Source organism: Aphelocoma coerulescens (assembly GCF_041296385.1).
Source record: "Aphelocoma coerulescens isolate FSJ_1873_10779 chromosome Z unlocalized genomic scaffold, UR_Acoe_1.0 ChrZ, whole genome shotgun sequence".
Classification (NCBI taxonomy): domain Eukaryota; kingdom Metazoa; phylum Chordata; class Aves; order Passeriformes; family Corvidae; genus Aphelocoma; species Aphelocoma coerulescens.
The window spans coordinates 56,904,593-57,048,771 of NW_027184085.1; positions in this window are offsets into that span (position 1 = coordinate 56,904,593).

Below are 144,179 nucleotides of genomic sequence, written 5' to 3' on the forward strand. Positions count from 1 at the left end.
TCTGTTTTGATACATTTTTCCAGGCCTCTTCAGTCAACAAAATAATGTCCTTTCTAGCCATGTCAAAAATGTATATGGTAGATGTTAACATAACTGATGCACTCCTTAGGTGAGGAAAAAAGCCATTCAGTGAAAACTAGTATCTTAATAGATGCTGCATGCAACAACAACAAAGAGAGAGAGAGAAAGAGAAGAATCTTGACAACATATTTTATTCTAATTTGTTACGCTGCCTTAGCACTTTCCAAAGGTACAGTGAAGCATTTGACAGACTTGCACGTGCCAGGGATGCCCCAGAAATATTTTCTCTGTGATTAACTGTCAAAGACTTACAGACATGCTTCTGGTCTAGTCTGAACTCACCTTTACAACAGTAAAGTTTGCTCAACACCTTTCTCCAAGAATTAAGACAATATGATTTAGACGTTTGCTAGACAATCAGTTGCATTTAGAAAAAAAATTACTTGAAAATTCCATAAGTGTAGGGGGAAAGAAAGGACATTAAGTTTTTATTAAAACAGATAAGAGGGTTGCTATCAGTGCATCAGTTTCCTATCGCCTGCTGAATGAGAATTCAGGACTCTGTAAATGATACACTGTCGGAAAACGCCTCTGGATACGCAGCAAGAGCAAAATAGCAGCTTCATTTTCCTGCAGAACTTAATCTTATGAAATATTTATTTAAGAAATGGAAAGTAATTAAAAATGTGTGAGTGTGTGTGTATGTGTGTGGGCATGTGTGCATGGGCATGGTTTTTTGAGAAAGTTCTTAGATTTGAGTGTACACTCTTGTATATCACTCATATATATCAAGTATCCCTAGAATGAAAACATCTTTGAACATGATGCTAGAACTTTTAGTCTATTCTCTAAAGAGACATTTTTGTCCAAAATAATGAAGGCCACAAGTTTTGAACTATATGTGCCGAATATAATAAACAGTGACAGTCACTTCTTGTCTCATGTAGAATGTCAGTTTCTGCTCATAGAGGAAATATTGGCCAGGGTTTTCATAAGTTGACTGTATATTGGATTTGCATTAAAGTGCAGACAGGGTGAAAACTGGCAGAAGACATTTGTCCATCAAAACTCATCCTAAACTGGATTCTCTTGTCGCTTCTGTATACTTTCACTGACTTGCACAGAGTTTCCTCTGAGTCACTCTCACTTGAGATGAAAATGAGATGCACTGTTTTGTAATGCTCACATGAGGTTTTAAACCCATTCATGCTCATTTATATTTTAGTACTGAGTCCAGAAGCCACACTCATACTGTCCTCTGCTCTTCAATGTATGGCAGGTTGTCTCCTCCAAAGCAAGTCTGAAAAGATAATTGGACTTCTTTTTCTTCCTCCTAAAATTGGAGGAAGTAGAATTTAAATACTGAAGCAATCCTGTGGGGTTGTTTTACGTTGTTGTCCTTCAAACAATGTACATTGTTACGTACAAGCGTATATCTATATATACATATATATATAATAAATACATACCAGTTTCAGGAATAATTATTTCCAAATATATTCATACCATGAATTTTTTTGCCTGAAGCAGCTCCCGTTCTCATCTTTCTGATAACAATTAGGGAGGAAAAAAATGGGTTAAGTGCCACTCCTCTTTTCAACCTCTGTTGATTAGAGATAAGACAATGTATTTGGAAATATTTAAAACATTGACATTATTGACATTGCAGACAGGAGAGGAAAGGTTTTGTCACTGTCAGTCCAAGTCTATCCCTCACAGCACATCCCTCCCAGCAGCTTGGAGTCTGGGGCACACATGAGTAGTTTGCACACTTTCCTGGGGGCAGCCTGGCAGGGACCCAGCATAGGTGGGGATGCTATACTACCACCAGTAATACATGTGACAGGAGAAAAGCAGAGATACCCAGTCTGGGCTTATTCTAGCTGCAGTGAAAAGAGGTGAGCATAAGTGCTCCTTCCTGCCAAGGCCTTTACCAAAGTCTTAAGCTTCATGCAGACGGAACCATGGAGCTAAAATCTAAATGTGTGGCCCAGGATGCTCATCCTAAGTAGTGGAATAATTTGTTTTTCCATACTAAATATAGACCCAGGACATACTTCCCCGCCCTCTCCTCCCCCTCCCCCCCACCCTATTTCTGTCTTCTTCCTAGAGACAAGTTTATAATTTCTATAATTTAACCTATTTTACTTGCATTTTCCCATTTCCTTTCATGGGGCATCTTATAAGCACTATGCGCGTTACACTTGATCAGAAGAAGAAACATTACACCTCTTCTCATTTGTGATAAAAAATCCTTCTTTTCATTCCAATCATTCCTCAGTGGGTTTTCCTCTATAATTTGGTCTAGTTCTCAGTCGTTCTCCCCGCTTTCCCTTACATACTTGTATATCTACATGCAAACACCAACAAAAATGGGGATTACACTGTGAGATCAAGAGTAAACCATCAAGAGCTGACTGTAGGACTCAGGATTCCCCTTTGTGGCTTGCAGGTTTAGATTATTATGTTTTGTGGAGGACTGTAACAGAACCACAAGCAAAGTTGATCAGCTTTTAAGGTTTCATTTAAAATTCAGAGCACTTACGGACTGCTACAGATCCATGCAGTCAGAATGAGATGAGGCAGTAAGCATGAAGAATGCAAAATATATTAGTCCTCATTTAATACCAGGAAAGTCACTATTCTTCTTTCATGTACTTGATCGGCAATTTTGTATGCATTACTTTCAGAAAGTAATGTTTTGTATGAGCAGACTTTTGCCAATAAAATGTCACAATGACTAAAATGAGGACAGTAAAGTATCTTTTGTTCCTTTTTTCACAGAAAATAGCAATAGATTCAATATTATATAATTACAGAGACTGAGAGAAATAGAGTGTAAAGAATTTGAGTATGCTTGTGCCATTAAACTAAAAGGTATTAAACTCTTTATTTATTTCATTTTACTGCAAATACTCCTATGCCAGGCAGCACTTTCAAGGCCTTAAACACTAGGAACATGTAGATTTGTCGGAAAAGATCGCAAGAATCAGATGGGATGACAAAACCTAACATACTTTCATGGAAGCTATTACGAGTGAGGGCACTTAAAAGAAACAGCAAATATTCAAATAGTTTTAGTGTGCAGTTGGTTGATTTGCTAGTGTTAGCATCAAGTGGTATGGATAAATCAGGAGTATTGGCATTTAGACTGTGATGATTACCATCACTGTCAAGCAGTCTCTTTCCAGTCTGTGATATATACACCTTTGTGTATTGCCATTTAAAATACAGTGCTGCTGTCATCTATAAAAAGTATTTTCTTTGGGAAATTATCCAGTCATGGCAAATTTTTAAAATCCCATAAAAGGAGAAGTGATCAAAGATTATCATCCAGGCACAGAATATGATAATGGAATTTCTTCACTCCAGTTCATAACACCCACGGAACAAAATAACATAATTTTTTGATGAAGTTACATGTGACCTTGGTACCTCCCTGAGCTCAGTGAAGAAATTCCATAATCTGTCTCTGATAATGAGTACATTTTTTATACTGGTAAGAAAATACACTTCTCCCAGTTTCTACCTGAGAAGAACTTTACTGAACACTTCAGTCTGCAGAAGCAAACCAAAAGCCAAAGCCTGTTCACAGATTTGTTCAAGACACATAATTAAACTGCATCTGTGCCTCGGTGCACAACTCTGGGGTCAAAGCTTACACAGTGCTTTGAGATCCTTGAAGTAAAGAGGCAATAAATACCATGATAATAAACCTTGGTCTGCAGCAGTCCAGCAAGGATGGTTGATACTAAAGCGGCCATGATGGAAAAATCTGCTGTGTAAAATCTACCATGAATGTTTTGGAAGGAAGTAAAACCTCAATAAACTTATATTAAAAAAAAAGTGTTAAGCAGATTCTTTTGCAGACTTAAACAAACAAAATCTTGAAAAAGGTGAAACTAGTCTAAAATTAAATCTGAAGCTGAAAGATTACAAAAGTAGTAGTGGCAGTTTGCCTCTCTCAGGCCATAAAGCAGTGAACTGAAATACATTCACTGGAAGATTTTTGGAATTTCACATAAAGAGCAGAAAATAGTATTTCCAAAGATTCTGACACACAACTAGTCCTTCAAAAAGTCAAGATCCTTCTGTCTAGCCCTTAAGCTTTTCAGCACTTTCTGTTTGATCTTAGGCCACTGACTTTGGACAGCAGCTTCAATCACTGTTCACATGCAAGTGACTTGATGCCAAGAACAACTTTGTTTGGCAGCAGGAGCTGACACATATGCTTTAGCTCTCCTGCAGTACTACATGTGTCTTCCAAAAACTGCGGTTAGAGAGGTAATAAAGATCTAACTGTTACAGCATATTAGTGAGGAGATATACAGTCCCTGACTAAAGGTCTGGAAAAAGATCCAAGTTTGGAGCTTTGGTTTTTATTCAGATGTCTTTTTCTAAGTAACGTTTCACTTGGATTTTGATAGACTTTATCAGTATCATTGTTTATTGGAGGTGGATGAATGTTGAAAAGAGATAAGATATTTTTTAGCAACTTCTGGGCAAAACAAACAAGGGGGAGGAGGGAGGGCTAGTTGCCCTGTGGCAGCTCACTGCCTGGTGGTTATGGAACTCATGAAGAGGGAAAGCAATCTGGCTGTAAATTGTGCTTGGGATACTTAAATATATTTTCAAGAATATTTTAGGAAGATTTCACTTTGCTTCCATTGCATGCTCAAGAGAAACATACCTAGACACACCCAAATATTCTTTCAGAATTCTTCTTTTTCATCCAGTCTAATGTTTCCTTCCATCTTCTATGAAAGCATCTGTACATAGTATTCCATTGTAGGTGTCATCTGTTGTTGAGTACAGAATGACTCAAAACAATCATCTGTGTACTTGGTTAGCTATTGACCTTATGGCAGAGCCTCACTCTTTAATTGGTAGAATGATTACTTCTTTAATACCTTACAAACAATTTCCTAGTTATCTTTATTTATTTTATCTGTAGTTTCCAGAAGTAATTTTGTGGTGAATTTACACCTCTTTTGTTGGAATTGAATGATTACTATTGTCATTATTTAGGCAATGAGAGAAACCAACTACGGTCTTTCAATATATATTACAATTTTCATAGATCATTGATTTTTCAGTTATCTTATCCGATAATAGCGTAATTTGGGAGGTTGGTGAAATCCATTCTTCCTTACTGTACAAACTGGTTTGAACAGCAAAAGTTTAGGGTTTATGGCAAAATAAAATGAAAGCAAAAGAAAATCTGAAAAAGATGTCTAAAGAGATTCCATCTGGCCTACCTCATGGGAATTTTATTGTTATTATGAAATCAATCTTTGAACTGAAAATTTGAAGCCTTAATCTTTGAGTAAAATAGCCACATGAATGGTACATGAGAAGAAAAATCAAAAAGTACTTATTTTCTAGTAAGTACTAACCCAAAGCCTCTCAAGAACATTATAAATCAGTAGCTCAAGTATTTCAGAGTATCTTTGTCATAGTAATAGCTTTCTCTAAATAATGTTAGTTGCTAGACAAGCAGAGAAGAAATTTCATTTCACTGATAATGAAGCAATCTTCAGCAAGATGTCAAAACATCCTAAGTGGTTAATGACATTTCTTGTGATCCATCTGTTGGCTGTCCTTCCCCTTGGGACAAAAAGACAATCCTTTTTATTAAATGTAAATCAGTATTTAGATAAACACTAAACAGATGAAGAGGAAAACACTCTGACAGTCTTCAAGCTTAGGGACTGTAAGTGTGCTCAACCACAGTGTAAAAACAATATTTTTTTCACACAGACACCTTTGTGAATACCTAGCAGCATGGCTGCCTTGATCTCCTACTAAGGAGGAACCAGACACTGGTTTATGAAATGTATATCCACACACACACTCAGATATAGATGGTTAGAGTGACAATGTGTATTCATATCTTGTGTCTCCTGTTTTATCTTTGTTTTAGTCCCCTGGATACCAATGGCAAGGAGAAATGTACTGTGGACTTAAAACAAAAAGAAGCCGGAGAGATGTAATAGCATGAGTAGATACTTTAAGAAGAGAAAACAATGTCTCCTTTCCCTGGAGACTGCCATGGGAAGGCTGGCATATGCCAGCTCTGGCCCAAAGACAGACAAGAGACTTGGGGTTGTCAGATGTGTCTGTGGTGTACAATGGTTGTTTGCTGTCTAAGTATGCAGACAGCTTCTATGGACTGTGCCTGGCTCCACTCCACCCACAACATCAGCTCTGACAGTCCTGTGGCCACCTTGTTTTCACTCCCCTTTTCCTAATCATTGTTTAATAAGAAAAGGAGCTAAAAGATGACATTTTAATTTAAAAAATCATAGAATCATGGAATCATAGAATGGTTTGGGTTGGAAGGGACCTTAAAGATCATCTAGTTTCAAGCCCCTTTCCATGGACAAGGACACCTTCCACTAGACCTAGCTGTTCTGAACCCCATTCAACCTGGCCAGGGATGGGGCAACCAGAGTTCCACTGGGCAACCTGTTCCAGTGCATTACCACCCTCACAGTAAAGAATTTCTTCCCAATATCTAATCTAAACCTACCCTCATTCAGCTTAAAGCCATTCCCCTTGTCTTGTCAAATACATCCTTATAAAAAGTCCCTCTCCAGATTTCTTGTACCTCCCTTAAGGTACTGGAAGGTGCTACAAGATTTCCTTGGACCTTTCTATTCTCCAGGCTGAATAGCCCCCAGCTCTCTCAGCCTGTCTTCATAGGAGATGTGCTCTGTCTCCCCTTATCATCTTCATGGCTCTACTCTGGACTTGTTTCATCACGTCCACATCTTTCTTGCTCTGGAGATCCCAGAGCTGGACGCAGTGTTCCATGTGGAGTCTTAAAAGAGCAGAGCACAGAGGTAGAATCACGCCCTCGACCTGCTGTCCGCGCTGCTTTAATGCAGCCCAGAACATGCTTAGTTTTCTGGACTGCAAGAGGGCCTTGCCACGTCATCTAGAGCTTTTTATCCACAAACATCCCCAAGTGTTTCTCCCCAGGGCTGCTCTAAATACGTTCCCCACCCAGTCTATATTTATGCTTGGGATTGCCCCAGCCCCAGTGCAGGATCTTGCACTTGGCCATGTTGACCTTCATGATTTTCACACACACCTACCTCTCGAGCCTGTCCAGGTCCCTCCAGATGGCCACGTGCAATTACTCATAACAAGTTAATCACTACATTATATCTGACTGTCATTTATAAAGTTGTTAGTTTGGCTTTTGCATGAGTTAAACTGTTATTGTGTTAAGGCTTATTGTTAATCCATAAGTGACTCCCTTCTGTTTACCACTACACATTTGTTGCTTACACCCTTTTGAAAGTTATTTTGTGTTTAACAAAAAGTTGAGGAGTTGCAGTTGTTAATACTTAGATTGAATTGAAAGATTCATTGTTTAAAAAAGTTGAGTTGTGTGTTAGTAATCATTTTTAAGACTCTTCCTCCAGGACCCTCAGCAGCTCATAAGTCAACATATTAAAGGCCACTGAGCCTCCTCCTAAGGGTCGGTAACCTGCAACCATGGCAACCATACATCTCAATGAGGAGCTTTTCCCGCCAACAGAACAGATTACCTCACTCCTTCAGCAGCCCCTAGCAGCAAGCGAGCCATTGGATGAAAGAACTGACGTCATGATTTCTTTATCCAATTACCTGAGGCCATGAAGGCCGGACTATGGGCGGACTGTGGGTGTGTCTGGGAGGGACCAGAGGCTTTAAAAGGCTTCTACCCAAGCTGAGAGCACCTTTTAGCACCTTCTTGACTTGCTTTGTCTTGTCTTGTCTTGTCTTGTGGTCTTGTCTTTCCTAGGACTAGCCTTGGAAGAGACCCAAAGCTGTGGCTGTCGGTCCTCATACCTCTTTAGAGGCATAATTAATTAACTTGGGTTTTAGGCTAGCTAAAGCCACCACAGCTTTGATTAAGTTCTTGCTCTGAGGCTCCCGGCTGGTTCAGTCAAAGAGCTCTCGATCCTGGTGCCCGGGCTTTTTCTAATTTTATTTTACAATTTTATTTTTGTACTGTTCCTGATTAAATCTTTGTTAAATAAATTACCTTTTTATGGTAATTTCAAGAGTTGTTGGTTTATATAACATTACTTTTCTAAATGTGTTAGGGTCTAAATCTTTGGGCTTTTCTGTGGCCTTTTCAACACCATTTTTTAACTATTATTTAAAGATTAAAAGGAGTAAAAATTGTCTAAACTCCTACCTCAAATCACTTAAATTCACAAACATTACAATATGACTATCAGAGAACACTATGCTGTATTTGCCACATTCCAAAAAAAATTACTTGAGAAGTCAGTAAAATTTGCTATAAGACTACTATTTCAGAGTAGTGAAAATCACGAGAACGCTTTCTGCACTTGGGCCTTCTCTCACTGCCATCTTTCCTATCAGGAGCGGGAGATTTTGAGAAATGGCAGTAGATGAGTATGCCCACCATCTCGGGGCACATCTCAGATTCTTTCCTTTAAATGCACAGCACATATTCAAATAAAGCTATTGCATACATACCGTTTATATTGCACAGAAACCAGTAAACCACTAATAAGGAAAAGTAGTCTTTCCTGAAAATATTGTATTTACTGAGCATAGACAGAAAGGCAGTGCAGAACTGCACAGCAGGTCCAGTGTTTCTTGGCATGTACATCTTTGATTATGCATGTTAGTACGCAGAGCCATCACCTCCAGAAATGCCAGCAGGAGTAGGCTGTGGCATGACACGTTCCTTCCATGATGGAAACACATCAAACATAAAAAATATTTGGATGCTACTGACTATATTGATGATAGTACTCTCCTTCTGAAAATAAGTTAGTTCATATTTGTTTTAGATATCTGTATTTCCTGGACTAGTAATATTTTTTTCTTTATTTGGTCTGGAGGGTTTTGGCATGTGCAACAAGCCTTAAAGATCCTTCCACGCTCCTGTTCATTGAAGCCAGTATCAAACATCTCAAAATTTTCTCTTAGACTTCTCAGTCCTTAAAGAACTTTCTGTATGGTCTCCAACATCAACACCTGAATGAGCACCATCTTGTGGTCTTTAAACAAATCCTATCAAATATGTAGTATTTCCTGGTAAGAATGTAATATTGGCTTAAAACAGGCTGTCCAAATCTCCTTGATCTAATATACTTCCCTGCCCTGGGGGGCTCTTATCCTTAGCAATAGCTCTGGCAACACAGTAGTTCCCTTTTGGTCAGAGGTATCTTTTTTTCTTCCAAGCTGACAAATCTGGAATTGAGATCTTTAAAGCACTATGATCAAGTAACCCTGAGGATTTGCACACAACCATCAAATCTTTCCTGAGTTTGTTTTCAAACCACAGGTTTGTACCTGAAACAATAATGTCTTTATTCACGCGCGTGTCATAGCCCCCTTTTGGCCATGTTAATAACCAGTTTATGGTTGGTTTCAACTCCCAGTAAAATACCCATGCATCAATGGATGAACAAAAATAAGAAATGAAACTTCTTACACAAATGAACTAGAGACAAACTGTCTTCCTTTCTATTAATTTATTGCTATTGATTTTTTGTTAGAACTGAGACTAGCTACTCTTGTCTAGTTCTGAAAAATCAGCAAAAGTACATGACTAGAAGTAGCTCATCATGTTGGCTCTACTCACTGCATTTTTAATTACACAAGCAGGGTTGTTTGTAAAAGCAAAACCCTCCCCTCTCTCTTTTCCTGTTTTTACTTCCTTGTCTTAATATTTCCAGTCTTCAGGCTTTTATCCTTATTTTGATTCACATTTCTCTCTAGCAAATTGCGTCTGTTGTGTCTTTCAAATGTGAGATTGAGGATTTCTAGTGGGATATGTCATCACTCTTGATAATCTGAGCTAAAACCCATATGAAGGTCAATGAGTATAGGATGGTGGGGAGAGCAGCTCTCATCATATTGCCTGTATGAGGAGTGAGATCATGTTTCCATCAATCGCCTTGTCAGAGTAACAGGTTAAAATCTGAGAGGTTTGGGTTAAAAATGCCAGATTCCTCAGCATTTATAATTTTGTTGGAGATTGATTTTTTTCAGCTTCACTGCAGCGATACAGGTATTTCCAGAGATATACAGGAAACACCTAAGCACACCTCTGCAGAACAGCAACTAAATATTCAAAATTTATTAGGCAAAGCCTGGATGCTGTTCAGGTCTTGCTTTAAAAAGCAGTCCGTCTCCTGTCATCTGGGTTAGGAGGGATACAAAGCACTAGCAAGCTGTTGAGCTGCACCTGGGAAACTTTTGTAAAAAAAGTACCCAACAAAGAATAGATAAGAAGTAAAAATCAATCACTGTAAATCCTCAGCACATTTTGGTAACATTTGTCTAGATTTCTCAGTCATTAGCTAGAAAGATCATACTTTACTGCTGCTTCTTCAGCAACCCATTTGTTTTTATAATTCCTTCTCCATTCCTGTACTTCACTGGTGCAGCTGAGGAAAAGACTATCCCTGCTCCATGAGCATGGTTGCCCTGGCAGTGATGAGCTGATTGCTGGGCTGCAGCTGGCACGTTTTGCAGAGCTTCATCACTCACTTGTTTTTTTCAAAGACAATAGTTGCAAAATAAAATATTGACTTAGAAAACTCACTTATCCCTTTGTTGAACAATACAAAATGACAGAACATGAGAACATGTGTAATATGAGTTTAGAAGTGCCATTTATCAGACTTCAGTTTGGGTCAAGGTTGCCTTCTATAATGTCTAAGGTAGACGTAAACTCTGTCTCTCATAACTAAGGGGTAATAAAATACTGAGAAACAAGTTGTGAGATTATGCAAGTGTTATAAATTTTTTTACCAAGAATCTGGATCCAAGAAAAATTCTAAAATGGGAAGGGGGAAGGGAGGCAGAGAGTTCTACAGCGGTTCACACCTTGATTTCATGGCTCATTCACTTCAGTATCAATAGTGTCCACACAGAAAATGCACTATTATTTCACATAATGGAGGGGGCAGCTAAACGATTGGCTTCATTGCACACTGCAGCTACATTGACATTTGTAAAAATGTCCAAATCCAAAGGGATAAATAATTCACAGCTTTGCTGAAAGATAGTACTAAAGGGTTTTGATAGATTGATAAAGAAGAATGCAGCTGTAAAAGTCTGGCACATCCAAGCTTCAGGGAATTTGGACTAGCCTACTATGTCCTCACATTTCTAGAGAACTGTTAATCTAACCTCCTCTAAACTTTCTTTTTCAACTTCAAATTATCCCTATGATAAAGCACAGGAAGATTAAAAAGAATTATCAAAAAATACCAGAGCAAAAGGGGTCTGTAAAAGAAGCCTCAGGAAGGCAATGAGAGAGGGGGTTGGCTTGTAGTTTTCTAATTACTTCTTTAAATGCATTCTTAAATTGGAACGAGAATTATAACTTAGAGTTCCTTTCTCTGTGGTTTGACAAATCAACAATTTATCCATTGTAAAAATAATGATATGTTTCATTTATTTTCACTGGTTCTTTTAATAGAATATTTTAGTCTTAAAATTGCAAGGACAGCTGAAAAGCTTCTTTGAGAATGCAGAAATCTGTGCATTACAGAAACATCTGTGATGCCTAATTCTGTTAACAATGAATGTAATGGCTTTATTTGTTTCTCATGGTATCCTTTGCATTCCAAACATTTGAGGATATTCACTCAAATAGACATTTATCTGATTTTAACCCTGGAGGGCCCTTATCCCGTTCCTGTTTCATCCAACCAGAGCTGGGATGCATTTCAAAACAAATCCTCATCAGATATGTGGGCAATGGTTGCAGAATAAAAAAGGGGTAAATTCTATACAAAACACAAATTTTCCCCTTGAAGCACTTCACTTCCTGAACTGACAGTAGGACTAAGAAATAACTCATTCTCCCACATATTGATATAGCACATAGTGCCTTGAAAAGACCTGGCTTAAGAATCACCAAGCCCAACCCCCCATGTTGCAGAGAGCTGTGAGCGTTCCCTTTGCTACCAGGTCCTTCTCACCGCTGAAAACATTTCTAGATATGCTTTTAATTTTTGTCGATTTTCAGGACCTAAAAGCTTGTTTATATCTATGGTAAATAGTGTGAGAACAATAAGAAATCTTGTGGTATGGGTTATATTAAAAATGTGTCCAATTCATTTATTTAATTTTTTTTTTTCAATTTTCCTCCTACACAGAGAGGTCTTAAACAGGTGTGGACATGTCCTTAAAGAGGTGCTTCCTGTTCTTCTTCCATTCCTTCAGTTTTAGACTTTTAAGGGTTCTTCTACCCCTCTACCCTAATTTCACCTTGAGGCTTCCCAGCATTCCACTCTCCTATCTCTCTGATCCCTAAACCCACCTTCTTCTTTGGACATTCATCTACTATCTCTGAACCCCAGTCACAAATCTACCCTTTTATTCCAGACCTTACTCTTTTCCAAATTAAACTCTCAGCATGTCTCTCTGAGCTCCTGTGGATAACTGTCAAATTAAGGTCAAAATTGTAACATCTTCTTCCTGAGGTATTTGAGGCTACTTTCTTACTGATTTACTGTGGATGAGAGTATATATATTCATGTCACAAAGATGTCATCTTTAACTTGGCTTGCTCCTAGTTTTCAGATGTCAAGGATGTGGAATATATCAAAGTTCTGCTGAACAGCACCTGCCCTTCCACATCTTCACAAGACAAAATTTTTTTCCAGATGATCAACTATTGCCTTCATACTCACAACTTTCTTTTATTTGGAATTGAATAAAGGAGCATCAGTGCTTCAATGTGTACAAAACACTATGCTTACAAAGATTATGTACTGGTCTCACTGAGTGAGACAAGCAATGCATCACCTTGCAGCATAGTCTCTCCCTCTTCTACCACGATGTGACTTCTTGAAGTTTTTCTCAGCTTTTCCTCATCTTATTTAAATATTAACTGACATTCAAGAGTTTGAAGCTCACCTCCAGCTTATGATTATTTCCTTCATGTGGTGAATTTTCAAATGAGAAGCTTCAGGCTCACACCCAAGATGCTCTTTATGCTTGGGAGAAATTTCTAGTAAAACTCACTGAACTACCTTTTCATCTTTCAAACAATTTCTACCAGTGTCCTTTCCCTAACAGAAGCTGGATAATGCTCATCCCATTAGTGCATCTGATCCATTAACTGTTATTTTTAACTGTGTCATTTCCTCAATGCTTTTTGCTCCTAGTCTCCTATGTAGACCAGATGGTGAACTGTTCATAGACCTAATTCACGCTTTGCATCTTAAAGAGAGCTCAGCAGAGGAAAATCCCATCTCGTATGTAGGGCCCCAGTAGCTGTGGTAACACAAAATTGTGAAATGCTAGTTCTAACATACAGCATGACCATAAATAATAACCATATACTCTTCTGAGTTAATGAGTAAAAACATTGGTTTTAATACTTCTGCAATCTTTTTTACAGCATTAAATGTTCTCACTGGAAACCTTATCTCACTGGAAACCTTATTTGGCCTACACAGAACAGAGTGACATTCAGATCACCTGACATTAGACACCTCCAATGTAGTAATTTCATTCTGTAGTAATTCCCTAGACTTCCTCTAGTGGAGACAATAGATGAACAAGCACTTCTGAGCACAACTCATTTCGTCCTGAATAGTCATCTATGGCAAATGAGAGTCGTGACCTCATTGTGCTTATTTTCTCCTATTGTTTATGGAGACAGACAGATCTGCAGTGCAGAAACACATACAGGCAGTGTAGATGTCCAAAGTTAGGAGATGTAAATCCTGGTCCTGTTATGATGCCTGGTGGCAGAAGGGAGCAGTGTATTGTCTCTGGGCATTTCAAGTTCTGTCTTTATTTAAGGTGTTCTTAGCATGAAACTTGTACCAAGGGCGTATATGCAGGGAAAGTTTGTCTCATCAAACACAGCTAAAAGAACATAACAGTTATTTTCTATTCCACAAAAGACTTAGCAGCTGCTCATTTCTGATATAGAAAATACACTGATCTATAGTTTCAGCTGGCATGAGAACAATGAGAGCTTGAGTCTTGCATTTTCCTTAATCATTATATAGATTTAATTCATTTTAAAGTTTACTCACCACCATCCCATTTGCCAGATTTCTTGTAGGTGACCTAAAACTAACCCTTGGATAAATGTAAAGGCAAAGAGAGCCTTAAACAGTATCTGTATGTTCTTTTGTCTTGGGAAATGTAAATTAGGGCACTGTGTGAATAACACTGCTTGGCTTTGTGTCATGAAATGTAATTGTAGAGCTATGGCAGGGTCAAGATTTATGAAGCTATCCGGACTGGAGTGGGCAGGGGGCCAGCTTACACCTGCAGTTCTATTTTTGCTGCTTTACAGACAAGTAACTCTGGAGTAAGGTGACATTATCAGTAACAGATTGGCAGGCACCCCTTTGAGGTGGACAAGGACTGTAGAGACTGGGGAAGAAATTATGAAAATAAAAGACAAATTGCTAAGCTGAATTTATATAAAGTAAATAGAAAGTATATTTGAATAAGAAAAAAGATAGTAATAGAAATAGTAAATAATTTGAGCAACTCAACAAAATCCCTAACTATGTACACATGAATAAGAGAGAAAGAGGAGTAGTCTTAAGGAAGTTAAAGGAAGTAAAGGATTTTTTGCACAGTGATGTGTCTCAACAACTTATTTTAACCCAATAAGCTAACCTAAAAAATGCCATTTTACTGGTAACTAGTGTGATCTGTTGAAAAAGAAACAAACAAACAAAAACCACAAACAAACAAAAAACCTTCACCACAAACGAAAACAAAAAAAACAACAAATAAATAAAAGCACCAGCATATGTGTCTCTGCCTCAGTGACTGGATTTCTATTAACACCTATCATATTATCTTCTTTCTTATTCACAGTTCACTGACCAGATTACAAAATCACCAGCTTCTGAGGCTGCTGGGGAAAGCAAAATAATGTTCACAAGAGCCAAATGCACAAAACGAAGGATTACAGAGAAAAGATTCAGCATTTCTTGTATATGCTCTCCATTACTTTTCTGGTTATTAAGTGGATCTTACATTATTGTGGCAGAAATTTGACAAGTCATTTGCCACAAAAAAATTTATATATAGAAAGCAGGTTTTTTGTAGTGAGACAATATCTAAGAAGTCCTCATTTACTTGAGTGTATTCAGTGTACAAGCTTATCTTTCTTCATACTACCCCATTGATTGAACGCAAATCGTCATAATTTCCATTAAACAAGAGTGTCAGATCAAATAGAATTTTTTCTGTTTTTCGATTTATGAGCACACCTTCATGTTTCACGTATGAATTTGAATTGCAGTCTTTTATGTGGTAGAATCTTTGCTTCTCCTGGATATTTTTACTCAGTCGCAGAACACAAAACGCAGATGTGCACATTGTGAAAGAAACCATCAAAACACCCACCAAAAATGGTGTAGCTTTTCTCTGCATATATAATTATTTGAAGAACTTCTTTCAATATTGTAAATTTATATATTAGGAAGGTTAGTTCCTTAACCGGGAGAAACAAGGACACTTAAACCCAAAGTGAATGAGAAACTATAGTGAGTTCTCACAATCACACAACTGTGCCTCTGCTTGTGCGCTTGCACCAGGTGTATATGCTAGATCCTCCATGGTTTCCGATGCCAGGAATCCAAGCCTAGCCTACTTTACCAAACACACCCCTATTTGTAACAGACAGCTGTAAAACACACAAAGCAACAGCTACTAAGCTAGAACAAACTGATACAAGTAATTTTGAAGTCTGTAGGTTTCGGGTGCCAACACATTGGTGATGCCACTTTTCTGTTTCACATTTTGAACTCCCAGTAAATCTTGGTTCAAAGCCTTTTTTGTATTTACAGATTCCTCAACCCCATGCATCCAACATCATAAGGAATCAATATATCCTTAGTTCTCTCCATCAGGGCTTGGTTGTTTTGTGGGCTTTTTTTTCTTTTGCTATGTTTAACTTATATTTAATATGTTAATGTTAGAATTCATTAGGAAGATCTTCTATACTCTCAACTAATAGAGTGTAAATTTTTATTAAAATCTGAATAGAAAGACAGATAGTGCAGAAATTATCATTAAAGTGTTTCCATGTGAAATAAAATTATCTATTTAATGCTTTAGTTCCATCTAGCTAGAATGAGATTTCTGTTGGCATCCAGAAAATTGAATATGCCAATCTGGCATTGCATTTCTCATTGAAAGCTTCCACTACATTAAAGTGCACTATAAGAGGCTAAAAATTGGATGAAAATCATCTTATTGTTTATGCTTTCAAGAAGTCAGAGCCTTACCACTGCACAATACTCAGAAAGTTGATTCTGGGAGGAAGTTTATGTATTAAGCCTGGACTTCAAGTTAAATGGAAGAGAGCATACCTAAACTCTAGGCACTGAATTGCTGCTATGCATTTTCATTGCTGCTGGCACTAACCAGACAATAGGTGTGAAAATAGCAATTAAGTTGAAAAGCATGACTACTTACCACATCACTACATGTACTTCTGTCTTTTCCTGCTGTTTATATCTAAATTTAAAAATAATACAAGAACATTTTACATATAAAGTTTGGGAGATCCTATTACAATTTCTTCCTCCTCATAGTGTACTTTTTAATAGTGTGTACAGCAAAAAAGGGCAAGGAATTAATCAGAATGCCAAAAGAGTTGGGTTACACAGTGTGTAGAAAGCACTTCAGCTACATTTGCTCAATTTCTGTAGGGAGTTGTGAAATAGAGGTCTTAAATTTAACATGTCTGGCTTACTTCCACCTGGATTCACTTCAAACCCATTGCCTGCAGCTTGCTGAATACAGAGTGGGAAATCAGTCATTACATTAAGAACTGATGGTAAATGATTCCAATTCACATTTTTCAGCTGGTATGTTTTTTAACCTGGAGCAACACCAAATTGAAAAATTTTGCAAGCTGGGCATAAAAGCTGTGTTGTAGACTAAATATATTTCCAGTTCTATGAAGTCCACAAGGGGATATTTCTCCAGCATTTTTCCAGTTGCTATGCTACCCTCTGAAATTACAAGGCACACTATATCTTCAGCTCTGATCCTGTTCTTTTTCTCTCTGCTACCAGTCAGTGTCAAAGCTGCTCAGCTGCTGTGATCTACAGTTTAGCACTGACCCAATTTCAATACATTTATAAATGCCTGATACAGACTTATAAGCTATTTGCTGCTAAGATAAAAACACACCTTTGAAATTAACCTTCTGCACTTTCTGATTTGAAGCATGCATTTTGATTCAGTGATATTGCAGGAGTTGTATATCTTTTCTATTCTCTGTCGAAAACATAGTTGTTACTCAAATGTATTTCAATAGCTCATGGAGACATTACACTGCTCTGTAAAGCACTGATGCACATTCCTTACTTAAGTTTTTGAGAAAACTCAGACAATTTCTAGAACTTACAGAGGTGAATTAAAATTTTACTTCCCGGAATCTTATGTAATATAGAAACCAAATCGCAGTATAGAAAGGAAATCTGTCAGACTTGAACTCTGCTGCTGATCTCCTTTTAGCCAGGGACCCTACAGGCTATATAACACTTGATGTGTTTAAATGCATACGGATTTTGTGATGTTGACAAATGTAAATTTACAAGTTACAGGAGAATGCTTTAATCATGTCACAAGGCATGGTCCAAAATAGGTTTCCAGTGTATCATAACATGAACTTGATACAGAAAAATTTTGATACAAAATACATTGAAAAAAGTCCCCAGCCCCAAGTGGATTTTTAAAATTATTTTTAATGAATTTAATTTAACCAAGACACAAGTTTCATTCCTGTAACAATGTAGTGCATACTCTCTATTATCCCCATAAAAATATTTATAAATCGGTGACAGTATATAGGGGAAAGGGTTTAATTTGAGCTAATGTCTCACATGAAATGCAGCTGTGACAAATACGTTTCTGGGATAGTGACACTCAAATCAGTTTTGCCTGGACAGTGTTATGAGGGTCTTTTAATACTATGACTAGCTGGCCAAGTCAGGGACTTGTTTCTGTATATTTTCTTACTTGTACTGCTGTAGAAGATTTGTATGGTCAGAGAGATTTGGTTATAAGCATAAAGACATTGGTCAATATAACATTTTCTATCAGTAGACCTCAGTATGTGAAGGGAGATCTTAGCATCCATGTGGGAAATTGGAAGAAAGAAAGAGGGAAGAGCATGTTTCCTGTAGATCATAGAGTGAGCAAGTGGCAAATACAGGAATAGAAAGAATGCGAAAGAAGAAGAGCTGTGGGTATAGTTTTATCATAGCTTTACAGTGAGTGGAGAGTTTCTTACCATCTTTTCCATGATGAAAGACCAACCAAAAGTAACTTGATCACAGAGAGAAAAGGGTCAACGTTCTTATGATACTTCATTCAATGGCCAGTGTTTGGGATAAACTTTCATCTGTACCAGGAACAAAAAAAAATCTTAGAAAATTATTTCTTTTTGTCTGGATCTGGAGGTATGAACAGAGGTTTTAATTCATTTTTCATATTTGAGGATATCAGCCCTGATGACTGAAAAATATGTCATCTCTATCTACTTACTTTGCTCTTACCACAGCTGTTAAAAGCTTTGGTCTATTGAAATGTCTCCTTGAGGTTTTTAGAGAGTGCTCTCTGCCTGGTAAAAAATTACTTATATAATGCTCAATACAAATTTTTCATTTGGTTTTGGCTTTAGCATAATTTTAGCGCCTTATAATTTGAACCATACTTCAAAAACAATACATTTTCTAGAAACTAGCAATGTTTTCTGGCTCTTGTGATCTAATATTGTAAATGCAGTCAGCAAGCAGTATACTAAGTTTTAAATGTTCCAATAAATATTTCATAGTTCACAGCAATATTTCAACTATGGAACTAATAGCAACTGGCAAACTTGGAACATGAAACTTGCTAGATGACATATCAAAAGCGTATGTCTTGGCACTGCAGTTTTGAATGAAGTTTTGAGTGCCTGAAGCTGTGAAAAACTTTCAAAAGCAACATGTTCTGACAGGTCATTCAGTGTTCCCTCTTAGTTAGGCATAAAATAGTACTTAATTTACTCTTTGCTTTTCATATAAAGTGATTTACGCCATCATGAAGTGTATTATTTCTTTTTCTAATGCACATAGAGTTCACCCGTAATTTGCATTTTTTTCTTTTACTTTGTTTAGTCTGGCTGGTATGAAACATCTTTTAAACTGTACCATGTCCTTGCTGATGAAAGCTACACAAGTCTTTAAACGAACCATTACAGTCAAAGGTCACCAAGGTATAAGAATTTCATGCTGATCCCCACATAAAAAAACCCACAGAATGACAGACTGATCTTCCAACAGCACAGAAATCAAAATGCTGAATAACTTTATAACTTCGTTTATTCTCCTAAGTACAGCGATGTATTAAAATGCGGTTATCTGTCATAAAACCTGTCAGTTATAAACTGTAACAATTTTAGAGCAATGACCATCGTTACGTTTTGCTCTTTCAAAATGCAAGCTTAAGAATGAATGACTGATAACTGGTTTGTGCATGTTTCCACAAGACAACAATACAAAGATTGAAGGTAAAGTAAACCCTGTATTTTTTTTTTTTTTTTTTGTAAGATAATATATGAGTGATTATCATATAATTATTATCTGTACTTATAAGTTTGTTGAGTTTTTATTTGGTCTTTAAAAACTGTAGGCTTACACAGCCGTGGTAGAACATAAAGAAAGTGGGTAATTAGGTAATGGAGTGTAAGTTTGCCAGCGGTAACGATCTATAATGAACTAGTGTGTTTGTACTCTCACCTGAATTTCTAGCAGTAGTTGTCGCTGAGCTCACCTCAGTAGCATCTGTAGAAACCAGGGAGGTGCCTTTACTGCCTGGAGGCATTTAATCAGGAATCAATGGCCCTCATTATCTCTACAAAAGGTAATCCCAAACCTACATTGTGGTGGTGCTTACTCTCTTTTACCCTCCCTTGTTTTGAACATTTATACGTTTCCAACTCTGGCCGACTGTTTGAAGATACACAGAATATACCCTCACTATGCCTCAGATATGAGAAAACAGTACATCTCTAATCTGCAGAGTGGAATTTGAGTTAAAAGTATACAGCTAGTTTATGGAAGAACTGAGATCAACTAGACACAAGTTGATCTGTCCCAAGGTTTCTGGTTTAACAGAGAGGAATTTAGCGAGGAAGAAATAAAAATAACTGAAAACAAGAAAGATGCATATAAAAGGATTTTACTTGTAAAAACTATTTGTAGCTCATGTGGCCAAGTCAAGCTATAGCAACTTGACTAACAAAATTCAGCAATTCGCCTAATCATCTCTAGATCAGTTTTGGAATTTAAATAAAATATAAAAAATTGAGTAAACAAATTAGAAAAAGTACTAATTTAATTTTAAAAAAAAGTTGAGTGATGAATTAATATAAATTAAATAACAAAAAAAAAAATTAAATATTGAAAAAATTAAATACTGAAACATCCATTTTTGCAGGCATCTTTTCAGTTTATGAGAAAATAATGTTCCCGAATTTAGAAAACATTTTTCTGCAATACAGAAAGCTTTTCTGAAAATATTTTTGTATAGAAAATAAATTGCTCATAAAATGTGTATCTCTGACTAGAGAAATCATTTCTATGGCTGGGCAAAAGGAAACAGAATTCTGAGGTTTTAAAACCGGGATTCACGTCTGGGACAAGAGTGTGGTTTACATTTATAACTTTCGGAGTTAACAACGTTAAAAATATTACTTACACTGAACTTCTGTAATTTACAGGGGTTTTCATTTCACCCCATTTCACTCATCTCAATAGAAATGAGCTATTTTACCCATTTAAACCCATATGACAAGCAAAAATTGCTTATATAGCACAAAAGAAGGACAACAAAAACCTAATTTTTTTTTCCTACACACCACCTCCAAATCAGCTCGCACAAACCAGGCCAGAAACCAGGATCTTGCCTCAGCACAGGACTGGCCAGGCCAATATTCCTTGCTGAGATATACACTGCAAACCTAAGCTAATGAGATTTCTGGGAGTTTATTGCTTTAAACACTGTGCTCTGGGATGTCTATAGACCTTGCCCTGTTTAACAAAATTACCTTCTAGGTGTACGAAAAGTAATTGATTTAAAAATAACTCAAGTATGCTTTCACAGCCACAGTAACACCTTTGAATTACAGGAAGGCAGAGCCCTGGTGCTGCAAAAGTTCTCTCTCCTAAGAGCATTAAATGTAACAATGAGACCAGCTACTCAAGTTGCTTAGAAAATTAGGGTAGGTCAGAATTGTTGTTTTAACAACTATGATCAAAGCAGTGTTGAGTGAAAGGAGGGAATGTAAAGCTGATTTACAGATAACAAGGACAGAAGCACCACCCCAAGCTTCCAGTACTGCACAATATTCACAGAATTTGAGGAACACAGAACACTTGAGTCACAGGTACACTCTGTCATGTACCATTTTTAGCATTTGCTATTGTTTCCTCATAAACAAAGTTGAAAAAGTTTCAATAAATTTGAAATATACATATTGCAGCATCTCATAAGATAATACATAGTAGTAAAATCAAAACAATGAAATCAACAGAAAATACTGCAACTCACTGGAAGGTTTTCCACAAACACGTTGATTAAATCAGGACAAAACAATGTATTGGATGGAATTTTTTTCCACTAGGAACCATGTCAGCAACTTCAGTCATTACAGTTGCTCTACATTTATGTTACTGTACGAAACAAAAATATATCTTTAAAAAATGGGGTTGCTTTTGACAAGGATGTGGGAGTACGAAGTGCTTGACAGTGCAGTGTACTGAACAAGAAGTTCTGAGTTCTTCCTGTTCTCTACAAAAGGGACAAAATGACCTGTTAATCTATTATTAGCTCCTGTTGAGAGGCTTGATGAAAATAAGAAAGCAATTTATTATTACATAAACTCTCTTAGCACAGTTCTTCAGAAAGAATAAAAAGTATAAGCTACAATTCAGTTTTTGCAGCCTCTTATAAAACAGAGTTTTTGGGCAGGTTTTTGGTACTAAAACAGCATTCAGGCCTTAAATAAGCAGTTATTTAACATACACAATGGCCCCTCCAGAGGCTTTAGAAAAACAGGTCCTTGCTGACCAGGCAAAACACTTTGCTCTTCATGTCTTTTATGAAGTGCTACAATCTGAGTCCAGGCCCTCAGTTTTCCTTTAGCTACATAATCCTAAACAGTGAGATCTTTAATAAAAAGGATGAACATTTCAGCTTCTTTTATTCACCGTTCAAAGCAAAGATTTTTAAAACCGTGTTTTCAAAGCACCCATGTGAATTATACTGAAGGAATTTCTCAGAAGGATGAGCCATCATGAGAACTTTGTCACTTGGGCAAGATGCCAGTGTTAGTGCCAGTAATATCAGACAACATTATTTATATTAATGCCTTCTGCCTAAGAGTGAAGCACCCCTAGAATTTAACTTCACGGAAAATCAGTATTGTATTTTGAAGTTGCAAAATTCTGGGCACGAGGGGTTTCAAACACTCCATCAGCTTTTTTAAGTGCTATAGCAACACAGTAAAGGCAGATACCATAACTCTTCAATAGTCTATACACATGTATACAACTGAAATGCATTTTTTTCTGGAATATAGTATACCATAAATAAATAGGATGGTGCCTATAGTGTCAATAGTAGCATTACTCATATTTTTAGGGGATTCAACAAGGCTTAAGAAACTTGCTGCTCACCAGGTGGGCACAAGAACATGTATAAGAAATCAGACACACTGAAGTACGCATCCTTGTAATGCATTTTATAATAACTCAGAGTCCCTGAAGTTGTGCAAGCAGGCCTGAGTTGGTCACAGGCAATGCAAATCTAAGAAACAAATTCTATACAAAGATATTGCGACTGCACAAGGTTCCTTGCCAAATTTTTACTCCAAAAAAAATTTTGGTTTTATCAGCATAGGCAGAGAGCGCAGACACAGAAAGAAAATGTATAATTATATACAAAATGTTGCAATAAAAATTAAATATAAAACTGGTTAAATCCTTAGCAATCCATGGAATTATAGCAGATTCGTCACATCAGTGTGATCAAGCTCTGAAGAGCTTTAGAAGAAAATTTTATTCAATTTCCTCTTTAAGTTTTCAAAGTTAATTCTTTTTGGGAGCATTTAGTAGAAATATCCTCCTGTGAATGTGAATGAGGATGGGTTGTGAATCCCCCAGGTTTGCTTTATTGTAAAATATTATTTGGATATCACCAAATGTTAATTCTTTTCACAGAGATAATAATGGACTCGCCATGAACAGTCTCCATAGGATTTTTTTGCTTTTGGAGCACCACCTCCACTACCCCCTTACAAATTTGTGTATGCTAACTGACTCTGCTCCTTTGCTTGTGGCAATCTCTTTTCATAAAAACAGGCATGTTAGCTCATTTTTGTCCTGTATATACAATTTGTCCTTTTGTTCTGATCACCTTTGACCTTAAATAAGTAAATGAAGTTCCCCTTATTACTTATAGTTGAAAGGCTCTACAAATCTTTGTTCTGCAGGATTTCAAATGCCTGAGCTTTTCAGTTTTCATATAACAACCCAAAGCTGCAAAATTTTGAAATAGAGAAAACAAGCTGGATCCCCCACTGAAATTCTTTTTTATTTTATATCAAGTCTCTGGGATAAGGATAACCCTAAATTTACGCAAGCATGCCACCACTCCTTTGAGATCACAGTTCATCCTTGCCACAAGCCTTGGCTGAGAATTCCCACTGTCCACTGTTAACCCACATATTTTATTTATGAATGATTTCTTCAATATTTTGACTGATAATTCCAGCACCCCAAAAGGTTTGTGATCCTTGCACAGGATTGCTGTACAAATAACCATGCATTTATTTTATGGCCCTACTGTTTCTTATAGGAGAGGACTCACAGACAGTGCATACCTCTTGTAGTGCTACCCGGCCATGTAAATGTTCTTGTCCAGCTGTCCATCACAAGAACAGTCAGTGACACAGAAGTGTTTTCATTTAATGAAAGGCCAAAAACATTATAAAAGTAAGACTCAGTTTCTCAGAAAAGGTAGGTTTTTGTCAAACATCCTTTTATCCTTTAGCTTTGCTAAAATTTCCAGAAAAAAAGACGAGCTTTTTGCCCAGCCTTCACCAGCCATAGCACCTTCCCTTGCATATACCTAACACTGGGATGGCGTGTGTGTTGTTAATGCACTGACATTATCAAGGACCTTTATTGTGGAAACATTTAACTCACAGAGATTGCAAAACTCTGGGTTGAAGATTGCAAACTCTAGGACTTGCTGAAACCACCAGAGCAGCTTAGTGTAATTGCTGCATTAAGTCATTACCATTACACAAACAAAACATTGCTGTGGACTGTGCTAGTGGTGTTTTGCCACACTGCCCAATTTACAAACCTTTCTGTATAGAGGCTCTTCTGTAATAAGCCTTTACAGATTTGGCAATGCCAGTGAGGAAGAATTTTTTTTGTTTGGAATAACAGATCTAAGTTGTAGGATAGCCTTTTACTTACAAATCAACCATTTATTTCTTCCTGCCCTTAACAAACTCATACTAAAAGTCCATTCAGAATGTGAGAAACAGAAAAAACAGAATGCCTAAACTGAAAGCAGATGGATAGAAGTAAATACAGAATATTTATTCTCCTGGTGAAAAAAAAAAATCTTAACATGAATATTATTCTTTTTTTCCCATTGGCATCACTAAAGATTACACTTTAAGAAAATATAAACTGGTATTGTAAAGTGAGAACTCATCTTTTCATTTTGTTTGTTTGCATTTTTTTACATGGAGAGTGGGTTAGAGAACACCTCATTTTGATACTGGGGGAATTACCACGAGGAAATAAATACAGTTTTCTATGATTCTTCTTACCAGAATCAGTTGAAGTGTATAAGCTACAAAAATAATTTTGCAAATAATTCCACACAGAGAAAAATACTATTGAAAGTTTGTACCACAAACATCCTGCCACAATAAAAAATCATATGCAGCCTGCTAGCAAAATGTTTCAAATTACCTTTTTGTCCAGGAATCACAACTGCTCTTATTAGTAAAGGATATGTAGTGTTGTCCTACAACAAAAAGAAATTAAATTTGGTTTATGAACAAACCAATAAATAATCTGTAAATCCTTTTATAAGGATATCATGAGGTACTGTAAGGTTTAAAATGTAGGTGTTTAAAAGAAAAGAGTATTGTTTCTTTTCTTGTAGAGAGCCAGAACTAACAAGGACAATATTGCAGTACTGAGAGGAGAGCAGTGTTTACTCTGCATGCACGCTGTGCACAGAAGCCTCCACGCCTTCTTGAATGACCTGGTCTGGTTCTTACACTGGGAGGAAAACTGTGAAATTGAAGGAATGTAAAATCACTACCCTGTGGACAGTATGTCTGGTTCAGGGCAAGGACTTGAACTCATCTTTTAATTTCAGCCGTGAGACCTAACCAACAGGCCATGAAGAGGATGAGTTTTCTTCTAAGGGAAATGCATACATGTATATGTATGTGTATAATATAGATATATCTATATATTTACACAATCTGTGCATGCACATACATATGTATGTTTACGTACATATATGAGATTCATCCTGATGGGGAGTTTTTATATTTTGTCTTTAAAGGCCTCAACTGAAGGTAACAGAATTTCTCACATTACCCCAAGATGAGATAGGTTGACAACCCATTGTGTGGGGAGCCCCAGGCTAGTTAAAACCTCAGGTCAGACCCGTGCATTAGCATCTTTATTTCACAGAGTAATCGTAGAGTTTCTACCTCCCCACTGCAGCCCTTACTCTAATTCTTGGCTCAGTAGCATTGCTGTGATCCCTCACCATAATATGCAGGAAAAAAAGTGAATTTCCAAAGTATTATTTATGGTGCTACATTTACAGCCTGGATCTGAAAAGTCTGAGTGCAAAACTAGCAAACCTCAAATCACAGAAGAATTCCTTGGTAATTATTGATACTGATTAATCTCTAATAGTCTCAGGTCCATGGCACATGGGCATGCAGGCAGCCAAAGGCTTTTTTCCCAGTGTATCCCAGCAGACCAATCCAAACAAAACCGAAGAGGCTGTGTCTATGCCCATGAATAAAAGCGCATCATGTGCCCTGCTTTGGCACATGTGAAAGGCTAAATGGGAATGGTGCTTAGTCACAGTAATTCCCAAACTCCATGCTGAGGAGACATGGTGAACCCTCCTCTCACCCACCCAGGGTCTGTAGGACAGGCTGTCCTCGGGTCTCTGTCTTGCCTTGACAAAGTGCATAAAGAGATCAAGGTCAGCAGCGCAGGGAAGAACCAGGTATGGGTCAGCATGCAGAGTGACAACGAGGCAGAGTGGACCAGCAGATTACGGCACAAATATCTTTCCTCATACTTCAGACCAATTCAACTCATCATTTAGAGGCAAAGACTATCTCAAATGAGCTTTGATCATCAGTAATGGATTCTTTCTGGCTGGTTGTCAACCTGAAAATTAAAATGGCTGGTTGAGAAAGCACAACAGTGTGCTGCAGCAAGGGGAGATTTATCATTTGCTCTGACTAATGAAGACATCATCACCAGTGTAAATCAAACAGGTCAGATATCATTAGCTACTGATATTTTCCTTAAAAATCAAAATGCCTTTGTCCACAAAAGCAAGGCCAGCATACAAATTTCAGTTTATTTGTTTTACCAATGGCAAAACTAAAATTATTTTCTTTCCTTTTCAGCTACACACTGGACATAGATGAAATCAATAGACTGTGTACATTTTTTAATAAGACAAACAAATGTAAAATGAGGAGATAAAACAGAGATGCATTCATAAATGCTAAGTTATTCCAATATTTAAATTAATTATATGCTTAAAGAGTGATTGCCTCTTTTTATCTTCTTCTAACTTACAAGCCAGAAAAGAGATCAAGAAACACAGCTGGGCATTTATTAATTCTATTCTTCCCTCTACAATTAAACTTTAATCTGTTTCAAAGGACATTTGGGTTCTGTCCAATGCAGTTGCCACTTAAAGCAGCGATTGAAGACAAAAGATATGAACATTACCTGTAGCAGCATTTGGGGGGAAAATTTGGTCTGTGGAAGAAATACACTTTGCAGCAAAAGAAGCAAAGGTTTCTGTACAGTGGGTAATACACAAAATTAGTTCTAATTGATGTTTCTACAAACAGACAACTGGCTTTCCTTTTTGAAAAGCAACATCTGTGGAGTTTTATTTAAATATTTTACCTTATCCGAGTAGTCTTTAGAGAAATCAAGAACCAAAATTCTTTAATGTCATTAGTTCTCAGCTGGGATTCATCATAAATAACCCTCTATAACTTAAAAGCTGATGTAAAACTCATATAATCAAAACCAAGACTTCAATCACAAGTAGCTGTTTTTTAAATCCAAATGTTTATTGGAAGAGCTGAACCCTTCCTTCTCACAATGAGAAAGAGTAGCATCAATGAAAAGCAGCACGGTTTCCCCCTCCCTGCAGACAAAGCGCCCGCTGTCAGTGGCTGCACACATCAGTCTTCACTTTGGGCTGGGCAGCAGGATCTGTCTGCCTTCCCCTGGAGCTAAAATGCAGTCCAGAAAGGAGGGAGGGATCTGTAATCACGCTACTGTGAAACATTAATATCTGCCAGGCCACGAGAAGCTATGGCTGCCTCAGACATCAAATTAGATCAATTGGCCATCTGGGGTGAACACATGGAAGAACATACAGAGAGCAGTGAGCAGCAATTAGTCTTCTGAGGGTTTCAGGAAGGAGACTAATCAGTAACACAGAGATCACATCTATAACAGCGCTATAATTTGAAGAACTTTTACCTTTAATGAGATTTAAAAGCTCTAAACAAATAGGAATACCCACCTAATGAGACTGCTATCAGTCTGGGCCAGCAGACACAGGGAATGGAGCCTCAAGCCTTTACCAGCTGCTCTTGGCCGAGGGTGTTGGGAGCCTTTCTTGCAGGCACTCCACCATAAGGGAGGGTCAAGCACACTTTTTGCAGGTGCTGTGGAGAAGCCTTAATAAGGGTCAGGCTTATTATTAGCTCCCAAAGCCAGCAGTTTGGACAGAAGAAAGGGTGCTTCTCTGAGTTCAAACCAGCCTGAATATCCTTGGGTATGGTAGTGACGTCCCACAGGGCATATTGCCCAGCAGATGTTGGAGCAGCTGACCCAGGACAGGCCAGGACAGAGGACGCAACATGGGTGCATTGCCCACAAGGCTGAGGAAACCGGCCATGCTTTCAAGTGAGGTGTCTGGGCCGACTGCCCCTGACCTACCAAGGCCACCACTGTTACAGTGCAGATACTGCAACACGCTTATCAGACAACGAGGCCCGTGGAAAAGAAATACATATTGCTAGAATTACATTCTTGGTAGATGTTTCAGAGATGTTTATTTCTCCAGCCCCATGGCCGGGGCTCTGCCGAGGAACTGCTCAATCCCGGGACCCGAGGGTCCTTGCCCACGCAGGAAACACAAACCAACCAATGGGGAACGAGGCTGACCAGGGGCAGGGAAACCCCGTGTCTCCCCCCAGGGCCCCTCTCCCAGGACTACATGGCAGCAGGGAGAGACCCTGACACCACAAGGAAGCACTGGCGGCAGCCGGGGACTCCCTGCTGCAGGGGACAGTGGCACCACCTGCCAACCCGACCTGTTGTCTGCAGAAGTTTGCTGCATGCTGGAGACGTGGATCTGGGTGTTGGGGAGGCCTGCCAAAGCTTGCCTGACCCCCTGACTACTACTCCATTATGTTCTTAAATGTAGGCACCAATGACAGTGCTGGAAAACCTGAGAGTATCCAAAGTGACTACAGAGCTCTGGGGGTGGCAGTTGGCGTCATGGGGACCCAGGAGATGGTCTCTTCCCCCCTGCCAGCATGGAGAGAGGAGAAGGTCTCTGATAATGCCTTGGTTGTGGAGCTGGTGTTGGCAAGAGGATTCTTGTTCATGTGGCCATTAGAATCTGTCTTAGGGTCAACCTGTGCTCGAGCAGGGATTAGGCAAGATGACCTCCAGAATTCCGTTCTGGCCTTCGCCTGCCTGTGATTCTATGAACATATAACATTAAGTATAGCAGATATTAATCTGATTCCAGGTGAAGGATGTTTTTTTCTGCAATTTTTGGATAAAGCTATGACTGGCAAAAAATGAGACCTAAAGTATGCTCCTGACAAAATATTGTCAGAGAAGATTTGTTTTTAAATTATGATAGAAACAAAGGAAACTATTTAAAACTCAGACTTAACCACCAGCAATTATGGCCAGAACTGGACAGATGGTCCAATTCCATTTCCTGAAATGATATATAGCTCTCTGCAAGGCTTACTTTATGGGATATGAAAGAGCTTCTTCTCCCTTCCCTCGAGGCTTTTACCCAAGTCCCTTCTGCCCCATTTCCTCTCTCTGCTGGAGGAGTTTTCTGCCGTTCACAGGAGAGCAGCTGAGCAGAAACTGGAAAAATTCTACTGCCTGCCGCCACTGTCCCTCTACAGATGAGTGACAGAGTTACACCCTGCCTCTTACATAGCTATTGGGTTACAGACAGTAAATGATAGCTGTGCACTTATAGCAAGAGCAGGGAAGTTTAGCTGGGATAAATGATCCTTGGTTCCTCCTGGGGTGTTACTGAAAGCAAAGAAGAAGTAAAATTAAACAGACCTATTAATTGTCCTTCCTGACTGGTGTCAATCAAGCACAACTTCTCAGAGGTAGGTAAAACTACACTGTAAACTGAGGTAGCTAAGAGTCGTCTCTCAGTAGCAGGAATTTGGCAGAAATTTTTTTTATAAGAGTAGAAGCAAAAAGATACCTCACACCTTTGAATACAGGGCTATCTTTTTCTTTTGATCCCAGGAAAAACTTGTGACCACTTCTGTCTTGTTTTAGAATAGAAGAGGCAGCTTGATATTTTTTCTGAATGAGCTGGTAGAAAACAGTGAAACACATAATGATACCAGTTTATACTCAGACTCTAGCAAAATATAAATATTGAATTTTATGTCTAATTGCCACTTACTCATTGCCTCATAAATTAGAAACTGCTATTCAGTAGCAAACCATTTGTTTAACATGGTGCTGCACTTTTTATATCAAACAGTTGTGGGCCTCTTTTCTTCCCCTACTTTGGTTAAAATATATAGCTCCCTTTGGAATTGTTAGATTAATTTGGTTTGGTTTATAGTTTGTATGTAAATGGCTCACAGTCCATAGGGTCTAGCTTTCCCTTTTATAAATAATGCCCTTTTTATGGTGCAATTAGGATGCAGTGTGTTTTTGCAATGCACCTCAGAGGTAAGCGTGACAAATGGGAGGTACTAAAAGTTCTGTTACTTTTCCTCCCTGGCACAAGCAGAACCTCAAGAATCCAGAATAAGGACTATAATGGTGGTTGTGCATATATTCAGTCCACAGTTTCTACTGTGTACCATAATTTTTATTCTGGTGCTTTACTGTGCTGCTGCATTTGTACTTGATGTTTACCTCTGTTAAGGGGCTTCTCAGGATTGTCTGTTTATCTATGCAAGCACAGATTAATACATGCATTTTGTAATGAATTTGAAGTTATTTATGTGAATGTTAACAGGTGTATACAAAATATATACATATATTTACAGTACATTCAACTCACGACCAAAACTGGATTTATGGTAAACAATAAGAACATGAGAGTCCTTGTAACTTATAACAACTGCATAAAAAATGATGAGATGTTGTGGGGCATTTTAAGTGAGCAGTTACAGCTTATACTCATTCTAATGGATATTTTTATTCTTCTGCCTATATGGAAGATGTATAGCTGAGATACCCTCAAGGTGCATGTAAACCATTTCACCAAACAATTTGTTTTTAACATCAAGTCAAAAAAAAAAAAAATCCCTAGCTCCTTTATGTAAAGGAATATACACATACACAAACAAGCTCGTTTGTAGAACAGATCCATCTTTGAAAAGGCTTTGCACCAGGCTTTAAATAATATATGTAGAAGAAAATAATTCTAGAGAAAAAAAAGGTTATTTGTTACAGTGCCCAGTTATCACTCTTTCTTTGGAAAAATCTTCAAACAGTTTAGTTCATTTCTATGTCACAGTGAAAGTGCTAATGCAAAGTCTTTTACGGAAAATGTTCCCATGGTCATTCTTCCATTCTCCCCTCTTGCCTAGAAAACTTACAGTTACAAAACCACGAAACAGAAACAGCATCTCATGACAAAGGTAAACAATCACACATTTTACATCTTTTTCACATATCAAATACATAGAGTATTTTTTTCTTTATTCCAAAATTGCTTCAAAATTTTTAAATTGTGAACAAAAAATGCGTTTTAATCAATCTGCATGCTGTTAACAACACGCAACCAGAAAGATGAACTAAAAACATTTAATACATAATTTGGAATGAAGTGTTCAGTTTGTACACATTTAGAAATGCATCAGCTTGTAGAAACCATGAAATCACAAGTCAGACATTAAGAAATAAAGTCACCATTACTATTCAATTTGCAAAGAAAAATAAACCCAGTCAATATCATTTGCTACATGAAATGAATCTACATTAATCTGATGAAAAATCAGAACAGCACAAGTGCTGATGCTTGTCTGTTCCTGTTACAATTGTGTTACAGCTCACACTCCAGGTGAGCATAAAGGAGTGAATGTGTAAAAGAAATGGAAATGGCTTGGGGTCAGATTTGTTTTGGCATATGAGGTGGGAAGCAAGTAGCAGTGATGTGCCGCTTTCCTAGATATCACCTTAATAGGGGCCCCTTGCCTCTTCCAGGGCAAGTTCCTGAGACATAAACCACATTCATTAGACATTATTGTTTGTATAGCCAGCTCTGTGAATTAAGCTCTCTAAACCTGTAGACTTTTGAGATGATCTCTACTCCACCCAGGCTCACACAAAAAAAAGAAGAAAAAAGAAAAGTGGCATAGTTATCTGTCATTACTGTCTTGTAAGATTCTGGGGCTATCCAAACTCATCAGTACCACATGAAGAGAATCCAAGCACCTGGAAACAGCCATCCTTTTGGATTTTCCTGTTGGTGGTCAGTCAACTTTATTCAACCACGATCAGTCTACTTAGAAGATGACAATAATGTTACCTATGGCAGGATTGGTGCTAGGGAATTGAATAGATTTTTTTTAAGTGTGGAGCTGGAGACCATTGAGTTCTCACCTGCACTCTTTGATACCAGACAGAAAGCAGGTCCAGCTGTGTTTGGCAAATGCTGTCTTGAAATCTTAATTCAGGAGGGATGCAAAGCTTTGGGAGAGTCCACTGTTAACCTTGAAAGAGAATATTTCATTACCCAGGTTTGGCTGCCTCCTCATCATGGAAAGCCTGATTCTACCCTTTGAGCATCCCCTGAAGCTCAGTAAGAAATACCTCTATATTTTTACTGTCCTCATGTGCTTTGAGAATGAATATCCTTTTCTTATTTTATTCTTCTCACTGTCTGTTCTAGCATATATGTATAAATACATATAAATATATACACGTATATATATCATGTGTAGGCATGCTCCTTACTGGATTACCAGAGGCTTACAATTTCTTTTTTGTCTACTTCACAATTTTTTTTGCATAAATGCAGAAAGAGAGCTATGAAGAAAAGAATGCCCAAGGATTTAAACAAGGACTTTGCAATGTGGGAGGACCTGGGAGAGCAAGGCTGGCTAACAGAGGATGCACACTCTGTTAATATACTTTTTTCAATAGTAAGGCTGAAGATACACTGCCTGGAACAGAGTAGATTAGTTTTTGCTGGCTTTTTGTTTTGTTTCATTTAGATTATTTTTATTACAAAACAAATTTTCCATCAAATTGAAAAACAAATTGAAAATCGTTACACTACTGAAGAACTGTGTAAACAAAAATACCTTGGAAAACAAGCACATTTTGGGAGTGGGAGTAACTGATTTTTTAAAAAGAATATGCTTGTATCTTAATTTTTAAAAAGCCCCTTTATGCACGAATGACAAATATATAGGATTTTTTACTATTTGAAATAAGAACCTGAGCTTTACATGCACACATGTGAACAGCTGTGTGCCTTATTCCTATGGCTGCCACTGAGGACACCATGAAAATAGAAAGGAAAGCATGCAGGCAGCAAGTGAAATCATGCTATATGCACATAAAATATGAAAGCTAATATTTTTCTTCAGCTTCACAGTGCTTTGTCTTTCTCCCTTACACATTTTTATTAAGCTCTCCAGAGAAGCCATTGCCTTCAGTTGATCTTTATGTTAGTGAACACATTGTCAGAGCTTAATAAGTAGTCAGGGATGCTGTGCAGATTTGTGGCTCACAGTGAGAGGGCAGCTCAAAAGGGGAGTGTGTAGAGACGTGTGAAAAAGCTGTTCAGACAGTGGAAAGTCTGTGGACTGGGGATGTGTGAAGAGTCTGCATTCTTAGCTTACAGCTGGGTGGATGCAATACTGAAGAAAGCATCAAAAATTTCTTCATGTGCTGAAAAATGCTGAGATGTTGAAATGGAGAAACAAAGGCCCAGGAATAAGAGGAAGATTTTTAGTAGAGTACATATGAAACTGTTATTGTTGTACAAAAGTCTTAAATAAAATTCATAATTTTGGCAGGTTTTTCCCATGTTATTGCAGCATGGACACCATCAGTAGAAATACAGGCTTTTTGTGAGTTTCCTAGTTGAATGAGAAGAATAAATATAATCCTCTTTCCCTGGTGAAAAAAAAAAAAATCCTGTCCTTTTCCATAGTTTCAATGGGGAAATGGCCTCATCTCACCTGTCTTTGGAGGACAGTACACAAAAGTCCTGCTCCTGGGAAGCAACACCAGCACACTACTGCAAAATGGTCTACTATGAGACATGTCCATGTCCTAGAAACACAAAACTACAGGAGACTCAGACTTCATCTGTATTGATCCTGATGGCATCAGTCAGCTTCTATACACACCGGGCTTCCTAATGGAAAACTATTGAGAAACATCAGTGAAATGAAATATATTTTGTTCCCCTGTCATCTTTCAGAAAAGGAAGACAGACTGCAACACAGTTGAAAAAAATGAATTTTGAGAAGGAAATTGGAACAGACCCAAATATGTAAAGTTTTTTTTCATATTTTAGACTCAAACTCTATAATTCAGTTTGGTAGTTGTACTCAAATAAAGCAAAAATATTTCTCTTTAACCCTCATAGCTTCATTTGATCCAAGACCATCTTTGTGCACAAAAAATAAGATGTGTCAAAAAAAATCTTCAGAGGTAAAATATATCAAGAAGTCGTGCTGTTATTTAATGTGTTGTATTACCTTATCATGACATCATAATAAATCCAGGACCTATGGTCATAATCAGGAATCAGTACTGTGAAATCAAAGATCACATCACAGTTTCTCAGCTATGCTCTCCTCTGCACCTGTACCAGTAACTGGATGTGCTTTACAAGGAAGGCTTTTATGATTACAGGGTGGAGAAAAGGCTCAACAACAGTAACAAATTGTGGAGTGGCTTTTGTAGTACTTCAAGAGGCAGGAATCTCTGAAATTCACTCCTGATATCACAGTCTGACACTGCCTCAAATCCTCTTACTCTCCACTCCTCAGATCTGAAGATATAAATAAGTGGTCAATGCAGAAATAGCACAAATAGTTATGTGGACAGCTAAACATATGAATAAGAAGGGAGTTCTTCTGCTAGGTTTTGTTGTAGCAATTTTTCTTGTTTGCTACTGGACCAGGAAGCAGGGTAGTCTTGGCACTATGAGAAGAGTAATTTAGGAAGTTAAAGTTGCACAGTTCATTTGAACACAAGCATGATAAATTCCACAAGATTTTTATAGCTGGTATGATGTGCAGCCCACAGCTAGGAGTAAATCTGTCCAGCTCCTTAGTGTTTTTTGCAAACAGCATGCCTCTTCCTTGGCTCATTCAACAGATGGCCTCAGTGCTTATAAACTCCCTACAATAACGCAGATTATTTTTCAGATTACCTTCAAGCTCAATACGCTATTCTAGCCAAACCTTAGATTTGCTGTGTTCAGAAACAACTAAAACAGAAATTTCTGGGGAATATGATTCTTATGACAGTATTTGAGAAGGCATTTGTTGGCAGGTGTGAGATCAGCATTTTTCATGGCAATTAAAGTCATATTTCATATTTGAAGAATAAATATTCCTTTTGCTTTTACTATCAGTGTCTTTGAAGTATATCATACAGATACAATGTCTAGTTGTTTCATTCTAAACACCCATTTTGGATGCAACACTATGTGATAAGAAACCTGCAAAATATCTCTGTTCCTTCAGAAAAAGAAAAAACAACAACAGATCCTTATGGGACATGGAAAACCCTGATGTGTTGTGTGAAGGTCCTGGCACAATGCCTTTTTTTCTAACCCTTTCTTTTTTTAACCCAAGATAGGAACACAAGCCCGAGGTAAATTGTTGTGCAGTGAAAGCAGATTTTGTTTTGAGCTCTGACTATTTTTCTATTAGTCGCTCTTAGTGCATGACTGCAGGTGCTGTGTACGCTCATTTTAGCTCTCCATGTGGTTAGCTGCAAGCTTGAAAATCTTGATCTAGACACATCTCTGTCCCTGCAGCATATTAACAAGAGTCATTGCTAGTGGTCTAACTTCTACCTTTTTTTTTCAATAGGGAGAGTGACAAGGGATAACTCAATGAAGAGTGAGAAAGTGCAAAAAAGCAGGAAAGAAAGTTAACCAATCTCACTCATAATCTGAGAGTGATGTCAAAACAAATGTCTGGTGAGTGAAAAGGATGAGGTTTGCCATTTCACTCCAACTCTGCTTGTGCTGTAGTCTGCCTTGGCGCTGTGATGTGTGGGCACACACTCCCCACGGCCCTATGTTTGCAGGAATATCTATCTGTAAGTAAGCATCGGTTTCCCTGTCAACACCACACATTTGCTCTGTGTTGCAGTGAGAGTGGGCACGGGCATCTAAAAAGAGTAAAATCTGTCTGTTTGGCACATAACATCTTGTGGTTTTTCCCATTAGGTATTATTTAAAGTGTTTTCTTTCCACCCATCCGTCTAATTCTGCTTCCTTTTTTTGCACTACTATATTCACCCCTTAGGATGATCAGCACTACAAAACCTGGCAACAAGGCCGTTTTTACCAGTGACAGCCCAACTGGAATATATATCCTTGTGACTCCTGGAAAAATTTGCAAAGTTTCACTGCTTTGTGAGGCTTAAGTTACAGCTAACCTGGTTGCCAGGAGAGGTGCTTCAGAGAAATGACAGTGAAAACTCTGTCTTATGTTAGTTTATGTCCCAAAGCCTGAAGTTAAGTAAACAAGAGAGCTTGGCCTTCAGAAAAGACAAAGTAAGAGACTTTGACTCCAGAGGACTGGAGATGAAGTTGTAAAAGCTCTGGCACATCACACCTGTTTTGCTTTGCATGTGACCCTCTCTTTTCACAGCATTTAATACCATCAATTGGTTATTGCCACTAAAATAATGTTATAAGCACATTTAGAGTATTGATATCTGTAGATGAAATTCATGTCCCTGTTTTGTGCCACATTAAGAAGAGCAATGATAGCAATCTTGAAGTCATTGTTATTTCATCTATTTGCCCTTAAAAATAATCATATCCTCCCTCCAGATTCACTGCAACTTCATGTGTCAGAGTATGAACTCTCAGGAAAAACGCTACCCAAAATATGAGCAAAACAAGAATGTCAGAATGACCACCTATAGCTTGAATTAATCTCTCCTATTATCCTGATTTTAACTGTTTCTACTCTCACAGTAATTGATTATGCAACTGGTTTCTGAATTTCTAAGTTTAATATTTACATAATATTTCTAATTATTGCATCAAGTAGTTTTATCAGGAAACACTGAATATTTGAAGCGGTACTACAGACTGTGGTTCTATTTCTTTTGTTAAAATGTGTATTTCTTTAATAAACACATTCGTTCCATTTTGATTTTAATGACAAAATTTTAAAAATTCCTTCAAGAAATGGGATTATACATATAAAAGGAGTTATCTTGTGTGTTTTTTCTTTGGTGGAAGGCATTTTGGTACTCAAAAGATGTTTGGTGCCCCTATATGACCTGGATACCGGAAACTCTGTGCTTTGCCTCCAGATTTTACTTTCTTCAGTTTACCATTCTCTTCAGACTCTTACTATCAGTGATATGAAATGCTGTGCACTGATAGGTATTGACAGATCCCGATTAAAATTCATTTCACATCGCCTACTATTACTTCAAAGGAACAAAGTTCTTTTTTTTAAAGAAAACCTAAGTTTTCTTTGAGGTGCTGAGCATGAAAACAGTGTCTTTGTTTGATAAGCAACATCTGATGCTTCCTCTCTTTTCAACTCAACAACTGGTCACTATTGAAAATCTGTAAAAGCTGGATTTTGGTTTTGTCACATCCAGGTGCTGTTGACAGCTAACAAACTGCTATTTGGAAAGCAGTGCTTATCCTTACCAATTTCCTAAGGCAGAAGAAATAGGAAAAGGTACCACAGCTTGAGGCACAGCATTTGTTTTCAGGCTAGCTCAGTATATTTTGACTCAAGGGAAGCTGCTTCATTTCAATGCCATTTTCTTCTGTTCATAGCCATTTAGAACCTGGTAGTTAAATCCTGTTCCCCTTTCACTCTGCTTGCAAGTTGCATGTAAACTTCCAGTAACTTTTGCCTCCTTTTCCTCATTCTGAACAAGTCCAAGTCAATTTTGCATTACAGGGACATGGCATCTATATGGAAGACAGTAAAAATCTTGTCTTCTGAAACTGAACTGAACCAAGTAAATCCAAACAGAACACTTCTCTTGCATTTGCTTCATTACCTCAAACAGTTTTGATTGATTTCCAAGAACCAAGTTGCAACCACAAATTTCAACCATCAATCCTAGCTTTAGTGACCAGGATCATGTGGAAAATAAAAGCATAGATCCTTGGGTCTTATCTCTTCCTTGGACTAGCTCTCTTCTGATTTCTCTGCACTCTATTACTGCCAACATCTAGTACATAATGCAACCGACAGCCAAGAAAAGACCCCCTTTTAAAGTGATACTGTGTTCAGGAAAGATGTGAGTCTTATATTTTCCAAAAGATGTGAGTCTTATATTTTCCAGGTTTACCAGGGAAAAGCAACATATTACTAAAACATCACATAATTCATGGATTGATTTAATAAATATATGTCTTTTGCCAGACTCCAAACCCTTTGAAAATCTCAGCAAAAAAAGATAGCCTTATAGTTCAGACCTGCTTTCAGCAAAAAGTCCTAAGCACTGCCAGTCTTCCCCGGCGCCCAGCCAATGAAGGCAACTGTTGTTGGCATAATATTTCACATGGTACAAACAGACCTTCCACTGTGATCCTCCAGCCACCATAAAGATGGTCTGTCAAGTCTGCTTGTTGCAGGCTCTCACCAGTAAAAATGGGTGCCTCCACTTTCCATAGGACCCAGTAAAGTCACAGGTCCGGGAAAGTGGCATTTCCTCATTAAGAGCAATTAGCCTCAGCCTGCATCAATCTTTAGCCCATGTCAGCTCCTAAATGCTTATTGCCAGCTGGCACATGGGCACTGGCAATATTGCAAGGAGGCTAAAAAATCAGTCCTAGCTGAACTCAGTGATGAATACCAGGAAAGGAGGTGTTTGGGCTATCAGTAGGGTGTGAACAGGACTACAGTTAATAAGAAATTAAGGACAAGTAACCTTGGCATTGGTGAATGAGTTCAGGAAAAATGAACATCCAAGTTTTCTGTCTCAGAAGTAACTAAGTCTTATGCACAAAGCCCAGATAAGACTAACAGCGGGTCTGATGTAGTCAATGAAGATGAACCTGTTTTTTGAAATACATCCTTTGTAGCCTTCAGTGACTACAGGGTGGCATAAGACAACTTCATCTTTGAGAGGTTGATTTAAGAGGAACACATGCTCCATCAATGAGACTAAGCATGGATATACAAACAAAATCCCTGGGCAAAATCCAGAACTTTAACACAAGGATATCCCAATGCATGGACAACACGAGTACAGAAAGAAGAGGAAGAGCAGGAAGATAAGGGCACCAGTATGGCAGATAAACACCTTCACTGCTGCATGCGTGAGTGTGTTGTGCATGCTGCAATGGAATCTGGGTAGAGGAAATTAACAGCTCTACAATGCTGAACAGAATTGGATACAACCTCCAATTATGAGCTATTGCCTTCATTTTCTGCCCACCTACCTGTCCTCCTTCCTTCTCGAAAAATGCAGAGGACCGTATGTCCTTGTTCCTCTGGCCTGATTTTATTTGCTCAGTAGTTCACTAAGTTTGATATCTGTCAATGCATTTTACTCCTTTCTTGCTGTCTATAACTTTCTATAGGGGGGAGGGAAACTGCTGAGTTCAGTGTGGGCATTACTTGGCTGACTTACTCTTCCCAAATCTAGCTGAACATAGGTGACAAGCAAGGGATAACAACATAGAAATAAATCTATTTTTGAGCATTATTCATAAGGAGTTTTTTTCTGTCCTGTGGGACACTAACCTGTTCCATGTCAGGATGAAACCAGTATTTTTCAGGAAAATATATTTATATGTATATATATAATATTTTAAAATTATTAAATAATTGTATTTTTTAAAGGGAAAATAGGAAATCACACTTCATGTCTTCAAAGACCTCATTTATTCCAAGTAACCACTAGCTCGGTTATGATAGTCCTCACCTAGCAGCCAGGTGACTTTGCTATTACTTTGTCCCTGGTCTGAACATACTTCAGTCACAGAAATGGCCTGGGTAGCAAAACATGAAAAAACATTCACCAAGAAAATAGCAGTAGCAGCAATTCTAAGCACCACTAGTGTCACTGGTTTGTTTCAATAGCCAAAAAAAATATTGTGCATATTCACATTGAGTTTTTTGAGACTCCAGCTGACCCCATTTCCTCATCTTTAACACAAAAATAATTTTAGAAATTAAAGGGTAAGTCGTATGCTGGAAGAGCCATCAGTAGTGGGAAAAAAAATAATGAGGGTGATGCATCATTATAGTAATACAGAGGAAATAAATTCTGTTATTTTGGTTTTGTATGAATTCAAGGGACTGAAAAATGAAATCATAAACTCGTACCTGGACAAGTTAAATGATGTCATGGGCTATGCCACAGGACCCAGGCAGTGCTTCCTGTATTACGACCTCCTTGAACTTGCTCTGTTAATGAACACACATCTTCCATTAACAGCTCAGGCTCCCCTGAGGCAAGTGTTGAATCTGCTCAGTGCTCTTTGACGGGGCTATCTAAAACATACGCCTTGCAATTGCCATCCACCTTCACTGCACCATCATCCACCCTAAAACTCCCTGACTCTACACAGGTAGACAATTTAAAAGCCCAACATTGACAGACAGTCTGTCACTTTCTGTCCTGGAAAGACTAAAGTTGACATTCCTGTGGTCTATTTTGAGAATAATATAGATTAACTAGGAGAGATGTAGCCAGAAAGTGTCATAATCATTGCATCATAATTACCGAGGAAATGCTGTAATCCTGCTGGTTCACTTACTGACAGCCCATTTCTCCAGTGCAGGCATACTTCCCACAACTGGCAATGACCCAAAAGCTATGCCAGCTTTATTCAGCACAAAACAATACGGCAGAAAGAAATAGTGTGCAGAATCATAGGAACGGCTGTATCTTAGCTGCACATCCCAGTGCAATTACTACAAAAGTGGAAAAATATGCTTATTTTGAAATATTTGGTAAGATAAACATTTAACAAACTAAGGCTGGATTTTCTCAAGTCTGTTTGCCATTCCCATGCATTTCCTTGCACTTGAATCACAGGTTTCCAGATTATAGATTGTTAGTTGTCCCCCAGTGTTACAATTATGGGTGATGGGTTCAGTTCATATAGATGGCAAAGCTAGCAACTATCCCTGCTGCCTTTCCCATTCACTGTACCTCATTTTATATTGCCACCTTTCTATACAAGGCCTTCAGAGTGCCTTGCAGACAAAAGACTCATTCACCTCTTGCAAGAGGAGATAAACACCTTTCCTACCACCTCTGCTTCCTCTTGACCCTATTAGCTTTACTTCTCAGATTCAGATTCCTTACCAGAAACATCAAAGTGGTATTAAAGAGGCATATTGAGAGAACAGCAATAGGAATGGCAGAGCATGTAAAAAAGGGACTGAGAGGGAAAAGACAAGGTGGTAAGGGTTTAAGATCTGGCAAGTGACCAGACCCTGCTGCTGACTGACAGATATTCTACTAATCAGCAGCTGGGATAAGTCATTCAAGGTAGCTTTGTTTCCTGCATTTTATTTGCCAGAGTAACCACATTAACATGGGTCAATAGTTACAACGCCTATAATGTCTAGCACATAAACCATCATCTAACTGCCTGACTTGCTTATTACCATCTGTCATTCAAAAAGCTCTTATTTGAACTCTGCTGCTGTCAGTTCCTCATAAAGGCTTATTTTTATAATTAGATTTTTAAATAGCATGAAAAAATAAGATTCCTGCAGGATTTTTTAGCTCAGTGATGGTTCATAAGAGGATAGTAATATTGCTAGCTATTTCAGTATATTAAATACAATCTCCTAAATGAGCAAAACCGAAGTTAAGACCAGAAAATCATCTATGATAACAGCTTTCCACAAAATGTTGATCACTTTTATTATATTTGTATTTCAGTGCATCACAATCTGTGTAATACTTGAAACAAAAAAACAAATGAAATAAATAACAGCATGTACTTAAACATGCTTACAGAATTATGGGGCTGTGAAAAATGACATGCTATTCAGCTACTAAGTATAAAAAATCCCAGCTGTTTGATACAGTGAGGGAAATATATTGGTTTTACATTTTATAATTTCAAACCCTGTTGTCAACAGGTAACTTATGCTACTTTATATTCCACTCATCACAGCCCACTGTAATTCCTTCTGGCACAACCAAGTAAAATATATCCCCCTGTGCTGACACTACTTATTGTTTTTTGTCTCCTATAAATGATTTGTGGCTGTGTTTTGAATTTTTGTAAGAATATTTCCAGAAGCTTTAAAAAGAAAGAGTACAGTCAGCAGAGAAGACATAACAATATTTGAAATAACAGCAGAAAACCTTTGGTTAATTGTCTGACCCTGCTTAATTTTCTTCCTCCTACTTTTTGCCAGAGTCCCTCTGGCCCCTCTTTTCTGTTCAGGCTCATCAAGTAGTCATGGAATCTATTAAACGACTTGCTTGAGGCTATTTGAGCACGTGAGTGCTGCTCACTCCAGCCCGTATGTCATACTTTGAAATGAATTGAGAACCTGTTCGGGTATAATGAAATGTTGGTTAGGCACGCCTGTGTCTCGCCAGTGGAGGAAGGAAATACCACACATGGTGAAAACAGCCATGAGCATGAAAAGGGCTCTCTTTCATCTTGATACCTTAAGCTAATTAAAAGAGTCCATTCACAGTTTTCAGTCTCAACTATTTTCAAACACCCTTTGACTACTAAGGCATTCATATTAAATTGCAGACCTCTGCTTGGGTTTGGCAAGGCAGTCAGATAGAGCAAAAGTCTGTTTCCTTACCAAGAAGGCCCACTTGATTTGAAGCCCAGAAAGCTGATTTGTTGGTGATTTTTTTCTGTGACTTTTGACACTGGAGTACTTTTAAAAAGAAATTTTGGTCATATTTCACAGAATTTGGTAATTTCACAGAATCGTAGAATCACAGTCGCAGAATCACAAAATGGTTGAAGTTGACATAGTCCTCTGAAAGTCATCTGGTCCAAATCCCCTGCTCATCATAGAGCTGGTTGCACAGAACCATGTCCCAATGGCTTTTGAGTGTCCCAAAGGATGAAGAGTCCACAGCCTCCCTGGGTATCTGGTGCCAATGCTCAGTCACCCTCACAGATAAAAAGGGTTTTGTGAGGTTTAGAGGGGGTATCCCATGTGTTAGTTTTCACTCATTGCCCTATTCTGTTCATTGAGCACCACTGAAATGAGCCTGTCCTCTTTGCACCCTTCTTTCATATCCTTGTACATATTGATGGGATCCCCACATGCCTTCTCTTATTCAGTTCTAACACTTTCAGACTTTTTTTATATGTGAGGGATATTTCAGCCCCTTGTCAGCCCTGTGGCCTTTGCCTTTGGTGAAGTCATGCTGACTACTCCTGATGATTTTCTTCTACTTTTGTGCCTGGAAATGGTTTCCAGGATTAGCTCCTCCACTGCCTTCCCAGAGACCAAGGCAAGGCTGAACTGTCTGTAGTTCTCCAGGTCATATTTAACTTTTTGAAGATAGAGATGACATTATAACATTTTCTTTCCTCCAGTCTTTTCATACTTCTCTCTGTTGCTGGGATCTGTCAAAGATTATTGAGAGTGCTCCCACAATGAAATCTGCCAGATCCCGTGAGTGCATCGCAAGAGAGCCCATGGATTTACATGTGCCTGGTTTGCTCATGGTCTCTGACCTGATCCCCTTCCACTAAGGGCATTTCTTCCTTCCTGCAGGGAACCTGGCCTTCCTAAAGGCTGTCTTTGTATAAAGGCTGAGGCAAAGGAGGCGTCAGTATCTCAGCCTTTCCCAAGTCCTGTAGAAAAAAGTCCACTGTCTTACTGAGTAGAGGGCCCATATATCCCCTAGTTTTCCTTTTACCTAGGTACTTAAAAACACTTGTTGTTCTTTGATGACCTTGGCCCCATTCAATTCCTTTTGAGCTTTAACTTTCCTAGCTCCATCCTAGGATGCATAGGCAATACTATTCCTCTCATGTTACTTATACTTCCTTCAACCCTTTTTAAGCTTCCTTTTTATCTTTGAGTTTGGCTAAGAGCTCTTTGTTCATACACACTGGCCTCCCATCTTTTGCATTTCTATGATGGAAATGAAGCATAGCATCCATTGTGCATTTCCCGCAACAATAAAACATTTTCAAACTTTTCCATTACAAAATTCTAGGTCACAAAGAAAGCTTCTTCACTTAAACCACTTCATTTTAATACATGACTTAATGGAGACTGGACAATTGGTTGATTTAAACACCAACACTACCTATATAATTAGACTAATATTTATGGAACTAATTTTTCAGGGTTCACAGCAGGTTTCGCTACCTAATAGAAAAAAAAAAAAGCATTACCCCTAGAAAGGAGAAATCCAAGCAACTATTTTGCCAACAACATTAGGGACATTATCAGTGTCATGACCTTCGGCCTTTGATACTTTCAAGAGTTGTCCCTAGGGAAATCATGTGCTGGAATGTTAATCTGTTGCTTCTCTGACCTTCTATACATGTACCACATTATTATTACAACCACATGCTTCCCTTTTCATGCTGTCATTTTGACAATGGGGTCAATGGGCAATTCATCTCTAGACCAGATAGCTGGAAGAAAGTGGATACCAGTAAATGAAATTAAATTGTAAATGGATATTTCTAAAATCGCAGTAAGACTGCTTTGTGGCAAGACACCCAGCTTTCTAATTATACACTATGCAAGGTAAAAAGTGTGTGGCATGCATATAACAATGGTTAGAGATAATGCATGGAATGATCACAGTGCTGGCATTTGTTTCAAGCTTTTCACAGCTTATTCTTTAAACACACAATGCTCTTTGAATAGCATCTAGGAAGATTTATTACTTGAGTTTTCCTAGCCCACATCATAGTTCATTCTTTCACCTGACATTTGTTTCATCTCCCAAACTTAGCATGACTGGCACTACTTCAATGTGCCTTAAAACAAAAATAATAACAATGAGCTTTAGCACAGGGAAAATAATTACTTGCTGACAATCAGATGTTGTGTCTTTTTTTTGTGCTTTGAAGTGAACAATATTCTTGTCTCACAAGCCTCCTCATAATGACTCCACATACAGAAACATCTATTTCCCCTTTCAGAGGCAGCAGCAGCAGAGAAAGGTACAGTTCTGTGTTAGTCACACCCAAAATTAGTCCACTACTTGAATTTCCTGTGCGCTCATGAGCTGCATCAATCAGCAAGTGTGCTGTAGTAAAACTTGATAATCCTTGCAAAAGATTTCAATATTTTAATCTGGTTTGATTGTTTTTTCTTCACCTCATTTTAGACATCAAATGCTTTGATATTTCATTGTCCAATACAAGCCTCTTTGCTTCTCTAGCACAACAACCTGAAAATATACTTAACAACATAATCAAATTGTATAGTTTGTTTTAACTATATGAACTACAGTTTTGAGTTCTAAGTCCTTAAGCCTAAGGGAGGTGTGATCCTCAATGTTGTTCAAACATTTCTGGCCACTAGCACATGAATCACAATTAGCATGCATCCCAGATTTAAACTACATTGAAAAAGCTTGTTTTGAAACTGTCATCACAGAGGAAAATGAGAAAAATGAAGTTCGAGTCTTGATTTTCTAAAGTGACACAATCATTACAAGTAACTTCTATGCATTTTTCCCTCTAAAATAGAAGCTAACATGTTTTCTAAGTCAAAACTAAAGTAATCTTTTGAGGCCTTTTATTCTGAGATCACAATGATGAATAAAAAAAAAAAAGACTTCTTAAGAAAAAGAATGGGGTATTAAAGGTCAGCAGATCACACAATTCAAATTATATATCCTGGGCAGAAAAAAGGCTCTGCAGAAGAATGTCAAGAATGTTGGGCTTTTGTCTTACTTTCAAAGAAACATTTCAAATTAATACATGTCTACTGTAGCTCTAATAAATTTGAATGATGTATTAAATTACTGATAATGCAATCTTTAGTTTTGGAGCCTGAACATAATAACAGGCATTTCTCACTTTAGAAAATTTCTCTAACTTTCCTATTAGGTAAAGTGATAAGAAACCTTGGTAAAAAGTATAAGATATGTATCCAGTACAAAACATGACAAATCTACAAACCAGACTTAATGTTTAGACAACAACTTGGGGGTCAGGAAAGTTTTTCTCCCGAGTTGACCCAAAACTTTAAGTAAGATTCATTAAAAAACAGCCATTTAAAGAAGATTGTTTAAATGCTATTCTGTGAACTTGGCCCAAACTCCAGTATCCATTTTCTGCCTTTTTTCACAAGTGATAACATTAGAATTAAAACTGGATGTGGAAAATTATGATAAAGTAATAAAGTGGAAATAAAGTAGAAGGGGCTTCATAACAAAGCAAAATATATTTGAAAAAAATAAGAGGTTTAAGGTTTTAGAAATGACAGATAGAAACATTCATTATAGCAGAAAATAAAATCAAAAATAAATTTGTTAGTGTATAACAAAATTTTAGCCCATAACCCAATTTTCACCTTGCAAAGATAAGGCAATCCCTAACCACAAAGCACAGGAGAAAATAAGAAATCTTGTCCTAAAAAATATTTGAATTATGGAGGAAAATTACTGAAAAATTTGATATTTTGGTCATTCAGCATAGCATCAAGCACTGGCAGCACTGGCAAGAATACAGCATGTGCTGCATCCAGAGAAACAGCAAGTATTCATAGAAGGTGAAAAATTATTAAACAGGGACTTCTTTCTGAAACTGGAAAGGGTGTCATAGAAACTATAAATTCATAGCTCTAAATCTCTACGTTTTGAAGAAAATGGACTGAGAGCCTATTTAAGGATAAAATAGTACAAACCCAGGATAAGACTAATTCTGCAAGGTCAAATGAAAAAAGTTTAGAACAGAAATCATGTCAGAGTCCTTTTGAGAGCAGTTGTTTGTGATTTAAAGGAGTTGCTATCAGTAGCTTAGCTTTTCTTAAGGCATTTTTAAAGTGGCTCCAAACCAGACCATTAAGTAGTGTAACAACAGAGGATGGGGCAATATAACACTGTGAACTAATGAAGGAAGAAAGATATAGCAAATGAGCCACGTAGAATATAAGTCCTTTGCCGTGGTTGAGCTACATAAGACTTTGCAGTGTCAGACAATGAATACAAATAAACCAGGACAGGGTTGCCTGAAAAGAGCAATATTGCAAAAGAATCGTAAATTGAGATATCAGAAGTGTCATGTGTTTTTACATGTCTTTAAAAATTACAAAATTTGGTTATTTAATTTCTGCCAGTGTTCCCAGGTATCAAAGAAGGCCAGAAGTGTCCTGGCCTGTATCAGCAATAGTGTGACCAGCAGAACCAGATTGTTCCCCAGCACTTGGCATTGGTGAGGCCACACCTTGAGTCCTGAGTTCAGTTCTGGGACCCTCCTGACAAGATTGAGGTGCTAGAACAATTGCAGAGAAGGACTATGGAGCTGTTGGGGGATCTGGACCACAAGCCTGATGATGAGCAGCTGAGGGAACTGGGGTCCTTCAGCCTGGAGAAAAGGAGGCTGTAGAAGGGAGCGACCTTATCACTCTCTACAGCTACCCAAAAGGAGACTGTAGTGAGATCAGGGTTTGTCTCTTCTCTCAGGTAAGATGTAACAAGACGAAAAATGCCCTCAAGTTTCTCCAGGGGATATTTAGGTTAGATATTAGGAAAAATTTCTTTCCCAAGGGTCTGGTCAGGAATTGGAACAGCCTGTCGAGGGCAGTGGTTGAGGCACCATAACTAGAGGTATTTAAAAGATGTGTAGATGTTGTATTTAGGGACATGGTTTACTAGTGGACTTGGAAGTACTAGGTTAATGGTGGGACTCAATGACCTTAAGGGTCTTCTCCAACCTAAACAATTCTACAATTCTGTGGCCCTGGATCCTTTAAAATTCATCTTTCCAGGCTCTTATCTGCAAGTCAGAAACACATTTCTAAGAGAACTGAAAGATGACCTTAAAACCAAATGACATGAATCCAATATCTAAGGTTTTCAGAGGTGTTGGTTGCAGAAACAGGTTTTTCTGGTATCTGGACTGTGGGGTGAATTGCACATGCCTGGTTTTATTTATTACTTTTTTTTTTTTTTTTTTAATTTAGTTACACCTGGCAGGCCTTTTGCTAGGCAACAACTGTTGTCCCCACTGAGCCCTTCCTCTTTTTCCACTTCTCTGATGACCTTCCCACCTTCTACCCAAGGGTGCTTATGCTGGAAAATAGAAACAATTAACCTGAAGATGGAAAGGACCAGAAAGAGGGTACCATTGAGCATGACAAGTTTGGAAAAGAGAATAGAATAGGAAAAGAAAATCTCAATAACAGCTGCTGTGACAGGCAGAAATGTTCCCTGGAGACTGGCGCAAGCCTCTCCCCAAAGACCAATACCTAGCAGAGCATAAGCTTCCACTCTGCTCTCTCCTTGCTCTCTTTGCTGGCACTATAGCAGAGTTATTCCTGGCCACTGGAAGAGTGATGTAAAAAGTTTTTTTCTTCCCATCTCCCTAGAAATACTATGAGGATGGGAGAAATGAGTTCAGACTTGCCTCACTAGAATCAATTCAGCAGGTAGGAAAGAAAGCAATGTCCTAAATGCCTATACATCACTGCTGTCTTTTTACATGCTAGCTTGGAGGAAATCATGCCTAGATTGCTTCAGGACCAAACCTGCAGCCCCTGCGCAAGACAGGGGCCCTCTCAGTACAGGTAATACTCTTCCAGTATTATTCCAGTATTGGAAATGTGCAGCTAGAACAATTTATGTCACCTAAACAAAAAAACAATGAAGGGATTGAAGTGCTTTTACCACCCATGATGTCCCGATTTTTCTGCACAGGAAGAAAATATCACACCTTTCATTGCAACAATTAAACACATCCAGATACCCCTGCTTTGACCTGTGGTGTGTCCTGGGAAGCTCTTCCACTGTCTGTGGCTGTCTCTCCTAAATAAAAGATAGTTAAGATGGAGGTTCTGCTTTGCCTCTGCACTTTGTCCTGCCATGAGGAAGATGCTCCTAGAAAAGTGTACCAGCCCTCCGCAAGAGTGCGGCTACCAGATAGTCCCTAGTGCACTACCCTAAAAACACATACAACGTCTTTCATGTGGCTTTTTACTTTTCCTCTGATGTCCCAGGGGATTACTTTGCTGTTATTTCCACCTAAACTGTTAATGGTATTCCTACTTAATTACTGGGCTATTTATCCTCTACATATATAACCAAACCACTCCAACTGCCAGATTGAATGCCATATATTTGCTTCCTGATGCTTCTGCTGATCTACTCATTTCAGGACATTGGTTGCTTTAATACCACTGTGTGGATTCTGTATTCCCACTGTGCACATTTTGTTCATGGAAGAACTGGCATTTATTTTTGTCCCTGAGAAAGGTCATAACTCATGAATCACAGGAATAATTAAGAGAAATTAAAGTATTTTTCCCATAGCACAGATGGTAAGGGTCCCTAAACTGATTAAAGTATATTATCTATATAAAATGACATTTCATAAAGCAACTACTAATAAAGCTGATTTTTTTTGCAATAATTTTTATTTGCAAGAGAAGTGTTTGTTAATATCTATAAAAATGTCATTTATCCCCTGAAAATATTTTTATTCATTTAGTATTTGAGAAGTTACTTTCAAAGTGTCTTTTTTCTAATGCCAGAAGACAAAAATGAAACATCAGTTACTAATGGATTGAGATACAAATATGCTGGAATGAAAGTATGTTTATGTCACATTTCAGAGTAAGCTTTCAGACAGATATTGACATCAGTTCAAACAAAATGCAAACAGTGATTGTGTGGTTCTCCGTCTTAAAACATACTTGTCAGAAGATAAACAGCAAAAAACCTAAAAGGTGAATAAAAAAAATAGAGGTGAATGAAAACAAAAGGAAAAAAGATCAGCAGTATAAGAAAAAATTAGTTCATCATTTTCATCATGTGCTATTGTGGGAATTATGCTGTAATATCTGCTGCATGTATAATGAATTCAACATGATTAGTCTTTGGCCCTGACCCATAAAAGTGAATGCATTTATTCACTGATTCAAAGTTAAACAAATATTTAACATCTTTTCTGGAACAAACCTTTTAGGGTACATCTCAGTTTCAATGACACTAGCAAAAACTTTGCATTTTACTTCAAAAGTAAGGAAATTCTTCCTGCTGTTTGCCACCTTTTGAAGCAAAGGCACCTTTATTACTCTCTATCTCATATTTGTGTTTTCACATTTCCCTTCATGTCCATCTAAGCCAACCGCCTTTTTGTCTGATGAGTGTATCTCTGACCCAGGGTTCTTCTATACCTACCAAAGCTTTCACTACATGGGATTTTTAAATGTATCTATTTAAACGTCTGTAAATCTCTCTATAGGCATATTTCCCTTAAGGATGTTACATTCGGTATAGTTTACGCTAATGCCAAATACTGCTTAAAGAAAATAAAAACTCATACAAACAAATTGTCTCCCCACAGTATCTCTGAGGAAGCTGCCTTTGAGACATATTCCTGCCAAAAGTGTATTTTCATATCTAAAACCTGCAGTTCGTGTAAACAATAAATAACTGAAGATAAATTCTTTGAATTTGAATCCTAAAAAATCCACAGAAAATTAAAAGTCAGGAAAAATAATAATTTCAAAGGAGCTTGGGGGTAAATTTATCTTTGAATTGTCCATACAGTTCTTGTACTTCTAAATAGCAAGCTGGGGGCTTGGATTTTTTTGGTTTTTTGGGTTACTTTTTGGTTTCGTTCGTTTGTGTTTCACATTTCAGGTGTGATGTTTAGTTGGTTGGTCAGTTTTGCATAATTCCAACTGCATACTAAATACAAAAACCACTGTCCCTTTACAAAACGTATTACCACTGCTTCAGATGGACTAAAAGCAGATGTGAGCTACACTGTGAGTATTACTTAGACCACAGATTCCAACAAATAGAAAGGCATGTGCTCACTGAAGTCTGGTTCAGGAAGAGCCAAAAATAGCTCAGTAGTGAGGGGAACTTCTCTTTTATTAAAATGGTACAGGTTGGAAAACATCTTTGCAGAACACCTTGTTCAAGTTCCCAAGCAAAGCCGGCCCAACAAACACAAACTCAGGACTGTGTCAAGCTTTGAATTAATCCAAGAATAAAACAACCCTGAAACCCCCTTCACTTCTTTAATACTTCCATGGCAATGCTTTCCCAATATCTCACTGGAATTTTTCTTGCTGCAGAATAAGGCTGTTGCCTGTCATCCTACCACATCTCTGAGAACAGCCCAGCTCTCTCTTATCTGCAGATTGCAGTGAGATTCTTAAAACAGCAATAAAAGTCTAACATTAGACTTCCCTTTAAGTTTTATGCTGTGTGGAAGAAGTCTCTATCAAAATGGGACAATCCATTTTAAGAATAAATTGGGCAGGAGTAAAATGTAAGAAAAGTAAAACAGCAAGGAAAGAAGGAGCTAAATATAGAATGCACAAAGCTGAGAGATATCTTTATATACTGAAGCTAAGCAGCTGAGAAAGGGGCTGCAGAGAGGTGTGTCTGCTGGTGGACAGTCATCAGAGGGCTGCCAAATAAGAGTAAATGGGAAAGCACAGGCAGTATATGTCTTCTGCATAGTAGATGAACCAGTTGCTAATGGCTTCACAGAAGCTGGAGGATCTGACTCTTCTAAAGATGAGCATGCATCAGTCATGCCCAGAGGAATTCAATGTTCCACACATGGATTTGAGACCTTCTATCCCTAGTGCATATGAAAGTATGCATGTGTGTCATGATAAGTTCATTTTCCTGAGTCAAAGATCTTTTGTTCAGTGAGCATACAGCATACTATGACTACTGCAGACACGGTCTCTAACTCTGAGAAGTAAGACATTTGCCATGTTTGTATGAGTTTTATACTCATAAATGTAAAACAGATGCCTATTTTATAAACATGTTCTTCTGGAAATTATGTTGTTTAAACTGTTAAATAATAATTTCTTCTAAGCAGATCAGATTCTTCTGTCCTCTGTACCAGTATAAAAACTCTTCTTACAGCATTTCAAAAGCACCTACTCTTTCATTTGTAGGTTCAGATTTTCTTCAAAGGGAACCATCCTATTATCTTCCGTAGAGTCAGAACCTTCTAAAAGTGTCTCATAAAAGTATTTGATAAAGATCTAAAGAGAGAGGAAATCTTTTGATATATAATGAAATAATTTTGAATCATTCTTCCACATGCAAGAGCAAGACAATGTATCATTTTAAAGAAGCATAATCTACTTGGCACACAGCATCAATACAGAAGTTCTTCTCCCCATTTGCTACTGAGCTAAATTGCAGTGGCATCAGTTTACAAAATCAATTACTGATCATTAAAACAAAATAATAAATAAGATATACCTTTTTGTTAAAAAAAAACCCCAAACAGCAAAGGATACAAGTATTGAATTTAAGCAAGGAATATTAATGTGCTCAACACAAAAAAAAATGCAACATAACAATAGGAAGAAGATATCAATATGTTGCTTTTGATCTGGGAAGGACTAAGAAAAAGTTCAGTTTACATGAACTTCTTGTCAAATGGACTTTTCTTATGCTAGTTTATATGGACTAGTGGATGGCTAGAAGATTTGAGGTAAACTTTTGAGGAACTGAGCTGCAAATCAGAGACAAAGCATGTTTTCTCATTGAGCACAGCCTGGTAAGATGGGTAGGAATGTATATTTAATGACACACCACAGACTCTCTAACAGCCCATGCTGAGTGAGCATTCATACATTCATATTCTTCAAATCTTATAAAAGGTACCTGAAACATGGCTTTGTTACATAAATTTAAGACTAATATTTGCCATCAATATTTTCTACTTTCTACTTCTTCATTTTTACATGATTTTTTCTTTCTGCTAACTTGCTCTCTCCCTCAATGTAATCCTCTATGATTATTCCAATTACAGAATTACACTTTTTCTGGTACAATTTTATTTGGTAAAACACAGCATTTTCAAGCTAATTTTATTATTTGAAACTTGTGATTATTTTCACTGGTAGGAAAGTCTAAAATTGCATGGTGGTCACAAATCACACCAATACATAATACAGCACCGAATTTCAAGTGGTCTTCTCTGAGGCCATCTTTGCTAACTGCCCTCTGCATCGCCAGGTTTCTTCAAACGATACTTCAGCAAATAGAGAAGCACAGGAAATTCAGGCAAGTGCTGCTGCAGATCCTGATGCCAATAAAACAAGAATGATGAAGTGCTCACCAAGATAGAAGGCATGAGGTTAAGTGCACAATCTAACCACATTCCTGTTGAATTGCAACAAACACTTGAAGATTGCTTTGTCTTCTTTTCCAAGCTTAACTCTTTAATTTGTTTCCAACCTCTTCATTGCCTCTCCCTCCCTCCCTTCCTCATTTTCCCCTGTCTCTGTGTTGTGCTGACTGGGCACTCTGCTCTGTTCCACACATGAGACCAGCAGAGCAACACTGATTAGAAACATTGATTATGGTGGATGTCAGTGAGAATACCAATGCAGCATCAATCCTGATCCTCACAAAAGGGAGGAGAAAGACAGTGAGGTTGGAGGAAAAACAACCAAAATTCAATGACTGCTGGTAACTTCACGATCTTAAATTCACTTACCCTCAAAAACTTCGTTGTTTTGAAATTAAGATATTTCTTTGTGTTAAAATCTGTGTTATCTCAGATCAGTTTAAATAGAATGAATGATAGAGAATGGCAAAAAAACCCTTACAATTTTGGGAGTTGTCATAAACTTGCTGCTAGGAACTAGTGAGCTGCTCTCCCCTTTATTTCTAGGGAAGCTTTAAGGATGGGCATATAGATCTGTAACCAGGGTTGTGTTGGCTGAAGATCTCTCCTGACAGCAGACAGGGTTGGCTCAAGACTTTGCTAGTGAAGCTACAGCAGAATCTGTCTCTGCTAATAACAATCTACTGCATTCCTCTGTTACAGGAACTACTTTGCTTTTATACCTGTGGAGAATAATTATTAGTGAAGCTGCCCTTTCTACCATGAACTACCTTCAGGTTTTCGGTGGTTTTACCACGGTATCCTGGATAACACTTACATCAAATCCCATTATGAGCTCTCTTATCAATGTAAGACATTAGGGAAGGGGTCAGTTACATGATCGAGTTGCAATAGCATGATGAATTCCCTATCAGCCTTGCTAGTGTAATAAGCTGTGTATTGGCTCTTAGCCCACTGCAAGTGTGAGGTAATTTAAATCTCTTCTATTTAAGTTTAAGAAAAGGGCTTTCACCTTACTTTGCCAAAAGCTAGAAGCAAGAACACAGCCTGGTACTGCAGTTCAGCTGATATGCAGGAACTTGATATTGTGTTTGTAGTTGTGGGAAAAGTCAATGGACTGACATTTATCATGCACGGGAAGGATGAATTTGCCTATCATTCTGTAGTCAAGAGTAACATTTAATACTGGTTCAGAAGGGAGTGATTCATTCCCAGCCTCTTCCCTACAGTGAGGAAGGACAGGTCCTACTGCCCACATCCATTTAGTCACGGGGATACAGTACCAAGACCCTTAACTCTTTACCTTCATCTTCAAGGAATAAAGAAAAGATGCATTCCACTGAGCAGTACTGAGGGAAAGTGAATAAAAGCAAGACACAGCTTGGGTGTTTTCTTGCCTACTGTCCTGGAGATACAGCTAAAATAGTAGATCCACTTTGTTTAAAAAAATGCAGACTTTACAAAGCAGTACCATATATAGGCCTAATGTACACATTATATTAGAAAATGAGGATTAGGTCAGTACTGAGACCAATGTTTCAATATGAGAGACCTCCAATTCATATTCTGTGTTTTTACTTTTTCTGGTTTCCTTCTCTTTTACATTTTACATCACTTCTACACATATGAAAAACTCTATTTATTGGGGATTCAACAGAGGACCAATTTTCTAACAAGTAGAAGTTTTGAACTCATTTATGATGAAATTTCTATAGTTTACTAGAACTTATTATGTATGCCATGCCACTGCAGACTGCCTCTCAACCTTCCCAAAATATTTCTCATCCTCCATTTTTAAGAATTAGGAAAAAAAGGAAAGAAAATAAAAACCAACTGGAGAAAAAAAAAAAAAAAAAAAAAAAAAAAAAAAAAAAAAAAAAACAACACAAAACCAAAACCCAGCCTAATCAAAATCAGTCATAGGGAAACATAATATTCCAACCAAGTTGTGCATTTTAAAAAGTGTCTTGGCTGCTTCTTTCCCTCCATTTCCTTGAGTTTCTCATTAACATAATCAAGACCCTCACCACCTAGATTCACAGACAATAGCAAAGACGTGGTACAGGAATGAAATATGATCACAGAACAAAAATCAGCCTTTGGACAAAGGAGACTCATGATTCAGAAGTGGCCCAGGGCCACACTGAACTTCAGCTACAGTAACCCAACCCCATTGTGAAGCATCGTTCAACTATTTCAGATGTCCGTTTCACAAAGAAATTCATGAATTGCAAATAAACTTGTACTTAGAGATTAAACCTTCTGTTCCCCAGAAGTCAGAGTTCTGGCAAACAAAGAACTTCTAGACAGCAAGGGGAAATCTAGATTCCTGCTGGTTTTCACCTCATTATACTCTCTAAGGATTTGTGCAGTTAGTTTAAATGTGTGTAAAGGGTGGGTATTGGACTGTCCATGTTAGCAGACTTTTGCAATCCTTTCCCTTTTTTGTGAAGAAAACTTCATCTGAAAGAGGAGAAAATAGAGCAATGAGAGCTAAAGAAGAAGAGTGGGAAAGAGGAGAAGAGAAGGGAAAAGGAAAGCAAAGTAAAGACAGAAAATCCTGCCACAAGAGGGTAAAAAATAATTGCCACAAACTCCCGGAGAAAACTGACAAAACACTGAGCTTTAGGGTGTGCAGCACAAGAGTAGACAGAGAAGAGTGGAAAAATTACTGAGTGAATAGAGCAAGGAGAGAGTGTGCAAAGGAGAGTAATAGACTATGCCCTGTAACTGTACATCTCCAATTCTCTCACATAAAGAGATAACCATTATTACTAATTAGAGATAGGAAGCAAAAGCTCAAAGGCTAGGATATGTGCATGAAAAAAATAAGAGAGTAGATTAAATAAGGTGTTTGGATATGAAAGATAAAGGAAGGACATAAGAAAGACTGCAGGGAAGAATGTGGCATAGGAAAGAGAGTGCCAGCAAAAGAAGAAGGATAAATAAAAAAGGGCAGAAAAAGAGGCTGAGCAGAAATTGATAGGAGAGTGGGCAGAGAGAGACAGAGAGATGAGCAACAGAATGAACAGGAAGGAGCAAAATCAAATTTAAAGTGAGGTGACAGGGACAGCCTTTTGGAAACTTTATAGAGGATCATTTATTTCAGTCATTTTCTGATCAAGCCCTAGGTCAACACACCACACTGCCTTGAAGACAGACATCAATAAATGGAGTGAAAAAAGAGAAACCAAAGTTTCCATAATGCTCAGGGAGCAACAGGATAACAGTCTTTTAGCTGTAACAGCCATGCAGACTTTATGCCAGATTATATTGCCAACAAAGAATGCTGTTTTAAAATATGCAGACTTCCAACAAGGTAAGCCACATATCCACTTACTCCTGGACATCACATCAGACACCGTAGAGTGCCACTTCAAGATGGAAAGAAAAGTAAATGTCAGCTCCCTTCTTATAAATAAAAATGTAGCAGGTTCAGTCGTCTTTTACCCAGTGATCAGATTTGGGTCCTAGCTAGCTGAAGAGACAGATTGGGCTTGCTCCAAATCCACAAGGTCTTCTTCAAACAGAAAAATCCCTATTTGTGTGGCATGCAAAATTCCTCATGTCTCAAACTCTCTAATCTAACTGTGCAGCTCAGTTACAGTCTCAGGCACTAGAAAAGAGTATAATGTTTAATTTGAGTTTACTGAGTTCTGAAACATTAAAGCCTTTCCTTTATACCAGTTTCAAAACTCTCCCTGCACTGTACTTTGCTACTTTGTATCCACAGCATTCTCTAAAAGGAGACTAATCAGTTTACTGCTTTGCCCAGTGTTTGGGTTTTCTAATCATCATTATTTTTTAACCTTGCCTGGCCATATACTTATTTTAGATTAGGACATCAAAAACACTCCTTGCCCCACCTCTCTGTCCCCACACTTCCAATTTGAGCTGTTTCAGTGACTTTGATTTGTTTTTCCTTTCCCAAGGAGAGAATTAGTGTAAAACAAGGAGGAAGTGAATAGGCTATGTAGTATTGAAGGAAATGAGCAAGAGATCAAGAGGTTACTCTCAGAGATGCTACAATCTCTCAAACTTCCACTTTACTGGAGATGCAGGAGGACTTGGAACAAGTAGTCAAGGATCTGTTGAACATGAAGGCTAGAAGCTGGTCACTGCCCATAGTGGGAGGAAGGCAAAAACTTGACAAGTAGGACTAGAACATTTTATGACAGATATGAAGCCCTACAACTAGAAGGACAGTCAACTGATAAGAGGGATGAAGGTCCTTCTGGGATGAAGGGCCCACTCAAGGCAACGCAATCTAACCTGCCTTCATGAACTTCTCTGTTAAGAGAAAAGAAGGGTAGTTGTCAGAGGTGGCTCCCTTCTAATGGAAGGGAGAGCCCAATATGCAAGCCTGACCCAACCAACAGGAAAGTCTTCTCCCTCCCTGGGGGTCAAGTAAGAGATATTACTAGAAAGCTCTCCAGCCCAGTAAGGCTCTTTGATTGTTGTTGGTTCTTCAAGTCAGTGGTGATAAGATAACAAAGAGACAATCAAAATGGATATCAGGGCCTTAGGATGATTGGTTGAAGAATCAGGAGCACAAGTAGCATTTTCCTTGATTGTTCCAGTAGTAGGAATAATATTGAAAGGAACAGGTAGATCCATCAGGTCAATGCATGGCTCTGAGGTTGGTGTCACTGGAAAAATTTTGGAGTTTTTGACCATGAGGTAAGCTTTACAATATTTGGTTAATGGCACCTGATGGGATGAACCTTTGCCAGAGGGGAAAAAGGGTTCAAACACAGGAGGCGGTGGGGCTCATCGACAAAGCTTTAAATTAGGTTTAAAGGGGGAATGGACAAATCAATGCTTGCCAGAGCCATAGGAAGTCACACCAAAACTTGAAGGAGGGAGTGCCAGCGGGATCTCTCACACTGCTCCAGGTGTCAGCTACAATGGACCACACCTAAAATGTTTCTACACCAATGTGCGCTGTGTGAGGAACAATAAAGAGGAGCTTGATGCTTTGGCCTGGTCTCAGAGATTTTACATCACTGGAATAAGTGAAACCAGGCAGGATGAGCCCTGTGACTGGAGTGCCATGTTGGACGGTCACAGGCTCTTCAGGAGGGACAGGCAGGGCAGGAGAGGTGGAAGGGCTGGAACGTACGGAGCCTGAAGTTGGCGATGGCAGGGTGACAGTGTCTGAGTAGGGATTAAGGGACACACAAATAATGCAGGTGTCATCGCAGAAGTCTATGGACAATGATGCCAGTGAATTACTCTTTGAGAAATTAAGGGACACCTTCAAAACAACTGCTCTTGTCTTTATAGGAACATCAATGTGCCAGATGTTAACAGGGAGCATCACACAGCTGGCACAAGCAAGTCCTGAATAGTCCTATAACATCTCGATGAAAACTTCAAGGTATAGTTACTAAGGGAGGCAACTAGGAAAGGTGCCTTCCTTTGCCTTGATTTGTTGCTTGTTAAGAGACAGGGTCTCATGTGTGAAGATTTGTGGCCATCCTGGCCACAGCAACCATGAAGCAATCAAGCTTAAAATCTCTGTTGTCATGTTGCGATTCTTGGGACTGTCTTGTACCAGGCCAGGAGCTCGACACTGATGATCCTTGTGGGCCCCTTCCAATGTAGGATATTCTATGATTCTATGATAAACATGTATAAGTACACACAATATACTTTTACATCTGTAATATATAATTATATATTATACATCACTCAAAAGATATGTATGCACAATACATGTTTATCACATTTCAAAGAGGGGCAATGAAGCTGATGAAGGGGCTGGAGCACAAGTCTTATGAGGAGAAGCTGAGGGAACTGGGGTTCTTTAACCTGGAAAAAAAGGGAAGCCTTATCATTCTCTATAACTGCCTGAAAGGAGGTTGTCTTGAGGTGAGTGTCAGTCTCTTCTACCAGGTAATATGTGACAAGGCCAAGAGGAAATGCCCTCAAGTTTTGACACGGAGTTTTAGATTAGATATTAGGAAAAAATTCTTAATTGATAGGGTTACCAAACATTGCAACTTCCTATGTAAGACTTCCCAGGGAAGTGGTGAAGTTGGCATCCCTGAAAGTACTCAAGCAACACGTGGATATGGCACTTGAGGACATGGTTTAGTGGTGAATGTGGTGATGGAGCTAGGTTGTTTTTGGACTTGATGATTTAAGAGCTCTTTTCCAACCTTAACTTTTCATGATTCTATAGAACTGACCATGTACATTTATGAGTTACTCCTCAGATTGTTCCATTGCCACCCTTGCATATCTTCCTTGGTGATGGTTGCACTGAATAATCTGATGATTTGAAACCCACCATCAACAGGCCAACAGGCACAGGGTATTTGGGGACACTTTATTAACATGCCCTGGAGTTCCAAAACTCTGCTTTGAAGTTGAGCACTAAGAACTTGCTTGAGTTAGCGGGAGATCAAAGTAGCTATTCCCATATCCAAAGTAAACAAAACCTGTTACAGTGGGGATACTGCAACACGCCTATATCAAACCAGGAGTCCCGTGGAAAAGAAATATATACGGACGGATTCTTGCTAGATGTTTCAGAGATGTTTATTTCCCCAGCCGCATGGCCGGGCTCTGCTGAGGGACTCTTACAGTCGGGACCCGAGGGTCCTTGCCCGCGCAAGGGAACACAAACCAACCAATGGGGAACGAGGCTGAGCAGGGGCAGGGAAACCCCGTGCCTCCCTCAGGGCTACATGGCGGGGGAGGAGACCCCAACATCTCACCCGTTTTATTTTAATAAAAGGAGATTGAAGACAACTGGATAACCATAACAAGAACAGTTTCAAAACAAAACAAGCCACCCTCCTGAGTCTTTAAATGTCCAAACAGATTCTGTGGAACATCTTAGGGCTGACAGAAGGGAGACAGAACTCTCTGGACATGCTTGTGGGGAAACTGAGGCAGGAGAGGGTTTCTTCCCTCCCCCTTTTCATCCCCCCATCGGCATCGGAGAGGAATTGTAGGGAAATGGAACTGTATAAGGAAGCCATGGAGTGAAAAACGGATTAGGAATAAACTGGGGATAGGGTAAACTTAGGAAAGGGTTCATATTGGGTATAGGGTAAAAGGGGAAATTAGGCTGTGGGTAGGGAAATTGCTGGAGTGGATATTGTTTATAATTTTGTGCATAACGGCTGCCTTTGACGGGAATACCTCCAGGCCCAGTAACATTCACTGCTTGTAAACCCTTCTTTCCTTGAACTATATCAAATTGAACAACTTCCCCATCTCCTACACTTTGCAGGTAATTTTTAGGGTTATTCCTTTTAATGGCAGTTCTATGGATGAATAAATCTTCCCCTGTATCATCTCGTGTTATAAATCCATAGTTGTTTTTTACATTGTACCATTTCACAGTTCCTGTGATTTTCGTTGCTAGAACGTCTCCTGTCACGTGCTTGCGTGTCTGTCGTGGGTGCCGGTCCCGCGTGGCCGCCGCCTCACTGACTCCGACGTCTTGGCCAGGCCCCCGCATTGCGGCTGCTCTGTGCTCTCTGCACAACGCTGCTCCGGTGCGTGTCTGGGCTCTGCGCGGCCCCGCGCTGCCATCGCCGCTGGCCCCACACCCCGTGAGCGGCTCCGCTCCGCAAACTCCACGCTGCTTCGAGAGCAGCCTCGTTTCGGCTCGGCGCTGCGCGGCTTCTCGTGTTGCTGTGGAAACCGCCGCTTCTCCCTGCATAGGGCTCTCTGAGCCGTATGCACAGAGCGGGCTTCCACGCTGACCTCCACTTCCTGGCTGCTCGTGGCCCACGGCATCCATGGCGCCTGCGGCGTCGCTCCCTCACTCGCGGCCGGGTGGCCGGGGACCACGAGACAGGGATGGGGTCCGCGGTAAGGCGCGCACTCCTGAGGGGGCCAGGCACATCCAGCGCAGGCACCTCCGCTGGCACGGCTGCAGTCATACACTCCCGGGATGGCAGCCGCGCGGTCTCGGCCACGGGATAAGTATGATCTTCTGCTTTAGGGGTAATGGGACCATACAAATGCTCCTCAAGAGCTTCGCTGATTACAAAGGATCCACGGACAGCTTCTATCGCTCGTCCATCCCTTAGCTTATCACAGATCTCGTTCCAGAAACACTCCTGATAATATCCAGGAGGTCCGATATCAAAAAGTAAGTCTCGAGAAATACAGGGGAACCCTTTGAAAAGCCAGATAAAAAAGTGTTCAAGATCTCCCGGTTCCAATACTTTTTTGTTTTGTTGTTCAAGGATTCCTTTTACTTCTAGATACATTTTTTTCTGTGGCTCAGAGAGCCCCATTTCCCACGATTCTTCCATAGTCCAGATATGGAATAGCAAAACAAAACCAAGAAGAGGAATCCAAAGTTTCCAGGGTTTACTCACTCAAAGTCGCTTAGGGATCGGGGATCGTTCTGCCCTTAATTCTCCACCATTATGTTGCAGTGGGGATACTGCAACACGCCTATATCCAACCAGGAGTCCCGTGGAAAAGAAATATATATGGACGGATTCTTGCTAGATGTTTCAGAGATGTTTATTTCCCCAGCCTCATCGCCAGGCTCTGCTGAGGGACTCTTACAGTCAGCACCCGAGCTGCTTTGCCCGCGCAGGGGAACACAAACCAACCAATGGGGAACGAGGCTGAGCAGGGGCAGGGAAACCCCGTGCCTCCCCTCAGGGCTACATGGCGGGGGAGGAGACCCCAACAAAAACCTTTTTTTTTTTAACTCTAGAGATTTTATGGAGCAAGACTTCTCTCCAAAAGGCAGGAGCATGGACAAAACTCTTCCACATTCCATATTTCTATATGTGAGATCTTTAAAAAACTTCTAATCGACTTACTTCTTATTTCCAGTCATCAGCTCTAGTGTCACAAACTTCCCCGGACATTTATGAGTTATTGATCTTCTTCCCAGCTCTGCTCAAAGAATGGAGGCATGACAGATTTGCTTTACACAGAGCAAAGTCAAACTGAATGTTGCACATATGTTGCTGCCATGTTATTCAGGTCATGTTATGGGGCTTCTTTGTAGAGTACAGCACTCCAGCCCTTCTATCCTAAGAAAATTAAAATAAATAAGCAAACTAAAAGACAATAGGTTTTATATGTTTTTTTACTTGTCTGTAACTAGATTTTTTCCTTAACTAAACCCCTTCTATTGTCCTCTGTTGTGTCAGTCTTGACAGAAGTAGAAATCCAACTTACATTTGTCATGCTGCTATCCGTACGACAGTTTCCATCTCTCTTCCTCCCTCCAAATGTCTGGTGTTTGTACACAGGAAGAAAAGAGACAGAAACTCCTGGGAACTGGACACTTTTATCCTTACAGCCACATTCATTTACTGCAGAAGAGAATTTGTGCCCATGGTAAGACTATTCCTGTTCTTAGGTCAAAGTGAAAACATTCTCTCCTTGAAGATGAGACTATGACCTTGGACTGAGCATCTGAAGATGGGAGCATGTAGTCCTGCTCTTCTGACTGTTGTTCCTGGAGTGACAGACCCTGCCACACAGCCAGGGTGAATGTGACAAAGAGAGATAACTTTGGACACAAGCTCTCCACCAGAGCCCTAGAGGAGAGTGATAGTGAACAGAAATTGCATATGGCTGGATAGCTTAAGCTCTCTTCCTAAGACTTTCTCACCTGGTCCAAGGCAGATCCTTAAATTATATTTTTTAATAAGTTCAGCAGGATCATATCTTTAAAGGAGGCATCACTCCCATCTAATCACAAAACACACAGTTCTTTTTTTTTTTTTACTGTCCAGGAGAACCCCAGGGCTGTTCACAGCTGGGGCCTGTGATGAAGGTGATAATATTAATTAACTTCACCCCAAAGAGCATGAGTAGGCTCAATTAACTTGCACTTGAAATCGCTTTGAAACTCTCACATAAAAGTAATGGTGTTCTTTATCAGTTATTCCGAGTCAGTTATTCCAGTTTAATAACATTCTTATTATTATTCTTATGTTTATCTTTTACAAAAAAAAAGAGAAGCTTAAGAAATGGATCCTGTCACTTTTAGATTCCCAAGAAAATTTCTGAACATTTGTACATCACAGATGGTATGAAGCCTAAAAACATTAAAACAAAATCAATGAAGTATCGAAAAAAAGACAAAAATCTAGGACTATATAAGTGAATCAATCCTCCAGAAAATTTAAAAACCTGAATAAGACATAATAAACAAAAAGTGTCAAGTATTTTAAAAACCTGGGATTTTGTTGGTTTTTGTTTTAGTTTGGTTTGGCTGGTTGGTTGTGCATACTAATCAACTCAGTAAACCACAGTTTTACAAATATTCTGTTGTTAAACAAGATAATAAAGTAATAAGAGGGTAATTCTCATTTCTACAGTAGTGATCTTTAAAAGGCTGTATTAAATGATACAGTAATCTTCGTCCACAGGCTGGAAAAATATCTGTCTCACTCAGCTGGAGAAAAATTACAAAAGAAAAAATATGAACTGTTCATCGCCTTTAATTATCTGTAACAGCAGTTCCCTACTTCATTATGTTAGCTAAATAAATACCTGGACTTAAATACCGTTTACATAATGAGAACATTGGAGAAGACCCTGATGACAGTGCACAGCTCAAACACATTTTCAAACTCGTAGCAAAAAATGAGACACTAATTCTTACTGATTTTGCTGCCTGGTTTTCAACACCTCTCTGGCAATACAGGACTGCTTAGCTTGCTTCCCACTTACCACATGCAAATATAGACCTATGCAGAGATGAATGCATTTTTAATTTTTAAATACCGAGGTGGGGATTCACTTGTGTCTTACCACACACTCCCTGTTCACAGGGAGCAGTAGCCTATGGGGAATATCAAAGTAAGCAAATCACAGTGTTCCCAATGAACAGCTTAGCTGCACCTTCAGTAGTCTTCTTAAGAAACTGACTACTTCCTAAGACTACTGAGTTGAGGAAAAGGATGAGCTGCAGACATCAAAAGGGTAAGGTATATCTTTGAAATCCCTTCACAGTCCAGTATTTTGTTTACGACCAAAGCCCCTGAGCTGCATGTGAAAGCCAGTTTCCATGGATATTTAAATGACACTTTTATCAGGCATATCAGAACAACACACTTTGATGTTTCAAAGTCTTGCAAGGTCACCTCTGAGCCATCCTCAAATTCATTTCTGTCAAGCAATCAACAATTCTTGTAAGCAACAAACAGTGCTTGTGGCTTGTCAGTGTGACCAAATTGCAAAAGAATTGAAAATGTGAAGTACTGAAGCAGAGAAGATTAACCACACCAGCAACCTGTGACAGAAAACCAAACCTTTGCTATCTGTTCTTTCCTTGCCTCCTGCTCCTCCACAGTGCTTTGTTCTCCCTACCCTGCAGAACAAGCCACAGGTATTTTTGTGATGTGCGATGATTCATCTCTGAACTGAAGCACAAGACCAAAGCATTGACTCTGAAAACATGTCCATCTACCTTCCCTACGTTGATGTACCACTGAAATAGATAGGATGGCTCACTTTGTAAATCAGACATATGTGATGAATTGAGCCTTTGTGTATGACATATTTTATGGGAGAAACTTTTCAAGGCCAGCAAATTATGAAATCTTAGGACTTCAGTTCAAGTTGTCTGTCACCACATGCAAAAAAAAATCAGCTGTAGTAAAAAATGAAATAAAATTATTGGGAAGAAATTAACAGCAATGAAAATGCTTTTCAAATTAATGCTTCAATTTTGAAATAGCTATTATAAACATTTTTGCTTGCTATGGCTTGCAGTTAAATTTTAAAAATAGCACTTAAATATGCATGTTAATAACATCCAGAAGGCATTTCTTTCAAGCCTGTTTGGGCTGTTGAAGGCCTTAATTTAACCACAGCATTCATTTATGTCTAGCAGTTAGAATTTTCTTTTAAGCTCAAAGGAGCCGAGAGTTGTAACTATGATCTAATTGGTGAGGAATGAAGAATGTTTTTCATGTTTTATAGACACCATGAATCCTGATCATTTTACCGCAGTAAATTATAGAGTGTTCTGCTCACTGTGTCTCCCTCTGGAAGTATGGGCCTATATCTCATTAAACTATAAAAATAAGTTGCAGCATTCGGCACTCCTCGAAAGCTATCCTGCCAAGGTATGTTATTTTTATATCTCTAATGCATGTCAGAGAGTCAGTCCAGAGAAAGTTAGGTTTTTTACAGCCTAAAACTAAATTAATTTATGGCTACATCCACATGGCAGAGGGGACACATAAGGAACCTAAACTGCTATAGAAAACAATAATTTATTATTGATTTTCAGGTCCTTTTTAAAAGCAGCTGCAATTTATTGGCTTCTCAGTTCTTTCCTCTCTGGTACAAATGATCTAAGCAATGCTAGCAATGAAGCAAAGCAGCTCCTGTGGGTATGGCAAATGACATAAAAGTCAGATATGCTTTACCTCTTTTTGGCTTAAGACAAATGGTCCATCATTGAAATGAGAATTAAAAAAAAAAAAGATCGGAGGTGGAATGTAATTTTTTTTATGTTTTAAGATTGGGTTTTTTTAAAGATGTGTATGGTTAGGCAAGATCTCTCTTTACATGAATTGTTGACTTTAAAAGCTAGCATTTCACACATTTTTAAAGCTATGTAATTGTCAGTCTAGCTGAATTTAGCTGTAGTAAAGGCAGTACACTACAAATGATAAATTACATATGTGTAATCCTATGGTAATACCTTGGGTTTGTGTAAAAAAAAAAAAATCTTAAAGGCAGATGTTACAGAATTGCTTCTGCAGCCACTGAAGCCTAATTGCCAACCCTTTAAAGCAAGGGTAGACTGGATTGGAAAAGAAATAAGCAACTCAAGAGCCAAGGTAGGAATGAGTACCGCACTAGGAACACTCTTCGAGGAACGCAGCAGTAAGATAAGAACAGTAATCTCTTTTCTCCCAGCAGCACCATGATTAACCACAGATATCTCCTTTCAGAGCAAAATAGTCTACTAAATGCTTCTCATCTTAGGAGTATAAAGGAGTATACTAAATATTATAGCAATAATTTTGAAAACACAGGCTTACATGTTATTTGTTCTTTCTATGGAGGAAAATAAATTACTCTGTTGCTAGGAAATTTAGCTCAAGTTAGTTCTGTACAAGGTTTTGTTGCCAAGGCCACAGTTCCTTCCATGAACAGTCTTAGCTCCAAGGTCCTGGACTGGGTCTTGGCCACAGTCCTTCTTTAAACAGGATTTTCTTCTCGGAGAATGAATGAATGGTCAATATCCCAAGCGAGAAAAACAGGTAAATCATCACCGATTAGTGTGTGAAACCCTTTGCATTTTTCTCATTGGTGGTTACCAGCATGCACACCCTTCCTCAGAACTGCAGGTTACAGCGGATCTTGGTCCATTCAGAAACAACTCAACTCTCAGAGCTAAAGGACATGCTCATCTTTCACCCCAAGGTCTGACCATGACTGGACAAGGAATACAAGGGAAGGTCATCCAGTTACACCAGACAGGAGGCCAGATTCAAAGTAAGTAATTCCATTCTCAGGTTATGAGTTTCAACACTCAGGCTCCTGGACAAGATTTCCATGCTTATTCTTAAAAAAAAAAAAAAAAAAAAAACAAAGAAGATGAGAAGAGTAAACAGAAATTGACAAAAACTCTCTCACCGCTGCCAATCTCATCTATTTTACGCACAAACAGAAATGGAAAAGTTCTGAAATGAAAAGCAAAAAATGATAAAATTATTACTTCACAGAAATATTTATACCCAAAAAGAGTAATGGAGACATGGAAACAGAATCAGAGAGGGTGCTGAATGACAGAAATCTTGATTTATTAGGCATAACAGAATACATCTGGAGTAGTTGTGTACCAGTCAGGATCATTAAATCTATGTTTGGAAAAAAATAGAAAAAGAAGCAGCAAGGTCTAACAGCCACCCTACGCATTTCAGAGAGCTGCTACAAACACTGTGAGAAGCCTTCTTTCAAAAACAGAAGGACCAGGGATAAAGATAGAATCACAGGCACTTGTTACTGACCAAAGGCACATGAGAACAGCTCTTGCGGCAACGTGCAGGCTGCTCTCGCCTACCAGACACGATGCTACAGGACAAATTTCACTACCCGCCCTTCTAGATGGAATGAAAAACTGGGAATCAAACCCCACTCTTCTTCTCTCTCTGGTCTGGTCTGTAACAGAGCACATGGAGAACTCTGTGCATAATTTTCTTTAATCTACAAAAAAAAACCCAACCAACCAACTAACCAACCAAATAAAAACAGACAAACAAAAACCAAACAAAGCCCCAAGTAAACAAAAACCAAACAAACAGAAAAATTGGGCAACAGAGGAGAAGGGGTAAACATACTGAGACAACAATTTTGTGGTATATAAATAGATGGATTTTCACTAATCCCTGTACGATTCACCTGTGAGAGAAGCTGATCAGAAATGTAACCAACCCCTTGTTCACATGCAGCTAGTAATAAATTAGTCCAAACTTCAAGAATTTGCCGGATAGAGGGGAAGAACATCATTAGGAAATGTAGTCAAGCACAGTGCAGGGGTTCAAACAGCCTGTAGTGTATCTCATAGTTCAAAAAGAAGTTAAAAGTTGCATCCTCCATGGGGTAGCACTCAGGCAGCAGCTGACATACATTCACCACAGAGTCACAGATGTACTTTTTCTCAAGATAGGTTTCAGACTACTAACACAGCTTCTCTCATCCCAGAGATGTGCAAAAAATATATCCTTAAAATTGTCAAATTTGTGAAAATATGTCAAAGTTTGAGTCCTAAATATAAATAGATTTACAGGAAGGAGTGGCACCCAACCACGTATAAAATTTATGGATGACTGTAATTACCTGAAGCACATAAGTACCAATAGGAGGAGTGAGAAAGTATATATAAATTTTTAGAAACTTGATTAACCTTGTCTCAGCATTACCAAGTATAGCCATTAAGTATGACCCCATATAATTATGGTTTACAAAACTGCAATTTACTAAAATTTGAAAGGGCAAAGATACAGGATTTCATAAAAACTATACAGATGCTGCCACTCAAATATTTTCAGTGCTGTAACTCCAAAAAGTATTTTGTACTTAATTTTGTTTAAGCCTATGTGTTTGTAATCTATCTGAAAATTCAGTATGAATGAGGCTCAGATAAGTCCTGTTCCAGCTGAGCTAAATGCTTGTTGAATTTTAATGAGAAAAATTGTCTCTTTTAATGTGTTTTTGTAAAAACTGATTGTATTAAAGTATGCTATAATTGAATTATATGTTAGGCTATTATTCAGAATTATTTGTTGTATTATTAACCTCAGATTCCTGCATAAACACTGCAAATTATAAATATTTTAAATAACATCATTCAGAGTAGAAGTAGATAATTAATATAAAATTGACTTCTTTGTGTTATTTGAAAGTGAAAGTAAAGGATGTCATTTCACACACACACATAGACACAGGCATAGACAGACACACACTTTTTATTTTACATTTTTCCTTTCGCTCTGTGTGGATGAACCTGATACTCAAGAAGCAAGGCCAAAACCTTGGAAAATTATCTCCATCAAAGACAAATTGTTATTTTTACATATATTATCATTGTTAAAGATCAGTTTTTCACAGCTCCAAAATTCTCCCCAGTGGGCAGTAGTCCATCTTACTAAACTACCTACCCATAATTCAACCCAATTTCATGCAATTGTCTGTCTATGCTCATGAAAGTCCATCTCTGAACTGCAATGGAGACTATTTTCCATAGCCTCCAGGGAGGCAGATAATTTTGTTGGCTGCCTCCATTCCATTCGTCTTCCACTAAATAAAAAAGGGATTGCCTTTTCCCTAGTGCTGTCTGCTTTCAGAAGTCCAAACATCCATTAAGTGGAAAGCACTAAATTAGTACAAATACTGAAATGCCTGAGTAGAAAGCTATTAATTCCCATGCAAACTCAGAAACGGCCTTCACAACAACCACAACAACTGTAACTACTGGCAGCTTTTTCAGCCACAGGACCTGGTCTCCAGAAGCCAGATTCTAATATTCAAGTCTTGTGAGAAAAGTCCACGTCCAGAGTGAAACTTGACTAACACTCTTCAAGGAACTCATCTTTTCTTATGGATGCATCCCAGTTTACATAAAAATGAATAAAAAAAGGAGGCTGTTTAAGCTCTCCTTTCATTTTCTAATACTCAAAATAACATTTAATTCACTGCAGAACAGGGCATTATTCCAATTCAGGTCATTTTGAGGCTTTTAAGCAACCATTATTAACCACTGACATAGAAAGAACAGTCTGAATGAATTTATTCATATTTCCAAGTTATTCAATTCTGGTTTGATATACTCTTTGACATGGAAAAGTTTGATCAATGGCAATAGAGGAAAACAAATTATTTAGTTGCAGGAACTAATTTGAAAGGCTAACTAGTTTTTTCTAAACATTAGATAAGTTCTTTTCTAGAACAAGACAAGATAGCCGAATATTTTCTTGCACAAACAAATAATTTGTAAAATATTTGAAGCTTTTGACCCTTATTCAGTCATGGGCCAAAGAAGATCTAATTAAAAAATGATATGTGCTCTCTTATTTTCATTTACACTACTGGAATACACAAAAATTCTTATTGTGAAGGATGTTTACACTAAAAGATTGCAAAGACTGAATCCATATTATTGTATGAACAATTAAAAAATTAAAGCAACCACTTATCAAGTGCAAAATGAAGTTAACTTCTGCATGAGTGTATCCACAGACAGCAGAGAAATAAAAAGGCTTTTTCTAATGGAAGTTATAAACATTGGGTTCATTTCAACATTTTCTGCAAAAGGCTGTGATTTAGTGCTCCAGCAGTGCTGTTTTCCAGCAAAAGCTTTTGCATCACAGCTTCTACCAGGTCCTGCAAACTCAGAGCAGGATTTTACTACTTCCTCCACACAACATTCAGCAGGGATTTCCTTCTGAAGTAAAACAAATCACACCGTATCCCTGTAAGTTTAGCCAAGAAAAATTATTATAGATGCATAGTCAATACTTAGGCTCTTTCAGCTGAAGACAGTATTTCTATAGAACTCATAACATATGTTTGGCATCAAAACATCTGTACCTGGCTACTAGAAGAAACAAATAAGTAATGCTTTCTTGTGTATACATAGATCTATCAACAATATGTATTTATTTTTCCGTATAGCATTTCAATAAATAACAGGTTCAATTACACTCTGCTCATTTCCTCTCTTTTGTGTCAGAACTGTGACATTAATTTTATGGAACTGCGCCTAATTTTCATGTCACTGAGATAACTATTCTGTTCCATGACATTAAATGAACAAGGGACAGTACAAGAGACTACATCTTCACCCCTGCCTCTAAGGCAACTGCTTTCCAAAAACATGGCTAAATGGTTAGGCAGTGTAGAAGATTCAATCAGCTGATTGAGGGCCTGCTGTCTGACATTGCAAAATCAAGTGCCCCTCATTGAAATTCTCTGCCCGCAGCCCCTTTGCATTTATAACTGTGGGAAATCAGCTCTGCCACCTGAGCTGGCCTCAGCTGCCATGGCGTCACATGAAGATAGATGTGATCACTTACGGAGGTACAATAGGGAGCACTCTTCTGATCTGCTTTCATCTCGCTCCCTGATCTCAGATCAAAGCAGGGAGGCAAGCAGAGCAAGGGCATGTCTACACTGGGACATTACATCAATCTAGTTTGTTCGGTCTGAGTGCAGCAATTTAAATACATCTCACTGAAAGGCTTATGCCCCAGTTTGTCGGGCCAGCTTAAAATATTTTCCTTATTAATCATAACACCCAAACAGCTCTGTACTTGTCTGAATCAACTGCCCCAACTTCCCAGGCAATATTTCATGTCTCAGTGTTTGCAGCTGTGATTTTTTTGCTGTGCTGTAGGAGGCCTATTTGAAATTAAAGAAATTTGTGGGCGGGAGAGGAAAACAAGTCAAATGAATGCACTCCTTGAAAACTTTCCTGGTGTCCATTAACATCATCAAAAGCATTACTCATCTGCTGATGTGCAACATCAATGACCCATTGCTAAACACTGTAATTATTATAATATGAACTGAACAGCACACACATATTTGCCATAGTTCCACTGGGCAGAATTTCCCATTTTGCAGAAACAAATGAATGTCAGTACAATTTCAATATAGAAAGATCTGCTTTCCTCATGGGAAAAAAAAAAAAAAAGAGCAGAGGTCATCTGTGCAGCAAGCACAAGGAGCTACAGCTGCATGTCACTGTGGAGCTTTTCTTCAGGTCACAGGAGCACTGTTCTCCCAGGGGGTAGAAGTTCAGCACCTACAGCCATGCATGACTTAATTCCTTTGGTGTCAGCAGGTCAGCCGTCAGGAGTCCTGTCCTGGAGCTTTTCCAGGTCACCTGGAGAGTGTTGTCCTGTCTGAAGTCCCTTTAGATGCAGGCTTTCTGTTCTGCTACTTAGAGGTCTGTCAGACCACAAGGGAGGAGTCAGAGGGCAGAAACAGGTGTTCCAGAAAGTTACCTGATCCTAAAAGATTTAGACATAGAACTCTGCCTGAACACAGGAAAGCAAATCCCAAAAACATTTGGCAACTTAGATGAAAATTTATCTGCTGCCATACTAGACTGGCAGTTGCTGCAAAGCATTTTTTTAGCATATGGAAATCCAGGGGAAGTCAATTTCACGATGAGAGTTCTAATCACTTTCAACACATCTGAAATCTGTCTCTGAAAATTAAGGAGTTTAAAGACAGAATATTGAACTGTCATGGCAAAAACACTCTAGGAGAAACTTAAATTATGAGTTTAAGGTGAAGTGATCTTTTCAGGTCTGCTAATGAACATTCCAAAATAAATCCAAATAAGGAGCCATAAAAGTTTTTAATAAGATCAATATATTTCTTTAAAATATTGAATTTTCCTACAGGCTTTGAAAATGCATCATGTCATCTACTTAATGCATACAAGGTTTTTAAATAAAAATAACTCAAACTGCTGACTAACCGGGGGTGCAACAAGTTTCTGATATCTGCTGCTGAAAACACATATTCAGTCTGAAACTTCCTGGTTGCATTTGGGAATCCATAGGGGCAGATATATTTGTACACCATGCACGATATAACCGCAAATATAGCAGCTATCAAATTCAAGTCACTTATTAGCACATATTTATTTTCTCTTTCCCATTTAATATCTTCAGACCCGTTCTCCATGCATAAAGAGTGACATTAAATGGCACAACTACTACAGATACTTGTCTCTCCAATGTCAACCTTCATCCCACATCTGTCTACAGTTCTGAGTGTGAGCAATGGTTGATCTGGAGCTGGACTGGTACAAAATTATTTCCAGACAGTCAGTAACAAAAATATTCTTATTGGAAACTTCCAACTACTTGAGGCAGCAAGTGTCCGTAAGTGCACAGTTTAATAAAAGTCATACAAGCCTTAATATACATATTTTATGTTTCCACAATGTGCCATAAAATGTATTTGTGATATTTTCAAAGAGATAAATAAAGTGGCTGGAGGAAACTTTTATTACATTGTATTTTTGATGAAAAACAAACAACCTGAGACAAAAAAAAAGGCTGAAAAGTTATAATAAATTAAAACAGCCAGTTGTCATATTTGATATGCTTTATAGCTCCTTTAACTTTAGAATTAAGGAAAGCGTTACCAGAGAGAAATGTTTTCACAAAAAAAGGTGCCCTACCGACTTAGTGTTAATTATACTTACTGAATTCTTGATGCAGATCTCTGTCTTCTTTAATACTTAGATGTTGACATTATGTTCCCAAAAGTATTTTAGTCTTCAACTTTTAACAATATCTGCCAGCCAAATAGTAAGTAAATAAACAAACAAAACTAGTCATTTTGAATTTTAAAACTTGCATGCCAGGAATCACTTGAACTTCAACTACAAGCTGAAACATGATCAGTTGAATGTTCAGCAAATGGCACTTACAGAGCACATCAAAATCTAAAGATGGCATGCAAGTAAGCAACAGGCACATGAGAATTGCCTGAGTAAAAATATAAAAATCAAATTTTTACCAAATGCTTGGGTCAACCTGTATTATATTGTTGGACATAACCTTATCTGTCACATAACAAGCCTACATGGAAGACTTCACTAGTAAAAGGTGGTGTTGTGGAACATGGGGAGAATAGGAAAAGGAACAGCCAGAAAGACAGATTTTTGAAGAGCTGCAGTGGGTTTTTCTGTGCTCAAGAAAGAATCTTAATATCACTCAGCAGTTTAATTCTCTCCAGCCTTCTGACAATATATGGAGAAGCTACATAAAGCATTTTTTAGTCCTATTCAGAGCTCCTTAGGTAATCTTCATTGCATATAAATAACATTATTACAGCTTCTAAACAGAGAAAAAAAATTCTGGTCAATAGAACATTGTATTATGCAATATATACAGGCAACTAGGGACCAGGGAAACCTATCTCAGAGTAAGCGAACAATAATTCTCCATTACCATCTTCAAAAGACTTGACTGTAGTTCATCTTCACATGGCTATGGACCACAGCTTATGTCATTTACCTTGTCAAAACTTTCCCTTTCCCACAGACATAGAACCAAAGAAATATGGGCTAGGAGTAGTTTAAAAGTTAACTTGTGAGAAAAATATTTGTGAAAGCAAGAAGGTGGGTTTCATACTAAACAACAAAATAGCATAAATAGCCCCAACCAAATAACCCAAATAGAAAAATTGCTTCTCTTAAAACACAGAACCATCCCCTAGTGGTCACTGCCTTGGAAAGAACAATAGACTCATGGCTTTTATGAACTGAATGTGTAAAAGTGGACGTGTTATTCATATACACAAACATAGCTATTTTGTGCAACCACTATATAGAAGTTATCCAGTTGGCTTTTTATAAAGTTTCAACAGAAGAAAAAAGTGGCAACCACTAGAGAAACACATATATACTTTTATCCTTCCTTGAGAGCATACAGTAACCAAACTGAGTTAACTCAAACTAATTTCATTGAGAGAGCTGCATAATCTATTTTCAGAACACCTATTAGAACAACTTCACCTTCTGCATGCACCAGCAGTATGTTCTTGGGTACGTTTCTACCTTAATATTTGGCAACCATGGCTTAAAAAGCAACATGCATAGCACTTGCTGATGTCACTTGCTAGAATGTACTTAGTAAAATTATTTGTGAACTTGTGACCTTCAGATTGAAATAGTCAGTTATAGTAGCCCTGACACATAATACAGAAGTGATTTCATGTCACTAAAACTCCTCAGAAAGGGCCTAGTTTCAATTCCTTTGTAGTTGCACCTTATGTGAAATTAGTAAACCGTTCATAGCTAAAAAATAAAAGTATGATAAAAAGAAGATACTAATTATAATGATTTGTTAACCTTTCCTTTTCCAAATGTGTGAGGTGACTTGGAAATAACCCTTAGTCTTTTTAAATTACCTCACAGTCACAGCTTTGTTCAAGTTTGACAGTTAATATTTGTCTGCATTACCACAATTACACCAAACACTCATCACAGCTAGTTTGTGGGTCAATGCTAGTCTGTCACATTTCTGAAAAACAGTCAGATTTCTATTTTCTGTCAAGGCAAATTTTAGAATCTGAACAAAATGACAAATTAACTAATTAGCAAAAGAAAATTGAAAGGTATTTTCTGGCCTTGTGAATCCTTTTTTTAAGCATTGAATGTCCATTTGTTCAGTATCAGTCATAGTTGTTAAGGTAAAATGGATACAATAACTGTCTTGGATACAGCATTTTTATGACAGCTTTACAAAAAACCCCAACATTCTAAACCCATCAAAAAACCCCGATTTATTTTCTTTAATTGGCACTGATTTTTCAAATATTTGCAAGTAGAGAGAAGTTACCTAAGTCTGACATTGAAAATGTTCATTTAGCATGTACTGCAGTAGCAACAAGTAGAATGCTAAGAAAAGAAGGCCTTGCAAAAATATTTTGTGGTTTTGGGGTTTTTAACAAATTTCCTCCATAGATTGAAGGAAAAATGAAAATATCTTGGCTGAGAATTAAATTGGAAATGGAGGCCTGTCATTATTGCATATGCTGCTTCAAATTGAGTAAGTTGAAAGCATCACTCCTTCATGAAAAACCTCAGGTCAGGTTTCTCTTTGTTGAGAAACCCCAGAGGCAGGCACTGAACAGGATGCTTTAAAGTCCTTTTAACTATTATTCCTAAGATCTTATAGGAATTTATTTTTTGTTATTTAATGTGCTTATGTGGTTCCATACTTTAGAACAAAATGCTAATGAAAAAATTTTGCTCATTTTTCTAATAATAAACAATAAATTGCTAAAAATTTATATGCTTTGGTCCCAGGCATGGAAAAAGTAGTTACCAACAGAATAAAAAGTACACTCTAATTTGCATAGTAGTGAAAAAATGTGAGCATGTAGGGGGAAAAGCTGAGGAATACTTACATCATTTCATGACATATCTTCAAGTTGTTTGGCTCCTTTGATTGAGATAGATAGCTTCAATTAAGACACATCTGTTTGAATACATTCTTACTGCAAGGGGAGCCTGGTGGCACTCTCACAGATTGTGTTACAAGTTCTTTTTCTAGAAAAGTGAGCAGTCTTCAGTTTACACAAAAATATCACATCATTGGGGTTTTTTTTTAAATTCACATTTCTTGGGAACAGCATGGCAGTTTTCTGTGCATTTTAATCCCCTGGCTGAGGCTGTATCCCCAGTACAAGTGCTCTACTGGAACCGGTCAGTCAGGTTTGTGATCACCTCTGCTAAAAGAAAAAGCACACACACTACACAAGCTAATTCCAGTACAATAGCATCCTGTCTCAGCAGTACTAATTTTTGCAGCAATAGCACAGCCTGCCATGCCCCAGCTTCTGCTATCATTTACAGAAACATGATCATAAAAAGGAAAAAGTGAATAACATATGTTAAGTATTCATATGTAATTTCTATTCAAATATACTTTTTTTCCCTGTTAAATGTGAGCATTGATCTGAAACTCTGTTCAAATACAGCAGCAGAGTCATTTTGATTGTTTTTCTGGGAGAAAAAATAGCAACTGCTTCCTACCCACAGGAAAAAAATCTCAAATAAATCAGATCTGGTATGAATGTATCTCCCACAGATATCTCCGCACTAAATTCTTTAGTGACAAGATTGCTAGTATGAGTTACATGTCCAACATTAAAGAGTGAGAAAAAGGTGGTAAGTGGGAAAGTAACATCATTTGCACTGATAAATTAGGACCACAAAGACAGCTGTAATATACAGACGGACAGGATAGATGAGGACATAAAGTAGCAAATATGAATGCTGCAACTCTTTGGAGGCTTTTTTGTCTTATCCTTATACTCACACACCTCCTCCAACAGCCCGTAAACCCCACATCTTTAGGATGACAAAAAGAAATCCAAAACACTCATCATTTCCTTTAGAAACATTTGCTTTTTAGGTGAGTGCATTTGGTTTACACAGCAAAGTTTTTGCAGGAGGCGGGGATATACAGGGGTAGCTTCTCTGGAAGATTTCCCTGTGCCCAGCAGCTCCTAGACACTGCTGGACAATACTGAGCCCAACAGCGATGGCAGTAGCATCTCTGGGATATTGCAGTTGTGAAGGGCAAAAAGTTCTGCACAATGGCACGTGGAGCCAGAGAAGAAAGGAGTGACAACATGTGAGAGTAGCAGCCCTGCAGACACCAAAGTCAGAGCAGAAGGAGGGGCAGGAGGTGCTCCAGGAGCCAGAGCTGACATGCCCCTGCAGCCCATGATGGTGTGAAGATCATCCAGGGGCAGCTATGCACCTGCAGCCCATGGAGGTCCACGAGGGAGCAGGTCAGTCCCTGAAGGAGACTGTGTCTTCATGAGAAGGCTGCACTGGAGCAGGGTCCAGGCAGGACCTGTGGACCCATGGAAAGAGGAGCCCATGCAGGAGCAGGTTTGTTGGCAAGACTTGTGTCCCCATGGGGGACCCACTGTGGAGCAGTGCATTCCTGAAGGACTGCACCACATGGGAGGGAAGCCTGTGGGCAGGATCCAGGTTGTAGAAGTTCATGGAGGTCTGTCTCCTGCGGGAAGCACCCTGCACTGGAATAGGAGATGAGTAAGAGGAGTACTCCACCTGAGGAGGAAGGAGCAGCAGAGACAATGTGTTGAACCAACCACAGCCCCTATTCCCTGTACCACTGCACCACTGAGGGGGGAAGGTAAAGCAACTCAAATGAAGTTTGGTGCAGGCAGAAGGGAGGGATGAGGAGATCATGTTTTTTAGGTTTGTTTTGATTTCTCATTATCCTACTCTGATTTGATTGACAATAAACTAAATTTATTTTTTCCCAAGTTGAGTTGGATTTGCCCACCATGGTAATTGTTGAATGGTTTCTCTCTGTCCTCATCTTGACCCATGAGCCTTTCTGTCCAGATGTGGGGGTGAGAGATAAAGCAGCTTTGGTAGTCATCTGGAATCCAGCCAGAGTCAACCCTCCATGGTGAGCTTTCAGCTGCATGATAAGTAATTATTAACACTATTTTTGAGAGAGTAAAAATATTTAAAATTTAAGTGCTGTAGTGCAGCAAGGCTGCAATAAGAGTAAATTGAGGAGAATAATATTTCCTTCCTGTTTAGAAAAAATCAAACCTGGTTGTTAAATGTAAATTTTTAAAATTAGAATATAAGAAATACACAGCCTGCAAAGAAGAGGGTCAGATCAGAGGCTACTTTAGCAAACAGATCATATATATGTCTGTGGGACAGGACTTCATGGGATGCACTTTTGAACACTGAGGGAGCTGGCAGATGCTGGCAGATGCTGGCAGATGTGAGACCACTTTCAATAATCTTCGATCAATTCTAGCAACTGGGAGAAGCATCTGAAGCCTGCAGAAAAGCTGCTGTCAGTCCTATCTTCAAAAAGGGCAAGAAGGGCCCAGGGAACTACAGTTCAGTCAGCTTCACCTTGATTCCTGTGAAGTCATTGGAGCAGCTAGCCCTGGAAACCATTTCTAGGCACTTGAAGGACAAGAAAATCATCAGGAATAGTCAGCATGGCTTCGCCAATGGGAAGCTTAACAAACTAAATTACTTTCTACAGTGAAATGACTTGACTGATGGATGAAGGGAGAGCAGTGGATATTGTCCACACAGACTTTAGTGAGGTCTTTCCCTCCTGTAAGATCTTCATAGATAAGATGTTGAAGTAAGGGATGAATGACTAGTTGATGGAACAGTGGCTGAAGAGTGGTGATCAATGGCATGAAGTCTAGTTGTAACTCAGTGATTCAAAGTGTACATGAAGAATCAAATCTGGATCTGATACTTTTTACCATTTTCATTAATGGTCTGGATGATGAGGAAGAGTGCCCCCTCAGCAAACCTGAGAGGAATGCTTGATATGCCAGAGGGTCATGCTGCCAAACAGAGAAAACTCAGCAGGGTGGATAACTGAGAGAACAGGAATATCATGGAATTCAACAAGAAGAAGTGTGAAGTCCTGCACCTGGGGAACTATTCCACCCAGCTGGAAAGCAGATCAACAGAAAAGGACCTGGGTGTCCTGAAGGACACCAAGTCAAACATAGACCACCTCTGTGTCTTTACTGCAAAGACTAGGAACGGTACCCTGGGCTGCATTAGGGAGAACGTTGCCAGAGATTTGAGGGAGGTGAGACTGCCCGTCTATTCAGTACTACTAAGGCATGGATGGAATGTTGTTTCCAGTGCTGGGCTTCCCACTACCAGACAGCCATGGACATGCTGGAAAGAGTCCAGCAAAGGGAAACAAAGATGTTGGACAAGAGCATCTCTCCTATGAAGAAAGGCTAAGGAAATTGAGACTGTTCTGCCTGAGTAAGAGCAGGCTCAGAGGGAAGTCATCAGTATACATATAAATATCTGCAGGAACAATGCAAGGACAAAGCCCAACCTTTTCCAGTGGTGCCCAGTGACAGGAGAAGAGGAAATGGGCACACACTGAAACACAGAACATTCCCTCTGAACATCAAGAAACACTCTTTCACGTGAGGCTGACCAAGCACTGGGAAAGATTGCTCAGCAAGATGGTGGAGTCTCCTATCTTGAAGATATTCAAAAGCCATCTGGACACGGTCCAGAAAAATGGTCTGGGGAAAGGGTTTTGATGGATCCACTTGAGCTTAAGGTTTGGACAAGATGGTCCCTTCTACAGGTCCCTTCCAGCTTCAATTATTGTGTGATTCTGTGATATCTTTTAGCTGGAAAAGGAGGTAAATTTTTATTTACACTGTGTCAAAATGTAACACTGTATCAAGTCCAATTTCAAAAGCACCTTCTAGGTCAGCAATGATAGATTTGGGGTTTGATTCTTTCCCTTGAAACCTTGTTCTTAATTTTACCTAAACAAGTAAATCCTTTGTTAAAATATAGACCCCATCCCTGACATTCACCTTTAATTAAGCCAGAGTGACAGCTAGGGAGAGATCCCCTCATGCCTGTTTTCCAGCCAGTGTGGCAGGTCTCCCACTGTGGTGCCAGAGGAGCAAGCCACACCGAGGCTGCTGCTGTAGCTTGTCCCCGGGAAGACTTTTGCCCCCCAGAAAGTCCTGTTCTCCCTCACAAAACTACTCACAGGTATGGGGAGCAGTAGCCCTGAAGGGCACTTCTCCTAGCCTATGATTGACCACTTACCCACAGCTCTTTAAAAACATTTTCTTTTAAAACATGATACAAGCCCATGCAAGTTTCTTTACCCCAGTAATGACCTGAAGCTTGGTCCATTGCCATTCAGCATGTACAAAACTATACAGTTGCTAAGAGCCTGCTTTTTACCTTACCTCAGATCCTCTGGGAAGATCCTTGCACTGAATTAGTTTATTTTGTGCTGCTTTAATTTGATAAACCCACAGAAAGCCATCTTTTGAGCCAAGGAACTCCTTGAGTTATATCCATAAATGTCAGTGACCCACATGCAGCACACAAAAAGGCTTGATTTTTTAATTAGCAAAACCAACTAAGACAGATGTAGTAGCAACACTTTTTTCTGAGTCTATCTTTTATTTTTTCTCTCAGGTAGCATATGATGGCTGGTAATGTTTTTCACAAAATAATCTCTAATCAGAGCACAGTTCTGATTAATAGCTTAATATATGTACAATTTATTTTTAAGCTTAGTTACCTTTTCTCGTTTTCAAACACTATTCTATATTAATCTTAGCACTCATGTCAACAAGGAAGAGAGCTTCCCCTGTTGTCCCTTGGCATTTAAGGCTGCATTCAATGCAGATAAAGTTTGTTTGGGAATGTACAGGGTCTGCTGAAGACAATCACTGGAGATAGAACCTTAATTTAACCTCAAGCCTGTAGTATTTCCCCTGGGACACAGATGACTGATAACACAGCAGAGGGCAAGGAAAGCACAAAATTATTGAGAAATGGAAGCAGCAAATCTTGAGTGTCGAATTTCTTCCTCTAAATCATTGTTTGTAAGGATAGTCATGCATGTCTGACTCAGCCGGGAGACTACAAAGCTTCTTAAAAGAGCAATTCTAAGATGTACTGACAACGGATGTTTTTGAAAGCCATTGCCAAGGCATACAAAATACAGTTGTCATATATTCATCTTAAAAGAAAATGCCATTACAGGATCAAACTGCACTTGCTTAGAGTATCCTATGTACAAGGTAGGTCAGCAGTTGTTAACTTAATTGAAATAAGTCCTAAACAGAGAGCTTGATAGCATGTCCCACAGGAACATTAGAAAATTGTGTTAATGAGTATTATTATTGCTTGCTTCTGTAAGAAAATAGATCATTATTAGCTGAGGTTGTATGTGATGTTTTCATGTGTTATAGTCCTAAATGGGCAACATGAAAAATTAGATAGCATTTTGTTTTAAATAAAAAGGCTTTAAAAAAATCTCTGTGCTCTAAACTTAAAATTAAGCTATTCTATTGGGGTTAAAGGTTAAATAGCCCTTTTATTTCCTAATGATAAATTTAATTGTCTGAAGCCAAATTGAATACAAGCTGATTTATGTTTTCCTTTCTATAGGGAAAAAAAAGTCCTTAGTAAGCATGGCTAGAAAATGTTGCCCCAGCTTCAGAGTCGCTGCTTTCAGAATGGAAGAATTTCTTCATTTAAAATAGAACAGTGAGTACCCTTTATCAGACAAAAAGGTGTAAAGAAAAATACCCAATGTATTACAAAAAAAGCTAAAAATCTTGAAATTTATTGCAATGTAAAGTGTAGATTTTCTTTTAATCATATCTTCTAGGTCACAAAACAAAACAATTTTTATTCCTCCTATCAACATAAAGAATCGAAATCCCTGAACATACCTCCCTTCCAAAAAATAAAACCAAAAAACAAAGAAAATGTAACAAAGTAAACCAATTATGTGCAGTTGAAGAAGCATTTGCATTTCACTGTTAGAAGTTGTTACCTTTTACTTCCTGATAATAAAAAGCAAAATACCAAACCAATATCCTCAGCTGCTATTTTTAAATATTTGCATATTTTCAGGGAAAACAGTAATAGTAATGTGATAAGACTTTTAGCTCAACAGAAGAGCAGGACAAAATGTAACCCCTTAAGACAGCATTCTACACTTCATGTTGAGCAATGGCTAATGAAATCCTAAGAGGGTTTGTTACATAAACCAGTGGACTGAAGAAACCTTTAACATGTAGGAAACTGGAGTTAATTAAACTGTTATGGGTATCCTATCCATCATCCCACCAGACCACTCTATTCTAAACCTATTTAAATTTTGTAACTGAAAAAGTGTACTTGGCATGGCTGATAAACCATGTTTACTGTCCTTATTGATTTGACATTTGTGCATAACCTTTATGCTTTAATTATCTAACAGCATTTCCTGTATCTTTCTTTGCTACAGAAAGTACTTGATTTCCAAGCAATTAGACATATCTGAAAATTAGCAGACAGTAAAAGTGTTCCCTTCAACAAATTAATCCATTTGGGAAAGCAGTGGTTTACCACTGCACTGAAGTTGCTGAGAAGGTTGCTTTATTGAATCTCATTTCAGCCTGCTTTAGCACCTTAGTGTAATCAAAGTGCATTTCAACTCTGCTCATATTTCACTCAGAGGATAGGCTGCATTTAAGGAGCTTCCTTTCTCGTGTGATAATTTGGAAACCTAAATGCAGTATAAGAGAATTTAAACTTAGGGTTAACAGCTGGCTACATTTGTAAGCATCAGCAGAAGAAATGAGATCAAATATTTTCTAATATAGCTAGAGTCAAGGAAAAGAAGAAAGACGGTTACTGCAATATAAATTTGCCTTCTATTCTGAATCTTTATTAAGAAGATAAAATTTTTATTTCCTGTTTGAGACAGTTTCTGAGGATTTGCTTTTAATACATTGTATGTGTTAAATCAGTTTATGATATTTTTAAACTTCTATCCATGACTATTCTAGCACTTATGTCTGCCAAAAATCTTCACATTGCAACATTAAAAATCACTGTAGTAAATTTATGAAAAACATGCCTGTTTCTTTGGTTTTTGGAGATATTTATCAGAGAGAAAAATGTAACAGTGCAAATACAGTAATTAAAATTTTTGTATATTTCTCATTTATGAAAGATTATGTTGCAATTCTGTCTTATCCATGAAATGAGATGGGTGACCTGAGATCAGATTCTGGAGCTCACATTTGTGAAAGGCAGCTCTTTATCCTGCATAAACAGCTCACCACATTGTGAAAGGGGCCTAAGGCATCTGAGAGAATGTTGTCCCACTGTAGGTGCTGCATGAAAGTGCTGTACAATTATAATCCCTCATAGCAACCACCAAAATATGCTCGAGGCAGGAGTCACATTTTGCTTTAAGAGTGCAGAGCAAACTCTGTGAATTCCTGGTCATCACTGATAACTTTCAATTAACCTGGATATCTGTCATAGTTTAAATAGCTTCTCCCCTTCTCAAGATTATCAAATGTCATTACAAAGAAGGGGTGTAATTCATGCTTCAGAGAGGGGCAGGATCAAGATGACAGATATTCAGCTCAAAGCTTTTGCTGGGCTTCAGATCTTACACTGTACCTCTAAACAATGCAACCCAGATCTTCCAGTGAGAAGAGCTACAGGGTTACACAATGTACACACCTTGTGCTTCACAGGCATCTCCAAAATATGATACCATGATTTAGACGGTGTAACAGTAGTGCATTTTGTCTGGTGTCACTGGAGGTGTTTTTACACAGCAACTTTACTACAAATGATTTATAAACTAGAGCAGAAGAGGGAATTATTTCTTTCAGGTGAAAGAGAAGGACTGTAATCTGTTTCTTTTCTTCACTTTTTCACACTGTGCAAGCAAGAAACAAACGAAAGCACACAGTGATTCCATATGGCAAGCTGAGTAGAAGCTGAACAAGAACCTAGAGTTAAGATGGCAGAAATTAGTCACTAGTTTTTGACAGCAATCAGCAACTGTGGCTGGTTCATCTTGTTATTTCTTGCTGCAATAGTACTTAGTCATCAGTTCTCATCCAAAGAGTTCTTTCCAAGCAGAATACCTTTATCTCATTCAATAAGATGATGTTTCTTCTTTCAAACCCAAGCTTTTAGTACTTTTTGTCACCTTTTACCTCAATTAAGCAATGTCCTCATGCCTAAAGAAACTTCATATTGCATCAGAGCATCAGATTCTAGATTCAGTCCCAAAGTTCACATGTAGACAAAATTCCCCATGCCCACCAAATAATTCCAAAGATTTCAGCGACATTTTGACATGAACACGCACTCACAAAGAATAGTACTTGGTAGAAGTCAATGAGAAACTCTTTTTTTCCCTGGTAAAATATAAATTTTTTTATAGTTCAGAAATAACAAATTTTGACATCTTGCTATAATGTGAGAGTATGTATATATATATATGTATATATATATACACATATATATATGTCTATAATTCTTTTACAGATTATGTTTTTGTTTCCAACATAGTGTAAAATACCATGCATGACAATATAAGTTAAAAAATATAAAAATAATTTTTTTTCTCTCAGATAATTCTTAAATGGAAACATCTGAATACCCCGCTCTGATGTAGTGGACTGATTCAAGCAGTAGCCTGTCTTGCAGCAGGGCAGATCTCACCTGCATTGCTTGATGTTTATGACATCTTGTATATGGAAAGTCCTGATTTGGAAACCTATTGTTTGTGTTGGCACCTAAGAACAACTCTATAATGACGGCTTCAGTTTCCCTTTGTATTAATGATTTGAAGATGCCTCCTTTCCACATCCCATTATTTTGTTAGATGTGCCATTCAGAATTGGTTTTTGATAAATTCAGCCTGGTGCCTCTGTGACTACTGCATAGGTACAGTAGTTTTAAATATTTATGTTGTGCTGGTGGTGATAATTATTATTCCAACTCAGTATAGCTTTAATGCATTTAAATGTCAGTGTTTCTCAGTTTAATTCATCATACATGCATTCAGATGCTTGTATGCATGTATTCAGTATGCATCTCCAAGGGCCTAAAAAGACCTATTCATATTATAGCAGCTGTGAGAAAGTGAGGGCATATTTCCTTTACATTCCTAACTGTAAACATTAATTAGGTGCTTGACACACATTAATGATTAAAAAAACTCTTTGTAAAATAATCCATCATAATTCTTTTATCACTATGCCAAGCCAAAGAACTATTTCATTGTAGCATGGTATCTCTGATGGCAAAGTTAAAAACTATGTGATAAAATAAAATCCATTTATTTACTCAGTCTTTTTCCATAGGAAAAAAAAGTGGATTTGCTGTGGTAGCTGGTATGCTTCTGAATACAAGAATGTCATGCCTTATTATCTGTTGGTATGCATTTGTTTGAAAGCCCCTATGCAGTTGCTCATAAACTCAGTTTCCTTCTTAAGCTTAACCATTACAGCAAAACAAAAGGTTAAAAACAAGGACTTGAACACCTTCTCCAAAGTATTAAGAACATTCTGAGGGCTATCACAAAAAAGAAACAAAAAAAGAAAAGGGGAAAAAAGCAAAAACAAAAACAAAAACAAAAGCAACAACAACAAAAAAAAACAATAAAAAAAACCACCAGAAAATAAGAAAAAAAACGCAGGTCCTTTTCAAAAACATGACTGGAATGCATTTAACCTTGGCTTTCCTAGTGGTACTGTTTGCAATTGTTTGCTTAAGCAAACCACAGAAGAAGGAACTCTGAGTTCCCAGGAGGTCTGACAAATGATTTCCAAGGTCAGACATATGCACAAAAGAAACAACAGCTTCTCACTCTGTGTTCTGTTACAGCATCTCTCCTTATGCTACCTGTGACACTGACTCAGTCTGGTCCCCTTGAAAGGTTATGAAGGCTGCCACACAGAACGGGTCCAGTGTTGTCCAAAACATGAGACTGAAGCTGCCACTTGTCAATACACAGCTAACAGTTCAGAGAATCCCTCTATCAATTTTCTTGGTGTGACTCCACCCCAGCTGTTTTCTCAGCCTAATGCTGCATCTCCAGAATGTGTAATAGTAATTGACCAGAACAGAGTGTCAGGACTAATTAACATACTCTTGTTATTGGTGAGAGCGCTGGTTTTCAAAGAATGTCCTAGCTGTTATTTATGGCTTTTAATTAAGGTACAATCTTATCTAAATAATCAGTGTGTTGTAAAATAGAAGAGTCAAACTACACAGCTGCAATAAGCCAAACATAACATGCACAACCACATTTTCACAGAACACTTAGACATTTTGCAAGTCATGAGAAATTTAGGAAATTAGTAGGGGTTTTTTAGCTTTTACAAGGCATGTGAAAGCTTTCTATGCCTTCTAAATGGATTTACTCTAACTGCCTAATTCATTATGCTAAAACCATGAAGCAATTTCCTATTCAAAGCCCAACTCACAGTCTCTCTGTTGTCAAGTATTTGAATTTCAGATTAGAAATGTGTTCATTTGGATAGCATGAAAGGAAAGCTTTGTTGTCAGCTTTGCTTTATGTTCTGCCAGCAGCCAAATCCCTCTTCTTCAGCGGTCACCAGCAAAATACCAGACCTCCACTCTGGTCTCCACTATCTTGAAACAAACACAAATGCTTTTGGCCTTTATGGCCTAAACACTGGTTTGAGGTTTGCTGTTCTCTCCTCTCTCTTAATATTTTTCTGGGGATTATTTATGACAGATGATATCGGCAAATGTTTAGATTGCAGTGAGGTTTTCTCATCCCTACATAAGGGAAAGGGAGGGAGGGGGAGAGCATTTCCATAGTGGGGGAGAAGAGCCAGGACATTTGGTTCTCTTAGAAGCTCTGTAGTTTGTTATGGAACAGCGAGCTGAAGTGGCTCCAGCCCTTTTACCCTCAGCATGTTTGCAGCTATGATCTACACTGTATTTTAACTATGCCGCTGCTTGCTTGTTAGCAGCTATTTCTTTGCCGGCTTGAAAAATATACAGGCAGCTGTCAAAAGTCAGGGGCTGCATTTCATGCAGAGTGTAACAAAGTTATCTAATACAGCCTGTAGGACAACCCCCCCCCAAGCATTCATATCTTTGGCTAGTGATGTGGAAATCAAGGAATTCCAGCCACATTTCTCACAGGAAAGAGCTTTTCAGAGTTCTTCCATTACTGTAAGCTGTTTCTGACAGGTTTAGGGTCTACACTGTGGAAGGACAAGCCCAGCACATCCCTCTATTAATTAAAAGCAAACATTCACACAGGGAACATTGTAACCTAAACATGAACTTTAATGGTTGTAATATAGCTGGAAGGAAAAATAATTACTAGCAGCTATAGAAGACATTGAGATATTTGTAATCCCTTTGCTTCTGAATACAATAACCCCTATGTAGTCATAATAAGCTCTTCAGTATAGGAAATAGTAATAGAAGATCTCTCTCCTGATACTGAGGCTGTGCAAATAATTGATTTCTTAGCCTAACAGATGAAGTAAAAAAGGGGGAGGGGGAGGGTGAAGATTCAATCCAACCTTAATTTAAATGTTCTTTCTGCTTTTTACTTTTAGCTTGTGTTAATGAAAGAAAGCAGAGGCACAAAGCATTTCATCCAGCTTGGAAAGCCCTGTGGGACTCTGACTGGAATGCCTCGGGGAGCAAAAGGAGGAGTGACCCATGGGACTGGTAGTGGCCCCTTCCTCTCCCTCCTGATGTATGAGGTGATGTCCTGGGATGTGCCTGCACTGCAGTCCCAGCAACGGGTCAGAGGATGCTGCTACCTCCAGCCACATCTCACTGTGCTGAAGCACACGGGTCCCTTGGGGACCAAACACACATCTTTTGCTCCACAATTCTTTATGTAAAACTCTGAGTGGCAAACCAGGCTATGGGAGCCCCAGGTCCCCATCTTCTCCACCAGGAAGATGCCTGGGTCAAAACTTTCCTCCTTGTATAAAGAACTACTCCAGCAGCTGGAAGTGAGGGCCCTAATCAACAGTTTAGACATACCCGAGGGAGTCACCTGGCTCTTAGGTTCTTTAGAGAAGTGGCACAGACCCCAAAAAGCCCAAACCTGCTGAGCCCAGAGGCTGCTGGGGAGTTCATCTCAGTTCATTGAAAGTGGGAGGTCTCTGTGGAAATCCCTGTCCAAAACTGGGCACAAAGAAGGTTTCTGTTTCCACTTCTGGCTCCCGGGAGAGTGAGCATCAGCTATTTCACCCAGCTCTAAATGACACATTGTTCCAACATGTGTTTCCAAGTGTTAAAAGTGAAGACAAATGAAGGCATGCAGCTATGCTCATTGATAAGGTTCCTGGCACCCTGTTTCGTGGTTAGCAGAAATGAGCCTAAAAGCCTACAGAGTTTAAATTCTCTAATTCAGGAATTCTCTTGGACTCCAATTGTGTATGTTTTACAATATTTAAATGCAAATAACATTCAGGTCAGGTTTCTGTCTGCTAAATATCCTCTAGTGCTTTCATGGAATTTGTTTCCTTAATGTCAGATTATAAGAAGAGAATTAGAAAGCATTAGTATACTTTTTATAAAAGTTAAATATGAATGGCAAGAATTCAGGTCCAAACCATTTTAAGTTAAGAATGATATAAAACTATTACATTGCAAATAACATGCTAAAGCTATTACCAATGCTCACATTTTTTTTTTTACCCTGAAGCACAACAATTTTAGTCCATGAAGAAGCTGTTGTTCTACAGTGCTATATGTAAAACCAAGTTCATAATTCCCAATAACTTTATCAAACTCTATCATTACATATATTCTGCAGCTATCAGAGCAGTGTGGTTGCCATCAGATATGACCCTTATGGAAGAACACATGCTATGCTTTAGAGGACCAAAAACTAAATTTTTTTCAGGACTTCCTCAGAAAAGAGAGGTAGAATTCAAGTTATCATTCAATTGCTACCCCAACAAGATAGTGCATTATTCCATCCCCAGACAGAAGGAGTAGGAGGATTCCCACCATTAGAATACACAAAACTTTTTTACCCATGACTTTGTCATCCATACTGAACAATGGAGTAGCAGCGGGTACATAGAACTCTTTCCTCTTAAAATCCAGAAGTATAAAAACACTTAAAGGGCTCTATTTTCACATGACAGCCCAGAGAAACTTTATTTTTAAGCAATCTAATTAGACATCTAGTTAAAATACATGGAATACAGGGCCCAAAGCAATCAAACAAAAAAACAACCTCCTTCATGTTCAGAAGGCAAACAGGAAAGAAGTGACTATGATGAAAGTGCAATATCCCGGTCTAAGCAAAGCACCATCCCTAGACAATCCTAAGAGGTGTTTCTAATGAGAAGGTGACATGAAATGATATTGGAAGGCAGATTTGCAGAAGTGAACCTCATGTGCCTCCAGTCCTTGTGAAGCCACCAGGTGCCAGCAAGGTGCCCTCACCTTAAAAAAGGAAAATGGTATCTTGTGCTGCATTAGACAAAGTATTGCCAGCAGGTCAAGGGAAGTGATGTTTCCCTGTGAACATCAATAAACATTTGGTCACAGTGAGGGTGACCACGCACTGGCGGAGGCTGCTCAGAGAGGTGATGAAGTCTCCATCCTTGGAGAATTTCAAAAGATATATGGACAAAGTCTTGGGAGAACAGCTCTAGGTGACCCCCATGACCTTGGGGAATTGACCAGATGGTGCCTTCCAAACCCAGCTGTTCTCTAGTTCTTCGTTGCCTGTTCTATGCTTTGGTACATTCTCCAAACAGTATCACTCTTTAGGACCTGAGCCCTTGGATTGTCTGGCATGCTGCTAGAATATGTTAAGTGACGGATAAGAGGTATGCATATAGATATACATATTTTCTTATATGCACACGCATACAGAAAGACTTGTCTGCAGCATAAATAGTTGAAGACAATTTTTAAGTATCCAATTCCGGTGTCTCCATGGAGGAAAGTGATATTTTCATCACCATTCTTTCCTTTTAACCACTAGAGTCCCACTGTTCCAGATTTCTGAATCTTTGAGAAGATTTCTTAAATCTCTAGTAAATCTTGCCCCATAGAGCTCTCCCATCACCTCATGTAGTGCATGTAGGGTTAAAGTCAGATGGTACAGAGACCTGTAAACAACAGTTTGGTGAGAAGTTATAAGAAAATACTGCTGCAGTAAGGGTGATGACTATTAAATTCAAAGAATGAACTTCAGCTTTCTTCAGCCTAATTGTCTGGTTAGAAACTCATTACACCCTGTAGTACTATCTTCAAAGTGCATTTAAAAATTGCATCAGCAATTTAATTAACGAATAAAAAACTGCATGCAAATGCTTTCTGATACAAAGTAATTGTTTTAGCCTGACAGCGAACATAAATACTCATGTCTTGATCACTTAAAAGATGAGCAGGCTCTACTTTAAAAGGAAGGCAGCCTTTTCAACATTATGCAGGGAATTCATTTTTGTACTCCAATATTGCTCTGTTCCAAATAAAATGAGAAGTAAATATTTCTTTGTGTGATCTGCGTTCTGATATCCTCTGCTATAAACTCTTTCCTTATGGAGTCCCTGATCCTTATCTTTCCCCCCTTCTACAAATCACATTAACTAATCTGATTAGTGCCTTCCCCATCTCAGCACAGTCTTCCTGAAAGATCAAAACCAGACTAGTACCATGCTCTCAGGATGAGAGGAACAGAGCTTTTCAAAGAGGTCTGTTCCCACGCAAAAGGACAATTTAATCACTCTACAACAAATTGACTCAAGATGCAGAAAAGCAGAGAATAGATTTGAGGGTCTCATTTCACCAGAATGAGAGGCAAGGTATTACAGTGTAGCCTACACTGGCTTTAGTAACAAAATATGGTACAATAGCACAATTTGGCTATCCCACCAGGTATTGGATATTGTATTTCATTAAGATATAACAATTATTTCAACACCTGCAAAATTCAAGTTCTGACATTTGTCTCATCTACCTTATGTGTCCATTCTCTTGTCTAGCAAAACTTTCTCCCATAAAGCTTACTGAAGAGCATTGTGTCACAGTACTTTTGCTGTTAAAAGTAAGTGAGCCACATTACAGTAGTTCCAGATGACACAGTACATAAAGAGGAAAGTAAATAAATGTCACTGTGCCCTACCATTCTCTTTCCTATGGAGTGGAATAAAGAAAAAAAAAAGTGCTGTCTGGCTAGTGAAGTCCTATTCAGAACAACCTGCTAACACAAGACTAAAATCTCTATGACCCAGGTACAGAACACAGGAAAGAATCATGGGAGGAGGATTTAAAAATACGTCAGGGAGTATACACATACAATAATACATTTAGAAATGTTAGATTAGTTTAAAATCTTGCTCAGGTATCAAAGAATACAGGAAGTACCACAGAAATAGGATCAATGCAACACTGATCTTTTTAAAGCAGACTGGCAGAGTAACATATTGTGCCACAGGATGGGCTTTTTAACTGAAATGCACAGCTTGCACAAGGAGAAATTACATGCTGTATTTGTGAGAAAACCTATTAACATGCCAAAGAACATATTTATGCAACTCTGAGTTGCCTCAAACCAGTGAAACAGAGTTTTGTTGATTTCCTAATGAGATTTCCGCTAGTGTTCAAAGAGAGCCAGCCTTGGCTTTGGGCATGAGCACAGACACTTTCAAAACCCCACAGATTTACAAAGCCTTTGGAGAAACAGCTAAGTTCTGAAAACAAGCACAGCAGACCTTCTCTTCCAGTTCTCAAAAAACCCCACCAAATCCAACTGGTAGCCTCTGTTAAGTCAGGTGACCTCAACTTTGTGCTCTGCTGTTTCTCTGGCGAGGTAAATATTTCCTGGGATGCAATAAGGCAAAGCAAACCCTGAGCAGAGATACCAGCAGAATAACACAGACTGATGGGTAGAGAGACAAACATCTCCTGGTGGAGGGCAAACAAATTAGAGGGGGCTTGGTCAGCTGTTTAGAAGAAATTGGATAAGGGGAAGCCTGCTGAGAAAAAAAAATTAAAAAATCAATGAAAGTTATTTGGATTTAGGAAAGGACATAAATGCAGGTCAGGAAAAGAGATGGAGAATGGGGAGCAACCTGTTTGGGTTACAAGGCAAAAGTGAGACTTCAAAAATTTCAAATATGCATCTGAACTTTGGAAGCCTTACAATTAAGGAGTCAGACTTGCAAATCCTTTGATGTTTGCCCTGCAGAATTTCCAGCTGGGTGGAGAAGGACCCAGAGACTCAGCATTATGAGCAGCTCCCTTTCCTGAACTCTCACAAGATAAGAGCCTGATTCACACAGCAGCAGAAGCACAAAACCTCCTCATTTTGGCAGGTGTCGTTGCCAGGCAACAGATCCATTAAGCAGCACAAGCTTAGGGATCCTGATTAACCCATTAGCTTCTCAATTAAAACACTAATTCGGGCACTGGCAGGTTTACGAACACCACAGGGTGCTTCCCTGCGCCAGTGTGACATCCCAGACAGGCATTGCCCTGTGCCAGCAAGCCCTGCCATGGGGCCAGTGGACAAGGTTTTGCCTGAGAGCACTCCACCACAGCAGAGGCTTGTATGCCTTTCAGAACTGGGAAACAAAAGATGAAGGAAGGAATAATAACTGTGATGAAGGAATGTGAATTATTCATAAGAAATTAATGCAAGCCACCAGGGGCAAGCATGGAGAGACTTTTGTTTTGCTCATAGGATGGGTAGCTGCTCAGCTGCACTTTCACGGGATCTCATCCGTACTGTTCACAAGATGACAATTTTACATCATAAGAGGTCCCCTGATGGCATGTATTAATTTATAATCGACGCAAAAGGAAGGGAGTATTTTTGTGTATCACGCTAGTAAAACACACAAACTACTCCCTCAAGGCACATATATGCATATATTAAAACATTAGCAATGGCACTAGAGTTAATAAGAGCTATGACATACAACACAACTATTCACACACACTTCATGGCAACCCAAAGCCAGTGCCTGGAAGTCACACTATTCTGAAGTGAGGCCAGGCAGCTCAGTTGCAAATAGGGGAAAAACAAATTATTGGATGCCTGGCACATGCTTTTAAAACAAAAAAAGTTGAACAGTAAGGCCACATACAATGGAGCATCCTTTCAGAAGGAAAACATTCTATGTAAGAAGGACTGTGTATCTTTTAAGTGTATTTATCAACATATTCATTGCATTAGTCAACAGGGATGAACTTATGTAAGCATGCAGCACTGTAAATGAATATGATTTAGATATGATGCAAGAGTATGGCTGAAAACTAGTTCTACTATTTTTTCCCAAGATTATTACATTGTTACAATATTATTACATTCTTCTGTTCCTTTAAATTAAATTCATTTTTGATTATGTTTAACCTAATGCAAATAAGTATTTGTTAGTTTGGGTTTCCTCCCTCTCCCTCCTCCTCTTGCTGCACAGAATAGTAATAGAAAACAAATGTTTGCAAAGTTGAAGATAACAGAGAAATTGACACTACACTCTGATATGGATAATCTCAGGAAAAAAGAAAAAAATGCCTGAACCTGTGGTCTATCAATTGCTAACAATTGTTGGATAGTCTTGTGTTTCAGAAAGCACCCCAGGAAATTACTACATTGTAGTATAACAAGGAAATGAATGAAACAAACGGTTAATTAAAATTTTAAAAAAAAAATTAAACTATAGACAACATTAAATGCATTAGAACATTTAACTTTATTTTTACCAGTTGTGTTGCAATTGGCTAATAATGTTTATTCCTGCCTTGACAAAATCTCGGTGGTTTGCAGATAGGAAAAAAGAGAAGACTATTGCTGGTTTGGAGGTAAAAGAAGGTATTTGCTGTCACACCACTGTGCAGCATGGAAACACAGCTTTAGCTTGAGCAAGGGGATTGATCTTCGGAGAAGTATTTTTAGACATTTTCTTTCTGCATTTCATTTCAATCCTAACTGACTTTTTTCCTCCTAAAATTTTGTCACCCATTCTTTTCTGCTTAAAGCAGCATGGCTGGTTGTTGTGAAAATAGAGACTAAGGCCATGAGACACAGCAGAAGATCCTCACAGACATGTAAGTTGAAATTTTATGAGATGTAACCCTTTCAGTCCCACTGGGATCTAAAAGCACTTTGTTTTCATCTGACATACAGAAAAATGAGTACATTTTCCTGAGAAGAAAGTATTTTATCTGGTCTTTTTTTTCCCATGATATCATTATACAATGGCAAATAGCAAGTGATACACTTATTAAATTCTAGCTTGGTACAGAGCAACCAAAAGGGAATGAAACATTGTCCTCTCTTCCACTGGGGAATACTTTTCTATCTGTTCCCTACCAGTTTGATTTTTGTTAGAGCTTGAAATAGCAGGAAGAGAATAGCTCAGTTTTCTTCTATGAAGTTTTATTCAAGTTTTATTACCTCTACAGTCCACAGAGGCTAGTTCCATCATCTTAAGTACAATCCTCAGAGACCTGCAAAAATAAATTCTGTCAATTTACTGCATTTTACCTACATGAAATACTTTTACATTTATTTGAGTTTGAGTGCCAGAAGTATGCAAGAATTATATGTTTTGAAATTAACTTTAGATCATGATTTCCTGTAGCATCAGAGTGAAATAAAAAGCTAATTTATAGATGCACAAAAGGACCATACCACGATTTGTATGACAACATTTTGCATATAGAAAACACAGCAAAGTCCTTGCAGTTAAAGAAATCCACATCACCAGCACAGAAATCTGACCCTCACTACTTAATTCTTATACCTTTATTGCCCAAATGGCAGAAACACTTTCACTACTGTTGAAGAAAGTTACCGGACAATATTTCTTTACTTTGAAAAGTTTAGAATTCACCGTCACATATCCAAAACATATTTCTCCTTACTTATAAATGAGAAGACAACTCAGAATAAAATATTGATGTTTTCTAAATTTGTCTTTGCAATGAGAATATCCAAAGCAACACTTGAGACAGCTTATTATCTCTCCACAATTTATTTGGACAATGATAAAGCAGAAAAAGGACCGTTTTTTACTTCAGTCTTCTGACATAAGTCAATATAAGTTCAAAATAAGTTGAGGGTGTGGGATTTGAGATTATAATGGGGCCCTATACATGTGTCATCTCTCCCTTACAAGAAGAAAGTCTATTAAGAAGTGATTCCTGAAAAATTAAATGGATAGAATGGGAGGTATTAATGTAGCGACTGCAGAAGGAAAGAAGGTGCATTTCTGAGCTATGTTCCAGTGCTTTGTCCTATCAGCAATGGCCCTAAAACTAATATCAGTCCCAATACAGACTATTGGCTCACTCTTTTAAACTTAAAATAAGTACAAAGTCTAAAAAAAACTAAACCAACCTTTGCAGTGTTGAATTGCCTTTCTCTCCTACTTCCTTTTACAGAGGGTTTTCCTTAACAACCAGTCATTGAGAATATCACTACTTTCTTGTCTGCTTTGCCTTTCAGACTTCCCCTTTTTTCAAAACAAAACATATATATGTGGCACTAAAATGACAAATATTTCTAATGATGACATGCTTGACACATCAAATTGTTTTCCTATATAGTGAAAGGGCTTTAAAAATGACAGCTCTTCAGGTGCTCATGAATAAATGAAGCAAAGCAAAGCAGATGGAAATGTTCAAATCTTGTAGAAGTGGACTCCAAACCTGTAGGCAGACTGGGGAAGACTGTTCAATTTTAAAATTGAAAAAGAGTTGGCAGCATAGGAGAACACTAATAAATACTTACACTTGAAGTACAAAAACCCCTTAGTTTTATATCAGTAACAAAATGACTTTTAAATGGTTGTGAAACATGCCTGTCTGCTTGAAAAATACATCTCTGACACTGAATTACATCAGACCCTTCAACTCCTAATTTTTAGAGGTTGTTGCATACAACACTACTGAAGCTGGAAGAACACCTGAAAGCAAGGTCACAAAATAAGGTTACAAAATTTTGTTCAGTTAGATGACTGGCTTGGGGCTTGGTATCTAGCATTGACCAAAACTACACCTATTCAACTATAAAAAACATTTCCTAGGAAACTTGTGATTAGAAGTCAAAATGGTAAACTTTGGTGACCTAATTTTTCACATATGGTGGTAATATATTTATTTATATTAATTTCAATATTGCTTTGAATTTAAACTTTGAATACTGGTATTGGCATCACACGTGATTGTGATTTTTCTCTTTTGGAAAAGCTGTGAAAACAGAGATCAGTCACGGCTAAGAAAAATCCTAGCACAGTACTGTAATTGTGCATTGAACTTGCCCTAGCCTAGCAATTTTGCAGTTTTGTTCTTTTTACAGTCATTCATATCACTAGCTTGTTTTTTAGTTAGTGACACCATGTCAGATAGCCATGTCCTAAAATATCTCTAAAAAACCAAACAAACAAACAAAAAACCACCTTCATGGGGAAATAATTCAAAGCACTTTTAGCAATCTATAAAAATAAGACTTCAAATATTTTTCAAAGGTAGATCTAAGCTTTAGAATGTTAGTTCCTAAGCTTTCATGTACTTAGAAAAAGATCCCAAACAAACAAAAGAAACCAAACATTAAACACTACACTGCAAATTTCACTACTAAGCCACAGAATCACAAAATCACAGAAACATCTAGGTTGGAAAAGACCTCCCAGATCATCAAGTCCAACCTTTGACCAATCGCCACCGTGACAGCTAAACCATAGCACTAAGTGCCACATCCAGTCACTTCTTGAACACCTCCAGGGATGGTGACTCCACCACCTCCCTGGGCAGCCCATTCCAAGGTTTAACAACCCTTTCCATGAAGAAATTTATCCTGATGTCCAACCTGAACCTCCTCTGGGGCAGCTTGAGGCCATGTCCTCTTGTCTTTTTGTTCATTGCCTGGGAGAAGCCAACCCCCACCTGGCTACAACTTCATTTCAGGCAGTTGTAGAGAGTGATGAGGTCCCCCCTGAGTCTCCTTTTCTCCAGGCTAAACATCTTGGCCCCCTTGACCACTCCTTATAGGACTTGCACTCTCGACTCTTCCCCAGCTCCGCTGCCCTTCTCTGGACTTGCTCCAGCACCTCAGTGTCTTCCTTCTACTGAGGGGCCCAGAGCTGGACGCAGCACTTGAGGTGTGGCCTCACCAGTGCCGAGTCCAGGGGGACAAGCTTTTCTCTAGTCCCACTGGTCACACTATTGACGATAAAGGCTAGGATGCCAGTGGCCTTCCTGGCCATCTGGGCACACTCTGGCTCATGTTTACCAAGAGCCTCTAAGGAGAAATTCAGGGACCAGCTGCCAACTGGATTTAGCTCCATTCACCACAACCCTCTGGGTGTGGTCATCTGGTCACCCAGCCATCCAGGCAGTTTTTTACCCATCAAAGAGTCCACCCATCCAAGCCATGAACAGGAAGTTGGTATAACTCTTACTCCTTCTAGATAACAGGCAATTAAGAAGCTCAAGTTTTACATGTACACAGAGGACCTAGACATGAAATGTAATAAATAGATAGGATGGACAGAAGAAGATACCATTCTTTTACTTGCACATTCTAGGCTTCAAAACTGAGTGATGAATTCCTTCCACCCACTTACTGGTGTCTGACATCCACATCACCTCTGAATCTGTTCCAAAACATGAGATCAGGGCATTGACTAAGAAATCCTGAACACATCACATCTTTAAAGTTTTCACTGATCATTATACTCCATTTGTCTCTGAATGGACCTACTTTGAACACTCAACTCTCCTTTGTCCCCATCTTGTGTGGGTTAAGTTTTCATTTTCAGTTCCTTCCTAAATTCTTTATTCCCAGGCCTATAATCTCTTACTTGGACCAAAGTGCCCTCTTTGTTCACTCATGCTCCTGGGACAGCCATGGACACTCTGCTTTTCTGTCTGACAGCCACAAAGCTTGCAACACTTAAATACTGCTCTTGTAGTTTTTGTTCTTGTCATTTTCTTCATCTCTCTAGCAATTTAATATACTTATGACAAACCTGAGGCAATTTATTCTTGCTTCCCTCCTGTCTGCCAAAAGTAAGCTTTTCTGCTTCTCACATGAAAACATCATATGTACTTGAGATAACTTTTGAAAATTTTTCTTCAAACACATAAAACTGATCAGCTACAGCACTGACTAGGGAAGATAATAAAGAGAGCCAGCAGCTTCTCTGAGTGCTGCAGTACTGCATGTACCCTAAGAAGGCACGCTATTGAATGTAGCAAGAACTAAGAATGACTGCGGTTTCACACTATGTGCAAGGTCTGGAGCCTGTGTTTATTCTCCTTACTTCTGTATTTGCATCAATTACCCTTAGCTCAAAATTGTAGTCAACTCTGTAAATGCGTAATGTCTCAGAGTATCTACAACACCCAATGATTCCTTGACTCTTTTAACAAAATCCAGGTTTGTTTGGTTGGTTTTTATTTTAGAAAAAAAGCAGCAGAGGGACAGTGAATTAAGTTTCATCACACATTTCTTCTGCTCTCATTTTTTGTGTACACACACCAGAGATTGATGGTAAAATAGCAGTAAACTCCTTTTTCATTTTTAAAGGCTATCTCTTTTTTCCAGTCTTAGTCTTGGTCATGTTCTGTTATTCTTCCTTGTTTTTTCCTGAGAAACACAGTGTTTTCCTGTGTTTTCAGCTTAAAAAAAAAAAAATCCAAAAAGTCCTCTCCATTGAAGTTTGAAGCACACCTACTGGAAACATTGTCAAAAGAAGCAAATTGGCCAGAAGAGTTTTTCTCAGTCTGTGGTATTTGGACAGGAGGAACCATTACAGCTACTCTCTGAAATATCTCTCCTAATGTCCCATGACCACTCCCAAACTTAAAAAATCTAGACTTTCCCATGTACACAAAACAAATACAGTGAGAGAAAAGTATAAGTAAGCACCATACACTGTTTTGTGTTTTTATTTGGTTATCAAAGGAAACTATTTTGCAAAAGCTCAGTTCGATATACCCAAACTAGCATTTTTAGGGTGAGGAAAGGGGGGAGAGAATACATTCAAAAAACTAGTGAATCTGTGGATGGAAAATAAAAAAATTAATTGGCTACTGAAAATCTAAGTCAGAGGAGGATGAAAAAGAGGGAAACGCTGTAAAAACACATTCTTTCTCCAAAAAATCCAGTTTGACAGACAAACTCTTTAATCATTTAAGAGTTATGTCCAGCCAGTTAAAACACAGGTAAAACACTCTGAGAAGTCCTCTGGATCATTGTTCTGTGTGACCTAGGCTCAAATCTCTTCACAGAAAGTAAGTAGCAGCAACATGAATAATTTAAAAGTACAAAAGAATGGAAAAGGAGGACATATAGAGACTTCACTTTTGGTACCAAGAGATGTACTCATAAATCATTGTTGCTTTACAAATGTGGTTCATACCTAGGTCAAAATAAGTTGCCAGAACCTGGTTCCCATTAGCTTTACCTTCCACTTGCTCAATTTTTTCAGTTTGTATTCATTACAGACAGCTCTTTAAGAAAAACAAATCTGCTCTCTTCTTCTAGCCTTTGATTTTGACTGTCACAAGCATAATTTGCACATTTACCAGGTCACCTAATCTGTACCTGTGCTTGTCACACCCTTGTAATCTAATAATCTGTTTCCTTTTTCTCTAATGGCTCACAGACCAACCCCCCAAAATCCCTTTATCTTTTCTGACATCTCTCTTCTGCCTGAAATTTGACTTTTCTCATGTTTTCTGAAAAGCATGAGTAGTAGAGGGTTCTTCCTCTCCCCACCCACTTTTTGTGATTTCTTTGCTCACCTCCTGACACACAGCTCATTAGCCTGTGGTATATACCCAACTTCTGCACTGATTGGCTGTCACAGAAGGAAATGGATAGTTACTTCCAAAGAGCATACTCCTCATTTTCTGCCTTTTATAAAATTGTAACCTTAGCCATGGTCATTGTCATAAGACTTAGACTCATGCTCAGTTATGCTAACAATGAAGTTAAGCTGATATTAACTTAGTTAATGGTGCGCATTTTCTGTCTGTTGTGATATTTTTCAAACACTGCAGAAACCACTCTCTTGCTCAAAGTTAGGCACACGCTGCGAATGGCAACTTAAGTGCTTGAGCATATTACATCCTCAGTGGTAAACCTGAACCACATATTTCAAGGTTGAATTGCTAGAGAACACACACCATACATCAAACAGCCCATGTTCCACAAAGCTTGACCCAGAAGCATCTGCAGATAAGGCTCCTATCAAAAAGATGATCTGGGTCTGTACTCTCATCACTTGGGATGAGAGAAAAAATCTTGTAGAGTATTTCAGCTTCGAATCTCTTAGTTGCCTTATCTTAGGAGTTGCTATATTTAGCCTGGTAAATACTTTTAGCCAATATTTTCCCAGAGAGATACTATGTTTGTCCATTCTTTTGCAGATGTCTATGGCAAGAATGACACACAACATAGGCAAAATTCAGGCAGTAGATACTGGCATACGCAGAATGAGAAACACAGACTTGAAAGAAAATGTGCAAGAGAGAAGAGAAACTAACTATGTCCAGGAGTAGAGTTAAATTTGGTAAACATGAATACATGATGGTCTTAAGACAACAGAGAGGCTGAGATGAACAAAACTACAAAAGCAGAGAAAGAACCCATAAGGTCACATATGTCAGATTTTTACTGTATTATTTTATTGTGATTGCTCAAACACTTCTCTGAAAACATCAATAAACACTTTATTTAACCCAAATTCTACTGAACAGGTGGTAGACAAACCAGGATCAAAGTTCTGGGATCACCATTCCACCAGTGCTGTAAATCTATTAAAATGGACCTGCACATATGGCCTGCATTATAGGTTATGCTATGGATGCAGTTTTGTTGGTGCATTTGAAAGCTGTAAATGAACACCTCAACACCAAAAGCAAACTTATCAAAAGATATGCCCCTGATGAAAATTCTCAGTAACTGTAGAGTTAGATTAGAAAATAAGGGGCAGGTAACAGAAGAAGAAAACCAAGGAAACAATAGACGTCATGCTATCTTCTCCAACAGGGAGACTGATTATTCACAAGCGGACTTAGTAGAAACACCCTCTTGTGTCTGCACATCGCTACTTGCTCTTGATGATGAGCATAGACCTTCAGCAAAAGAAGGCGTCTCTGTCCCTTGAGCTTGTGCTAATACTGTTCTAGTCATCTGGGCAGAGGTGAAAGGGGGTAGAGGTACAAACCATCTTCAGGGATGGGTGGACAACTAAACAAAAAACAGATTTAATCTAGTGTGGTGATGTGATACTTTTATTGTATTTTCATATGTTCTCTGTACCCCAATGGTTCATCCCCACCTTCCCCACTCCTATTCCCAGTTGGTTTGCCCCAGACCCAAGCCGCTCCCCTGGTGTTCCCTATATGGTTGTTCTTCTCCCCTTGTTCTAGTCAGTTCCTCATCAATCACCCAAACCCCCCCCCCCCGTTATTCCCGAAAGTTCTGTGCCTGTCACCCAAGCCCTCCCTAATTACCCTCATATGGTCCCCGTCAGTCCCCCGAGACCCTGCCCCCTCGGATACCTCCCCTCTTGGAAATCCCCTAAACCTCGAGGCCCCATTGGGGCGTGTGATCCCTCTCCCTCCACCCACCAAGACCATTGGACCAAATGTGAGTCCGTCCCTTCAGCCTCCTTCCCTCCTAATCCACCTATTGGTCCCTAGTTGGGTTACTCCCCTACTCTCTCTACAAATGTTGCCTGTCCTCCAGGGATACCCTTCAATAAACTTGGATTACTTCCTATGGCAAGCCTCCCTGCTACTTTTTATCTCTCCCTTCCTCGAGGGCTGCTGACTGCCACAGTGTCTGGAGCCTGTGCTCCCCTGGGTAGAGCAGAGGCTTCAGAGGAGCAGCTTTAAAGCTCCGTGCCTCCAGCTGCTGCCCACTCCTGCCACACGCCGCTGGAGCCAGCCTGGGCAGTGGGCAGCAGTGGTCACTACGACAGTCTAGGGCAAAATTCAGAAGTAGACTTGTAAAGCCCTACTTGTCAAAAATTAGTAAATACATTTAGCTGAGTCAGAGTTTATTTGATATACTCCCAGAGACAGGAACAGTAAGATCTTACAAAATAAGGGTGGAAGATCCTGCGAATCTAATATTGAACTACTGTTTTTAAAGGAAAGTCTCTTCAACCTGTATTTCTTTGTGCTTCTCTATAACCAGTACCTTAGTACAGCTAAATTTGATCCACTTGTTAATGAGGTGCTAGTTATGCAAATTTAACTATATAGGATAATTATATAAACAGAAGCTTGTTTTATGTCAGAAAAAGGACAAATGCAACTAGTGTCAGTAAATGCTCAGCACTCTCGTGCAGAACTGCAATGTGCAACTGAATGTTAGTATAAAACAAGAGTTGAAGTGCAATACAGTTGTGCCCTAGATCTTCATGAAGTGCAGAACTGTTTATACATATTAACAGATGCAAGAATATTAATAGCTTGATGGAACTTTCATCGACTTCATAGCGGAAATGCTGGAAAAACATCAAAAATGCATGAAAACTTGATGACCCTTTTTTAAAATACTCTAAACAAACCTGATAAATCAATAGGTATGAACTGAGTTAGACTTACCAGCTCTCCTGCTTTCTTTTGATGTAGTGGTATACTTCATAAGCTGGAAACGGCTTACACAGTTTTGGCATTGAATCTTCTTTGCTTTGTCACCCACAGTTTGATGACAGGTTCAATACTCCTGGTGTATTTCAGCTACTTTGACACTTCACATACATGGAATATGAAGGTTTTCATGCAATCATATATTTATAAACCAAAATTCTAGTTACTTTAATTGATGACAGGAAAAAGCTGAAATTTCCTTCAATTATTGAATAAACTGACAATGGCCAATACCTCGGAGGGTTGTGTGGCCCTTCTCAGGGACTTTAGGTTGGAGAGGTGAACCTTCTGAAATCCAGCAAGGGCAAATGCAGGATTCTGCACCTGAGGAGAAAAAACCCCAGGCACTGGAACAGGCTGGGGGTGACCTGCTGGAGACCAGCTCTGTGCAGAAGGACCTAGGGGTCCATGAGCCAGCAGTGTCCTTATGGCCAATCAGGCCCATGGTATCCTGGGCTGCATTAGGAAGAACACTGCCAGCAGGTCAGGAGGGGTGATCCTGTCCGTCTCCTTGGCCCTGGTGAGGCCTCAACTGGAATACTGTGTCCAGTTCTGGGCTCCTCAGCACAGGAGAGACATGGAGCTTCTGGAACGTGTCCAGCATGGAGTTACTGATCAAGAGTCTGGACCATCTCTCTTATGAGGAAAGGCTGAGGGAGCTGGGCCTGTTCAGCCTTGAGAAGAGAGAACTGAGATGGGACCTCATCAAAATCTATCAGTATCTGAAGAGAGGGTGCCAAGAGGATGGACCAGGCTCTGCTCGGTGGTGCCGAGCAATGGGACAAGAGGCAATGGGCAGAAAGTGATGCACTGAATTTCCACCCGCACATGAGGAAAACTTTACTGTGAGAGTGACCAAGCACTGGAACAGATTTCCCAGAAAGTCTGTGGAGTCTCCCTCACCAGAGATACTCATGAACCTGGATACAGTGGTGTGCCATGTGCTCTGTGAGGGTCCTGCTGGACCAGATGGTTAGGTCACATGACCCAATGTGGTCCCTTCCAACCTGACCGATTCTGTGATTCTGTGAACCCAGACAAAATCTCAAGAGAACTGAATAATTTACAACTCAGTGCTTAAAAAACACATCCACACAAATTTTCAGTAGACTAGCACAGAGTGACTACAATATTGCTACTACTGGTTGCTGCTAGCCTTTCTTTGCTACATATTCAAGAATCTGCAACTTCTAACAGCTTATCGCAGCAGAATTATTGTTGAATTGAAGAAGGTTAGCTACAAATTCAGAGGTCTGCCAGAGGTCTACAATTTCTGTGGAACACATGAATGAACATACAGAAAATGTGGAGTGAAAGTTTTTTGAAAATATTTAACAGAAAAGTCTTTTTCCTTTGAAAACACACTTTGCATGTTACTAGCAAGTGTTTGGGTTTTGTTTTCTAAAGGTCTAACCAGTCCTGCTGAAAGGTGACTTATAAGCATATGTTCTTTGTTGATATTTATTTAAGTTAAACAGTAGTGTTTTGTGACTTTTTCTTTTTTTCTCAGCATCATTGAGCTCATCCACATATTCTTGGTGACTAGTACTCCACATGCAATACATTTGCACAAAGAAAACTACAGTTACTCTAAGCACAGTCTGCATACAGATCACAAGCTACTTGCAAAATAGCAATTTTTGACAAGTGTTCACAATGTTAAGGGCTTTTGCAGAGGACACAAAACTTGAAACGTCAAAATTCACAGGACAACGGATGTATCTGCAGAAACTTAGTTCTCCTAGAAATTAAGAGCTATGAGCAAAAGACAAAGCATTAAAATAATAAAAAATGTCCTGAAATAGTTTGACAACACTAAAAATTGATTCTGCTAGATGTTGTATCATTGAATAGTACGGCACTGCATCAGCACTTCCCAGAAAATGCAGTCTAATAAAAAAATCACCATATAAAAAGTTAGAACCCATTTATCTCTACCTTATCAGCTATATTTTACACATACTGTGTAACACCTGCAATTAATGCATATCAGAGACTATGAGAAACATTTTTTTTTATTATTTTTTAGATTCTAGTCTCTTAACCTTTTTACATCTCATTACTTTCAAATAGAATTGTATAACAGTGTTATACAGTACTGTTCTTCCTAAGCAGCTGCAAAGCCTTTAAAGTCAGCAAAATGTCCTTCAGGTAATACACTACAAAACTAGTACTGATCTTTCAAATTACTTACAGAGTTCAGTTCTAAAGGACTGTTATTTCTGGCTGTTCCACCTACTGGGAAAACATCTTAAGTCATTTCTGGTGCATTACACCTAGAGATACTGAATGCCTAGTCATTGCTTCTATCTTCTTGCCTCTACCTATGATTCATAAAAAAAGTAAATCTTTCAATTTTCCTATATAGTAATTGCAAGCCTGTATATGCCAAGATGTAAGACACAAACCAGAAAAAGAAAGACAATTTTAAAAAATACAGTCCAAGCAATGAACATCGAACACTGCCAGTGTGATGAATCTTTAAATCACCCACTGTGTTCTGGTTTTGTAAACACAGATGAGGGCATTTAATGTAACCAAAGACATAAAAAACCAACACATTATGCAAATGCAATAACAAATGTAAAATGATAAATTAGCAAGCAACTATTCAATTATTACTGTGACTAATTCCTGTAGACGGTGCCACAGTAGATGAACCTGAACTTGTTCTGGTTGACTGCGGTGTTCTGTTGAAACGTTTCCATTTGGTTTGTTTGCCGCTTATGTAGATCAGTGAAGTAGATAGCATCTGTTTAATGAGCTCCCACTTCATTACAGAGCTGCACTACTTACTGAGTCATTCTTCTTAAGCATGCAGCCTGCGTAATCTGGTGTTGTTTTAAAGCAAATACTAATTTATGATTACCTGTTACATTAGGCCACTGAAAATTGTACTTACACTGGCTTGCATGAGCAGAATACTAATGGCCTTATTATGGATTGTAGTGATGTTTCATGCTTACAGTCTGTGAACACAAATTCCCATCTCAAGCATATTGGCTGAACAATGCATAGAGTGTAAAAAAGAAAAGGGATAAAATACATTCACTTGTAAAACACACAAATTACATTTTCTATAGCCATCAAAAATAGTAATGTAGGGGATAATCAGAAACATTTCAGTGATGCTATGCTGCCAGTATAGATAGTTGAATCACAACAGAATTATTCATCAAAGTGTCATGATTGTTATGTAATTGATATCACAGTGATAGGTAACCAGATCCTTTACCGAATAAAAAGATGACAAAGTCTTCAAAAATATTACAGCTGTTAGAGGTATCACTGGTAATCTCCAGATCATTAAAAACCTGCAGATTACAGCTGTAAATGTGGACAGAGAAGTGATAAATAAAACTTACATTGTAGTTCAGACCTGGCCAAATTGCGCCTTCAGAACAGCTCGATAGTACTAGAATAGGCATCACCATGCTATAGACAATTTACTTCAGAAAAGTCCACTGGATATCTTTTCCAACATTTAAGCCACAAAAAGTTTCTCCACACATTAAAAACACTCAGTACGTCCGTGTGTTCTGTGACACACATCAAGGCAGTAAATAATTGCATAGTCCTCTTCTCTGTTCACACAGTCCCTACCAGACTCACTCGAGAAAAAATTCTGTCCTAAATCACTAAATTTTTTTTAAGAGTCTAAGTCAGTACTTGTCTGCTCAGAATAACTTGCTCTGGAGTAGAGCCGTTGCTATAACTAAAGAGAAGAAAGAAGTCCAAGTGATCTGCAGGTCACCCATTGAGTAATACTGGACACACAACCTGCCTAATCTTTCTTCAAGGCTATCTTGAAAACTTCAGACAAGAAACTTAACCAAGAACATCCTGGAGCAAAAAAAATTGAGAAATTTAGACTCTGGGAAATGGGATTGAGCTGCTTAACCATACAGGCATGAAATCCCAGTGGAGAAAGGTCCTCTTGGGCTAAATAGCTACAACTAAAAACCAAAAAAAAAAAAAAAAAAAAAAGAAAAACCACAAAGCAAAATAGAAGCAATACTGTAAAAACATTCAGCTGAAAGGGTTACACAAAAATTTAATTGAAAGCTTATGAAAACAAAACCAGTAAATTAGTCACATAGAAAATGAATCAAGCTAGACAAAACTTAACAAAAAGCACCAAAAAATCCTTTCAGAAACACAGCATAAAAATTAAATATTAGAAAAAAAGAGTCCAGAGGACAGTGATGGATTTTGGAAACTTAAAAAAAAGGGAATGGCAGCTATAAACAAGGAAAGTCACATTTCAGAAAAGCAAATGATTCCTCAACAACCATATTCACCACAAATGATGTTAAGAAGATATTTACCCTCAACACTTCCTCCAGTCAACAAAGATAAGACAGCATCAAAAGCTGAAGAGTTTACAACATTTGTGTTCCAAGTTCTGTCTTCAACTATTAAACAGACAGAAAAGTGTAATTCTCTTCTTAAATGTGTGTAATTGTCTACTTACAATTACAGTTGTCTGTTTACAGAGGACTTCCTTCAAAGCAAAGCACAGGGTGAAGAACACAAGTAAGACAGCAATCCTCTAAGTTGCAACAACAGGTAAATATATTCTAATCACCCATGTGGAGTCAGAGTATATTGAAAAACATTAAACTTTCAACCAATAAGAGTCCATATATAGCACAAAACAGCAACAAGAACAGTGGATATACATCCAGTAAACTACTGTTCCTCTACGAGAACACTAATATCACACTGTACCACTGCAGCTGTTCTGTCATCCTTTACAACCCTAGCTCAATCTACATCACTGAGATGTCCCTGCACCACAGTGTATTGCCTGCCTAAGTCTTTCATGCGTTTCAGAGGTTGATGTATCTCTCAGTTTATCAGGGTCAAGTCTCAGTGGCTCTCTTTACCTCTAAGCTGGTAACCATGGGCCTCCACCAGGAGATGAGCAATCAAGTGCTGCACCATGGGCAAACCTTTAAACCACAGCAATTAAAGATTTCATGGAACAAAAAAGCCTCAGCATGAAACAAAACTCTAGAATTTTCTGCAATTCCTTTGCCCTTTCAACTCAAACAATAACAGTTTTTTTTATTTTTTTCCAAAGTATGAGTTGTTCACTTTGTTATAACCAAGACCCCAGCAGACCTTCTGTGCACTTGAGAAATGAAAAGAAGCACTCAGAACCAGGTCATCCCTCTATAAACTGTACTAAGGCACAAAGGCCCTGACTAGAATGCATTTTTTGTGTCACTGGCTCATGGTTTTTTTCTCGAGCCATGATAAGATGCAAAGCTTTCCACAAAACTCTCCAGCTTGATCTTTTTGTTTTTCTTCACAGAATCCAAGAGGTTTTGGTTTGGACCAAAAACTTTATTTTGTCGTAGTTTTGAAACTACTTGTATATTTCTAGTTGTCTTACTTCCATTCTCAGTGCCTGAGAGGTTTTGACATACTGCAGCCGGTTATTGATTGTAGAGGGGCTTATACTTGACAATAAAGCAATCAGCCAGAACCCAGGTTTAGAACGATTTCTGAACTCTGAGTAAATGAACTCTGAAAGTAATGATTAGAAGCAGGAACCAGTTAAAAGACTCATCAGGGCTGAAATTCATAGGCATCTGTAATATTGCTACATTGCATAAATAAAGTTTGCTAGAGCACAACGGTACACTTGGATGCAGTGCATGTCTGGAAGAGAGGAGGATGGACTAGAGGCAGATTTGTTTCTAACTGCCAGTCCTGGAATACGTTAAATACTTTTCTGCTATTTACACAGATGAAAGTAATTAGGACTGTTCAATACAAATTTAAGCACTAAGCTCCATACGGAAACAAGACTAGTTAGAAATGCCTTTTATGAAGAAGCAAAAACTTTTTCATGTGGTTCTGACCATGCCAAGAAGATCTTTACAGTTAAAATGCTCAGTTAGAGCAGACACCTGAAGAATGAACTCTCAATGCCGAGAAGGTTCCTCAATCACAGTTTTAAACACTGATGGGAATAAAGGATATGGTCCAATGATCCTTGTGGGCAACTGGTAGTCTAATGGAAATTACAGGTCTTCTGAATACCTACCCATTACTCTCCTCAGTAGATGGTAATATTCTTCTTGACCTAAATGTTGAGGACATGCCACATTCATCCCAACATTGAATTTAGCAGCAAACACAAAGAAATTCAAAGAATACCTGTACATATGGAAGTTTTGAAAAATAAACATATTCAAATTTCAAGCATCAAATATTGAATGTCGCTGACAAAGTCATCCGGTATCTCATCAGACAGTTAAAACAAGAAGGCAAGGAAATTGTTTTGAATTGTTGCTGTCCTTTACATAATATGTACATCCACAAAACAAGAGACATTGGTGACATACTTTTCATCTTTTCTCACTTTTCATATTTTTGTAGGGAAGCATCAAAGTAGTGCTAAAAATGTCCTTTGATGTGGACATGTGGTGATGATGACAGATGCACAAAAAGTGAGAGCAAAATTTTTGTTTGTGCTGTACAGAACAGCTCCAGGAAAAGGAGAAAGTTGACTTAACTTTTTCCACCATTCAGGGAAGAATTGACTGGGATGAAAGCCTTCTGCTTAAGGGAAAACTATCTTGTAGATAGAGAGGATACCTTCATTTTATGACTTACTGTTTAATTTTCAATAGCCACAATGGTCCTCATGAACCATTCATAAAGTCGTTGTTTTGGTGACAATTACCCTACAACTTCTTATAGACACTGAAAAGCAAAATTAATGTAAGACTGTTAGTCTAAAAGATCAATTTTCCTCTTCTCTTGTCACATCATTCTACCACAAAACATTAAATTAATGATATCACCAAGTTTAGGACTTCTTTTCCTGGTAAAGAGTTTTTAAGTATCCACAAAAGACTATGGATTAATCAGATACAGTGTCTTCAGCCATATCTGCCAATTCCTTTAATACTGAAAGAAATTTTCAAACATTGGGAGGGACAAAAAGCATCTCTGCTCATGGCAAAACACTGTTATTTGGTAATTAATATTCCGTTAATGTAAGGCTACTTTTGGCCTCAATTCCCTCAGCAGAAGTCTTTGCAGGTCTCTCATGCTCAGTGACACTCTTCTGTGTGTTACCCATATTCCTGATGCAACAAATAATCAGATGTCCCTTTCCTTATTAAGGAAAACAAGCAAATAAATATTATTTATTTCTAATATTTCTAATAACTTATTATAAATTGTGATAAATTGTTTTTAAAAATAAATAATGTGAAAAACACGTCTAAAAAAAGCCTTCAAGGAAGGTGCAATCTCTGTGTAGAGTTACAAATACACTGAGTGGATACTCCCAGATTGATGGAGCACAAAAGCCTGGGATACTGCTCATTTTTCTTAAAACAAGCAAACAAATAAATAAATAAATAGTTGAGTAGATAAAGAAATAAATTTGTTTGCCTATTAAGTGTTAACTTCATTATCCACTTCAGCTGATCCAACAGAATTAGAATTTATCCTGCAACAAGGTTTGAGACAGAACAGAAAATGAATAAGCACCAGAAAACCTGGCAATGCAGATTTCGTACAGGAAAATTGTCCAATACATATCCAGCTGTGATGAATCCTCCTGATGAAATAGAGAAGTCCTAAGAGCTGCAATGAATTTGGCCAATCCCTGACAGAGTCCAAGTATACCAGGTCTAACAGACTCAGTAGGAGGTCCAAGAGCTGTTCCATCAATTTCCTGAGCATGTAGAACATTTATTTTTTTATTTTATTTTCATGATAAAGAGATACTGAATCTGTAGGCAAAAAAAAAAAAAAAGGTAAAAAAGTGGTGGATTTTACTTCTCTTTTTTAAATTGTGTTTGGTTATTTGCTGTCATCCTTTAACTACTGCTTATGGTGTCAGGTTTGGCAATGGAAGGAGAGAGAGGAAAAGAAAAGAGTGCCTGTTATGCCTTCTGCTTTCAGGAAAGGCCGCTTCGTAAGCACTCAGACAGTAACTGACCTAGCCAGAGAATTCAGCAAATAAAGAAAGTGACAAGCAAAATTAATTTGAGATGAAAGCTGCTCAGTAACTTCCTATGGAAAATTGACTACCAAATACTTCATTTCACAAGGACTTCCAAGACAAGTCAACAGTCATGTCACTGCATATGTTTAGAAATATGGTTCTCTTGACTGTGTTGCATGAGATATCTGAAGTGATTGTCTAAGTAGAAGAAATGCTTAAAAAATCACCCAACCAACCATAGGGCTTGACAAAATCAATCAGAATCAACATTTTCCACAACAATTTCAAAACAATTTGAAATACATCAGCATTGCTATAACAAGATATGGGGACAAAGTAGAGGCCAAAGATGGAGTGGATTCAGAGATTGAAGAGTTCAACTACACTGAATACAAGGTTCACATCACTAGCTATTTTACATTAAAAAAGGAGACTGGAATATCCAGTTTATGGCACAATTTAACTCTGATTTTTAAACCAAACCAGTATTAAAAACTACATACAATTATAAAATGAAAGAAAAAAAAAGAATCAGGAAATAAATAATTGATGCTACACATTCTGTTGCTTTGAAAACATTTTTTTTTTTTTAATGTGAAACAATTTATCTGTATAATGTGAAATAATGTATGGATTGTGAAACAAAATTAGATTATATCTCTCAAGTTCTTAACATAAAAGTAGATGGTTCAAGTAGCAAAAAGCAGAGTGCTCTTAGGTAGCCTACCCTTTTGATGCTTTTGAATTTACAAAAAATTATCAATACCTTCTCTACACATTGAAATTTTGACAAAAATAATACATATTTAGTGTAAATTTTCTAATCAACATTTGACAACAATTTAAGCTCAAAGGACAGCAATAACACACATGACACACTAGCATTTCTAAATTACAATTTTATATATTCCCTGTACAGAAATAATAAATAAATAAGTAAAATTTAAACCTGCCTGCTTGTTTGTCTTGTTTTCTTTTCCTTCACCTATGCTTGTAAAAGTAAACCCCTCCTTTGGACACCCAAGAGAAGGGACTATGTGTGCATTAGCTGTCTCTATTTTCAGAAGAACAGTGCACTTTTCATCACATTTTAAGAGTTACCAGTGACAAGTACACGGAAACAAATTGGTTAACACTCTTGCCTTGCAAGACATGAAGTGTGGTAGAAATATTCATTTGAATATGACTGCTAGCAAGATTTCCTTTGGGACATTATTTATCAGTAGCACATATTCTCACACAGAAGGGCCCACTGAAATCTTCCAAAACGTCTCTAATTATCTCAGGTTTACTGCAAAAAAAAGTTAAGTGTTCCAAATGTTTTCAGTAGCTCCTGTGTGAAAGACATTTGGTAATATAATAAGTCAACTCCTTGCAGCTCAGTTCCAGCTCATACTAACATTGGACCTAATCTCAGGCCCTCATTTTCTGTATATAAAGAACAATTCTAGACTTTAAGCCTGATCTGCTTCTCAGTACAGAAATAGAACAAAATAAATATTAGCAAAATAAAGTGTCTCTGGCTTTGAATTACAATTCTGTCATAGCAGGGTGAAAATGGCAGCTTCCTTCAGCTCTGACAGAACAGATTTGTGATGCTACACAGCTCCACAGCCCACATTATCAACGAGTGCAGTGTATTTTAATTTTCCATGGGCCTGCTGAACACAGAAGATTTTTGGCCCCAAATGCCATAAAATAAGGTCAGCTACAAGCTTCAAATATAAGACAAAATGCAGCATACAGCTTCTAGGACTGTGGCTACAATTCTGCCCCTCGCCATCCCCACCCTGCGATGCGGCTTTGTGCAATAATGATGGCACTTTGATTAGCAAGACTCTGAACACAGAATGGGAGCACAGTAGTCAGCAAGCACCATTTGCTATTTTCCTCTCAGCTGCACAGACATGCTGAAATAATGATCCTGGCAACATGTTAGCAAAACATTAGAAAGACTTTAGTAAGCAAATAATTTAATTACATCCTTTTCTCAGGGAGTTTATATTGCACAACCCCTGACCTTTTATATTGCTGTACCTAAACTCAGCATGGGATTCACACTTCCCATTCCTGTCACAGAATCTCTCCATCTTGTACCATTTAATATAGTGTGCTCCAGGTGTTCTGTGGTGAATGAATAGTTATATTACTACCTGTCAGACACAATCACACTCTATTCATCATCCACGGCTGGCTGCGTGAAGCCCTGCTTCCAGCAGGCTCCCTCTCTATTTCCTTGTTCAAACGTCTGCAGTGCTTTCGGCCCATCTGTCAAGCCTGTCATTTAGAGGGAAAACAGTATCAGCGCTTTAAATATATGGAGTTCTCTATTGAAACAGTGCTGTGATTGAACTGTCAGCATTCCCAGTATCACAGACAGTAATTCATGACTGGTCAGAGCTCCATTTAGGTTGCTATTACCACGCTGACCTTGCTGGGTCATACTGAGAGATTTTTCCCTTTTCAGTTAGGTCTATAAATAGTGCAATTAACCTTTCAAGAATTACAAAATGTTCTCAGTTCTCCTCCTCCACAAATTCACTTGCTGTTTGCAGCATTTATAATAATCAAGGAGGAAAAAACAATGCAACAGTAAAGAGCATTTTTCTCTCCTGAAGTGTACACCAAGTGTCAGGGAAAAACAAACAAATACTGTAACACCCCTAGTGCCTTTCCCAGGCAAGACTTGCATGGTTATCACCAGGAGCCTTGCCTCAAGTTCCACTTTCCTGGACTCAAGCCTAATGCCTGAGAGCGCTCTAGCTCTGAGCTACACCTCTCTGCTACAGAATAATGGTGAGACTTACTGACTTTTTTGTCATACTTTTGTTTTATTTTCATTGTATTTTTGTATAACAAAACAAATACTTTTTATTATATACTTTTTATTATAAATTTGAATTAGAAACAAAACTCTGAACTAATATAATTCTGAAAGTCAAAAAAAAGACTTAGGCACATTTGCTCCTCGTGTTTTTGCAAAAGTACTATTCAATTTAAGAAAAATAAGGAGCAGAAAAAAACTCAGTGTGTCAGAGTTTCCATTCCAAAAATCTCCTTTGGGAACAATTGACAAAAAGACTTTTGTATGAACCATTGATCATAAAATCATAGAAACATAGAATGGTCTGGGTTGGAAAAGACCTTAAAGATCATTTTGTTCCAACCCCCTTGACGCAGGCAGGGGCACCTTCTACTAGACCAGGTTGCTCAGAGCCCATCTAGCCTGGCCTTGAACAACTCCAGGAATAGGGCATCCACAGCTTCTCTGGGCAGCCTGTTCCAGTCCCTCACCACCCTCACAGTAATTTCTTCTCAATATCTAACCTAAAGCTACTGTCTTCCAGTTTGAAGCCATTCCCCCTTGTCCTGCCACTACATGATCATGAGATGACTGCATCCCACAGAACAATCTCTGTGTAATTTATAAATCACCTATTACCCAGTACCTCTTTAGGGCTTAAAGCACTTGAAATAGTTTACTTTTTATTTGTTTCTTCTTTTAAAAAAACTAAAAATGCAGGGACAATAAGCTCATGTGCTCCAGCCTTGGGCAATACATCAAAAATTCCTCTGAATTTTGAGGACTCGGAACAATACACTACACTGGTAGTGAAGGTATGCCTGAGACCAAATCTGGGTTTATGTCTTTAACCACATCATTTTTCAGCAGTTAGACCATGATCCTGGGGCTGCATAATCCCCATGTAGGATTTCAGAATCTGTCCAGCTGGAGCAGGACTAGCAAAACTGGGGAAGAGAAAGTGTAAATGCTCATGAAGTGTTAACAGGTTAAGAGAAAAATCAAAGGGGTTAGTTTAAGGCACCAGGGGAATACAGCAATGTGGAGAAGAATATAACCCAGCTGCCTCCTTCAGTCTAAGACCAAAGCTCTAGTTTGAGCACAACAGCAATGTCTCAGTAGGCTTGCTGGGTTAAAGCTTAGGGCTCTGACCTTGGTTACATTTTCATACATGGTCACTGTTCTTCTCTGGGAAAGTGCCTGGACTTCTGCAATTGCAGCCAAAGCTGCATAACTGAGCTAGCTAGTCCTAGGTAACTATGAGGTTTCCAATATTATTAATACAGAAATAAACATTCAGAAAACCATTCACAACATGGTTTTTGTGATTTTTTTTTTTTAAATACAAAATCTAGTATTGCTTACCAGCAATAATTTTTAAAAATGCAGGTAATACATTTAATCAATATCAGCTAAGTTGGATGATTCGTCGGAAAGCCCCCTCCCCAAATATGTATTATACATGGCTGCAAAAAACATCATGCTGCAAGCACACAAGAACCACCAATGACAAGTAGAAGGCTTATACAAAGCTAAATTATTTAGTATATGAATGTGGAAATACAGCAGAGAAAAAGACAAAAAGGTCTTTCCAAAGCAACTGTCTTCTTATTAGAGACAGGGAGTGAAATTAATTATGTAGCTTCAGCCAGTCTGAATATTTGGGGCTCTGAAAGAAAGATACAGTAACATAAATCACTCCCTATATTGTTAGCAATTTTTTGAATGTTTCCTTCTTTAAAGTTCTCCACCATCAATACAAATGTCACAGCTTATTATAGATATGTAATAAGTATAATTAAGAAATAATTTCATCTAGTTTCTTCTTTCTTGGAGAGAGTCATAAAACAGAGACACACAGAACAGTGCCCTTGCTGTTGTTTTTAGCATTTTAATGAATATTTCAGGATATGTCTGCCTTTCAATCTGAAGGCAAAAGCTTTCACTTATTATTATAAAGGCTGAATAAGTTTAAGTCTCATCTCATTAACTGTCATATTACCAGGCTTTATGCCGTACCATTCAAGTTTCACTGAGCATTCAGAATTGCTTAATTATGTACAGTAAAAACAGTCTGCTCAAACTTTCCCTTTTGGATTAATATGGAGGCAAAAAGACAGAGGTCCTCTTCATGACTCACTCTTGCTTGTCACTGTGTTAACTCATAATGACAGAGGCCTTTTGTTAGTGACAAAAATGTAATGAGCATTTGAAAATAAAATGCTTACATCAGATGGAGAGACACTTTGATTTTGCAGATGAACAATTCTTTCACTCCTTCCCATCTTCCTGCGTTGGTGTTCAGCTGTATAATATGTTCCTTATAAATTATGCCACACTATGTTAATTACACTATGCTGACGTTGCTAGTCATTACTAAACCAGCTACATGCCTTGTGTGCCCAGATTTCAATAGATATTTTGTTGCACAAAATATGGGAAAGTCATACAGGTTACAGAGACAGGTCATTGCTCACATTTTCTCTAGGCCACCCTACTTTGTTCTATATTTAAACCAAACCCATGTACAAATCCCAGCTGTGTGGTCTGCATTCTGAAAATGCTGTCATCCATAGTCAAAACAACAGTCCTTTCTGGGAGTTTATGACACATTCCTATCAGAAACTCCTCATTCTTTCACATCCATCTCTCCTGACGCACAGTTCCTAAAGATTTTAGATATCAAGCACATAGTTATGCCACTCACATTCACATATAAGCACCCCTACAAATGGATTGTACTGCTTATCTCTTTCCAATGTAAAAATCAGAAAGAGCATTTTCTCAAAAAATAAAAGCTTTGTCTCTCACTTAATCCCTTTCCACAGCTATACCCTGCAAGTGGAAGTAAGGTTAATCAGCAAGTATGCCACATTCTCAGAAAATAAATTAGACTGATTATCATTCTTTGTCCAGCAATTTTGTATGCTTTGTTCAGAAAGAACAATACCCTTTTGTGTAAATGTACGTTCTGCAACACAAAGAAAGAAATCCTGGCACTCCCACTTAAATAATCTCTCCTTATTCACAAAGCAAGATATGCCTCTATGTTTAAAGAAAAAACGTGTTCTTGTAAATGAAAGTATGTGTTCCCTAAGCATCCTAGGAAAACATCCTGTGTTTTTCTGAAGTTTGGAGAACGTAACCTTATTTAAATATGCAATGGATTTTCTGGTTTTCCAACTGTATTACTTGGTTTAATAAACCCCCAAACTTTTCCTCACTTTAGTTTTAGACAAACACAACTATGACACAAGCTCCATACTTCGGTATGTATTTATTTTGTTTGTCAGAGAGAGATTTTGAAAGGCTTTGTAACCTTGTCAGGGAAGAATCAACATAATGCTTTTAGTTGTAATTACTATTAGCTTTAAGAGTCTGACTAGAAAACAATAGTTCAACAGCTTTGCTTTTCCAGACATATCTGCCTGCCATTATTTTTACAGTATAATCCAGCTCTTCATGCATTTCACAACTGGAAACACTGAAAAACCTTCTGAAATTATGGGAAGATCTAACATTGCTATATCATCGTGACACTGTGACACAAATTACGACATCCCTGCATCAGTTTTGAAAGAGTATCCACAACCAGCCACAGGACAAAGGTCACCTGAAAATTTCTAACCTGTGAGTCCATCACTGTCAAAATAAATTTGGCTTCAGTATACTCTCAGTGATTATTTACAGCCCTCTAGAAATACGACCACCTATTACACAAGCACTGATGCTTTGGTTCATGGTCTAGATGCTCATTTGAGTTGTAGTTGTTACCTTTCCCCCATGGAATCATCACTATCAAAACAACACCAACTTTTAAGGCTCACAGGAGTGTAAAGTGCAAGCCAGTAGTAAAGACCAAAAGAGACAATTTCAGTAAAATCAATACAAGCAAGTGACTAATAGGGGCGATTGACAGAAAGGCATTAGTAACTTTAACTTCCTAGCTGACTTCATTCAATCATAAGAGACCAAAAGATTTTCTTCTAAGCAAATGTTTAATTCAGGTATAAATGGAAAAGAATGAAAGGATTGATTCACTCAACAAGAAGATTGCTAACACCCCCTTTTTAAAGGCTGAAAGGACATCTTCCAAAGAGGTCCTGACTGCAGAGGTAGGATTCCAAAAAAAAGACCAAATACAGTATCAGGTTAAAAATCCTGGCAGTTTAAATATTCACCTTCTGCACCTCACAGCAGGCAAGTTGATGCTGCAAAGATTATTCTTTTCATTCCCTTCATGCAGCAGTTTGTGAGGTCCACCAAGTTGATTAGAGGAATGGAGCACATGTTCTTTGATGAAAGGCTATGAGAATTGGGATTGTTCAGAAGGGTCTGGAATGAACTAATTGTGCTGTTCTAGTAGCTGAAGGGAGACTACAAGAAAAATGAAGAGAGCCTTTTTACAAGAATATGTAGTGAAAGGACAAGGAGAAATGGCTTTAAACTGAAAGAAAGTAGATTAGATTAGATATTAGGAATACCTTCCTTACTGTGGTGATGATGAGGCATTGAAACAGGTTTCCCAGAGAAGTTGTGGATGCCCCATCCCTGGAAGTGTTCAAGGCCAAGTTGGATGAGGATTTGAGCAACCTGATCTAGTGAAATGTGTCCCAGGCCTTGGCAGGACAGATGGAACAGGATGATCTTTAATGTCTATTCCAGTCCAAGTCATTCTATGATTGTATGATGGCAGGACAGTTTGTGGTTATATTCCCTACCTTTTAAAATATTTTGTACCAGGACATATTTGACCTGAACAGTCTCAAAGCTGCAGATGTCCCCAAAGTGCTTTTTGAGAACAATTTCTCAAGCAAAACCAGAGTCTACATCCAGAAAGTACATATGTACAGAGGAAGAGACCCCAAGTGTCTGTAGGCTTAAGAAAGCTAGCTGGAGTAGAAAATTGCCCTGAATCAACAGATCCAAATTACAGCATAATAAAATCAAGATCAGAGTAATTAGAGCAAACAAACACATGTTAATTGAACTTCTTACACCTCTGCAATTAAGAGTCTTTTTGTTAAATCATTGGAGTTAATAGCCTTTGAGATTTATGAAGGGAAGCAGATCGGTTGCTCTTTGGTACTTCACAAAATCTCCAACCTCTTCGGTCAGGCCCCAGGGAAGAGCAAAACAACTGGAGTCTCATTCTCCATAGAAAAGTACCTAACCACTGGAGAAAGTAAACTGTGAGGTTTCACTGCAGTCGTGGGAGCAAGAGGTACATCAGGGCAAACACAGTCTCACTTCTGGAAAGAGAGTTTGCACCCATGAACACATATGGATGTATCTGCTGTACCACTGGAAATACAATTAGTGAGTTTAATAACCTTGTGAATAACAACTCAGTAATATATAGTGGGTTTCTTACCATTTTGATGAAATAATTTTTCCTCTTTTGATTTTTTGGTTAATCCATTATAATTATTATCTAGTCTCTCTCAGATGCTGATTATTTTCTCTCTTTTATAGAAATTAGGAGGTTTGATGTTCTTACCTTTCTAGATTATTTGCCACTGTAGACCTTTGTCTATAGTGACAGCACAAGTTTTGTTTTTACCTCATTTTATCTACCCCAAATAACTCAGTGCCCAAAGATCCAGTTCATGTAACCAGAATCCCATGCATGTAACCAGAATTAAATAAAAGCATTCAATATGTTTGAAATTATAAGATGAAAAAGAAACCATACCAAATCAAATTACACTGGGTAAAAGACAGAGTACTACTCATATTACAAGAGATGGAATTAATATCATCATACAAATGAAATAAGTAACCTGTCTGTCCTTTGAAGCCATTAATTACAAGATTTCCAGTGGTTTAGAAAACACAGATTACGAAGTATGAGGACTAGAGGCTGTTTTCTAAAGAATGAAAGATGTCTTTACACAAATGTTTTTGAATAAATAGGGAGACTGATAAAGAACAGGCAAGTGTTCAGTGATCTAAATAGTAGACCACTCTTTCAATAAGCTAATAAATAGGAGGCTTCAAGAAAAGAGGCTACTCACCTCTCATGCCATGGTGGTCTAGGATCTGTGTAACAAAAAAAAAGTTTACACACTAGGAGATTTTCTATTTAAAACAGATATTTGATGTATGAGGGTGTCTCCTCAATGTTTCCATGGCTGGTGCAAACAGAAAGTCTATATGATCTTTGAATAAACCTTTTTTTAAAAAGCCCAAAATGAAAGATGTCCTCTGTAGAGGTAAAATTTAGGCAAATTATTTCAATTAACTTGCGTTCTGCTAAATATTTTTATCTCCAAGGGAAGAATGGGATCTACCAACTAAAAAACTCTCATTTCAATCACAGAACATCCCAATCACCAATATTAAAATTAGCTAAATTCTAATGGGTGAGGATTCTTAACAAAAGTACATGCCTTGAACTTAAAGTGAGTTAAAACTAGCTGTTGTCTTTATTAAAAAAATTTTTAAAATTTGTTTGGGTTCATGCTATATTTTAATAAATCCACAAGACAGAATCACAGGATATTCTGAGTTGGAAGAGGCCCAAAAAGATCATCAAGTGCAACTCTGAAGTGTATGGCCCATACAGGGATTGAACACACAACCCTGGCACTATTACCACCATGCTCTAATCAACTGAGCTAATCCCTGTGGCTGACTTCTGTTACTGTACTTCATGGAAAAGTTTCCATGGATGCCAATTCTACCTCCATCACGAAATTGATGACCTTTCTTCTTCTGTTCCTTAGGTGTGAGATCAAGAAGTCATGGTCAGAAGAAGCTTTAGTATGGATGTTCTTTTGGCCTGACACCCACAGTGTTTGAGAACATCAAATTGTACATCTTAATTCATAATTTTCTTTTAAGCCTGATGATAAATATTTTATCAAATGAGTAGAGAAGCATGTGTTTCAAGAAGAGGAGCCACTTAAAACTCTGAATTGTCAATTATATTTCCCACTCCTCTGAGCTTCTTGAGACCATGCCACTCTGTATCCTCACCAAAAGTGACATTTCAAGCAGTGGAGCCATTCTGATGGTGCAAAACAGGTGAGAGGACAGAAACAGAAACCACAAGCTCTTAGTGGTCTCCACTGCCCTATCAAGCATGTAGTGTGAGTGGTATCCATTAAGCCAGAAGAATTACTTCAGAAATGTGTGGCCTGCAGACCACATGTTCTCTTTGAACAAGAACAAATATGACAGCAGGGTCTCCATTCTCTCAGATGCACCTTATTTACAAAAAGAATGGAAAGTAGCAATGGTGAAAAATTATCATTTCTCTTGGTCCAGTGATAATGAGTGAACTACCAAAAGAATGGGGAACAGGGCAAGAAAGAAGTCTGGAAAGTGGGATACAGGTGGTCATAATTTTTAGCTTTCAAGTTCTTGGTGAAATTTTAGGTTCCTATAATACTCATGCTACACTCACAGCCAAATGAATTTACATGTTCTTCCAGTATTGTTTCCTACTGTCGTTAACTGGCAAAGTGCTAGCATAAGTGGATGCCTCTTGAAACACATTTAAGGATTTAATCTCATCTGCAGAATCTTAAGACCTTGCAAAAGATGATCAACAACTTAATTACAAGCCATTTGCAGTTTAATGAAGTCATACTCAGAGCTTGACTTCTGCAAATTGCTATTAAATACAGAGGTTTCACATGTATGAGTGCATTATTTACAGAACTCTGGTTTTCAAACACTAAAAGTCAGATATACCATGCTTCATATTATGCAGTTTAAACCCACTGGGGGATACCACAAACAATGGTAGTATAAAATTTAAGAAAGAATGCTTGAAGTTGACCCATTAATTGAAATAATTTGAGTGCACATTCTATATTGCTTTTCACAAAGGAAAAGAAAAAAACACTAGCAAAAAGACAGGGGGAAATGACAACTAAAAACAATGACCCCAGTGTTGAAAATCTCACACACACGAACACTTTTTCCTGGAAAAAAACTCAGTTTTAGTTGAGGTAGAACTGACTTAATATGTATTACTGTCAAATTTCTCTAAAAGGATTATTTCATAAATACAACCAGGTGCTAGTTCATCAGTTTGATAAGCATGCATAACTCCACTGAGACCTGCATTCTCAGAACCACACGAATATAGCACATTTATGACCAGGAAAAATCAGGCCCAAATTCCACCACACCAGAGCTGCATGTAACTGCATACACAGCATAAGCTTTAAACTGCATACACTGCATAAGCTTCTGGTGCCAACTTTAGTAAGCTTTCTCAGAAAATGTGTTAAATAGAATTTTAAGAACTTCATAAGGTTTCTGCTCACTTTCAGCCACCAAGAAGAAATGACGGCTTAGATGCTCACACACTCCTACGATGTCCACTACTGTCTTTTTGCTAGAGGGTCTTGCTCTGTTTCCATTCTTGGTATGCTAAATATGCCTCATTTCAGTCACCACAGAACAAATATATCAGAACAAATCTTTTCTCATCATGAATTTAAGTATGTATCCCTTTTTCCAACTGTCATGGGTCTTGTCTAACAAAAGGACCTTTTTTTATGGTTAATCTACTGCTATTAGATTCAGAATATTGCAGTGTTCTTCAGAATGGACTGCTACAGCACTGAAAAGCTCTATAACTGGCCAGAAGAGCTCTGCATGGCTTTGCTGCTATTACACTGCCAGTTCCACCCATTGTACTCACCTACAAAATATTCATGTTTCAATTTATTTGGATTCCCACATAGTTTACATTTGGGACAATGGTCCATCTTTTCTATCACTCTTTCACATGATAGAAGTAGTATTTACAGGGGTTGTCTCCTTCTTGACCCTTCAGAGTTTACATCAAGTTGTCACAGTTCCCTAAAATCTGCAGCAGTTATTACAACAAATGCAGAAGTTTTGGCTATCATTAAACTAGTCTCAGATCCTATTTAGCTTAGATTATTACTATGGAGTCACAAAGTCCTTTATTTTTATTTAAAACACTCATACGTCAATGTTCAATTATATTCCAGACAAAATTTAAAGTTTTCTGCACTCATTACGGGGTTTAGGGTTGAAGATAAAAAATTGCCAAACGTTCCTCAATACTTTTCTACTGATTTAGTAGGAGATGTATTTTATAGCAGTTTAGAAGCATGTCACCCAACACATTTCAGTGAAGTCACCTGTTTTTCTCCTCAGTACTTCAACAGCAGTTATATTCTTTTCCAGCCTTTCTGTATACAAAGTTCCATTCTCAATCATGCTACAAAATGGTTGATTTCTGTCAAATGACAAGCCAAGTTTTAAAACTTCAAAAACGTCCTTTCCCAAAAAGAGCCTTCCTGCACTATGAATAGACACAAGCTGAAATTACCTCTTTTGTTTAATTACATTTCCAAAGTCACACACTTTTATAGGATCTTCCTCTCTATTACCAGTTGTTCCATATTTTGCTCAAAAATTGTATTGACGTATTATGCAGGTATGATGAGTCAAAATGCTGATATTTACCCTTTGTATATGGCAGAAGTGATCACACTACATCCACACACCCATGTTCCTATTCCCTTTGTCAGGTCAATACCAATGCTAGAAAGATCACAAAATGGTTAAGAGGGTACTAAGCATGAAAGCCTGCCCACAAAAATGGTGAGCTGTTTTGCTCTAAAAACACCTTCACAGAAAGCAAGCCTGAAAAACAAAGTTATACGTGATGTTTATTGGTTTTTTAAAGGAATTCTAGCACTTGAAAGCAGATGGTTACTAGGAGTACTTAACACTGTTTACTGTAATCATAGTCATTTTTATGAGAGGAAAGTAGCAAAATAATAACAACTCAGTTTGGTAAAGGAAATTTCAGACAAGCAACAGAGTACAGCCTGTGGGAGGAAAATACATCACAAATTTAGATATTCCTTAAAAATAAAGTACATTTCAGGTAGAAAGCAAGATACAGTAGGAGATAGGAATTATAGAAGAAAAAAAAATAGTAGCACACAAAATCAGTTGTCTGTGAGATTTCCTTGAACAGACCCCTAAAAGATCATTCTGACCTGTAAGATGTTCTCAGATGAAAGGAGAACACCGAAATGACAAAAAAGATAGAAAATGTCAGTGCCAAGTTGCATGGGAATGTTGATCTGCTGGAGGACAGGAAAATTCTATGGAGGGATCAGGACAGGATGGAGCAATGGGCCATTTGGATGAGGATCAACAAGGCCGGATGCCAGGTTCTGCCTTTGGGCTTTAACAACCGCAGGCAGTGCTACAGACTGAGATAGAGTGCCTGAAAATTGGCCCAGCATGCTGGTCGACAGCAGCTGAACATGAGCCAGCTATGCCTAGATGGCCCAGAAGGCCAAGGGCATCCTGGCCTGTATCAGCAACAGTGTGGTCAGCAGGACCAGGGCAGTGACCATCCCCCTGTACTTGGACTGGTGAAACCATGCCTTGAGTCCTGTGTCCAGTTTTGGGCCCTCTCTTTAAAAAAAACATTGAGGTGCTGGAGTGTATCCAAAAAAGTGCAGTGGAGCTGGTGAAGGGTCTGGAGCACAAGTTCTGTGAGGAGCAGCTGAGCGAGCTGGAAGCATTTATTCTGGAGAAAAGAAGGCTCAGAGGGAACCCTATCACTCTCTACAGCTGCCTGGGGGTTGGTCTCTTCTCCCAAGAAACAAACAACAGGACAAGCAGAAATGGCCTCAAACTGTGCCAGGGGAGGTTTAAGTTGGACATTAGGAAAAAATTCTTCTTCAAAGAGGTTCTCAAGCATACAGATAGGCTGTCCAGGAAAGTAGAGGACATACCACCCCTGGAGGTATTTAAGAGACTTAAATATCGTGCACAGGGACATCGATTAGTGTTGGACTTGGTAGTGTTAGACTAATGATTGGGCTTGATGATCTTGAGGGTTTTTTCCAACTTAAATGATTAAGAACGATTAAGAACAAAAACAATGACTGTTGTGGTAAGAGAAAAGAGCAGAAGAGATTTGATGTAACTCTCTTCTGCAGAATGCAACTGCATAAGAAAGAACTGACCACCATATTTGCCAAGTTTGAGACAAAGTGTAGGGTTAAATGGTAGCAGAGGAGATTAGGCTAGTTATGAAGAAAACATGTCCAGTGGAAAGCACAGAGAAGAGCTGGAATAAATGGAGAAAGCTGCTATGTTTCTGCACTTGGAAACATGTATGAACAGGAGAAGGAAGCGCCCTTAGGTGTGATGCATTTTTGTACAGCTTTGGGAAAACAAGGTGGGATGCACAGCTTCTCTAACCCCATTCAAGCAGTAGTCTCCTATTTTTCTCTGCTTCTCAACAGTTAGCTTCAGTTAGACCACTGAGCTGAACACTTGAACCAAAGTTTTGGGATCTTAAATATTGTTACATGAAATGATTAGACAGCAATTCTCAATATGGTTTTGTGTTTGCTGCTCTTATACATCAAATAAAGCAAATCTGGTTTTTATTATCATCATCTTACAAAATAATAATGAAAACATCTATTGCCATTTACCACTTAAATAACCAGAATACTGGCTATGGAGAGGCAGCTTAAAAATTTTATGAACAGCAGCTAATGTTCTCTGCTTAAAAACTCAACCTGAAAAAGTTCCCACCTAATTTTGAAGATCTTTGAAAGGACCCCTGAAAAAGCCTTACAAGAACTAGTAAACCGCACCTTAACAAAAGTGTTGAAATCAATGCAGTACAACTGACCAATTCAATTTTGCCCTGATTATTGCTTTATTCCTTACCAAGGAGTTGGCTTGCTAGCATTGCAATAATTTCTGGACTCAGAGTGAAAATTGCCATATTTCTTTCACTCCCTCTTAAAAACATTAGTCTAAATTAAGAGACAATGAAACACCTAGTAAGGACAATTAAGTTCATCTACCATCAGAAATAGAATGAGGTGCCTTTTTGATGGTCAGCATTCACGTTTTACAGTGTACCTCAGCACACAATTACAGAACCATCGAAATACATTTTTAGAGACATGTTGTTATGGGACAATATGGGGTTTTTTCCATATCACTATTCAGAAATGTTCTATCATATAACTTGCTTGAATAGATTTACTCACATTCCTCATTAAACAGTCTTATTTTCCTGTGCAAAAAACTGATTTAAGATACACTATGAATAAAAAACACAAGCTGAAGAGCTTGCAATGAAAGGAGATATGGGATATAAACAGATTAGGAGTATTAGTAAAGGTAAGTAAATCAATCTGTCCTCCCCTATCAAGAAGTCTTTTTGAAATAAATGTGGTTATTCATGTAACAAAAATGCTGTGGGTGTATTAGGCTGAGAAAGTAATCCAAGTCATTGAGTTCATTGGAAGAAAGCAAGAATCCTCCTCCTGCCCACAGCTGTTCATCATATTTAGCCACCTCTGGTTATTCATATTAGTATTAAATATACTCCTGTCCAATTGGGTTCACTCATGTTTCCAGCTTTTGAATCTATTCTTTTCCCCTACGTTAAACAAATCTAATGATTCCTATCCATAGCAAATGTAGAGCTGATGAGCAAATGGAATGTAAAAATTCCTATTATTCCTTTGTGCTCATCTCTTCCACTTAAGATTCTTGTCATGCCCTGGGCATTCTAGCTGTCTGATACTGTTCCTTTATTTCCAATTCCAGTGCATTCTCTGCTGAACATTTGTCTGTCCAGAACATTTGGTTCACTGCCTAGTACCAAGCAAAATCTGCTTGCAATGTAAGAACATGTGGAGAAATTATGTGTTTTTGTCACACCCTATTAAACGGTATTCAAAACACAATGCCCCAGAAAGTAAATTGATTGTAGGTTTTATAACCCTTTTCAGGCTAATGGAAACAATTTAGTACCATGAACGAAAACATTGCTAGTGCAGCTGTGGGAATCTTAAATTGCTCAGCTCAGCAGTTCTGTTCCGGCTTAAGTAGGATAAAGTAGTTAAAGTTCAGTTAGATTCCATTCCCCTGGATCTTTGACAGATCATTTCAGATTAATGTCTTCAAAGTTTTCAACATGCCTTGTAAAAGACTTTCTGAGGAATTCCCGGTTTGTGCTTTTAACTGTGTGGGGGCAGTGTGAAGGAGCTGTAAGAACTGGGAAGAGAGGGGAAGAGGGGGCAGGAATGTCCTGGGGAAGTTTTCAATCATTTTGTAGAGTGTCTTGAACCATCTTAATAACTTTTTTAAGTGTCTTGAACAATCTTTCTCTTCAGTTAGGTTTTTTTTGGCAGTATGGGGGGGGGGGGGGGGGGACAAACAAATAAGACAAACAAACAAAAACCCAAGCAAACAATAAAAAGCCTACCAATTTTCTTATCACTTTTGTAATTCAGCCAAGACCACAAAAGTTAGCAATGAAGAGCCAAGACTGAAAGTCCACACTTAACTCCACTTTAGGAATCAGTGGATGGTCCTGTGCTTAAGGACCTTTTCTTAAGGACAGAAATTTTATCCTATGTTCATTCATATTTCTATATTTTAAACAAACTTTTTTTTAAAGCTTGATAGGCAGAAGGGAAACTTGTCTGCTGGAAAACTGTACACTGCACTTTACAAAACAAATCCTCTACCTATCCACTTATGAGAAGAAATCATTCACATGGGCATTACCTGCACTGTACTACAAGAAAAACATCTGTGAATATTATTTGACAAATTGATCACTAAATGAGCCATTAGCTTGCAGGGTTTTTGGATTGCCTTAGGGAAGGAGGGTGCTATATAGCACAAAGGCTTACAGATGCAAAACACTGATTGGAAAAAAAAAAAATTGTTCCAGAAGAGAAGCAGTAATAAAACAAGCCTAGCATGAAAACATACGCTTTCTAAAAAGTAAGCCATTTATGAGAAGCAGTAGTAAAACTGCTTAATTCTTCTGTGCCTCTGGGGAGAAATCTAAGCCTTTTGAGAAGTGATGGAGAGAAAAATGAAGCCAATGGTGTGTTTGTCAGTGAGAGAATGCTGTGGAAACAAACTTAGTAATTTTACTATTCCTGCTTGCCAAGAGCTGACAGGTGTGTAGTTTCTTATTGTTCTGAAAGGCAGCCAGAAACCACAGTTTAATATGCATCTGTGTCTTCATAGTAGGGGAGAAAACAGCTGTCTCTCTTGTGCATGATATGAGATGATAGAAATATTGAGACATACTCTTCTTTACAGTATCTTACCATCATTTTCATGGCTTTGTTTGATCTTTCGACAAAACACATAGCTGGAAGGAAAAAAATGCAGCAGCCCAGATCACATCAGACATGATGTGGCAACCTCTGCTCCCACAAATAGTTATTATTTCACAGAGCCTAATCACCTCAACAAGATTTTTTCATATGAATAAGGGTTGACAGATTAGAGTCCTATTTTCAGCACAGCGGATCCAGACTTTCTATAAAAAAGTCCATTAAACTTGTAAGTAAGCAAAACCAGGGAAATACCAGGTTATTTCAGATAAATATGAGTTAATAATTTCCAACCATTCTTAAAGAATGACTCCCATAAATCCTTCAGTCTTCAAACTGCTGAGAGATGTTAGTGATTAATAAAGCCTTTGAACACCAAGAGTTTCCTTCCACAAGAATTATGTGTGTTTTTCTGTAATATGTAGCAAAGCAGTCTTTTAAATCCTAATTCCCCCAGGAAGGTAAAAAATATGAGTATGTTACACACACACACACACACACACACACACTCAGAGTACCAGATACAATAATTTGCAAGAAATGCTAGGCTCTGTGGATCAGATTTCCTTTCTGTGTAGAAGTGCACTACAGTGTTAAAAGCTCATGATAACTGGCTGGCATATTGCCAATTGAATATGCATAAAATGTCTGCATTGCGTCCAGGCTTGCATGATTTGATAATCTGACAGATGTAATTTAAGCAATAAGACTTGAAAGTTCTATATTTACCACAACATGAGACGATGGGTTATTAAACTGCTTCAAATACTTGGAAATTTCGGAACTCTGAGAAAAATGCTAATACTTCAGAAAAATACTGGGCTTGACCAGCAAGCTTCTAAAAGCTCAGCAAAACTTGCTATAAGAGAAAGGTCCTCTAGGCCTATGTGGTACATATATAAATACACTTATTATGTCAACATGTTAAAAGTGTCAAACAAAAAGACTCAGTTGCCAAAAAAATTAGGAAAGTCAGAGATAAGCACAAAATAATTCTTAGACTAGGAGACTGAGGTGTGATTTTTTCACTTCATTGGCAGCAGCCTCTGACACATAAGGAAGGAAGTGATTTCATTATCAGAAAGTATTTTTGCACTGAATTTGAATACAAGCAGGGAACAAAAGTTTGATAATTTATTCTGCTGGATAAAGATGAACATCACTGAATTAAGACCGAAAGAAAGTCACACACTGAAAACTCTTCTGCCCAGTCCCCTCCAATAGTTATTGACTACATTTTTGATAGCCCCACATGAACCCAAGTCTTTAAGTGCTTGTCCAAGATAAACAGGTACAAGATACCAGCATGCATCATCATCCCTTTCACAGTGCACCTAGAGACTGTGCAAGCTGCAATGAGAATATCTTAACAAACAGAACAAGAACAGATTCAGAATTACTGTCTCCTCCTGAAATTTCTTCTCACAAAGAGCCACACTGATCCACTCTAAATTCTCTGGGCTTGGGAGTAAGGCCAGACTATTAAGTTCTAGATTGAAAGTTAGAATTACCCTTCCAAATCTATATAAAAGAAATTTAAAAGAAAAATAAAATACTCATATCCAGTGTCTCAAACAATTTGTGTAAAACTCATACTCTCCAAGTATTTTTTAAATACAAATTATTTCACTAAATAAAAAAGAAAAAATGGGAGAAACTGCTTCTTCCAGTTTTCATTTCCGTGCTTCTCAGCACATGACAGCATAACAGTTCCAGCAGACTTGACATGAATGTGTGCCTGACATGGTTAAAGTCAGATGTGCCCCGGTGTGGTTTAGAAATGTGGACAAGATATGACCTAAAGCTGCAACATGATGTCAGACATCTTTCTATAATTACACTTTCAAGTCTAGAAAACAAACAAATGAAATGAAAGAACATGCATGGTCCTGATTTGGCTAAACAAGTCAGCTGAAGCTATACTGCCTGATCCTGAATGCATCACATGCATCACCTATCCCTCTCTATCATCAGCAACATGACAGTCATCTCTCATGTTTAGAAACAAAAAGAGGCTGGTTGCATTCTTAAACTCCTTATAATTATGTTTAAGATTGTGAAATAATAAAGAATTGCTTTTCAAATGCACTGATGAAGGAAAACAAAGGACTTTTAGCCATATGGTTCAACCTCTCTTATCCTAAAATCACGGGTTGGTAAGTGATTACCACTTAGCTAAGTGCACAACAGCAAGTGAGCAGATAACTGTTTAAATTAAAATGTTAAAAATTAGTCATGAACTGTCATATTCATGGTGCAGAGACAAGATAAAAAGAATATTTAGAAGACTGCATCTCCCATAGAGACCTGTCAAAGCCTTTTCCAAGGCACAAAATGCAGGAGAGGTAGTACAGCTACAGAGACCCTCAGGACCCAGTTAAACTACCTCCAGGTTTGTCTCACCACAATCAACAAGTGGGTTTACAAGGACTGATAAATCCTATTCTGGTGTTCCCACCACTACAGATGTCTTTCCACATAAAAAGCCCTCAAGTGTCCTAGTTCAAATCACAGTCTATATTTATAAGCAAATCCCCATTTGACAAAAAAAAAGCCAAATCAAATCCAAGCATCTGTGTCTCCCTTCCCATCAGAATTTTAAATACACTGTTTACTAATATGAAAACCCAGAAGTATAGACCTGAACATGCTGCATCCACATGCAAAAGAACATGTGAATATAGACACAAACTCCCCCTCAAATACCAAAACCAGTGTTCTATCCCTATGAGCCACTGATGGTTAGTTTCTCAATTTTTCACAGCAGAGCCGGCAAACAAAACCTCAGAAAGCATGAGGAATGTATGGCTTCATTGCCAAACGCTAATCCAAAATCAGCTTTAAGGATTAAGGTGCTTTTTTTTATTAATTTTGAGCAAGGTAAGCCACTTGTATGGTAGTGTTCTGCCACAAAGGAACAGAAATGAATGACATATTAACATTTCAAAGCATGGCTTGCAAACTGAAAAGAGTGGTTGACTAAGAATGCATAACCCTGGAGAACAAGAATGCAATCCTGGAGTTAAGTGACTTCAAGGACAACAAAATTAAGGCATTTTTGGTCACACAGGTGCAAGCAGAAAAGGAAAATCCTTTTTTTTTTTGTCCACAAATCTCAATTACAAATTAGGCAGTCAAGGTACTTAAAATATCATGAGTTGGAAGGACCCATGAAGACCACTGAGTCCAACTCCTAGGTCCACACAGCCAACTTAAAAAAATAACCATATATTCCAGAGCATTGTCCAACCACTTCTTGGACACCAACAGACTTGCAGAAGTGACTACTTCTCTGTGGAGCTTGTTCCAGTGCTTGGCCATCATGTCAGTGAAGAACCATTCCAAGCTGAAGAACCAGTATCCAATCTGAACTTCCAGTGATGCATCTTTGAGCTATTCCCCTGAAATTAATCACTCAACACCAGAGAGAAGAGATAAGGACCCCTCTTCCACACCCCATCATGAGGAAGTTGTAGACTGCAATGTGGTCTCCAGTCAGTCTCCTCCAGGCTGAACAAATCTGGTCTCCTCAGCCACTCCTGATAAGTCATGCCCTTTAGTCCTTGTATCATATTTGTTGTCTTTCTTTGGATATATTGTAGTGTTTTTACATCTTTACATTGTGGACCCCAAACTGCACACAGTACTGAGAGTGAGACCACACCAACATTGAGCAGAGTGAAACAATCACTTTGTTTGACCAGTGAGCTGTAATGTGTTTAATGTACCTCAGCTGGCCCTGATATGGCTGGCCCTTTTGACCTCCAGGGCACATCACTGACTCACATTGAGATGACCGCCAGCCAAAGCCCCCAATCTCTTTCTGCAAGACTGTAGCCACCTGTCCCCCAGTCTATATGTACATACAGGATTACACCATCCCAGGGCAGACTGTAACACATGTTCTTGCCAAAATTCACACAGCTGGTGACTGTCTAGCATTCTAATCTATCAAGGTCTATCTCTAAGGTCCCTGTATCCTTGAGGCTATCAATGGTTCCTCCTAGTTTATTATTGTCTGCAACTACTTACTCTGCACTCAACTCCCATGTCCAGGTCATTAATAAAACAACCAAAGAGAACTGGCCTTAAAATTAAACCTAAAATTTAGGGGACCACTACTGACAGGCCAGCAGTTTGATGTTATCCCAAATGCTATAACTCTTTGAGCCCCTGTCTGTCAGTCAGCTGTTCACCATCATATTATGTGCAAATCCAGCTGTGTGCTGGAAATTTTGTACCGAAGATTCTGTGAGAGATAGTGTCAAAAACTAACTAAGCTAAACTAAGCTAAACTAAACTAAAATGCAAAAAACCCAACAACCAAATAACCCACATTCACTGCCTTCCCTTTTTCCACTAAGCAGGTAATTTTATCATCAATGAATATCAAGTCATGACTTTCCCTTCATGAACTTATTGTTGCCTTTGGCTGATGACTGCATTGCCTTTCAAGTGTTTTTCAGCAGCTCCCATAATAATCTTCTCCAAGCACTGGAGTGAGAGTGACAAGCCCAGAATTACAAGGGTCATCTTTCTAGCCATTCTTGAAAACTGCTACCTCCCAGTCAGGAGGGATAGGACCTCCCCAGATTCCAAAAACTGATAACAGAGAGAGGTCTTGCAATGACATTGTCCAGTTCTTTTTTGTACCCTGGGATGAATCCAATTGGGTGCCATAGATTTATGTACAATGGTTGCAGCAGCAAATTCTGCATAAACAACTGTGAGTCTATCCCTCCCCCAGTCGTGGTGCTCAGACGGATGGCTCCTGTGATTCCAGGGCCCATTTTTGATGAAAAAGGACAGAGGCAAATGTGGCATGAAGTACCTCAGTTTTAACTTCATTCACCTTTGCTTGTGAGGTGAAAATTAACATCATCAGGTAATGGACCCATGTTTTATTTAGTCCTCCTTTTAACATGAACATGCCTTAGAAAGCCTATTTTTTTACCCACAGCAATTCTGACTTCAATTCCAACTGAGATTTCATAATACAAATTTTCTCTCTAGTAACAAATAGCACCTCTGTAATCCTCCTGTGTAGCCTGACATGCTTTTAAAGCCCATACAATTTCTTTTCCACATAAATATTCAGAGTCAGTATTCAGAGTTCAGTGTTCAGTTGCCTATTTAGCCTATCCAGCCTTCTGCTCCACATTCTTGATTTCCAAAACATGGGAATTCCCTTCTCCTGGGCTCTTTTAAAAGGTGGCTCTTAAAAAGTCCCAAGTATTTATGGACTCAGAAACCCTTGAAAGCAGATTCCCTACTAACTAGTTCCTTGAGCAGCCAAAAGCCTGCTCTTAGTAGGAGCTCTGCTGACAGCTTTTTTCATAGTGCCAAATATCTTAAACTTAACAGGTTCATAATCACGGTAGCCAAGACAGCCACCAATCTTCACTTCACCCATCAGAGCACCTCCAGTTCGAAAGAACAGACCTAGGAGTGCACTTTCTCTATTTTCCCTTAGCACCTTTATCAAAGGTCACCTTCTATACGCTCCTGGACCTGGACAGGAGGACTGGGCCCATGCAAACTTTCTGAAAGACAGCAAGGACAAGTTCAACACCCTATGTCTGGCCCAGGGCAACACCCATTCTAAGTACAGACTGGTGGATGAAGGGTTTGATACCAGAGAAGTAAAAGAAATTGGGGATACCAGTGGATGAAAAATTAGACATGACCCAGCATTGTGCATTCACAGTGCAGAAAGACAAACATGTCCTGGGCTGCATCCAAAGAAGCATGGTCAGCAGAGTGAGGGAGGGGATTTTGCCCCTCTGCTCTGGTGAGACCTTACCTGGAGTTCTGTGTCCAACTCTGGGGTCCTCAGTACAGGGAAGACATGGACCTGTTGGAGTGAGGCCAGAGCACAGCCAGGACAATGATTATAGGAGGGAGGAAATGGTGAGAATTGGAGTTGCTCAGCCTGGAGGAAAGAAGGTTCCTGGAAGACCTAATTGTGACCTTTTAATACTTAAAAGGGGCTCATAAGAAGCATAAGAGAGAATTTAACTAAGGTCTGTAGTGACAGAACAAAGACAACTGATTTAGAGCAGGGTTTTAAGTCCCTATAGACTAGTAAGTCAGTGCCATCATCCTGGCTGGCTGATCTGTCATAAATTCCCACAACAACATCTGCTTTATTTGCTTTTCATTCAATTCTTACCCAAACGTTCTCAACCACGTCACTCTCAGCTGCAAACACCGTACAGTCTGACCCCTCCTTTACATGTGGTGTTACCCTGCAGGGTGCACCCTGCCTGCTCTGCCTCTTTCCTGAAGGGTCTATAACTGTCCATCCCAGCACTGCAGCCACAGGACTCTTCCCACCAAGACTCACTTAAGAAGCCAGCTCTGCAGGTCTGGGACTGAGCCAAAACTTCCCGTTTGTTTATTCCTCAGGCTGTAGGTGATAGTGTACAATCACTTGAAATGCTCTCCACTGGATTTGGTGCATCTTGGAGCAGATATAAAGCTCTCACCTGCACACTGTCACTGATCATGCTGTCCCAGAGCTTGTCACTGGTAACCCTGTCCACCCTCACACCTCTGCAGGGTCACCTTCCCAAGCAATGACTGTGGCTTCTGCAGAGAGGGCGGCCAGCACCTTTGGCAGTGGAGGGCTGCTACACTTGAGTGCAGCACTTCAAGCAACAGACCACAGCATGTGCCAGATGACACCTCGACTGTTGGAAAGAAAAGCCATCCTGAAGAGACAGGTCAGTTCCTTTGACAACTGCCACCTTGCACAAAGCAGCAATGATGATGCCAGGCTCATTTTCTTTGGGGCTTTTTCTTGTCCCTATTGCACAAACTCGAGTGCTCCAGGACAGAGAAGGCATGGGAAGGCCTCCTTGTTTCCCTCTACTCCCCTGGGAGCTGTAATGGCATAGGAGGGAAGCGTGTCAGGGCTGAGTAAGGGGTGCAGAGCAGAAGGAGGGGCAAGTACCTGATGTGGAGCAGGGCTTTGTGCACCTTCCTGATGTGCCATCTAAGATGAGTAAGGATGAAAATTTGGGCATTTTACTACACTATGTCCCTGAGGTTTTTTATCTTCCTCTCCAGCGCAGACAATGTCCCTTACCAGGACTCATCTGGGTCATTTTTTGAGTACTTCACTTGGCAATAAAACCAGTAAGGATAAGGGTTCTGGGTCCATAATTAGAAGTACTCATTGAATTAGAGATTAATGTACGTGGATGACATATAAGACTTTTTACTTTTTGCCTACATATCACATTCATGTATCTGCATCCTCTTCCCTGCAAGTCATGCATGCTATTATCCATTTCACATTATCCTGTGCATATCTTATCCTTACCAGTGAGAACTGAGTCTTCTGTTCCTGCCTTTCCTGCCTACATTTGTCTTTTTTTAAAATAAATTATAGTATTCTTTAAAAAACCCCAAATATATTTCTGTAAAAGCAACTGGAAAACTCTTTAAAAGGACCTATATAGAGTGGGAGTCTCCCACAGGCACTTTTGTTTTTATAAAGTACTTTGCACTCAGAAAGTCAGATGATGTAATGATTATTCCATGATCTTGGTGTGTTATGTAAGGAAACATAAGTAATTTCCTCCATTATTTATAAAATTATAGAATGACCTGTGAATACATATGCATACAATGAAGTAAATTCAGAATTCAGTATTCAGGAACTCCTACCATCTGGTATATTTTCATTTGCACCTTTTCTGGGCTGCTGCTGAGCACATCATTCCAAAGAGGGTTTTTGTTTAAAGTGCTGACTTGAAGCATTTCCAATTTTATGCTGGACAGGAAAAATATAAATACACTCCATTCCCTCATCTTTCTATAGCCTCCTCAAACTTTCATTTGCAACTGTTCATAATGTTTCTGAAAATGGGGCAAAACTGTTAGCTGACAAATAAATGTCTGAACTGAAGTCAGATGATTTTTTATAATAGAAGAGCAGGAACTAACCCAGAGTAGTCAGATGCTTCACTCAGATGGATATTACAGGAATTTTTACACTCCAATCTCAGGAAAAACATTTATAAAAAAATGGATCCATTTTGCATGTCAGTGAAGGCTGTTCAATGATTTGAGTTAGATAATTGACTCACTCCATTTCGGTGTGTAAACACCTTATAATTAAGGATCAGATAAAAACAGCTGGCAGCAAAATTATAGGTACTGGAAAACAGGAACTACAATGAGTCACTGCCACAGGGACTTAAGCTTTCATGTCAATGCAATTTGATATTTGCAGAGGGAGTAAATGGTGCTGAAGACCAAGCACTGGCTCATATGTACAGCTTTCAAAAGTGAATCTTCATCCTAAGAGCTTCTAAATATGAATGAAGGCTGTCAAGAAAAGCAGAATAGATAAGAATATACCATTGGCCATTGCAAATTTTTACCCTTGTGTCAGCCTGATTGGCAATTAGTGATGTGTCTTTTCCCTTCCAGTGTTACAGAGGATAAGTCAATGGCAAGACAATGACAGAGCATTTTTCATCGTTATTTTTCGTCATCTTGTGTTCTATGGTACAAAGACAAGAATTTTAACTACAGACACCTAAATCTGTATTTAACCACTATACATTTGCTGATGAGAAATCATGTCAGTCCTAACCACCAATACACAGAAACTGTTAGCTTTCCACACCCTTTAGCATTTTTCAGGAAAAAAATACAGGCAGATTGTACTGTGGTCTTGTACTGAGGGAGCCACAGTGGCAGCAGACACTCCAGTCTGGAGCCCAGGGCAGATGAGCATGACTTCACTTGCAGACCCACAGTAGAAAACAGACACAATCTCAGCCCAAGATATTTCAGTGCCTGGTGACTGAACAGAAAATCATTAACTGAAGATGATTTAGGAGTAAGAATTTGAAAGGAAGTTTAGAAGGGTAGGCATCAGATGAGTTATAAGTTGCCTTTCCTGAAAACTGGGAGGAAAGTCTCATTGGGTAAGAATGAGAACAACTGTAATGTCATATAACCAACAACAGATTGCTGAATTAGCATTTTTTACTTCTTTTCCCTCCTCCTAAAGGAGGAAGAGCTATTAAGCAAGTGTATGTAGGGGGAATCACTGTCAGCACTAAAGACCTCTTTACATTTAATGTAACGGGGAATTTATAATGCTTTCTGACTGGGACACTGCTGTAATGCTAGTGGCAATATCAAAGTTATAAACACTAAGCAGCTGATATATATTTAGCTATGCATTCATGCTTTTGCTAAGCCTCTAATCCCAGCTTTAGGTATACTTGCTAGTAGCAACCAGTTAAATCTTTGCTAGGAAAAAAATCACTAGCTGTCAGTTACATATTTTTATTACTTTTGCATAGACATATTCTGTGATTCTGGGATTACTCAGAAAATGGTAGCAAAGGTGATTAATGCAACAGAAGCCCCAGATCAGAAAACACGTTCCAAAACTACAACTGCAATGGTCATAAACCCATGAAATTCTAAGGTCCATCTCCCCCAAATTTATTGCTGGTCTTGCACCCAACAGTAGTACTAGCTTCAGTCTAACCCTGGAAATTAACCTAGCATCACTTAAATGTTGTTTGTGTCATTTGCTTGAGATCGGTCATGCATTTTCTGTCATGATCTGGTTTAAAATATGATTTACAGTAAGAGGGTTTTTTTAATAAATAAATAAAAAAATTGTGTTTTACTCACTTGGCAACTGAGATACACAGCTCTGTTTCTGTGTAGGTGAAAGGCCTTGTAACAATGCAGGTCAATATGGAAATACCATTGTGTTTTCAATGTCCTTTGCTTTGATCTGGTTCCCACTGACTCCATGTACACCCTTCAGAGGCAAACAATGAGTTCACAGTGATAAGGGACTCGACAGCTTTCTGGAAGTCATTTAGAGCATCTCCCTAACCAAGAAGCAATGACACATGTCATGTTCTAGCTCAGCTGGACTGGGCAGTGCAGAAACACCACAGGCCATGTGTCTTGGGTTGCAGTGTATTCTATTACCATCCTCATGAGCTGTTGAAATCAGGTGTGGCAGTGTTTCCTTGCCTCCTCCCCCCAGACTATCTTTCTGTTAATGGCCCATCATTGTCCTGCTGCATGACTCAGAGATAACTCCCTCCGGACTATCTTCTGTTAATGAGCCTAATCAACACTTGGCCTCATGACTCATTACCCCATTGTGAGATGCTCCACCCAGAGGGAGGAACCTGGGTATAATCTGAGATTCTGAACACCAGAGACAACCTTTCCACTGGATTTCCAGAGGGCAGGAGCTATGCTGCCACCACTGGACCTGAGGAAGAGCAGACCCTTTTTTTTCTACAGGATCACTGCTTCAGGAGGGCTGCAGCCACCATTCTACCAGACTGCTACCACCACACTGATTAACAGGGTGTCAGGTTGTATCCTGACTCTGTCAGTTTAACCCAGTGTTATCTGCCTTTATATTTTTTTTTTCCCCTCTTTTTATTTCCCTATTAAATTGTTATTCTGACTTGCTGTCTCCCACTAGTTTGTTTTCAAACTAGTACACCGTGTGAAACAGAAACACTGAATGCCCATCTATTAACTGATAGGACTCTGGGATATGGGAGGCAAGTAGAGAGCTGGGGGCATTGTTCTATAGCCTTGATAATCTCTATAATCAATGCATAATACAACAATATGACAGTTAGGTACAACTGGTAAATGAGAAAACAAGAGTTGATTTCATCTGTACTGCCAAAAATATAAGACCAGTACAGAAAAACACAAGCAGTTTCTAACCTGTAGGGAATTACTTATGTTTTCAAACTGTTCACTTGGGTGTTGACTGCAAAGTTAATTCTGGATGAATGGTCAGAGGCATCTGTAAAAATAGCTTAGCAAGAAAGGAGCTAAGATACACAAAAAGTTGCATTGTACAAACAAGACATATTTACACTATGTGTAATTTAGCTCTATGCTACCTAGAAAGACAAATAAACATGGACATGTGCATCTATATCATTTTGTGCTGGAACCTTATCTTTTGATGATACACAAAGGAGAAAATTGGCCATCTTCCCAATGCAGAATGGGGTCCCAGCTGTTCTGCAGACTGCCTATGTTCCCACTTACCAGAAACTTCCAACAAATTATTACATATTACATAAGACACATACCAAAACCTCTCCCTAACCCGTGATTTTGTAAGTTGTGGATGTGTTCTATGGAAGCCTAAACAAGGCAAAAAGTTATTGACTGAATTACAGCTCCGCAGCCAGCTGACAATTCAAATACAAATTCAGATCAACTTAGGTCACCACTTGCCCTTCATGTTACTTTGTACTCCATTAGGGAATGCAAAATCCTTATAGAATCCTTTCAATAATTCACTTTCATACATAAAGATTAAACATCTGCTTTGAGTTGCAATTATCCAGATTTTAGGTTGAAAGAGCAAATAAAAAGAGAAAGTAAATACTAAACAACTTCTAAATCAACATTCACCAAAGTAAATAATCAGGGTCATTTTCAGGATATCATCATAAAGAAAATAAGGTCACAAGTAACAGTACAACTAAATATCTTATTTAAAAGAAAAATTTTCTTTACCCTTCAGGGTAAAGACCATGACATTTTTTACTGCCCTTCAACAGATTTCCAGATAATTTTGACACTGAAAATGGCATACCATGTAATAGCCTACTCACATACCAGTGTTTTCTGCTGAAGGTATATTGTGCTTACATCTTGGACTAACAACACTCTCAGTGAGTTTACTTGTGAATTTCAAGTGCTGTTTTATCTCTAAAGTTTAGAGTGTTTACCAGCACCTCAGAAAAAAGCTGTTTCTTCCGCTATTCCATTTGCATGCCGTCCCATAAAGGCATGCATTACAGCACTTCATATAAGTAAGAAAAGTTTCATTTCTTTTAGTTTGATTTCAGAAAACTCTGTTAATCGGTTTCTTCACAAAGTTACTTCTGATCTGGTGTCCTCAAAAAAGTCAGCCTGTGCATTTCAAATGTCACCCTTCAATCTCCTATCAAGAATCAGATGGGTAGTGAACAAAGTATAACACTGAGGTACTTGGCAGCCAATAAAGGTGTTGCTTGACAGATTTTTTTAAAAACAAAAAATGGTGGTTGTAAATAAAATCATTATAAGCACTAACTTAGAAGTTCAATGTCATGTTCCATTACACCAAGCACTTAATACCATTTGTTAAAAGCAAAACCAATAAATAATGTCTCCTAAAATACTCTTTGAAAAGCAATTTCATATACATTAAGGATGCACATATAGAGTATGACAACTGAAAGCTCTTTAGTTCATATGACATGATAAGATCTTTCAAAGTATCTAATCAGAAAGACATTTTGTATGGAAATATCTATATTTAAAGATCATTGCCTGTAAGAAAAATACTCTTCTTAAGAAAAATTACTTATACTTACAATCTTTTCCCACTCCTCCTCCCACAAGTAAAAAGACCACCTGAAATAATTTTTCCAACACTAAAAAAACACAATAAGTCACATAACAAGTTTCAGTGAAATGCATTTTTAAATGACTGAGTTATAAACCCCTTGAAATCAAGCTTTATAATGAAATGCTGATAGACCCTTAACTTTAATGGTTCTTCCAAGTGTTTCTAGAGCAGGCATTACTCACAATGTCATAAAGTGATGTTTAAAATGCTGCAGGATTTTCTCAAGGCAAATAAGCAGGTGTTCAGGAGGGCAGTGCTATTTAAACCTCACTGATTTATGGACGTGCTGCATGAAAGACCAATAAGCTTTATGGAAGCTCACAGCAGAAACTCCAGACTTTCATAGACACAGTACCACCATTGTTTGAAGATCACCAATACATATTAATTTCCACGTTGTAATATTTGAGCTCCTGCATTTTGTATGTGTTACCAGTAGTGAAATATATACCTTTACTCACAGAGTAGGGCTCTCTTTTACTGGTGTACTTTTCATAGAATATTGTGTGCCATAAAATCCAGTGCTCAGCTACTTCATCATACATAGTGATGTGAGTCACCTGATACATAGGTCTTTTACTGTTATTTCAGCAACACCGCTCCTTACCGCTTCCAAAATGTACAGTCACCAAGCCACTTCTATCAAAATTTTTAATCAGATTTAGAAGAAGAAAACATATCAAAATATACCTGCCACACTAACCAGTGGTCAAAATCATCCTTTTGAAAATCCTTTAACTATCAGAAAAGCAACCAATAGGTCATCAAACCAATTTCTGTAACTGATTAGCATTTTTTGTTTGTTAACACACACACACAAATCAATAAAATCATGGCCACATAACCCGACCTTAATGATTTATTAATATGGTAATTTAGTCCAGCAAAAAATACAAAAAAACCCAAAAAAACAACCACAAAAATACCCCCAAAAAATTCAAAACAAACAGAAAAACTCTATTAGCTCTCAATAGCAAGCTCCATTAAAGAAAACTGGTTAAAAAAAAAAAGGCCATTACACCTTAGACTGTAGTTAGCACCAAAATACCTGATATCTGTGGATAATTATTTCCATTTTCTCTTAAGGAATCAAAGCAACCCTATATTTTTAGTTCTAGAAGACAGAACACCATCAGCTCCATACTGGTGCATGTGATAAATAAATATCAACTGAAAAGTTCAAAGAGAATAAAAAGGTAAATTATGACACTAGTTCAATTACCTGCAAAGCAAGTATGACCACCTTTTCAAATGTTTTTTTAAAAATCAACTTACCTGTAGCCATGATTCTAAGAAACTTACAAAAGGTCAAGTGAGAATTGCAAATTATATGCACCAACAAAGATCAGATTCCTAGTACACAGGACTGACTTACATGGAAAGATCACAATACATATTTTACTCCCGTTTGTCCCATTACTGATTGATTCTAGTAGAAAACCTGTAATTTACACAGCAGTAGCAGAAATAAAAGGTAGACAGTAGTTACAGACGCAGCAATTAAATTCCATTTAATCAAATCATGCTTTGCAGATAGAGTATGCAAGTTAAAATTCAGATTTCTGTCACACATCTAATATTTCTCACTGAGAAATACTTGTGCAAGCACGCAACTAAGAACCACAGGAAGAAGGAGAACTCACCAGGTAAATGCTTTAATGAACTGCTATACAAGGAACAGACACCTTATGACTATCACAAAACTCTAAATATTGCTTGATATGGCCACCATCGAGTTATACTTTGATATAAGCAAAGTTCAGCACTAGCAGAGGTACAATGAGTCTAAGGTTCCCTGAGTACCACTTTTATTCATAAGTACATATATTAAAGCCAAAAAACAATCTTCAGAATTACTATAATTTTACAGTATTGAATCTTTTTTCCATACACTTGATCTTGCCTGCTATATTTGACTTGGTGATCATAAAAAAACATTCACAATTTGGGAATTAAATTCCCCTGCTCTGAACCATCTACTGCACCTGAATATTATACAGAGAAATGTTTATGCTTTCTGTGCGAGGCTGAGACCCAAGATTACAACACATGTGAGACAATAGTAAACTGATGAGTTAAGAAGAGAGATAGTGATTCAGTGATACTTTTCTTCACGACCCTTTGTTTGGGTTATTCATGTGAACACAAATTAAAGGAATGAAAAGACTGTACTTGGGGTCTAGAGGAAGCTCTATTAATGAGTACCAGTTTTGATGCACTTTACTGTAAAGAATAATTTCAGATTAAATTATTTTGACACTGTAAAAAAAGTTTGTGTTTTTCATTTTGCCTAGGCCCATGTAGTTGGAAAGTCTGCAAGCCTACTCAGATCCTTCATCACAAGTAATACAGTTTTTGACTGTAACACAATGGCAAGGAAGAAACCTTTGAGTAGTTTTATGTTTCGCTGTGGAGTTTTTCTAATTTATTTTCTTCCCAACTTCTCACTACTTTTTTCTCTGTTAGGGCTTTGCTTTCATTAGCTTCACTCCCAAAAAAATACATTGCCTTTAGATAATAGCGAAGGATAAGAAGGGCAGCAGCAAGGACAGAAGTCCTCTTCCACTGACCTACAGATGGGGTCACAATAATGTTAAAATTCCAGATCCTTTAAAAGGTGATCAAACAAACCATCCAGAGCACAGAGGTTTGATACCATCATGATATATTGTACTGCTACTCTGCTCTTCTCTTCCTATTCTTCATGTCAGCAGGAAACAGAATTCACAAGACTGTAGCCCTCTGAACGCATCAGTAAGTTATAGTCTTGTCCTTTTCAGTCTCCTGCTGAAATAACAGGAACCGAGAGAAAGAATAGTTCAAAGCTCTTATGAATGACTGCAACAAATAAAGAATGCTTGAGGTGATTGCTAGGTACTCCACACCAACAAGCTTAACATGGTTGCAGTCTCCTTCAGGTTTTTATGTTCTCAACAGAATTCAAGAAAAAATGTTTTCCCTCTGAGTGAACAAGCGAACACTGATGGAGGAGGAGCCTAGAATGTGGTTACACAAACTTAGGTAGTATGGCCTCATCTTTATCTTTGTCTGCTCCTATTTCCCCCTCCCTCCAGCTTGGCATTTTGGGGTTTAGACAAAGGGTACACAGAAACTAGTCCCCAAACTTAGTGAAAAATATTTTCATCTCCTTTTCTTTCTGTGAGGTTTTAGCACAAATAAGCATTTCCATCAGCAAAGTGTAGACACTCTTGGCAACCCTATGTACCTTTTCTAATCCTTAACTCTTCCTTCAGTTATCTTTGACATATACTAAATATGCATAAAGAATCTCCACAGTTATTTGTATTTCTTCTGCAGAGAAGTAAAAAGTTCCCTTTTCATCCTACTTCATTCACTTTATCAGTAACTCAATTGCAGTATTTTTTCTATTTCCATTTAGCAAATGCTATGAGGGTAAAATTGTTGCATCGTAACTCAAAGAAATTGTCTTAAGAATTAATTGGAAAGATTTTCATCCCAGTTTTATTCAGCAAATGTTTGAGTGTTCTGCCAATTTTCACAGGAGATCAGCACAAACCTCTTTAGCACAGGTGTTTCCGGGACTGGGATTTGTTAGAAAAAGTAATTATTTAACAGTTTATAACCCTTTTAAAGCCAAAACTGTCTCTAACATTTTTCAAGATCCTGTTGAAAATACCTGTACTTTTCTTGCAGGGGCCTTTGCCACAAATCTGATGATCTGAAAATCAATGCAAATAACATTATATGTTTCTAATTCTAAGGAGAACTTTATCTTGTGGGATTTCATTTGTTGCTCTCATACACACTTGACAGTCAGTATAATCTTTAATCACACCTTTCATAAACAAATGATGTATAGGGGTAGAGCTAGGCTTCCGTGATGGGGAGTTATTCTGTTAAAAGCATAAGTCTATTAGTCTTATTTTCATTCATTTTAGCACGCCATTTCCACTGACTTATTCAGTTATTGCCAGTTCTAAGAGTTAGTGCAGCACTGCTTAATAACAATGTGTGGTTTCTGACACTTATTTATAATATACTAAAACCAAAGTCAGACTGGGTGGTAAGAGTTTTAGACCACCTGGGATGTCTTTAAATCTTCTGCACATGTTTAACTGCAGCAAGACCAGAAATAATCCCAAATATCCAGTCATCACACTGTTGGTTGATTCACCCTTTAAAATTATATATACATTTCAAGGAACTATTTTTCCCAAGCTTCCTCTTAAAAAATAAAAAATGGTTTATTGTAACTTCATCAGTTAAGTGATGGAGAAATATTTGGGAAAACAAAAGTGACTGTTAAAATTTTATTTTAAAGCAAGGCATGTGTGGACAGCAAATTGATGGATTTTCCGGATTTAATTTTCCTTCTTTCACTCTCTTTGCCTTGCATGAAACAAGAACTGTACATTTTGTGTGAGATGGTATCAGTTGTTTAGTTTTACAAGTGTCTAGTTGTGAGCTTAAAATATGCATAATGCATAAGTGCTTTAGGGAAAAAACTATACTTTCTTTCAAAATATTAATTTAGTAAGTATTTCCTAAGTTTCTGAGTGGTATTTCACATTGGTAATAAGGCAATAGAGTAAGCAACACCATTTTTAGTAACCATATTACAAATCAATCCACCTCTTCTTCTATCTGTTTTGTCATTTTCAGTGAAGGACACTGTTTGTCCCCTGTCCATCAAAGCACTTAAACATTTGCAGTCTCCTTGACTTCAGTAGTGCTATTATTCATGGACCCAAAGTGAAACATGTAATCAAGTGTTTCTGGTGGGTCAGAGTGTTGCTGAG